Source organism: Capsicum annuum, chromosome 12 (genome assembly GCF_002878395.1).
Source record: "Capsicum annuum cultivar UCD-10X-F1 chromosome 12, UCD10Xv1.1, whole genome shotgun sequence".
Lineage (NCBI taxonomy): Eukaryota > Viridiplantae > Streptophyta > Magnoliopsida > Solanales > Solanaceae > Capsicum > Capsicum annuum.
Genome location: NC_061122.1, coordinates 87,742,704 through 87,886,882, shown reverse-complemented (window position 1 = coordinate 87,886,882; position 144,179 = coordinate 87,742,704). Strand labels below are relative to the sequence as shown.

The 144,179-nt window shown below is 35.4% G+C and overlaps 1 protein-coding gene across 1 annotated transcript; it reads left to right on the top strand.

Annotated features, from left to right (window-relative positions):
- The first annotated feature begins 118,785 nt into the window (after positions 1 to 118,785).
- On the top strand, positions 118,786 to 121,694 carry LOC107849652. The gene is made up of 6 exons (XM_016694204.2): positions 118,786 to 119,132; positions 119,751 to 119,865; positions 120,120 to 120,201; positions 120,314 to 120,359; positions 120,572 to 120,626; positions 121,360 to 121,694. Exons 1-6 carry the CDS (start codon positions 118,791 to 118,793, stop codon positions 121,539 to 121,541), a joined length of 822 nt encoding a protein of 273 aa, XP_016549690.2. The 5' UTR covers positions 118,786 to 118,790; the 3' UTR covers positions 121,542 to 121,694.
- Positions 121,695 to 144,179: the final 22,485 nt, after the last annotated feature.

Below are 144,179 nucleotides of genomic sequence, written 5' to 3'. Positions count from 1 at the left end.
AAGACAGTTGAAACTTGGAAATTCATCAAAGTTTTTGTCAAGCCCTCGGGATTCAGTCGAAATACCATCTATGTAAACAAACTATGCAATCGCACCAAATTCAACATTTTGGATTCTATGGCGCACTCGAGTTTTCCATCTGAGGTTGTTTTGACCAAATATGGGTCCCACACTCATATTTCATTTTCTTAACTTTTCAACCAACAGGTCAAAAATAGGCCGGGTGCCTCAAGAACCCTACCAAAGGTCTATCTGGCCTAAAATTTATGTTCCAGAGCTGCTGGCACAGTCAAAATTTGCATATGAGATCAGTTTACTGAAGTGTTTTTGCGGCAGCCATTTGGAATTAGCAAAGACTTTGAAATAGGAAATTGTCTCTAAACATTAAACGAATTGCTCGGTGACTGGACTGTTATTCCCAGCAAGTCATAAATGACTTAGGGCAGTTATAAAAAAGCTATAACGACGAAAATACGTAGAAATATGAAAAATAACCTGAGGGGTCATTACAATATCCACTACTAAAGGAATTTTCGTTCTCGAAAGTTAAGAATTAGGATATACCTGAAGTCTGGAACACGTGAGTATACTGGGTCCACATCTCGATCTCGATCTCGATATCCCAAGTGGCCTTCTCCACTGGACGGTGCCTCCACTAAACCTTAACTACAGGAATTTCATCAGTCTGTAGCCATCTAACATCACTAGCTAAAATGAGCACAGACTTCTCTACAAAGGTCAAATACTCATCCAACTGGATTGAGTTCCATCTAAGCACATGAAACGGATTGGGAATATATCGTCATAACATAAAAACATGGAAAGCTCGATGAACAATGGAAAAATCTAGAGAAAGTGTAACTCATAAGCCACCTCACCAACTATGAGAAAAAATATTAAAAGGTGAAATATATCTAGGATCGGTTTTTCCCTTCCTCTCGAACCTCATCACACTCTTCATGGGCGATACACGGAGGAATACATGATCACTAACTTCAAATCTCAAGGAACAAAGCCTACGGTCTGCATAGGCCTTCTGCCTACTCTGAGCCGCTTTCAACCTATCCTAAATTACCTTGACTCTATCCAACAACTCCTAAATTAAATCACTACCACGGGGCCTAACCTCAGAAGTCTCAAACTATTCAACTGGAGAACGATATCTCCTACCAGACAAAGCCTCAAAATACACCATCTCAATACTCGAATGATAGATGTTATTATATGCAAACTCTGCTAAGGATAAGTACTACTCCTATTGGCCTCTAAAATTCACAACACAGGCTCGAAGCATATCCTCAAGGACCTGAATAGTCCGCTTCAATTGACTATCTATCTACAGATAAAAGGTTGTACTAATATCCAGCTAAGTACCCAAATTCTCCTGAAAAGCTCTCCAAAACCTCAAAGTAAACATAGAACCATGGTCTAAAATAATAGCTATGGGCACACCATGCAAACAGACTATCTCCCAAATATAGATATGGGCCAATCTCTCAGCACGGAAGGACATCTGAATAGGAATAAAATATGTTGATTTGGTCAAATGATCCAGAATGACCCAAATATATCAGAACCATGAGAATTAAAAGGAAAACCACTAACAGAATCAATGGTAATCCACTCCCATTTCCACTCGAGAATGGGCAACCTCCGAGTCAGACCACCTATTCACTGATGCTTGGCTTTTACTTATTGAAAACATAGGAAACAATCTACAAAGTCTATTACATCTCTCTTCATACCACTCCACTAATAATATTGTCTCAAATCCCTATACATCTTGGTTGTGCTAGGATAAATGGAATATTTAGTACTGTGAGCCTCATGCAAAATAACTAAATCAGGTCATCAATCCTCAAAATGTAAATGCGACCACCAAATCTCACAATACTATCAGAAGATATGGTGTTCCTTTCGGACTCACCACTTAACACGTGGTCATAAAGGAAGAAAAGCTTACTATCCTCAAACTGATGATCTCTAATCTTCTTAAATAGTGAGGACCTCGCCTCCACACTTAAGGAGAACCAGCAAGTTGGCTAAGGACTAAATGTTCCATGCCAATGACCCTTGAGAAACTAAATATAAGCTAAGCTACCCGTACACACCGTTTTCTGACTCAAGGCATCTGCTACCACATTTGCCTTACTTTGATGATACAATATAGAAATATTATAATCCTTAAGTAACTCCATCCATCTATGTTTCCTAACATTAAGATCCCTTTAGATCATAAGATGCTGAAGACTACCGTGATCAGTGAAAATCTCACAATGCACGGCATAAAGATAATGCCTCCAAATTTTAAGCACTAAAACTATTGCCCCCAGCTCTGAGTCATGAGTAAGGTAGTTGTACTCATGCACCTTAAGCTATCTAGAAGCATAAGAAATAACATGACCCTACTTCATTAATACACAACCAAAACCGATACCAGAAGAATCACAAAATATGGTAAATCCCTCACCCTAAAAAAAGAGATAAAATAGGAGCTGAAGTGAGAAAATCTTTGAGCTTTCCAAAGTTTGACTCACACTCTTCAGACCATCAAAAAAGAACCTCTTTCCATGCCAATCTAGTCATAGGCACTGAAATAGTTGCAAAACCCTCGATGAATCATTTATAATAACCGACCAAACTAATAAAGCTATGAACCTCAGTCGGAGATGTAGGTCCAACCTAATCATGAATCGCCTCAATCTTGGTTGGGTCCACTATGATCCCATCCTTAAAAACTGCATGTTCAAGGAATGTCACTGACTCAAGATGAAACTCACAGTTAGAGAATTTGGCAAAAAACACATGATCTCTCAAAGTGTGGAGCAAAATCCTCAAATATTGTGCATGCTCCTCTCTACTCCTTGAATACACAAGGATGTCATTGCTGAATACAATCACAAAGGAATCCAAAAAAGGCCTTAATACTCTATTCATCAAATCCATAAATGCGGATAGGGCATTAGTCAACCCAAATGACATTACTAAGAACTCATAATGACCATAACGAGTCCTAAAAGCTATCTTTGGGATATCCTCATCCAGAATACTCAAATGATTGTAACTAGATCTCAAATCAATCTTAGAAAAACTGCTACATGCTAAAGCTAGTCAAATAAATCATCAATGTGAGGCATAGGATAACGTTTTTTCACTATTACCTTATTAAGTTGCCTATAATCAATACACATTGGCATGGAGCCATCTTTTTTCTTTAAAAATTATTCAGGAGATACCTAAGGGGACACATACGGTCAAATAAAACCCTCACCAAGAAGATCTTGAAGTTGAGAATTTAGCTTTTTAATCCCTTTACAAGCAATACTGTAAGGTTCCATAAAAATAGGTAGGGTGTGAGCCTCGAGATCAATAGTAAATTCAATATCACTGACAGGGGAACACCAGGAAGGTTGGTAGAAAACACATCACGAAACTTAAAACCTACAGAAATAGAGTCAAGCGACGGACTCTCTATACTAGTATCACAAATATAAGTGATATAAGACTCGCAACCCCTCAAAATAAATCTTGTAGAATACATATAAGAAATAATCCCCATTATCTCGCGGCTAACAGCTCCCTACCACATAATTTAGGGTATATCAGAGATGGCTATGATAACGGTCATGGCAAAATAATCCATGACCGCATTATTGTGGAATAACCATTCCATGCCCAAAATCACATCAAAATCCACTATATCCATCATCATCTCTAATAGTCAGATAACATTTTTTGAAAATCCGATCCACTATTAAAAACCACCCATAGGAGTTGATATGTGTAGTGGCATAAATAATAAGTCACAAGACAGCTCCAACTATGGTGCATAATAAGCAGAAATATAAGAATAAGTGGATCCCAAATCAAATAAAGAAAGGGAAAACTATCGGCATACTAAAATCATACCTGTCACTATAACATTCAAAGTCTCAGACTTGGGTCTAGCAGGTACTTCATACAGCTAACCACACCTGCCACCTAGCTAGGCACCTGACTAATCTCCTATCCTGCATGCCTGATAACCTCCTCGAGTACCCTAGAGACCACCCCCGCGACCATGAGAACTACCTTTAGTTAAAGGATGAATTACTCTAATTGGGGAAACACTTTAAGCTAAAGCAACAATTGCCTCACGACTAGGGAAATCACGTGAATAGTGACAAAGAGCTCCACACATAAAATAAGAAACATGAGCTGAACTAGTACCGACATATTTGACTGACTCGAAGCAACCAAAATAACTAAAATAGCTAGATTTTAAACCTCTCAAAGACTGGCCACTTCCCTTATTAGGGAGATCACTAGCACTAGACTAACCTCCGTTAGTAATCTGAAGCACTACTTGAACGGGTCGATTAGGCTAACTCTAAGACTGATAGGATGGATGGGATGAATACCTACTCTGAGAACTACTATCTCTATGTCAAGAACTATGATGGCTCCCACTGAATTTTCCTTAAAACTTAATCCTCTTATCACAGCTCTCATGACCCTTACAATGCATCTCCTCCATTACCCGAGCATTATCTGACACCTCAATAAAAACCTACCCACAATAACTAAACTCTGAGTAGATATGCAAATGGGAAGTCTCAACTCTCTAACAAAGTAGCGAACTCTCTTATACTCATTATCTAGAATAGAAGTCACATATATATCCAACTCATGAAAATAAGCCCCATACTTTGCAACTGTCATAGAGCCCTGATCTAATCTAGAAAATTGATCCCTAGTCAATCTCTAAGGCTATGAGGCATTTACTTCTCCAAGAACATCTCAAAGAACTGAGACTACGTCATGGGAGAAGATCCAGCTGGTCTAAAATCCATATAACCTCTCCACTAATGTCAAGCTACAAAATCTAACTGAAATATGGTGTATTCCATGGGATGAGTCTTAACAAGGCCTAAATTACAAAGCGTATCCTCAGAAGCAATTAGAAACTCATATGCATCCTCGCCCGGAGCACCAGGAAACCTAGGAGGATACAATCTCAAAAATCTACCCAATATCTTCTGCTCCTCAAAAGACATAACAGGCTGAGAAACCACTAGCTGAGTAACTGTCGATGTAGGAGGAACCTCAAGTCTGGGAGGCACAGCTACAGGCTGCACCCCTACCTTAGTACCACTTTGATCTATAGACTATGCATTATCATATGACATACCACTAAATATCCCCAATATTTAAACCAATATATCTTTAAGCACTCAAGAAAAAATAAACCATGATAGAGCCTGGGCTGGTCCCTGGCCCACCGCTAGCTGAGGCAGAAGAATCTCTAGCTTAGGAATAAGAATAAGACCTAGGTAGGGCGACATATCCTGGACCCTAGCTGGGGAAATATAATGCAGTTGTCCAAGACCTATAGGTCATCCATAAATAGGAGTAGAATCCGTAGGCTTGGTCTTAGGACTCTCATCTCGTATAGCTAGGATATGTCCTGACCATCTGCAAAAGAGTAAAGTCATGGGAGTAATTCTACAAACCAACTCAAACTCGTAGTATGATATGAGTGAATGAAGTGAAGAGCTCCTAAGAATGTCCTATAGCCTCCCAAAGATAGGAAACAAATGTCATTGTTCCAATCCTCAAGAATCTACTAGTACTAGACAAGTTCTTTTGTACCAATAATATCGGTGTAACCTACGCTATGATACCAATTTGTCATGACCAGATTTATGAATTATGATAAAACCTACTAAATCATGCTAGTAGGTAAGACAAACCAAAATCCGAAGCTAACACAATGGACTAATTTGGTAGGAAATGCCCAATATAGGAAAAAATGAACAACACACTTATAAATAAGCAAGAGTTTTAAATAGATAAAAGCAGTCAATGCAAGATACCATCCCACGACCTAGTAGAGCTAGTACAAGAGCATCTAATAGTATTATAACTTAAAAACTTAGAATAGTCAAAAACATCTATCTCGATAACAAAAGACTGAATATAAAGATTGAGGGAAATGGGTGACTCAAAATCCAAGAGCTCACTCTATCTTTGGAAATATCAACTTAGCATGATAAATGATCAATGGTGACAACTAGTACTCTGATCTGCACCAAAAAATCACAGAAGTGTTGTATAAGTACCAAAATAATAGGTATTCAGTAGGCATCATTGACCGAATGAGCTAGTCATGATATAATTACGATTAAGATAACATAACTAAGTTAAGGTACATAAGTATGGAGTCCAAATCTTATTCTCCTAAGGGGAAAACCTCACAATGGGAAGAGGTGTCATACTCTTGCCAAGGAGTATAACTTGAGCTAATTGATCATAAATTATATCTGTCCTCTACATAAATGGGAATAATCTGAATCTATACCTATGTTGTATCGTAGTTCCGGGGCATGCAAACTAGGACACATACCCAACTCGATGCTAAATACCACTCCCTTTAATTTGAATGCTCATTCTATAGGAAATCCACCTTAAAAATAAACATAAGAGATTATAATGAAAACTAGCTATGCATCTGTCTATTTTAAACTGTAATCAAAACTAATTTATTTTCTATATACTATAATAAAACTATAATCAAAAGATCAGATCTTTCTCCAAATCTGAATATATGCTAGTCATAGGGTGCTTAAAAATAAAATCTTCTTGAAATTTCAATACTCAAACTAGGAGCTTAAAACCCATGCTTTAAACTCATGTAAATTCATAGTAAAACATCATTCTCAATATGCTTCTAGAAATACGTCAGAATATCAATATAATGAGATCAACATTACAATATCATGCTTAAACTCAAATTGAAAATCTGTAACCAATGTCGCAAAGCATACTCATGGTATTTAAATCATAAAAAAGAGTTATTTAAATCAAGAAAAATATGGAATTTCATACTTCAATCACTTTATAAATCCATAACTCAAAACATGATATTTGGGTATGAACCCTAATTGTATTTCATGTAAATTAATTTTAATTCATCTTTAAAAACTAATTTTGGGCACAAGGATGAAATGAGTATCCTTTTTCATAACCCCACATACCTTATTTGATTAACTAAGTGTAGAATTTTGAACTTTGAATTCCTAACGATGTTCTTGAAGCTTCTTCTTAGAGTTCTTGAACCCGAAAGCTTGGATTATTGACTTTCTTGAAGATGGAGTAATGGAATTATTCTTGATTTATTAGGGCTAAGGTTTTTATTCTTTTGAGAGAAAAGATGAATAATAGTGTGTATAATGCTTTTGAGGGCTGAAATTATCTGTTATGGATGAGTTAGGGTGGACAAAAAGACTTATTTACCCTTAATAATACAGAAACAAAAATTGGAAAATAGGTGCGGGCGACGGAGCCCCAATCGTGGGCTAATCGCGCAAGAGCCCCAATCGTGGGCTAATCGCGCAATCTCATTGCCTCTTTTCACGAAAATGGCTATAACTTTTTGCTCGGGTAGCATATTAAGGTGAAATTGGTATTGTTGGAAAGCTAGCTCAATTATCTAAAATTTGTTGAGTCTCAAGTTGCAAAATTCTTCGTATATCAAGATCAAAGGGTCTTAGCTCCACTTGGTTTAAGTGATTTCTATGAACATCTTTCACCTCAAAACACTCCATAAACTAGGATATTGATTATGAAACTTATATTCACATGGGAATCATTTGGATTATAGCTTACACACATAGGAAGGACGGTTAGAATTTTAGCATGAAAATATGGGGTTTTACATTATCTCCCCCTTAGGAACATTCGTCCTCAAATGAAACTAATTAGACTGAGAGTACTGTATAAGGTAATTGAGATCGTATTCTAAAAATGCATGACTGGGAACATGATTGCATAACTGATTTTAAAACATGATTCATGAACTGAATAGCATAAACTAAATTGATTTCTTGAATACATGCAGAGATATGAGAATGATCATAAGGCTGAGATAGAAATGAGAGTGTCAACATATGAGTAACCATTAGTTTTGGCTGTATCTGGTTTCATAAAAAAAGGATGAGAGGTTTAGGACATGAAAACTCGGGGGTATCTCAACATCCCCCTTGGGAGTTCATCCCCCGAATGATACTAACTTGGCTAAAATAATGAGGAAAGACTGAGATGATGCACGGAGCATTTACGAGCTAAATCATGACTTAATATCTGTATATGAAACTGATGCATAATGAGTAAACTGAGCTGAATTCATAATTTTCATGAATACGAAAATTTCACCTCTTGGAATGGCCTTGCTCTTGAAACTTTGGGTAGTAATACTAGATGGAAAGTTGGAAATCTATAGGAGCTTATCTGTTTGATTGCTAAACTGGATCACAAGCTCTATAGACTGAGCCATACTGACTGCCCATACTTAAATGGAGTATTTCTCCAACACTCTACGAAGAAATTCTAATAATATTATAAAGCAAAGAATTTTTTAGTTCATGATCTAAACAAGACATCTGACTAAGGAATCACAACATTGATACAACTCTCTAGCATGGAACATAGAAATGTAAATCATAAGTTAGGATAGAATTACTAGGCCTTAGGCAGCGCAACTTCTTACTTTCAAGCTTAGCAACACTTCTCAAATACACCCTCAACTATACTATTCCCCTTAGATACCATACTCACGATTCAACTTACAATTCTCACATGGCGTTGATAACTCCATCTACTAAAGTCTAAACTAAACTAAATTATCTCACCATGACCAAGCCTAACTCAAAATCACAAGAGACAACATGCTACACCATTATACTAGTCCAAACCGCATGATTCAATCTTCTATATCTCTTTTAGAGTCACACCCTAAGCATAAAATTCCTTAACGCTTCAATGACTAACTCGGAACTCTTACAATAAGTCCACTAGCGCATATTGCATTCATCCACCTTTATCCTAATATGGAATTCAAACCTATTACTATGAGCACAAATGAACTTCAAGGAAAACACCCATAAAGGCATACTTCTTATATTCTCCAAACTTCTATCAATATCAACTTTCTTGCGCTATTCTCAAGAAGACACACTCAGAATTCTCAACTAACTATGATATATACCAGAGATTTACCTCTATATTCCTTCATCCTTTAGCCTTAGAAAAAACATAAATAATCATTCTTAATGAAGGTTATTAAATCCCTCTCATCTAAACCATTGCTTATCCGTTTACCACTATCTTAACATAAGAAGAGGTTACTGAAGGGCTAACACATAAGGACATACATAACTTTGACTCTTAACTGAGGCCTGAGGAATAGAATGTCAAACCCATGGATTTATTAAAGAGATAAAAACTAACGAAATACCTGATATAATGTGAATTTTACTAGTAGCATGAGTTTTGAGAACCGATTATACTCTAAAACATGAGTTCATACTTATCATAAGCTATTCAACATAAGATCGGAGTTCATAAATTTATGAGGGATGACTCAAATCATAGAGTGAAGCTGCTACTTACTGGAAGCTTAGAATGAACTTGAATATGTATGAAGTGTATTAGCATTAGACCTTAAATACGCTGGAACAGGAGATGGAAAAATAAAAGGGGGCACACCGCGGGCTATATTGTGGGCTCTCTTAGCAGTGGTATGGAGAGTGCGCTGCAGGCATATCGCGAGATGCAACTATTTTGGTGATCCAAAGATACCTCTATGCTCATTCAATAATTCTAAAACTTACCTGGGGTGTACTATCATCAACTCTGATAGTAGATCAACTTAAAATTAAATGTTCTGAGGCCGAGAAGGTTGAAAATAAAATCATCAAAGTCTAGAAGATTTAGAAATGGCTAAGTCTCAAAACTTAGTGGAATTTTATAAGCCTTGGACCCATTTTACTGCAATAGGGAACTAAAATTAGCTAGGGTCTTACAATATCTCCCCCTTATGTTAAAGCTATCCTTCTAAACTTGTGGATCTATTTCATATTCCTAGAACTAAGCCAAAATTTCTTAAATCTAATGGTCTTCACATAAATGCTAAACCCACACGAATAAACTATATTTTGAACTTACCGACTTCATTCTTGGACAACCCTTTCATATACCATCCTTAACTTTCTCTAGCTTCAATAATCATCATAAAAAACTTACACTATCCTTTGCAAACACACCTACCTTACTAAACACATAAACATAGCCTACCAAGATCACACTTCTATACTTATATTTTTCCCAAACCATAAGAATCAAAATCATACTTAAAAGACCTAACACCATATATAGATAACTCCTTAACTTATCTACTAAGAACACCATGTACTATAAAACTAGACTTCTTTCAGTTAGAAAATCAAAGGTATACTATTAACCACACACAACACATAATGACCTTAGAAAGATAATGCAACCCCATATCAGCTTGGGCATACCTCTAATTCATACCTATAGCATCTTTCTTAATCTCAAATCAATAAACTTAAATTCTTGCATTCACTATTTCAAGCCTATTGGTTCACCTCCATATAACTAGCATCACAAACCAAGAAATCATTACATCCACCTTGATGAGCATCCATTATTCAAACTTAGTGTGTAGTGCTAAGCATGATTAACAACACAACCTTATATACTATTCTCACTTGAAAGCTATAAAATAAAACATCAAGAAACACTAGTCCACTAAAGTCATAATAACAATAATTGAATATGATCGCATGGTCTAGCTTATTATAATACATTAGCACCTCCCCCTTCTACACATTGCAACTATTTACCCATCTATACACCTAAATTACTTTCATAGCTCTATAAATTTCAACTAAACTTCTTTTTGCAACCTTAAGGAAAGCCTAAATGAATAATACTCAACCACCCAATACTTTCATTAACAACCTATACTTTACTAACAAAATAAATATCATCAATAAATCCTTTCGCACTTCAAGAAAACCACAAACCACCTTAACTAATTAATCCTGCTCTACCTTGCAAAAAACTAACACACAAGGACATATCATCTTAACAGAAACTCGATAGAATTCATAAGTTCATCTATATACTTCTAGTTAATCACTATCTCCATCTTTCTTGTCACTATACTTCAATTGCTACACTTCCAACTATAATAAGGTTGTAATATTAATGAATCATAAGCCTCCTATTGTAATATCCATCGATGCAAATTTTATTTAACAATCTAGATTCATACTATCTCTTCTTATGAGCACGATCTGAATTGAAAGGTTAATGGGGAATCTGAATACATATCTTACACTGTCTTAACTGAACAAGTCATATAGATGAAGACATAAATTTTAATTTGAGGAACTTATAACACACTAGCGAGCTTCTCTCAAGCCCCTTATGTGACTTCTTGAATTACTGATAGTAAATCTGATAGCAATATTTTAGGAGGAATTTGGAACTTACTAATCATGTTATCTCTAGAGAAAGTCACAGATGGAGAATCTTGGAGTAAAACACGAATCGATAAAAGTTTTTGAAGGAACAAATTTGCAGCACGATCTAGAGTATGAAAGAAAGAAAATTTTCTTAAATACCCTATAGCCTCTTGAAGAAAAGTATAGACGTCACTATACCGTTCTATAAGACTTTGATAGACACGGCTTCACAAACACCCTAGGACACTTGAACTCTGTGCTCTAATACCAAGTTTGTAATATCCCTAGACTACCTCCTAGACTTCACACGGTGCTTAGGACCACATGTGATCCCAAGCTAATCCATGAACTGCCATACTGTTAACTAATTTGATTATGTATAAATGACTCATTTTGGCTTGAATGACTGAAAGCTAAAAATCATAAATCATGAATGATTAAGCATACTATATAAATCTTGTGAGTCATAACACTTAGTTCTGAAAGCTATACTTTTACTCTTTCTACTAGTGGAATAAGTAGAACTAAAGTTAAGTCTGTTTTCTAATCATGTAGTCTAAGTGTAAAAAGACTCACCTTAGTATCTATAAACTAAAAAATAAAATCTCATTGCTGATGACTTATGTAAAACAATATTTGAATAAAATCGTGAGCCTTTACACTTAGTTTCTAAAAGTTGTTCTGTTATTCTGTTTTAGGACTTACATTTTAGGGAGGTTTTTCTAACTGACATAAACCATATGAGCTATCATGGAGTCCAATATCTTGCTACCCTATGGGAAAAACCTCACATCGAGGAGATGTGTCATACTCTTGCCAAGGAGTATAACCTGAGCTAAGTGATCACAATCTATATCTATCATCCATATAAATGGAAATAATCTAAATTTATACCTACATTGGCTCATAGTTCTGGGGCATACGAACTAGCAAACATAACCAACTCGGTGCTAAATACTACTCCTTTTAATCTGTATGCTCATTCTGTAGTAAATCCACCTTAAAAACTTGCATAAGGGTTTATAATGAAAACTAGTTATGCATCTGTCTGTTTTAAACTATAATCAATACTAATCTATTTTTTGTAAACTGTAATAAAATGGTAATGTGGATTTTGTATCTAAGCTAAAGATCAAAAGATCAAATCTTTCTCAAAATCTGAATATATGCTAGTCATAGGGTGCTTAAAAACAAAATCTTCTTGAAATTTCAATACTCAAACTAGGGACTTAAAGCACATACTTTAAACTCATGTAAATTCATAGAAAAATGTCATTCTCAATATGCTTCTTGAAATACTCCACAATATCAATATAATGCGGTCAATATTACAATATCATGCTTAAACTCAAATTGGAAATCTATTACCAATGTCTTAAATCATACTTATGGCATTCAAATCATAAAAGAGAGTTCTTTAAATTAAGACAAATGTGGAATTTCATACTTCAATTACTGTATAAATTCATAGCTCAAAACAAGATACCTTAGGTATGAACCCTAATTGCAATTCATGTAAATTCATGTAAATTCATCTTTAAAAACTAGTTTTAGGCACAAAGATGAAAGGAGTATCCCTGTTCATAACCCCATATACCTTATTTGATTAATTAATTGTAGAAGATTGAACTTTGAATTCTTAACGATGTTCTTGAAGATTCTTCTTGAAGTCCTTGAACCCGGAAGCTTGGATTATTGACTTTCTTGAAGTTATAGTAATGGTATTGTTCATGATTTCTTAAGGCTAGAATTTTTTTTCTTTTGAGAGAAAAGATAAATAATAGTCTGTACAATGCTTTTGGGTGCTGAAATTATCTATTATAGATGAGTTAGGGTGGACAAAAAGACTTATTTGCCCTTAAAATGCAGAAAAAGAAACTGAAAAATAGGTACGGGTGACGGAACGCGCGTTGCGAGCTAATCACGTGACCTCACTTCCTCTCTTCTCAAAAATGGCTATAACTTTTTTCTTGGGTATCAGATTAAGGAAAATTTGTATTATTGGAAAGCTGGATCAATTATCTACAATTTGGTGGGTCTTGAGCTACAAAATTCTACGTATATCAAAAGTTGTATAAGTTCAAAGTAGACCCTTATAGAATCAAATACTAATCTTTGAAAGAATCAAAGGCTCTTAGATCCACTTTGTTCTAAGTGATTTCTATGAATATAATTCACCTCAAAAATACTTCATAAACTAGGATAATAATCATGAAACTTAGATTCACATGGGAATTATTTGGATTAGAGCTTACACACTGTAGTACCCCAAACATTTTTTAAGTCAAATCTAGTCTCCAGAAGAGTTAGTGATGACTTCCTAAATGATTAATGTTTGAATCAGTTAGAATTTCCACAATTTTGACTTTTTATTAAATGAAAAATTGAATTAGCTTTTCAACGATACCAATTTTATCCAAATTTTGTATCGAAGTAAAAAAAGTTATGGATATTTTATAGAGAACTATTGGAACTACACAGAGGCAACGGTTAGGACAGTCGATCGTCGAGCTAGTGATGGACCAGTATAAAAACTGTCACAGATGAGGCAGAAAGTTAAGGTTCTATTCAAGTACGACGGGATAGACCGATGGACCGCTGAGCCAGCGGTGGACCATTACCCAAATCATTACCACTTCCGATCAGCAATTTTAAGCCATTTTTAAAAGGGTATTTGGGTCTTTTTCCATCAGTTTTGACCACTAATTATACCAGATCAGAGCTCATAACTTCATTATTCATCTACAAAACAAAATTAGGATTTCTCTCAAAGATCAATCGCCAAAAATAAGATCCTAACCCTTCTTCAAGAAACTAAGAGATTCAAGTTCTTCAAGTCCAAGAACTTTAAGAAATTCACAATCAAGGTATGTCAAGTGTTGATCCATGGGTCCCTTTCACCCATGAAGCTCAAGAATCTCTTTTTAAATTCCAAAGATTGTGAATTTATGAATGTTCATGATTTAGTTGAATTAAAATTCAAGTTCATTTTTTTGGGGTTTTGATTCATGTTTTAAATTACATGCTCCAATGATTTATCCTAGTATGCGATGATTTGCATAATATTAATGATAAACCCTTCAAATTGTAAGTTTATTTATGCAACCATGATAATTAGATGCATTGATGATGTTATAACCAAAGTATGCTCCCCATATGTTTAATTAAATGCCTATGTGAAGGAAAAAGTGTCATTATAGTATGATAGTATAAAATCCCCATTCATTTAAAGGTTAATGCATATCGTGTTTGATGAAATGTCTTTATCAATGAATTATGGATAAATGTGTAGCCATTGCTGTGCTTTCAAACTTGTGCCATGAATTACTTTTATGCTATTGAGTCCAGGGGATATTTATACCCGATAATTTAGCTGTGTGCCTAGAGCCAGTGTCATATTTATGATAATCTCAATCACGCCATGATTAGTAGAATTCAGTCAGTTACATGACTCAGGAAAACTCAGTAATCTCATGAACTCAGTCAGTTAATAGAATTCAGTCATATTTCATCAGTCCACAAAACTCAGTCCAATTTATTTCAGTATAATTATTTTAGTGTCTATTCAGTTGGGAGTAGGATTTAGCACCGAGATAACCTAAGGATTAGGGTACACACTGACCATTGAGGGTTTGACCCTTAGAAGCAATCGTTGCATTCCAGAATAATGTAGCCAGCATAGGTTGAGATAATAAAACTGATAGTTGAGGGTTAATTAGGTGGATTAACACTTTTAGTTGAGGGTCCCACCGTTCTCCTTTGGGGACACTGCCAGATGAGGGTTACTCACAGCTTTTCCTTACCAGTGACGCGGTATTGACACCCTTCCAATTAGGGTTAGAAATTGAACCCTAACTCTATACAGAAAAGGGGCATGTTAGTTAGATGACTACTTCCTACAGTCTCAGTCTTAGTCTCAGTAAAAGAATTCAAATAGTTCTTCATATTCAAGACTGTTAGATACAATCATTCAGTTCAGGATGGAACTCAGCTAGTTCCATCAGAAGTAAGACTATTAGACACAGTCACTCAGTTAATAGTATATCAGTTATACAAAACTCATATTATTAGTATTCAAACCCTATAGTCAGTATTTTTATGATCTCATTTACAGTTATATATTCATGCATATATTCTCATATTTATATTATTTAGTCAGTTAGTATTGTTTATGCATATGAACCCTATGCATTTAGCCTATCTCACTTTGTATACCAGTATATTCAGACGTACTAACGCATATTTTTGTTGTGCACTATGGTGTTTTATACCATAGGTTTAGACGCTCAAGTTCCCAATCGCAGTTAGCTTCAGATTCAGCCAGTTTGCAGTGAGTTCTCATCATTTGATGATCGCATGATTATTTCATCACTTTATTATTTCAATTTTAGTAGACGGAGTTAGTTGGAGACATGTCCCATCAAATCCATAGTTTCTAGACAGTTTAGAGTCTTTCAGACTAGCATGTTCAGACAGTTTATTTCAATTTTGGTATTGTTATATCGTGTTTCCAGATGTTATGTTTTATCAGATATTTGAACCTTATGACCTTTTAGCCCTTTTATTCTCATTTATACAGAATATTATATTGTGCTCAGTTATAAATATCAGTCATGGGTTAGCTTGTGGTCCTTTGGAATTGCTAGCACCGTATAGCATTTTGGGAATCAGATTCGGAGTGTTATAAACTTTGTATCAAAGCCTAAGGTTCAATAGCATCCTAGGAAGTCTGAAATCCGCATCTATTAGAGTCTTGTACATGGGTGTATTGTGCGCCATATTTATGTACATGAGGCTATGACATGTTTTAGAAACAATTTCCCTTCTTTCTGTATTCATATTATGTGAGTTAGCATGAGCTCAAGTTAAACTATCAGTCTAATCCATTTCTTATTTTCATTTACAGAACATACCTCCCAAAAGAAGAAACAGAAATCAGTCAGCCCCTCAGCCCGTCCAAGCAGACCCCTTGGACGAACGTGTTTCTCATGTAGAGTTTAGAGCTGCATTCACTATTCTTGCTAACTTAGTTACTGCTTGGAATAAATTGCTAGCTGTTATTCCAGCTAAACAAGTGGCCAATACTATTGTAGCTAGGATTCGAGACTTTACCCAAATGAATACTTCATTCTTTTTTAGGTCTAAGTTAGATGAGGAACCTTAGGAATTCCTTAATCAGGTTTAGAATATTACGGATATCATAGGAGTTACTATTAGTGAGAGTTCTAAGCTAGCTACATATTAGTTGCAAGATGTGGCTCACTCTTAGTTTAAATAGTAGAAAGCAGAGCGGATTATAGATGCTGGTTCTATTGAGTGAGAAGAGTTTGCCACTGCCTTTCTTGATAGATTCTTTCCCCTAGAGTTAAGGAAGGCTAAGGTGTTAGAATTTATCAACCTCTATGACATTGAAAGGGTATTCTCTTAAGTTTACTCAACTAGCTAGATATGCTCTTCATGTAGTGGTAGATAGTAGGGCCAAGATGAGTAAGTTTATCTATGGGATAAATGATAGTATGGTAAATGAGTGCAAATTTGCAATGCCGATTAGTGAGATGGACATATCCAGGCTTATGATCCATGCTTAAAAGATAGAAGAGTAGAAGATTGAGATGAGAGAGAAGCAGAATAAGAGATCTAGAACTGGTGGCTTCAACTTTAATCAGCCTAAGTTAGAAGAGGGTAACCATTCTCAATTCTACCTAAAGTCATCTATTCCAGCTCCTTCCTCAACCATTGCTCCTACTCCTAAGTTTAGGGATGGTGACAGAGATAGGGAGCCAGGATCTAAGTCTCATGGCAGTATTAGCAGTGCCCGCACCCATCTTCTTTGTCAAAATTATGGTAAGAATCACAAGGGTATATGTAGAGCTGGTAATTATGTGTGTTTCAGATGTGGCAAGCTAGCCTACAAAGTTAGAGATTATCCCTATTTAGGATTTCACGTTCAGCAGAACCATTCCTCAATTTAGTTCGATCGCTCGAATAAGCAAGGTGCCACTTCCAGCACAACCAGTGGGCAATGTCCGAATAGACTTTATGCTCTCCAGTCCTGAGAAGATCAGGAAAATTCTCCTGATGTGGTCACTGGTACATTATAGATTTTTCACTTGTATGTTTATGCTTTGCTAGATCCAGGAGATTCTTTGTCTTTTGTTACTCCTTATATAGCAGTTGATTTTAGAGTTAGTCCCAAAATTCTAGCTGATCCTTTCTCAATCTTTACCCCAGTAGGTAAAACTATCATAGCCTGGTGGGTATATAGGAACTATCCAATTATGATATTTCAGAAAGTTACATCAGCAGACTTAGTTAAATTAGAGATTATTGATTTCAACGTCATTCTTGGAATGGATTGGCTTCATTTCTTCTATGCTATAGTCGATTGCAGAAATAGAGTGGTCTAGTTTTGGTTTTGAATAAACCTGTCCTAGAGTGGAGGGGTATTACTTCAGTGTTCGGAGGTCAGCTTGTTTCCTACCTTTGAGCATGGAAAATAACATCTAAGAGATGTGTCTATCATCTTGTTCGAGTTAAGGACACTAGTTCTGAAACTCCCAGTCTTGAATCAGTACCAGTAGTGAATGAATACTCAGATGTCATTCCCGAAGATCTTCCAGGAATTCCTCCAGAAAGGGAAACACACTTTGGCATTGATCTTCTTCCAGATACTCAGCCCATATCTATTTTTTCGTACGGAATGGCACCAGTAGAACTTTGAGAATTAAAGAAATAGTTGAAGGATTTCTTAGATAAGGAATTCATCAGACGCAGTGTGTCCCTATGGGGTGCACCAGTCTTATTCATGTGAAAGAAAGATGATTCTCTCAGAATGTGCATTGATTACTGCTAGCTCAATAAAGTCACGGTCAAGAACAAGTATCCACTTTCCAGAATTGATGATTTGTTTGACCAACTTCAGGGTGCCAACTATTTCTCTAAGATAGACCTCAGATTTGGCTATCATTAGCTCAAAGTCAGAGAATGTGACATTCCAAAAATAGCTTTCCAAACTCAGTATGGTCACATTGAATTCTTAGTCATGTCCTTTGGTCTTACCAATGTCCCAGCAGCTTTCATAGACTTGAGGAACCGCGTGTTCAAGTAGTACTTGGACATATTCGTCATAGTCTTTATAGATGATATTCTTGTCTATTCCTGCAGTGAGCATGATTATGCAGACCATCTCAGAATAGTATTGTAGAATCTCAGAAATCATTAGTTGTTCGCCAAATTTAGTAAGTGTAAATTTTGGCTAAGGTCAGTAGCATTCCTTGGTCATATCCTTTCCAGTGATGACATTAGAGCTGATCCTCAAAAGATTGAAGTAGTAAGAAATTGGATTTGACCTGTCTATCCCTTAGATATCAGGAGTTTCTTGGGGTTGGCTAGCTATTACAGATGGTTTGTTGAGGGATTTTCTTCTATTTTATCCCCTATGTCCAGATTGACTTAAAAGAAAGTTATGTATTAGTGGTCAGATCCTTCCAAGAAGAGTTTTCAGGAGTTGAAAACTCAACTCACCTCAGCCACAGTCTTAGCTCTTCCAGATGGTTTAGATGGGTTCGAGGTGTACTGTGATGCATCTAGATTGGGTTTGGGTTGTGTCTTCACGTAGCATGGTAAGGTCATAGCCTATGCCTCTAGACAACTTAATCCCCATGAGAAAAATTATCCTACTCATGACCTTGAGTGAGCAGCCATAGTATTTACCTTGAAGATTTAGAGGTATTACTTGTATAGTGTCCATGTAGATGTGTTCACAGATCATAAAAGCCTTCAGTATGTGTTCTCTCAGAAAAATCTTAATCTCTGTCAGAGAAGGTGGTTAAAGCTCCAGGAAACGCCAATGTAGTGGTCGATGCTCTCAATAGACTATCTATGGGTAGTGTTTCTCATGTTGAAGACAATAATAAGAAGCTATCTCAGGAAGTTCATCTTCTTGCCAGACTAGGTGTCCGCTTAGTCGATTTAGCCAAGGGTAATATATAGGTTTAGAGTAGTTTCAAATTATCTCTAGTTTCTGAAGTTAGGAAAAACAAGATAGAGATCCCAGTGTTGTTAAGTTAAAAGAGTTAGTCAGAGATCAGAAGGTAGAGGTTTTCTTCCAAGGGGGAGATGGTGTTCTCTGTTGTCAGGGTCATTTGTGGATGACTTGAGGAAACAAATTCTTGAAGAAGAGCATGGTGCGTGCTACTTTATTCATCTATGGGTCACTAAGATGTACCACGACTTGTGGGAGATCTATTAATGGAGTGGGATAAAGAAAGATATTGTAGAGTTTGTGGCTAAGTGATCTACATATCAGTGGATTAAGATAGAGCATCAAAAGCCTAGTAGGTCTATGCAGGAATTCAGTATTCCTACTTGGAAGTGGAAATAAGTGAACATGGAATTTGTGATGGGTTTTCCTCATACTCACCGTCAACATGATTCAATTTGGGTCATTGTAGATAGGATGGCCAAATCATCTCATTTTCTTCCAGTCCATACCTCTTAGTCAACCAAGGATTACGCTAGACTCTAAATCAGGGAGTTGGTCAGATTGCACGGTGTTTTGTTGTCTATTTTTTGGATAGAAGTACCCAGTTCACCTCTTACTTATGCAAAGCATTCCAAAAAGGTCTTGGTACCCAAGTTCACCTTAGTACAACCTTTCATCCTTAAAAAGATGGTCAAGGAGAAAGGATAATTCAGACCTTGAAAGATATGCTAAGGGCGTGTACAATTGATTTTAAGGGTAATTAGGATGACCATTTGTCTTTGATTGAATTTGCATACAACAACAACTATCATTCCAGTATTCAGATGGCTTCATTCAAAGCTCTCTATGGTAGGAGATGCAGATCTCTAATCGGTTGGTTCGAAGTCAGCGAGGCCGGAGTAGTTGGGCCTGACTTGGTCTTCGATACCTTAGAGAAAGTTCAGTTGATTAGAGAATGGCTCAAGATAGCTCAGAGCCGACAAAAATCATACGCAGATATGCGCAGAAAGGATATCGATTTTGAGATTGGTGATTATATGTACTTAAAAATCTATCCCATGAAGGGAGTGAAGTGCCTCGGCAAGAAGGGAAAGCTCAGTTCTCGATATGTTAGTCCCTTCAAAATTCTCATTCGTTTCGGCAAGGTAGCTTATGATCTCAAATTGCCTTCAGATCTAGCCTCAGTTCATCCAGTGTTCTATGTCTTCTTGCTAAAGAAATGCATAGGTGACCCAGCAGTTATAGTCCTGGTAGAGGGCTTAGACGTTCAAAACAACCTTTCTTTCGAAGAGATCCCAGCCAAAATTCTTGACTACCAGACTCGCAGACTGAGGAACAAAGAAGTCCCCCTAGTCAAAGTTCTTTGATGGAATCAGTCCATTGAGGGAGCTTCTTGGGAAGCAGAAGTAGACAGACGGACCAAGTATCCTCACCTCTTCTCCACAAACTCAGACTTAACCCAAGGTAATAGCTTTTCTCAAACTTATTCATTTTCATATTTAGATTTCAGTTATAAACTTGGTATCAAATACCCTTGCATATCCAGTCATATGTTTATGTATTATGTCATTCACTTATTCATGCATTAGATATGCATTCACATAATGAGAAACTCAGCTTCTCAGTAATTTTAGTCATGCATTCATGAAGACTATCCGTCATATATCCATGCATCAGACATGCATATTAAGTATGATATTTCAGTAAATCAGAAGTTCCAGTCATATAGATATGTTCAAATGTTCACATCCCTTAAGTAAGATCAGTCTATCAGCTTTCCCAGTCTAGTCAGTTCCATTCGAGGATGACTGTTCCTAAGGGGGAGATATTGTAATACCCCAAACTTTCTTTAAGTAAAATCTAGTTTGTAGAAGAGTTAGTGATGACTTTCTAAATGATTAATGTTTAAATCAGATAGAATTTCCCTAATTTCGACATTTTATCATGTGGAAAATTAAATTAGCTTTCCAAAGATACCAATTTTATCCAAATTCGATATTGGAGTAAAAAAAGTTATGGAAATTTTATAGAGAACTATCGAAACTACCCAGAAGCAAAGATCAAGCCGGCGGACCATTAAGATAGAGATAGACGATCGCGCAAGCCATCACGACTAAGGTAGTAAACCCGTCTTCTGGCCAAGTGCAACGGTCAGGACCGATGGACCGTCGAGCTAGCAATGGATCATTGCCCAAATTGTCATAGACGAGGTAGGAAGTTTAGGTTCTATCCAAGTACGATGGGATGGACTGAAGGACCGTCGAGCTAGCGACGGACCATCATCCAAACCATCGTCACTTTTGATCAGTGATTTAAAGATGTTTTTAAAAGGGTATTTGGGTATTTTTCCACCTATTTTGACCCCTAATTATACCAAACCAGAGGTCATAACATCATTATTCATTTACAACACCAAATTAGGGTTTATCTCAAAGATCAATCCCCAAGAACAAGATCCCAACCCTTCTTCTAGAAGCTAAGAGATTCAAGTTCTTCAAGTCCAAGAACTTCAAAAGACTCATAAACAAGGTATGTCAAGTGTTAATTCATAGGTCCCTTTCACCCATGAAGCTCAAGAATCTATTTTCAAATTCCAAAGATTGTGTATTTATGAATGTTCATAATTTAGTTGAATTGAAATTCATGTCCATGTTGTTGTTGGGTTTTGATTATGTTTTAAATTACATGCTCCAATGATTTATCCTAGTATGTGATGATTTGCATAATATTAATGATAAACCCTTCAAATTACAAATTTATTTATGAAACCATGATAATTAGATACATTGATGATAGTATAACCCAAGTATACTCCCCATATATTTGATTAAATGCCTATGTGAAGGAAAAAGTGTCATTATAGTATGATAGCATGAAATCCCCATTCATGTACAAGTTAATGCATGCCAAGTGTATGATGAAATGTCTTAGTCAATGGATTATAGATATATGTGTAGCCATTGTTGTGCTTTCGAACTTATGCCATGAATTACTTTTATGCTATCGAGTCTAGGAGGTATTTATACCTGACAATTTAGTTGTGTGCCTAGAGACAGAGCCAGTTTCTTGATAATCTCAATCATACCATGATCAGTAGAATTCAGTCACTTACATAACTCAGGAAAAACTCAGTAATCTCATGAACTCAGTCAGTTAACAAAATTCAGTAATATTCTGTCAGTCCACGAAACTCAGTGAACTCAATTCAGTTCATCTTAGTATAATTAGTTTAGTGGCTATTCAGTTGGGAATAAGATTTAGCACCAAGAAAACCTAAGGATGAGGGAACACATTCATTATTGAGGGTATGACCCTTACAAGCAATTCTTGCACTCTCGAACTATGTAGCAAGCATAAGTTGAGACATCAACACTGACAGTTGATGGTTGATGAGGTGGATTAACACTGCCAATTGAGGGTCCCACCATTCTTGTTTGGGGACACTACCAGATGAGGGTCACTCACAGTTTGTCCTTACTAGTAGTGTGGTATTGACACCTTTCTAATTAGGTTACAGATTGGACCCCAACTCTATATAGAAAAGGGGCATGTTGGTTAGATGACTACTTCTTATAGTCTCAGTAAAAGAACTCAGATAGTTCTTCAAATTCATTTATGTTAGATACAGTTATTCAGTTCAGGACAAAACTCAGCTAGTTCCATCAGAATCAATACTGTCAGACACAGAGACTCAGCTAACAGTATGTCAGTTATACAAAACTCATGTTATCAGTATTCCAACCCAGTAGTCAGTATTATCATGATCTCATTTATAGTTACGTATTCATGCATATATTCTCACGTTCATATTATTCAGTCAGTTAGTATAATTCATGCATATCAACCCCATGTATTCAACCTACCTCACTTTACATACTAGTACATTCAGATGTAATGACACATACTTTTCTTGTGCGCTATGGTGTTTTATACCATAGGTTCGGACGCTCAAGTTCTCGATCGTACTTAGTTGCAGATTCAGCCAGCAGCAGTAGATTTGCAGTGAATCCTCATTATTCAAGGATTGCATGATTATTTCACTACTTCATTATTTTAGTTTTAGTATACGGAGTTAGTTAGGGACATGTTCCATCAACTCCACAGTTTTTAGACAGTTTAGAGGCTTTCAGACTAGCATGTTCAGATAGTTTATTTCAGGTTTTGGTATTGTTATACCGTGTTTCTAGATGTTATGTTTTATCAGATATTTGAACCATATAGCCTTTCATCCCTTTTATTCCATATTTATACAAAATATTATGTAGTTCTCAGTTAAAGATATTAGTCATGGGTTTGCTTGTGATCCTTCGGGATTGCTAGCACTGTGTAGCATTCTAGGTATCAGATTTAGGGCGTTACACATATGTTGGAATGACAGTTAGAATTTTGGCATAAAAATGTGAGGTGTTATAGGGACTAAGGTATCAATAGTGGGGCAGGCTAAGAGACTAATTGAATGGAAGCTCTAGATATTGCATCTTTGTAAGTTCTATCCCAAGTCTAGAATGGGGTTAAGGTTACACTATTAATGGATTACATCTTTATAGATCCACTTCATGTAGGAGACTCATCTCTCAATCTAGACTGCACGCCCATTTTTGGTGTAGCTTTTAGTGCCATAATACCTGTAAGGAGAAATATTAGTACTTGAATCACAGTAATTTAAACAATGAAAGAAAAAAAAATTAAGTTTCCAAGTTAGGTTTAACCTACAACTGCAATTTTTTAGTCGTAGGTTATACCTATGGTTCGTAGGTTATACCTATGGTTCATAGGTTGGCCCTTAGAAATCAGACAAAGCCTTTGAAGTGAATCTGATGAGTCATAGGTTGTACCTACCATTTGTAGGTTCAACCTATAATTGCAACTTACAACTCGTGGGTTCAACCTATGGGTTGTAGGTTGGGGTATAAGTCCAAACCTAAAGTGACACAATTTTTTTTAGATTTTAATTCCAAATCAAAAAATCATTCCCTTTAATAGATCAATTTTGATCAAAATAGGGCAAGGCAACATTAATCAATTCAATTCCATCATTTTGGGTTCCAAGAAATGCAAGAATTATAATAATGAAGCAATTTCTTATCTACTCTATGTGTATTCATAGATCTCCTCAATCAAAATCTATTCATTAACCAAATTTGAACCATGAAAAACCTTACCTTATGACAAAAATTTGAGAAGAAGAAAGAACAATATATTTTTCTTAATTCAAAACTTGTTGTATACATAGTGGTGATATATGGAGAAGGGATATTTGAATGTTATATAGGAGAGAAAGAGTTTGAATTTGAGCAGAAGTTGTAACTTATGGGAAAATGTATTGGGTTTTAGGGTTTAAATTATGTGGGTTACCCTATCCAAGTCAAGTTATATGGGACCATATATAAAAAATTATAATTTGTCCTAGTCTCTAGCGATGACTCAACCTACGAGTCATAAGTTGTACCTATGATCCATATGCTGGAGTTGTGGGTATGACTTCTGCAACCCATATTTTTATTTTGATGACTATCACACAACCCATGGTTTATGGGTTTAACCTATGACTTGTGGGTTGGAATCGTATATTTATGTTCAAAGATTAGTTGGGGGTTTCTAATCGTCACAACTAAACACACGAGTCATAGGTTGGAATCACGACTCATGGGTAGGAGTCGTGTGTCTACTTACTTGGACTTTTCTAAACTTTTGCAATTTTGTCATAATCTATTGATTTCCCAATGCTTCCTATCTTGAAAGACAAAACAAAGTGAACACTAAAACCTTAGGTAGCCTTCTAAGAAGCTTTTGATTTAACATCGTGACACGACATGGATATGTTGGGTACTCAGACTTTAGCAGTAAGCCTGTGGGTTGCCTTTCATAAAGTGCTTGATTCAACATCGTGACATAATTCAACTTCCTTAACTACTCAGACTTCACTAAGGCTCAAGTTCTCACATATTTCAACCTCTTTTGTGCTTTCCATATAATATTTATCACGATGCTTGTATACGTTGGATGGATCATACCCATCTCATTGTAACTCAGTAGCACCATATGGAGATACTCTTACCACGATGAATGGTCCAGACTACCTAGACTTCAACTTGCCAAGAAACAAGCGAGAGTCTTGAAATATATAACAAGGCTACTTAACCGAAATAAAATACCTTCCTCTCAATTTTCTTGTCATGGTATAATTTTGTATTGGCCTAATTCTTGGTTATTTTTGTGAATTATATATTTCTAAGTGATTTGACCTTTTTAATCCTTCTCGATATTGAATAGGGGTATTTCTAGAGTGTGTGGATGATTGGCATAGTTCCTAATGAAATTTAGTGTGATTTGTGAAAATTTGTGGGTTTTGGTGGCATTAAAAGAGTTATAGTTGATTTTAGTCAACATTTATTGATCTGTGCATTGGATGGTATGAACTGCATCAACAGATTGAAACATCGATTTAGGTTGGTAACATGGTTAGTGTGGTTGTACAACTTTTATATCTTATTTTGACCCTCAATTTGGAGAGTTATGAAATTGGTTTCCGGGGCTAACTTTGTGAAAATGATGGTTTTTTTGAAAATTTGACATTGCTATTAAGTTTGAAGCATCAAATTTCGTCTAATAGCATAGCTTATTTATTTTCTTAAAATTTTGGATGTATCCCGAGGGGTCTGTGGAGACTTGGAATTCTCCAAGTCTCCAGCTGGTGCACTCGCTTAAGCAACTTGTTGGTTTCTTAAGTAGCCTATTTGTTTCTTAAGAAATCTAAGTGAAGACCCTATTACTTAGGCTACCAATCTCTTAAGCGATAGCCATGTCACTTACTCGACTAGGCAAGCATCGTATAAGTGACATTTTTTCGCTTATGTAATGGCTGCTTAAGCAACCCGATGGTTGCTTCGACGAAGTCTGGGTGGGTTTACTCCCTCATTTTTCATGATTTTCACCCTTTTTCAGTCTTGGTGCTTGGACTTTTAAGTTTTTGGACAATTTCTCCCATTTTAAAACTTGGGTAAGCTCCAAATCCTTATTTCAATTACTTTTATTCGATTCTTGTCATTTAAATTATTTTAAAGCTTGAATTCAAAGGTGGAACTTGGGATTTCATCCCAAAAGTTCTATAATTGGTAAATGCTTTATTTAAACCCCAATCCAACCCATTTTCACTTGTTCTTTCTTCAATAAGTTCCTTTAATCTTGGGAAATATATTTTTGGACTAAAATTTCACTTCTACCATTTTTTTTGATAAATCCATTTTGACCTCGACCTAGAAATGGGCAATATAGGCATCGTTGGCTTTCTTTTAACACATAGATTCTATATTTGTTGTTTTAGTTTATTTAAGGTCTGTGCATGAGGTGAAATATCAATGTTAAAGGGTTGTTCTTACCGATTTTGACATTTGAGGTAGGTTATGGATTAACTTTCTTTAGACTAGGTTGGATAATCAATATGGATATAAATCGTGTTGAGGGTGTGGGAACCAATCATGAAAATGGCTATATTATTACATCTTGCCTGTGTGGGGGCCTATTTAATTATAAATTGGTGGTTTTGAGACATTATTTGCTATGTGTAACAAGGTGTGATCTTATATGATGTTATTGGCCTTGAATATGTATATTTGATTATATATTTTCTGATGAAAAAGCATAAATAGGAGTTTATGTGATATCAATGGCATACTATTGTGTATTTCACTCTATTAGTATATAGACTACATTGGATTCATGGATGGTTGGATTATTGAGAGGATTTTGGCTCACATGATTGGTATATTGGTTAGATTTAGAAATTCTCATTTTGCTTGGTTGTTAGCATTATATCCTCATATCATATACATTTATGAAACATTGGTACCACTGTATAAACACTGATAATACTGACTTTTTCTGACAAAAAATATGATATCTTTAAAAACCCTCTACCGATGGATGAGCTGGAGAGGAGTTATGGATATTGGTATAGGAGACTGGATATTGGATTGTATATGAGTTGTGAACCCCCATGTGTCCTACCTGGAAGCACAACTGGAAGCACAACTTGGTAGGTATATACAGAGGTTGTGTGACAACCTTGAGCATCACATCATCATCATAATCTTCAATGTATTTCATTTATTGTATACATTCTCTACTATATTTTCATTTTTGATTTGATACCTACCTATTGGTGCTTCTTTTTGTAATTGTATTTGGTATATGTTTATGTTGTAGAATTGTTAGTAGAGGTGGTGTGGGCTACCGTTTGGGATATTTCCTGATTGTAAGTGACGTTCCCATGTGTGTATTTTAAATGCTTTATTTTCTATTTTGCTCAGCTGGCCTATGACACCTACTGAGTACAAGTGGACCGTACTCATACCCATTGCCCCCTTTTGGTGCAAATTTAGGTACGAGTGCACTACACTACAACTGATTTAAGTGGTACATAGTGTCACGACCTGATTTGCAAGTCATGATGGAATCTACTTAATCCTACCAGTAGGTAAGCCAAACCATAACCCGGAGCTAATGCAATGGGTTAATTCAGTAGGAAATGCCCAACATAGGCAAAAATGAACAACACACTTATAAATAAGAAAGAGTTCTAAATAGATTAAAGCAATCAATACAAGATACCATCCCATGATTTGGTAGAGCTAGCACAAGAGCATCTAATAGTATTACAACTTAAAGACTTAGAATAGTCAACGACATCTATCTTGATAACCAAAGAATGAATATAAAGATAGTGAAAAATGGGTGAGATCTCACCTTATCTCCAAAAATATCGACTCAGTAGGATCAATAATCAATGACGATATCTAGTACTCGAATCTGCACCAAAAAGGTATAAAAGTGTAGTATGAGTACCAAAACAATGGGTACTCAGTAGGTATCATTGGCCGACTGGGCAAAGTCATGATATAAGTATGATAAAATACAAGATACCATAACTAAGTCAAGGTACAAAAATGAACCTGAATCATCTCCAATATTATGGTACATAGTAAGTAATTACATCAAAATAATGGTATAACATAAAACATCAATATATGCCAATATAGCTATGCATAAAAAGTAACAATGCGGAATAATAACTTATCATAAAGCATCAACACAAGCAATCACAAATATAAAATTGTCTCCCATATGCCAATTGGCAACTCTTATTAACTAATTCATTTAATAACTCGCCATCATATAACATCCAGTCATCTTTTAACAATTATTCACCACATATACACTAATAACTTGTTACTAACTAGACAATATTTATTATCTAATCATACTTTACCAATTAATCCTCATTTATCAATTAGTCATAAATGGTCACTCAAACAATATCCACCACTAATCCTTATTCATCACTAAGCATCAACTATACTAATTTATAATCATTTATCATTAATTAATAATTATTATTAATCCTCACTAGTTCACTAGTTATCATAATTACCACATTTAGTCTATATGTGACATCCCTAATATCGACATCATACCCAACTTGCATATGTATATGGATATATAATATCCATACATAGGGCATAGATGTACTTAACCTGTAGATGTACATATATGCGCATCAATATGATCATTCTCCAGCCTTGCCAGGTATCAATGTATTATCATAATATCCTCCGACTTTGCCAGGTATCAACGTATCATAATAATATCCTCTGGCCTTATCAGGTATCAATGTCACATCATAATATCTTCAGCCTTTTTGGGTATCAATGTATTATTATAATATCCTCCGACCTTGTGGGGTATCAATGTATCAACATAATATTCTCTGGCCTTGTCGGGTATTAATGTATTATGATAATATTCTCTTTTCTTTTTGGATGTATCATCATAATTATCCTCCGGCCTTACCTGGTATCAATATCATCATAATTATCCCTCGGCCTTGCTGAGTATCAATGTATAATCAATGTCATAAGTGCCAATATAGTCAAGCATCAATATTTCTAGTATAATTAATAGCATAGTTTCTCATAATCAATAATCATGACTTCTAGCACAAATAATAACACAATTGCTTATGTCATTGTATTACCCCAAAGATTTCTAGCAAATTTCGTCCCAAGAATGCCTAGTATTAGCTTCTAAAGTGAAGGATAATTATTCCATGAGGAATTTTTAAGATTTTCACTTTCTATCATGTGGAAAATTCAATAAGCTTTCCATCAATATATGATTCGCTTAAATTCGATAATCGGGTAAGAAGTTATGACTATTTTAAGTTCCCATCATAAAACAATGCCATATTAGTCAGTGGCGCACCGTGCAACAAGAGAAAATGGCATTTGGCAATTTCCAGTAGGTGTCCGCGATTATGGCGCGTCATGCCAATACTTAAATTTAGAATTGTCCTTTTTCCAGTGTCTCAGTGCAATTTCCCCCGCTTCACGCCAAAGTTCTAGGTCACGAAGAAAGGGGCAACATGATGGCTCTGCATTGCGCCATCCGTCAGTTTTTCGATTGTCAAATTCTAGTGACATGATGCGATAATGCCGCAATGTGCTAGGGGCCCAGTTCGAGAAAATTCTACTGAAATTAAATAATGCATCCAGGGTTAAAAGGGTCAACTTCCCACCCATATTTAAGCCCTTTAACACATGATTCAGTGACTCTTCACCCAAAATACACTCTCTTCTCTCAAAAACCTCTCAAGAACAAGCTAGGGTTTTCATAGAATATCTAATTCCAAGAAATTTTCTCTGTCAATCTTCATGAAATCACAAACAAAGGTATGCATAGTTTTCATTCATGGACTCCTTTCATCCATAAAGCCTAAGAATCCCTTTTCTAAATTCAAGTTATGGATTTTCTTGTGAAGTTCATGATTGGGCTACTTTTTTTTATGCTGATAATGAGTAGTTGAATTTTATTCCATGAATGAGTGTTTAATTCCATATGGTTTGATATGTAACAGTATAGATTCATGAACCCTAGGACTAAACCCTTGAATGATTAAATTGGAATTGAATCACGATAGTTAATTGTTATATGATGTTGTTTACACATTCTATGCCTACTATGTGTTTGGTTGAATGCCTAGATGAAGGGAAAGTGTCTAATTATCATATTATCATGAAATCCCCATGTACGTACAAGCTTATGCCTATCATATGTTTGATGAAATGCTTTAGTAAACGTATTATGATAATTATTATGTATTTAACTAAGACATGCTTTGTCAGTTTCCTTCCATCGAGTCCTGGGGTACTTGTACCCGAAACATTAGTTGTGTACCTAGAGCCATGTCATGATTTCACGATACTCTCAATTAAGCTATGAATCCTTAGACTTCAGATAGTCTTATGACTCAGGAAAAATATCCATGATCTCATGACTCAGTCAGTTGTCAGATATTAGTAGTATTTCGTTAGTCAACGAAACATAGTAACACAACTCATGTTTAGTTCAGTAAATCGTGTTTAGTGTACATTCAGATGGGAGTAGGAATTATCACCGAGTGAACCCAAGGATGGGGACACATACTATCATATAAGGGTGTGATCCTTAGAAGTCATCCTTGCATTCCAGAACTATATAGCCAGCATAGGTTGAGACATCAACATTCTTTGATGAGGGTTGATAAGGTAGATAACCACTGTTAGATAAGGGCCCCACCATTCTCTTTTGGGGATGCTACAGACAAGGGTCGCCCATAGCTTGTCCTTACTAGTGGCACAGTATTGACACTCTTTCAATTGAGGTCACAGATTGGACCCCAAATCAGTAATAATAGTGTATCAAGGGCATGCCAATTAAATACAACCTCCCACAGTTTCAGTACCAGTCTCAGTACTATAACTCAGATAGTTCTTTAGATTCAAGACTATCAGATATAGTTGACTTAGATACAGTAAGGAACTCAGATAGTTCCATCATATTCAGGACTATCAGATATAGTCACCCATGTTATCAGTTACATTCAGATATAGTTATTTATGCTATTAGTTATATCATTTATTAGTATTTCATGTCATCAGTATTCAGATTCAGTAATCACAATATCACAGTGTCAGTTATAGTTACATATTTAAGTATGCATTCTCGCATTTATGTTAGACAGTCAACTAGCATTATTCATGCATGTTAACCTTTGCATTAGCCTACCTCACATTTATACTTAGTACATTCCATTGTACTAATGCATTTGCTCTATGGTGCTTTCTTTTTATGTTACACCATAGGTTCAGAGACACGAGTTCTAGATCAGCAGTAGATCTAGTCTCAGCAGTCAGAATAGATGTGAGTCCTCATCCTTTGAGGACATGATTATTTCTACACTATTTCAATGATTAGTTATTAGTTGGAGTTAGTTGGGGACATGTCCCATTAACTCCTTACTCAGATTATTTAGACAGTAGAGGCTTTCAGACTAGATGCAGACTATTATGTTTTAGACTTATGTGTTTACAATTTTGTTTTGGGTATTGTATTACCTCACAGATGTTATGTCCTTTCAATGTATGTTTCTGCATTATTTAGTATTTTATATAGTATACATATACAAATATCAGTCATGGTTTAACTTGTGGTACTTTGGGGTCATGAGCACCGTGTAGCATTTTGGTTCAGCAAATTGTGGTGTTTCAAACTTGGTATCAGATCCTAAGGTTTAATAGAGTCCTAAGAAGTCTGAAAGCCACATCTAGTATAGTCTTTTGCATGAGTGTGTTGCACGCCACATTTATGTGCAAATGGCTATGAGTTATTTAGGAACTGTTTCCCTTCTTTTAGTATTCATGTTGTGCCAGTGAGCATAATCATAAGTCAATCTCTCAGTCTAATCCTCTTCTTCTCTTTATTTCAGAATATGCCTCCTAAGAGAAGAAATCAGTCAGCCTTTCATCCCGAAGAACCTTTGGACGATCATGTTTCTCATGCGGAGTTCCATACCGCATTTACCACTATTGCTTAGTCAGTAGCTACCCATAATGAGCGACCAGCTATTGTTTCAGCCAACCCAGTGGCCAACTCAACTACAGCTAGGATTTGGGACTTTACCCGAATAAATCCTCCGTTCTTCCATGTGTATAAAGTAGATGAAGACCCTCAGGAATTTATTGATCAAGTTCAAAATGTGATAGGCATCATGGGGGTGACTACTGTTGAGCGTGCTAAGTTAGCCACATACCAGTTGCAGGATATAGCTCATACTTAGTTCAAATAGTGGAAGTTAGAAAAGTCAGATGATGTAGGTCCTACAGAGTGGGAGGAGTTTGTTACTGCATTCTTAGATAGATTATTTCCCCAAGATCTTAGAGAGGCTAAGGTGCTAGAATTCATCAACCTCAGGCAGAGAAATATGACAGTGAAAGAGTATTCTCTAACGTTTACTCAATTAGCCAGATATTCCCCTCATATGGTTGCAGACGACAAATCCAAGATAAGTAAGTTTGCTTCAGGGGTAAATGATAGCATGGTTAATAATTGTAGATCCGCCATGCTAAATAGTGACATAACTTTAGCCAGACTTATGACCCATGCTCAGCAGATAGAGGAGCAGAAGATTAAGCAGAGGGAAAAGCAGAATAAGAAAGCTAGGACAGGTAGCTTCAATTTTAGTAAGCCTAAATCAGAAGGAGGAACCCATTCTCATTTTCTTTCTAAGTCATTAGTTCCAACTCCTTCTTCAGCCAGTGGTCCAACTCCTAAGTTCAGAGATAGATTCCCAAGCTCTAAGTCTTAGGGCAGTTTTAGTAATGCCCAAACTAATCCCCTTTGTCAGACTTATGGTAAGAACCACAAGGGTGATTACAGTGATGTCTATTTCAATTGTGGCAAGCTAGGCCACAAATTCAGAGACTGCCCTCAGTCAGGTTATCAGAGTTATCTCCGCTCCTCAGCTCAGTTTGGTTGCCCGAATCAGCAGGGTGCCACCACTAGTGCTACTAGTAGGTAATGTCCAAATAGACTATATGTTTTTCAGACCTGACAAGATCAGGAAAATTCTCCTGATGTAGTTACTGGTATGTTATAGATCTTTCATGTGCATATTTATGCTTTGCTAGATCCAGGAGCTTCTTTGTCTTTTGTTACTCCCTATATAGCAGTTGATTTCAGAATCAGTCCCAAAATTCTAGCAGAGCCCTTCTCATTCTCTACCTCAGTAGGAAAAACCATCATAGCCTAGTGGGTATACAGGAACTGCTCGGTTATGATATTTCAGAAAGTTACTTCAGTAGACTTAGTCGAATTAGATATGACTGATTTTGATGTCATTCTTGAAATGGATTGGCTTCATTCCTGCTATGACACAGTCAACTGTAGAAACATAATAGTCCAGTTTTAGTTTCCAAATGAACCCATCCTTGAGTGGGATGGTAGTGTATCCGCTTTCAAGGGTCAGCTTATTTCATACCTTTGGGCAAGAAAAATGATATCTAAGGGATGTGTTTACCATCTTGTTCATGTTAGAGATTTTATTTCTAAGACTCCTAGTCTTAAATTAGTTCCATTTGTAAATGAATATTCAAATGCCTTTCCCGAAGATCTTCCAGGAATTCCTCCCAAAAGGGAAATATACTTTGGTATTTATCTCCTTCCAGACACTCAGCCTACATCTATTTCACCATACAGAATGGCACCAGTAGAAATTAGAGAATTGAAAGAATAGTTGAAGGATCTCTTAGATAAGGCATTCATTAGACTCAGTGTTTCCCCGTGGGGTGCACCAGTTTATTCGTGTGCAAGAAAGATGGTTCTCTCAGAATGTGAATTGTTTACCATCAACTCAATAAGGTCACGATCAAGAACAAGTATCCTCTTCCTAAAATCTACGACTTGTTTGACCAACTTCATGGTGCCAGCTATTTCTTTATGATAGACCTCAGATCCAGCTATCATTAGCTCAGAGTTAGAGAAAGTAAAATTCTGAAAACAGCTTTCCGTACTTGGTATTGTCACTTTGAATTCTTAGTCATGTCATTTGGTCTTACCAATTCCCCTGTAGCTTTCATGGACTTGATGAACCGCGTGTTCAAGCAGTACTTAGATATGCTCGTCATAGTCTTCATAGATGATATTTTGGTCTATTCCCGCAATGAGCGCAATCATGTAGACCATCTCAGGACAGTACTTTAGACTCTCAAAGATCATCAGCTATTCACCAAATTCAGTAAGTGTAAATTTTGGCTAAGGTTAGTAGCATTCTTTGGTCAGATCATTTCCGGTGATGGTATTAAAGTCGATCCTCAAAAGATCGAAGCAGTAAGAAACTGGCCTTGATCTATCTGTCCTTCAAATATCAGGAGTTTCTTAGGTTTGGCTGGCTATTACAGATGGTTTATTGAAGAATTTTCATCTATTGCATCCCCTATGTCTAGATTGACTTAGAAGAAAGTCAAGTTTCAGTGGTCAGATCCTTGCGAGAAGAGTTTTTAGGAGTTGAAGACTCGACTCACCTTAGCTCTAGTTTTATCTCTTCCAGATGGTCCAGATGGGTTTGTAGTGTATTGTGATGCATCTAGAATAGGTTTGGGTTGTGTCCTCATTCATCATAGTAAGGTTATAGCCTACGTCTCTAGACAGCTTAAACCCCATGAGAGGAATTATCCTACTCATGATCATGAGTTAGCAGCCATAGTATTTTCCTTAAATATTTGGAGTTATTATTTATACGGTGTTCATGTAGATGTGTTCACAGATCATAAGAGTCTTCAGTATGTCTTTTCTCAGAAAGATCTCAATATTTATCGAAGAAGGTGGTTAGAGCTCTTGAAAGAATACGACATGAGTGTCCTCTATCATCCAGGCAAGGTCAACATAGTGGACGATGCTCTCAGTAGACTATCCATGGATAGTGTTTCTCATGTTGAGGATAGTAAGAATAAGTTAGCTCAGGAAGTCCATCAGTTTACTAGACTAGGCATTCATTTAGTTGATACAGATGAGGGTGATATATGGATTCAGAGTAGTTTAGAATCATCTCTCATTTTTGAGGTGATAAAAGCAAGATAAAGATCCCAGCCTTGACAATTTAAAAGAGTCAATTTAGGAATAGAAAGTAGAGGTTTTCTCCCAATGGGGAGATAATATCCTTCGTTGTTAGGGTCATCTCTGTGTTCCAGGTGTAGATGACTTAAGGCAGCAAATTCTTGCAGAAGTGCATGGTGCATATTACTCTATGTATCCAGGGGCCATAAAGATGTATCGTGATTTGTGGGAGATCTATTGGTGGAGTAGGATGAAGAGAGATGTTGCAGAGTTTATGGCTAAGTGCTCTATATTTCAGCAAGTTGAGATAGAGCATCAGAAGCCTAGTGGGTCCATGCCGGAGTTTAGTATTCCTACTTGGAAGTGAGAACATGGAAACATAGACTTCGTGATGGGTTTTCCTTTAACTCATCATCAGTATGATTCAGTCTGAGTCATTGTAGAAAGAATAACCAAATCAACTCATTTCCTTCCAGTTCATAGCTCTTATTCAACTAAGGATTATGCCAAACTCTACATCAAGGAGTTGGTAAGATTGCACAGTATTCCATTGTCTATTATCTCAGACAAAGGTACCCAGTTTACCTCTTATTTTTGGAAAGTATTCCAAAAGGGCCTTAGTACCCAAGTTCATCTTAGTACAACCTTTCAACCCCAGACAGATGGTCGAGCATAAAGGACCATTAAAACTTTATAAGATATACTAAGGGCGTGTGAAATTGATTTCAAGAAAAGTTGGGATGACCACTTGCCTTTGATTGAGTTTATATACAACAACAGCTATCATTCCAGTATTTGGATGGCTCCATTTGAAGCTCTATATGGTAGGAGATATAGATCTCCAATTGGTTGGTTTGAATTTAGTGAGGCCTCAGTCATAGGTCCTGACGTAGTATTCGATGCCTTAGAAAAAATTCCAGTTGATCAAAGAAAGACTTCGGGCTGCTCAGAGCCACAGAAATCTTATGCAGATATTCGTAGAAAAGATCTTGAGTTTGAGATTGGTGACTATGTCTATCTAAAGATCTCTCCCATGAATGGATTGAAGCATTTCGGAAAGAAAGGAAAACTCAGTCCCCGATATGTCGGTCCCTTCAAGATTCTCAGTTGATTTGGCGAGGTAGATTACGAGCTCAAATTTCCTTCAGATCTAGCCTCAGTTCATCTAGTATTCCATGTCTATTTGATCAAGAAGTGCATAGGTGACCCATTAGTTGTAGTCCCTATTTAGGTCAATGATGTTTAGAACACTCTCTCTTATGAAGAGATTCCAGTCAAAATCTTAGACTATCAGACTTGTAGATTGAGAAACAAAGAATTCCCTCTAGTTAAAGTTCTTTGGCAAAATCAGTCCATCCAGGGAGATACTTGGGAAGCAGAAGAAGACATGCATACCAAGTATCCTCACCTCATCTCCACCAACTCAGATCAAGCTCAAGGTAACAGTTCTCCTTAAGCTTACTCAGTTTCATGATCAGTGTTCATCACGAACTTGGTATTCAATTTCAAGTTCATGTTCCCAGTATAAACTTGGTATCAAGTACCATTGCATATTCAATCATGAATTTATGTATCAGTTCAATTATATAATTATGCATCAGAAATACATTCTCATTGTGAGAAACTTAGTTCCTTGAAACATTCAGTCATGCATTTATGAATCAGTTACACATGCATCAGATATGCATGTTCAGTATGTTATGTTCAGCTTGTCAGTCATGAGATCATGTTCCAGTTATTCATGTTTAGTTCATGTTTAGCTTATTGTTTCCCTTCTCAGTCAGTCTCACTAGAGGATTAAGGTTCTCAATGGGGAGATATTGTAATACGCCGAAGATTTCTAGCAAATTTCATCCCAAGAATGCCTAGTATTAGCTTCTAAAGTGAAGGACAATTATTCCATGAGGAATATTAAAGATTTTCACATTCTGTCATATGGAAAATTCAATAAACTTTCCATCGATATATAATTTGCTTAAATTCGATAATCGGGTAAGAAGTTATTACTATTTCAAGTTTCCGTCGTAAAACAGCGCCATATTAGTCAGTGGCGCACCACCCCACAAGAGGAAATAGCATTTGAAAATTTCTAGTAGGTTTACAAAATTATAGGATGTTGTGCCAGCACTCAAATTCATAATTGTCCTTTTTCCAATGTCTCAGCGCAATTTCCCCCGCGTCGCACCAAAGTTCCAGGTCACGAAGGAATGGGAAACGCGATGGCTCTGCGTCTCTCCATCCCTCAATTTCTCAATTGTTAAATTCCATTTACACGGCACGATAATGCTGCATCACACTAGGGGCCTAGTTCAGAAAAAATTTACTGAAATTAAATGACGCATCCAGGGTTAAAAGGGTCAACTTCCCACCTTATTTAAGCCCTTTAACACGTGATTCAGCTACTCTTCACCCAAAATACAATCTCTCCTCTCAAAAACCTCTCAAAAACAATCTAGGGTTTTCATAGAAGATCTAATTCCAAGAAATTTTCTATGTCAATCTTTATGAAATAACGAACTAAGGTATGCATAGTGTTCATTCATGAACTCCTTTCATCCATAAAGCCTAAGAATCCCTTTTCTAAATTCAAGTTATGGATTTTCTTATGAAGTTCATGATTGGGTTGCTTTTGTTCTTGTTAATAAGGAGTAATTGAATTGTATTCCATGAAGGAGTGTTAAATTCCATATGGGTTGATTTGTAATGGTATAGATTCATGAAACACTAGGACTAAACCCTTGAATGATTAAATTGGAATTGAACTACGACAGTTAATTGTTGTATGATGTTGTTTACACATTCTATGCCTACTATGTGTTTGGTTGAATACTTAGATGAAGGGAAAGTGTATAATTAGCATGATATCATGAAATCCCCATGTACGTACAAGATTATGCCTATCACATGTTTGATGAAATGCTTCAACAAATGTATGATGATGATTATTATGTATTCAAGTAAGTTATGCTTTGTCAGTTTCCTTCCATCGAGTCCTGGGGGTACTTTTACCCGAAACATTAGCTGTGTACATAGAGCCATGGCATATTTTCACGATGCTCTCAGTCAAGCTATGAATCCTTAGACTTCAGATAGTCTTATGACTCTGGAAAAATCTCCATGAACTCGTGACTCAGTCAGTGGTCAGATATCAATAGTATTCCGTTAGTTAATGGAACTTAGTAACTTAGCTCATGTCCAGTTCACTAAATCATGTTCAGTTTCCATTTAGATGGGAGTAGGAATTAGCACCTAGTGAACCCAAGGATAGGGACACACTCTATCATATGAAGGTGTGATCCTTAGAAGTCATCCTTGCATTCCAGAACTATGTAGCCAGTATAGGTTGAGACATCAACACTGTCCGATGAGGTTTGATAAGGTGGATAAGCACTGTCAGATAAAGGCCCCACCGTTCTCTTTTGGGGTCACTATCAGATAAGGGTCGCTTATAGTTTGTCCTTACCAGTGGAGTGGCATTGTCACCCTTCCAATTGGGGTTACAGATTGAACCCCAACTCAAACATAATGGCGTATTAGGGGTATGTCGGTTAAATACTACCTCCCATAGTTTCAGTACCAATCTTAGTAAAAGAACTCAGATAGTTCTTCAGATTCAAGACTGTCAGATACAGTTGACTCAGATACAGTAAGGAACTCAGATAGTTCCATCAAATTCAGGACTGCCAGATACAATCACCCATGTTATCAGTTACATTTAGATATAGCTATTTATGCTATCATTTATATCAATTATTAGTATGTCATGTCATCAGTATTCAGATTCAGTAATTATGATATCACAGGGCCAGTTACAGTTACGTATTTATGTATGCATTCTCACATTCATGTTAGACAGTCAGCTAGCATTATTCATGTATGTTAACCCTTGTATTATCCTACCTCACATATATCCTCAGTACATTTCATTGTACTGATGTATTTGCACTATGGTGCTTTTTTCATGTTACACCATAGGTTCAGAGACACGAGTTCCAGATCAGCAGTAGATTCCAGTCTCAACAGTCAAAATAGAAGTGATTCCTCATCCTTCGAGGAAATAATTATTTCTTCACTATTTCATTGATTAGTTATTAGTTAGAGTTAGTTGGGGATATGTCCCATCAACTCCTTATTCAGATTATTCAGACAGTAGAGGCTTTCAAACTAGATACAGACTATTATATTTCAGACTTCAGTGTTTACAGTTTTGTTTTGGGTATTGTATTACCCCACAGATGTTATCTCATCCATATTATGTTCAGTATTGAACCTTATGGCCTTTTAATGCATGTTTTTGCATTATTCAGTATTTTATGTTGCATACAGGTATAGATATCAGTCGTGGGTTAGTTTGTGGTCCTTCGGGGTCTTGATCACTGTGTAGCATTCCAGTTCAGCAAATCAAGGTGTTACAGTCATCAAAAAGGATAGTTTTTAACATGATTACTAACAAAATTATTTAGCAATATCACAAGGGATGACCTATCAATAGTATATTCAATGGCTTATCATTAGCATAAAAGATGACTGAGCAATAACTAATCCATAGCATAGTCTATACCTTACTCTTAGCATAGTCAATAACATAATTCATTTTTCATATAATATCATAGATAAGGGCTTATTTAATTGTATATTTGGTAGTCAAATCAATAGCCAAAACAATTGCATGATCAATGGCTCGTCATAAACTTAACCAATAATTCATACCTATGGCATAATCGTTTAGGCATTACTTCCAACATCATTTGTCATAACCAACAAGTACCAAAGTTTCTCAATATTACCTCAAAAGGGCATTCTTTAGGCATCTAATAAGTGTATAAGGGTTTTAAGATAACTATTCATAAATCTTGACTTAAAGTGGGTCAAAGAACCCACTTCTAAATCCCTAAAATACATTCTAAGTCAAATTATACCTCAAAATATGCTAAGGTATCTAAATACTCTCTTAGATGTAAAGCAAGCCACAATTATCCCTAAGGTAGAGATTTCCTCTCAAGCACTATAACTAATTCAAATGGAAACTAAGGTAACGTTCATTAGTGTAAGGAACTAAGGCCAATTTACCCTAAGCATGAATAACTAGAGCATTTTACTTAAATTTGATCAATATAATGCATTCTCATTCTAAACATGAGTAATGAATACCAATCCACCTAAGGCATAAGAAAACAATTTTAAGTGTTCCAACTCTACGATTTCAAATTAGCCTAAACGGTCCAACTAACCCAAGTCTTTCATTTTATCAATCCGACACCTAATGCCCATCCCAAATCTAACACAAATATCATAAGAATACTATGAGATAGCTCAATCAAACAAGGGATAAACCTAGCCTACCTCAACGCCAAAAAAAGTTCAAAGTACTGCTAAACTACTACTTTTACCTTTTGATAAGCCTCCTTAAGATGCCAAGCTATCAAAATCACATTCTACTCATAAATACAATAATATCAATAACCATATTGCAGCATTGTGCTTTGGGTCCAAAAATCATACCAAAACGCTAGTGGATCCTACTTAAATAAATTGCATTTCCATTACCAACCGAGCATTCATACAAACTCAAGGAATCATTACCCTAAAAATGGGTGAAAACCAAACTAAACTGGTACTAAAATCAAGCCCTAATGGTTTTGGGGTTTTGAGTAAGAAATCAATGAAATCCACCAAGAAAAGGGTGAATTCTTACCTTAAATTGAAAGATAATTGCAAAAATTAATGTTACTCAAGTATTCAAGTCACCCACAAGTATCAATTTTGATACATCACATTATTTAGGGTTTTTGCTCTAAAGTAGTGGATGAAAAATGGCTGAACTCATGACTTTGGGTCCTATTTATACCCATACCATGTCCTCAGGTCCCACTATCATGTGCCCAGGACCTAAGATCAAACTATTTACTGGTTGCACAAGCTAGTTACGATTTCACCCATGATGTGCAATTACACCACCACGATCTCACCCTTTCCCTGCAATAGCAGCTGCACCAAAAGATAGCTGAAACTTAGAAATTCTTCTAGGTTTTCGTCAAACTCTCGGGATTCATTCGAAATCCCATGTATGCAAATAAACTATGCAACAAGAACAAATTTAATTTTTCATATGTTATGGTACACTCAAACTTTCAATCCAAGGTCATTTCAACCAAATATGGGTCCCGCACTCATATTTTATTTTCTTAACTTTTTAACCAATAGGTCGAATAGAGCCAGGGTGCCTCGGGACCCAAACCAAAGATCTACCTAGCTTAAAATTGATATTCTAGAGCTACTGGCATAGTCAAAATTTGCATTGGAGATTCTTTTACTAAAGTTTTTTACTATGTGGAATTTGGAATCAGTGAAGACTTCTAAACAAGAATTGGCTCTTGAAATCGAACGAACTATCCAGTGATTAGATTGTCAGTCCTAGCAAGTCATAAATGACTTGGGGTAGCTATAGAAAAGCTCCAATAGTGCAACTAAGTGGAAATATGAAAAATAATCTAAAAGGTCATTACACTTGGAGTCTATTTGAGGTAGTTGTTGTCCTATACATTCAGAGTTGACCTTCTATCTTTTCTCATCTAGACTATGTCTTACTTTGTATTCAAAGATAGAGTTTGTTTCTTTTTGTATTATCCATGTATCTTTTGACATTGATATGTATTGAGTAGCTCTTTCACTGTGATACCAGGTTTTGGGATTTTGTATGGTATATTGGGTTATGTTTATACCATTTTTACTATATTTGTGTCATTCGACTTTTCTCTAGAAGCCTCACCTTGAGTTTTGGTATTATCTTTAATTTTGTATCGATATAGGTGATAGGCTTACTTGTCAAGACTTTCTATGACAAGTTCCATCATGAACCTTTGTTTTTGGGTCGTGACAAATTGGTATCAGAGTAACCAGGTCTTATTGATCTAATTAGTGTAAGAATAAGGTGTCTAGTTGAGTCTTGCAGATTGATACGCATACATGCGTATCTATTTTCAAGAGGCTATAAGATATCTTTATGAAACTTTTATTATGTTCTTTATCATGTAGATTCTTTCATACATTATGTTCTACGTCATATTTTACTTTTTTCTATGCAAATGGTGAGGATTACTCTTTTATAGAGGGCTCATTCTAGAGGATAAGTTGTAGTCATGGACAGGTTTGAGGTAGTGCACGGGCACGAGGATCTAACCTGTCCATAGATAGTATAGGGGGCTCTCTCCTTACCCTCAGGTTGACCATGCTTGATATATAAGGTCTAGTATGGTCCCACAAAGTTATTCTACCACACTATTAAAGAGGTTGTTGATTCACTTATTGACCCGTTGGGAGGGTGCTCCTTTGAGTGCGTTGAGTTTTCCTCCAGCTCTAAGTATTGTACCCCATCTATGCAAGAGTATGCATATGGTGTTTCCTTGGTTCCAATTATGGATCCTTTAGTGATACTAATTTTTGTTTATGGTACTTCATAGAGTTTGTAGCAATATCAAGGAGGGTACTGGGGTCATGGCATCTAAAGCAATCATGCAAAGCTACACAATCACATTGGTTAAGTTAACTATTTTGGTTGATGATTCACGGGTTAATATCATGATTATGGTATTCTGATCCTCTAATAACCTATCTAAATTATCCTAACAACTAAATCATTTAGAGGGGATATGGAAACTAATTCAAATTCATTTATATTTATCCTGAATTTGAGCCTAACGGAAAAAAAATTAGGTATATTCCTATTCTAACTGTGAATCTAGTCTTTAACTCATTTAAAAGAAAAAATTCCATTCCTTATGCTCTATGTTCCAATCTAATTTTACTTCTTCCAGTCTCATAAAACAAATATAGATGTATTCTAAAGGTCGTGAATCAATAGAATGGTATACAAGAACATATGAACAACCAAATATGATAATCAACTTTAAACAACTTGAATGTTAAGCTAACAATCATGCTCGAAACCTCAACCCTATAAAGAGGGTATTTAACCACTCATAGTCATAAAAGAATCACCATTAATGAATTCATTAGTAAAACTATAAGAAAGCTAAAAGTTAAAGGAAGAAAAATCTTAACGTAGAGCCCTTGTTTCATTCTTCTCGCTCCAAACATGTATTGTTCCCAAGATGTCTCATAGATGTACCTAATTACTCCTTATGTCATACATAGGCTTCCATAAGTAAATTATATTCATTGACCACTTTTCCTTCAACTTAAACTAAGTTAAAACCCATTTTTGGATGGTTTTGGGGGTTGCGTCGCACGGTGCATCACATGGCCAAGGGTGTGTGTTGAAGGGAAATAGAATGTACCAAAAACTATCTAATATCCATATGGGATGTTCGGAAATTTCCCCTCCCATTCCATGGTGGTGCAGCTCAAGGGTGCCCCTAAAAAGTGTGATTTCGGTCAATCTTTGTTCTCTTCCTCTCGTCTACTTGTTACTTGTTTTTCAACTCCTTGTGTCCTATTAGTAGAGTTAATTTAGATTCATTGTATTCTAAATTTGTATAATACAATAAATCATAAAAAACATTAGTCCATACAACACATAGATCTCATCAAAATACACTAAAACAATCATAGCTCATGCTAGCATCACTAGTTTTCTCGTCTAAACTCTATTTGATTCTTCTAACTCTTGACTTGTTTCAAATACATCATAAACACTCTAAACATGCAAATTATCACATAAATACACACTTTATACTTTATCAAGCCCATCAATTTATCCTCAAAACTAAGATAAACTCTCATAGATAATGACACTTAGGTGCAAAAATATGCTTAAGATCACCACCCATACGTAAAGCCTTGTTCGTCCTTGAACAACTCCTTAAACTAAGAACAACCAAGGAAAACTCTATATCACTACTTGAACTATTACACTCAATCTAGAACTAAAATGACTATATGAATAGCAAGTCCTATATTAAGCATTTCATATTACAATTGAAACCACATGAATACTACTTTAAGACTTTCTACCCACAAGAATTGACTCTACTAAGTTGGAAAACTCATGCATATTATTAAACCAAGAGATCATATAAGTCCCCATTCCATCATTAAACATGCGCCCTCACCATAAGAGAGTCACACATATTCACTCATAAATATACAATTTATAATAAGAATGAGTGTAAGAATCATATTCCTCTCACTCTCACAAAGAATTCATATGTCACATAAGATGAACCATAAGCTTTTTGTTAGTGTAGTAATTCATTAATATCAAAATATCAAAGCTCAAGATCAAGTAGGACTGTACAATTTATAATGTAGGCTAAGGGATGCTTCGAAGCTATTCTATCCATTAATAGTGACTATCTTCTCTAAGTACTTTAATGCATCACCCTTTGCATTAAACTCATCTCTAATCAACCTATTCTTTACCACTTTTATCTTCATACCTCTATTTTGTTTTTCTCTATCTCTTTAAGCTAGATTACACATCTTTAGTAGGGAGTATTTTCTATCAACACATGATTCACTTCTTTAGATTAATTTGTCTTTCATTTTAATACTCCCAACCAAAAACACATGAACTTTTCTAACACACCAATATATATTATTTTGGGGCTTCACTATAAATTTTTCCTCCTTTAGTTACACACTCCTTGACATCTAAAATTTTCAATTCAAGATCTTAAAACTTTTGGGTCAAGTCCGGTCAATTTATAGGAAAGGAATAAGCTACAAATGAGGCTAACAAATAATAGGCTAAAGGATAAATGGGGATAAATATGATAATGCAAAAAGGTTAGATAAAGAGGATATAAAAAAGCGCTATCAAAGAAGTGCCTATATCATCTCCTAAAGCCAACATTATTTATTTTGCTTTGCAAACACACCGAGCAAGTTCTAGACATCAATATACGAATATGGAATATAACAAAAACCTCAACACATACGACACATGTTTAACTCTAGAAGGATATCTATATACTCTCAACCAAAGTATCAGAAGAATTTAATTTTTAGCCAAAATCAAACAAGTGTCCGATTAAAGAACCTAGATATCACATAGAAGTCATTCAATTTTCACATCATGCCATAGAATTCAACACCACTTCAACAAGTAATCATTTATTTCACCTATCTAGAGTATCTTTATTTATTCCTAATGTCAAAACTTTTAAAATTACTTCTAAAAATCAAAAGGGATATTGGGTTCAAAGGTCTCCCCTTAGAAAAGAATCGCAAAGAAAAAATGAGGGATGGGTGAAGTATACCTCTACTAAGCAGACACTAATATAAACTAAAAATAAACAAATATAAAATTATTTTATAATATTTGAATTTAGTCAAATATTAGAAAATAAATTAAAATGAAAATCCTAAAGCGCACTTCACCCTAAACAAATCAGAAGATTCCCTACCTCACACTTAAAATAATACTTTGTCCTTAAAGTAGAAATCAAAGAATAAATATTATGGATACTCCCTAAGGCCTCTAGGCCTAGCTAGTAGCATATCCATCAAGGAGGTTTGGAGAACCCCATACTTATGTTTTGACACACTTTTTAGCTTAGATTTATGGTACATCAAACTTACTATCAATCTGTAAATACCAAATAAAATAAAGATAATGGTGATACCAATAAAACATATAAAAATTAAAAATAAACTACTTACTAAATGTTGGGTTGCCTCCCAGAAGAGACTGATTCAACATCGCGACACCACCCATCAACTTTTTCCTCCACCCTGAGGGTTTGAATTTCACCCCTAACTTTGCATCCATATTATTTATTTGCTAATAAGATAATGGTACAAAGATGAAAGAACCATATAATGGTTGGTGTATGATAAATCGATTGGCCTTGAGGTGAGTCATGTTTTCTGTTGCTTGTCTTGTGCAAATTTAAGAATGTGGGATTCTTATTGGTCATTTACACACTCCTCTACAAGTTCAAATGGCTCAAAAGACATGTTGTTGTCTAGGCATAATGTAGAAAATATCTTTGAATGATACACAACACATCCCACATTTAAACATACACCATCCATAAAGTGCTCACTCTTATTCACCTATTCAACTTCACCCTCAATCAAATAATGGTATATGAATGGTTGAAATTCTTCTTCCCTCTAAATAAAGTGGCTAATCTCTGTAGTTATTAGTGAATGGACACTATACATCTCAATCTTTTTCATCAATTGAATATTCAAGTCATGGATATCTACGTCAAATTAGGTTAGCTCTAAAATAAGTTTTTCTCTCCCTTCTTTTAATTTGGTTTCCATGGCTATGAGACCATCGCATAGACACTCATGAAATTAATTTGCTTCTCTATTTCCATTATCCAATCTTGGCCTACTATGTTTGCTACATTGCAACTTTCTCCTACTAGTGCCTCCTTTTCTTCATCTATCAGGGGTTCCTCTTGAGTGTTGGCTAAGACTAAAACTTGTTGATCAACACAAGTTATATTTCTAGCATATAGCCCTATGACATAGGAACCCATCTACTTTGTGGTATCCCGCTATTATTTCAGTTATTATTCTTGCAACTTTAGTATCTCTTAAACATATCTATGAGGTGATCCTCTTGTTCAGTCTCACTAGCTCTATTAGCACTGTCAACATCACAAATAATAGACCGATCATAATAAGAGTTCAAGAAGGAGAATAATAGTTTGTACAATCACTCCAATGACGATCCTAACCACCATATAGTTGACATATATTCAATTCAAAATATTAGGAAGGTGCCCACAACCCTCTCACTTGAACATTATAAAAATTACCATCCAAGTGTGATCCTCTATAAAATGAATAAGAACTGTCATCATTCAACTACCAATTATATCAGACTGACATATGAATAGAAGTGATAGAAAAGAAAAAAAAACTTTATACAAATCTAAACTATATACAAGTCAAATAAATAAAAAGAAAAAGTCTAATATAGATAAACAACTAACGACGAAGTCCTCGGCAATGGCACCAAAAACTTATACGATATCTAATCGCCCAAGAAAGTATATGTGGTTGTGCAAGTAATAAATTAGATATTTGAGATACAAATGTCAAGCCCACGTGAACTTGTCGATTAATTATTCACTAGACTAAACGAGTTCTTATATTAATTCTTCAAGCGACAGAACCAATGATGCATTAAATTTATAAGGTAAAATATGGAACTAAACTATACTAATAGTGATAAACTTAGGCTTGAAAGAAAATCAATGAGGGTATTAGGGTCGCGACATCTTGAACAATCATGCAAAGCCACACAATTGTGCTGGTTAAGTTACTATCTTAGTTGTTGATTCACGGGGTTAACATCCTGATTATGGTCTTCTGAGCCTCTAATGATCGATTTAAATTAGCCTCACAACTATATCGTTGAGAGGATATATGGGAACTAAATCATATGCATTCATATTTCATCCTATATTTGAGCCAAATGGACCAAATTAGATATATTTCTATCCCAATCTTGAATCTGTCCTTTAACTCATCTAAAAGACAAGAACCAATTCCTTATGTTCCATATTTTAATCTAATTTTACTCAAGATCACAAAATAAATAAAAAATATATACTAATGATCGCGAATCAATAGAATAGTAAGTATAAGAACATAAGAAAAAACAAATATAATAATCAACTTTAAACAACTTGAATGTTAAGCAATGAAGCCATGTTCATAGACTCAACCATAGAAAGAGGGTATTTAGACACACATAGTCATACAAAGTATCTCCATTAAAGAATTCATAAGTAAATCTACAAGAAAATTAAAGGTTAAAGGAAGAAAAATCCTAATGTAGAGCCCTTGTTGACTTCTCCTCGCCCTAAACATGTATTATTTCTAAGATGTACCATAAATTTATAATTACTCCTTATATAGTCCCTGGTCAATCCGTAGGCTTCCCCAAATGAATTATAAGCATTGACCACTTTGCCCTTAACTTAAACCAAGTTAAAGCCACTTTTGAATAATTTTGGAGAGATTGTGTTGCACGGCCCATCACATGGACAAGGGTGTTTGATAAAAGGATATAGTATGGCCCAAATAGTATCTACTCTCCCTATATAGGTTAATCTATGGCAATGTTTTTTGCCAACCATTACCATATACTTATCACAATGCTCGCATATAGGATATGTGCCTAACTATTGTGATAGATTTATGGAGATGGGTCCACTGTATATTGCAATGCTTTTAGAACAATCAACATAGGGGTAATTTCCAGTATTATATGGGTTACTCCACAAGTCCCCCTTCCATGTCATGAGGGGTGTAGTGCAAGGATGGCTCCTCAAGGTGTCACTTTAATCAATTTTTGTTTTCTTCTTTTTGTCTACTTTTTACTTATTTTCCCACCTCTTGTGGCTTGTTTATAGGCTTAATTTATCTATAGGAGTATATGTAGATTACCTATTGGTTGGTTTAAAGTAGGTGAGGCTGCTTTGATAGGACCATATATAGTGGTTGAGGCTATGGAGAAAGTTTAGTTAATTTAAGAGAGGCTGAAGATAGCCCAAAGCCGTTAGAAATCTTATACAGATGTATGGAGAAAAGATCTTGATTTTGAGATTAGTGACTTGGTTTATTTGAAAATTTAGCCTATGAAAAGAGTGAAGAGATTTTTCATGAAGGGGAAACTTAGTCCCCGCTATATTCGCCCCTACCAAATTTTGAGCTATTTCAAGAAGGTAGCTTATGTGTTAGAGTTTCCTATAGATTTGGCATCAGTACACTCGGTGTTCTACGTTTCTTTGTTAAAGAAATGCATTGGTGATTCAATTTTTTTTGTTCTTTTAGAGAATGTGGATATTAAGGATAACCTTCCCTACGAAGAAATCCTAGTTAAGATCCTTGACCACAGATTCACATACTAAGGAATAAAGAAGTTTCTTTGGTTAAGGTTATTTGGAGAAATCAGTCTGTTGAGGGAGCTAGTTGGTAAGCAGAAGCAGACATATGACCCCCGTATCCTCATCTTTTCTCCACAAATTCAGATCATCTTCAGGTAATGATTTTTTTAGGTTAAATCTTTTGATTCTCTATTTTAGCTATACCACTATTCTCATGTCACAGTATTCATTCTTGAAATCAGTTCAACCCATATAACATGTATTATGTTTAAGACACAATTAATTGATTATGTTATAGTTTATCAATATTCAGTATAGAATATAAGTATCCATAGTATCTTAGCTTTATCAGTCTCATTTAATGACGAATAGTCCCAAAGAGGGGATATTGTAATACCCCATAAGATTTTAAGCTCGATTCATCTCTTAGTTGCATGCTTTAAGGGGTTTTAAGGCTTAAAATTTTCACTAATTAATGAGGACTTAGTCATTTCAAGACCCTAAGACTTTATGGAATATTATTTTAGCCTTTCCAACCCCGACACACTGGTTTTTGAGCTGATTTATATTCAAGGATGTTAAAGGTATGTCTTGAGAGAGTTTTAGAGTATTCGAATAGGATTCCGAACAGGTTTGGATAGCCCGGGAATAGAGAGCCATTATGATAAGAATGTAGTGCGAGGGTGGAACCACTAGAGATAGGGCGCGGTATGAGGGTGGCTCCATCGGAGTAAAAGTTGTATCACGAGGGCCACTTCCTCGAAATAAGGGTCACGGTGCGTTGATATTGTACATCCAGCTTCTTGATTAAAGAGATCAAGGGAAAATTGAGTCTTTTTCCCTCAACCCAAGTCATCCATGACATGATTGGGGACATCCATAGGGGAATTATTTTCCCCATTCTCTTAAAATTACTCACTAGAAACCCTTTCCCTTCTCAAGAACAAAGTTCAAGCTCCTTTCCCAAAGAATCCATGAGTTCAAGCTTCCAAGTCCAGGAAATCTTTAAAAATCTAGATATTGAGGTATGTGGAGTTATAAACAAGTACATTCTTCCATCCTTGTTCCCAAAACTTGTTTAAAAGTCTAAGTTCTATGATTTGAAATCAGGGTTCATACCCAAGTTACCTTGTTTTGAGTTTATGAAATTATTATGTGATTGAAGTATTAAAGTTTATACTTTATCTCATCTATTTACGTCATGATAGGAAGAATTCTCTATTATGACTTGAATACCATGAGTTTGATTTGAAACATTGATTAAGGATTTCCAATTGAGTTTAAGCATGACATTATATTACAGTCTATATGAAAAAGGGCTTGAGATTTAAAGCTTATGTTTAAGCACTAAGTTTACAAAAAAGTTTGATCTTTTAATTCAATGGTAAGCCTTGAAATCCACAATCATTTACCATCCTTATGATATAAAGTAAAGAAAAGCATAATTTTTTACTAATATACCAACCCTTATGCTATTTTAAGGTGGATTTCCTAAAGTATGAGCATATAAGTAATAAGGGAGTAGTATTTAACACCAAGAATGGAATGCGGATGAGTGTACTCTTAATTCCTAGAAACTACGAGCCATGTAGGTTTAAGCCCTAATATGGGATAAGTTCTATGATCACTAAGATAAAGGTTCTATTATGATGGCAAGGGTAGAACAGTTCTACCCGATGTGGGAAAGACCTTAGACTCCATGGTAGCTCACATGGTTTATGTCGGTTAGAAGAACTTCCCAAAGAAAGCATAGTAAATAGTTCCTTTAGAATCTAAGTGTCATAGCCCATAATGTTTACTTTATGCTTCTTCATCTTTGATTTTGAACTTGCAGTCATTTATTTTATTCATATCCAAGGTGAGTCATTTACACTTAGCATGCATCATTGAAATTTTATTTGAATATTCAGTTATCATTTTTACTTGTGCATTCAGCTCAACATACTCAGTACATTCCAGATGTACTGATACACATATATGTCTATGTTCTACATTGTCTTGTGGTGTAGGTTCTGGTACTCAGTTCCAGCAGTACGATTGATTACGGGCATCACACTTTACATCTTGACTTTTGGGTATGTTCTCATAGTTCGACAACCCAGTTTATCAGACTATGATATTAATGAAGCATGTTCAGTTATTTGATTTCTATTTATGTTTGAGTCAGTCGGGGGTCTGTCCCAATGTCTCTCTAGTAAGAAGTAGAGGCTTTTTCGACTATTTCTGTTTTAAGTACAAGAGTATCTTTTTAAGGATTTCAAAGTTAAAGGTTTTTAGTTAAGATATTAATTTAGTTATTTTAAGATTTTATAAATGTCAATATACTTTTCTTATGAGTTCCAAGTTAAGTAGGCTTAAATGGTTAGCTTGGGACTATTCATAGTCTTGAGCAACATGTGATGTCCGGGAGATACTTTTGGGGAATTACAAATATGGTATTAGATCTTAAGATTTTAATAAGTCCTAAGGAGTCAGACAAGTCACGTTACGTAGAGGCTTGATCATGGATGTGTAGCGCGCCACATTTATGAGCAAGAGGCTATAGGACAAGTTAGGAAACATCATTTCTTTCATGATCTATTGTAATTACCATTGTCTTTACCGACTTAACTCATGTTTTTTTGTGATAAAATATGCCTCATCGCTGAGCCAATGCACATAAAAATGGTGACCAACCACCCTTGCACACCGACTCTCTGAATGAGAATGTATCTCATACTAAATTTTAGGTTGTCTTTAAGGCGTTGGCCTAAGTTTTGAAAGTTAAAGTCCAGGGAAACTAATAGGCGGCAGTCCCACTTTAGCAAAATGGTAATCTAGCTTCATCCAAAATTCATGATTTAATGATGATGAATCCACCTGAGTACCATGGGTCAAAGATGGATGAGGATCCTTAACTTTTTATTGATGAGGTGAAAAACATTACTTATATTATTCATGTTACTGAGGAGGAGAGAGTAGATTTGGCATCCTATAAGCTGAAAGATATTGCTTAGGATTGGGTTGTTATGTGGAAGGAAGGTAGAGGTATGGATGCAGCTCCTGTGAGTTGGAAGGTATTCCATAATGCATTTTTGGATAGGTTCTTTACTCGTGAGATGAGGGAAGCTAGGGTTGAGGAGTTCATGAAGCTGAAGCAGGGCTATATGACTGTGAAAGAGTACTACCTTAATTTCACTCTGTTATCTATGTATGCTCTCGAGTTGATAGCTAACCCTAGAGCTCATTGAGTAAGTTTATTACTAGGGTCATTTAGTAGTCAAGGAGTGTAGGACAGCTATGCATATTTGGGATATGGATATTTCTAGATTAATGACGTATGCTCAATAGATTGAGGCAAAAAAGTTAAAGAAAAGAGAGAAGAGAAACAAGAAGGCTAGAACTAGACAGTTTAAGTATGGTCAACCATGGTCTGGAGAAGGGAACCATTCTCACTTTCAGGGTCATTTATCCATGCCAGCACCATCTTCAGCTAGTGCCCCTGCACCCAGGACCAAGCAGGAGAAGTGGAGAAGGACTTTTAATTCCAGTTCTCATAATAATATGAGTGGAAGGCTCAGCTATCCATCTTGTACAAAGTGTGACTGGACTTATCCTGGTGAGTGTTTGATAGGGAAAAAGGGTTGTTATGGGTGTGTCAAGTTAGGACACAGAATTAAGGAGTATCTGTATGCTAAGCACGGATGTAGATATGTTCGTCCTCAGACTCAGGTTACTAACATACTAGCTCCATTAGATCACCCAGTTCCCCCTTAGGGCACATCATCTAGTATTGATGGCACTCAGTTCTAGAGTCGGTTTTATGCTTTACTATCCCAACAGGAGTAGGATATTTCACCAGATATTGTCACGGGTATGCTTCGTGTATTTTATTTTAATGTACATGTGTTGTTAGACCTTGGATAAAATCTCTCCTATGTGACTCCATTGGTTTCTATAAATTTTAGGGTAGGTCCTAAAAATCTCTATAAGCCGTTCTCAGTTTCCACCCCAGTGGGTGAGTCAGTTATTGCTAGATGAGTCTATATGAAGTGTCGAATTGTTATCCTCCTTAAGATTGTTCTAGCAGACCTAATAGAGTTAGAAATGGTAGATTTGATATTAATTTAGGCATGGATTGGCTACATTCATGTTATGTATCAATATATTATTGCACCCATGTGGTGAAGTTTCAATTTCCCGATGAGGCAATTTTTGAATAAAAAGGTAGTTCTGTGTCTCCCAAAGATCATTTCATATCTTATCTTAAGTCCAAAAAGTTGATGTCACAAGGGTGAATCTATCATTTAGTTTGATTCAAAGATACTACTTCTGAAATTCCAATAGTTTAATTAGTCAATTAGTCAATGAATTTCTTGAGGTTTTCCCAGAAGATTTGCTAGGGATACCTCCAGATAGAGAAATATAATTCGGTATTAATCTCCTTCTTGATACTTAGCCCATCTCTATCCCTCCTTATCGTATGGCTCCAAAAAAGCATAAATAGCTAAAGGAGCAGCTTAAAGACCTCTTAGAAAAAGGTTTCATAAGGCCCAGTGTCACTTCGTGGAGCACTCCTATCCTTTTCATGAACAAGAAAGATGGTTCTCTTCGGATGTGCATTGACTACCGTCAATTCTCTCCTTCTGTGGATTGATGAATTATTCGACCAGCTTAAGGGTGTAATTTATTTCTCTAAGATAGACCTCAGGTCCAATTATCATTAACTTAAAGTCAGAGAATGTGACATTTCGAAGACAGCCTTCAGAACTTAGTTGGTCACTTTAAATTTATTGTTATGTCTTTTAGATTAACAAATTTCTCTACAGCTTTCATGTATTTGATGAACAGGATGTTCAAATCATACTTGGATATGTTTGTCATAATCTTCATTAATAACATCCTTATTTATTCCTGTAGTGAGAATGATCATGGAAACCATATGAGGGTTATGTTGAAGACCCTTAGAGATCATCAGTTATTCACTAAGTTCAGTAAGCGAAAATTTTGGTTAAAATCAGTATCTTTTCTCGGACATATCATTTTTGGTGATTGCATTCAAGTTGACCCTCAAAAGACCAAACTAGTGAGAAATTATCTTAGACCAATCTCTCCATCTGATATCAGGAGTTTATTGGGTTTGGCTGGCTATTACTGATGGTTTGTTGATGGTTTTTCTTCTATTGCTTCCCCCATGTCTAGGATAACCCAGAAGAAGGTTAAATTTTAGTGGTCAAATTCCAACGAGAAAAGTTTTCAGGAGTTGAAGACTCGACTCACTTTTTCTCCCAACTTGACTTTGCTAGATGGCCGAGATAAGTTTGTAGTATATTATGATGTTTCTAAAGTTGGTCTAGGGTTTTTTTAATACAGAGATGCAAGGTCATAGCCTATGCCTCTAGATAGCTTAAACCCTATGAACGAAATTATCCAATCCATGATCTTGAGTTGGTAGTTGTTGTCTTTGCCTTAAAAATTTAGAGGCATTACCCTTATAGAGTTCATGTTGTTGTGTTCAAGGATCACAATAGTTTACAATATGTATTCATGTGGAAAGACCTAAATCTTTGTCAGAGAAAATGGCTTGAGTTGTTGAAAGACTATGATATGAGTGTGTTGTATCATCCGAGAAAGGCCAATGTAGTGGCAGATGCCCTTAGCAAATTATCTATGGGTAGTGTTGAGAATGATAAGAAGGAGTTAGTTTTTTAGGTTAATCAGCTTGCTAGGTTAGGAGTTCGATTAGTTGATTTACCCTAAGGTAGTACGTGGGATCAAGATGGTGCGGAACTTCATTAATTACCAAAGTGAAAGGAAAGCAGAACAGGGATCCTAGTTTGGTTCAATTAAAGAAGGTAGTTAGAGATCAGAAGGTGGAAGTTTTCTCCTTAGGGGATGATGGTGTGCTTCGATGTCAAGAAAGGCTATGTGTTTCATGCATTGATGGTTTGAGACAATGAATATTAGTAGAGGCGCATAGGGCGCGGTACTCTATCCACCCAGGAACTACTAAAATATATTGTGATTTGTAGGAATTCTATTGGTGGAGTGGTATGAAGAAGGATATTGCAGGGTATGTGGCTAAGTGTTCAAATTGTCTGTAGGTTAAGGTTGAGAACCAAAGGTTTGGTGGTATGCTTCAGGAGTTTAGCATCCCCACATAGAAGTGGGAGGTGGTGAAGATGGATTTTATGGTAGGGTCGCCTACTACCAGTCATCAACATGACTCGATTTAGGTCATTGTCGATAGAATGACCAAGTCAGCTCATTTCTTGCCAGTTCATACTTTGTACTTAGCTGAAGATTATGCCAGACTTTATCTTAGGGAGTTAGTGAAATTGCATGGGGTCTCACTGTTCATCATTTTAGATAGAGGTACTCAGTTTACCTCTCACTTTTGAAAGGCTTTTCATAAGGGTCTTGGTAACCAATTTCATCTTAGCATAGCTTTTCATCCTCAAATAAATGGTTAGGCATACCCGTATCGGCAGTTAGACTAGCACTCTCTCCCTAATCAATCACAGTAACTGGAGAGATCTTAATTGTCAAGAAAAGTTATCTCAACTCTAATAAATACTTCTTTTTTCAAATTCAAAATATTCATAATTTTGGTTACACAAAATCAAAGCCAAAAAAGGAAAAAGTGAAATCTGGAAAAGTATTCTCTAAGGGCTGAGACATCTAAATGGGGTGGCCGTCACCTTCTCATCGACGATCACCGTCGCCAAGAATGGCATAGTCGAGAGGACCATTCATAAGTTAGATGATATATTGAGGGCAAGTATCATTTATTTTCAAGGTATTTGGTATGACCACTTACCATTAATTGAGTTCTCTTATAATAATAGTTACCACTCCAGTGTTCAGATAGTTCCTTTTGATGATCTGTATGAGAGGAGATGTAGATCACATATTGGTTGGTTTAAAGTAGGTGAGGCTTCTTTGATAGGACCATATGTGGTTTTTGAGGGTATGGATAAAGTTCGATTAATTTGAGAGAGGCTGAAGACATCCCAAAGTCATCAAAAATCTTATATAGATATAAAGAGAAGAGATCTTGAGTTTGAGGTTGGTGACTTAGTTTATTTGAAAATTTTACATATGAAACGAGTGAAGAGATTAGGAAAAAAGGGGAAACTTATTACCCTCTATGTTGGCCCCGACTGAATTTTAAGTCATTTCGAGAAGGTAGCTTATGAGTTACAATTGCCTGTAAATTTGGCATCAGCACACCCGGTGTTCCATATTTCTTTGTTAAAGAATACATTGGTGATTCAGTTTTTGTTGTTCCTTAAAGAGTGTGGATGTTAAGGATAGTCTTCCCTATGAATAAGTCCCAGTTGAGAAAGTTGAGATCCTTGATCATCAAATTCACAGGCTAAGGAATAAATAAGTTCTTTGGTTAAGTCTCTTTGGAGAAATCTGTCGGTTAAGGGAGATTCTTGGGAAGCAGAAGCAGACATACGATCCCGATATCCTAATCTTTTCTCCACAAATTCAAACTCATCTTGAGGTAATGATTCTCTTTAGGTTAACTCTTTTCATTCTCTATTTCATCTATACAACTATTCTCATATCACAACATGCATTCAGTTCAACCCATGTAGCATGTATCATGTTTGAGACCCAGTTAATTGATTATGTTTCAGCTTATCAATATTTAGTATAGACTCTCAGTCTTCGTAGTATCTCATCTTTACCAGTCATTCGAGGATGAATGGTCCCAAGGAGGGGATATTATAATACCCCATAAGATTCTAATCTCAATTTATATCTTAGTGGAATACTTTAAGGGGGGTTCAAGTCTTGAAATTTTCACTAAGTGTTGAGGACTTAATCATTTCAATAACCCAAGACTTTACAAATTATTATTTTGGCCTTACCAACCCCGAGACATTGGTTTTTGAGTTTATTCACGTTTAGGGAGGTTAAAGGTATGTCCCAGGAGAGTTATAGGGTTTTTGGATGGGATTCGGGGCGTGTTTTGATAGCAAAAATAGAGAACCCCATGATAGACCCACAACGCGAGGGTGGCTCCACCGAATAAGGGTTGCAGCGTGAGGGTGGCTCCACCGGAGTAAGGGTCACGGTGAGTTGGTTTAGTATATCCAGCTTCTTGCTTAAGGAAATCTATGGGAAATTAAGCCTTTTTCCCTCAGCCCAATTCATCTATAACACGGTTGGGGACATCTATAGGGGAATAATTTGCCCCTTTCTTTCAAAATTAGCCACTAGAAATCCTTCCCCTTCACAAGAACATAGTCCAAGCTTCTTTCCCCAAGAATCCAAGAGTTCAACTTTCCAAGTTCAGGCGATCTTCAAAAATCTAGGTATTGAGGTATGTGGGGTTATGAAAAAGGACATTCTTCCATCCTTGTGCCTAAAACTTGATTAAAAGTTTATGTCATATGATTTGAAATTAGGGTTCATACCCAAGTTACCTTGTTTTGAGTTTATGAAATTATTATGTGATTGAAGTATTAAAGTGTTAATTGCTCTCGTCTATTTACGTATTGACTTAAAGAATTCTCTATTATGACTTGAATACCATGAGTTTTATTTGAAACATTGATTAAGGATTTCCAATTGAGTTTTAAGCATGATATTGTATTACAATCTATATGAAAGAAAGTCTGAGATTTAAAGCTTAAGTTTAAGCACTAAGTTTACAACAAAAGTTTGATATTTTGATTCAATGATAAGGCTTGAAATAAACAATCATTTACTATCCTTATGATTTAAAGTAAAGAAAAACATAATTTATTTCTAGTATACCAACCCTTATGCTATTTAAAGGTAGATTTCCTACAGTATGGGCATATAAGTAATATAGGAGTAGTATTTAGCACCGAGAAGGGAATGCAGATGAGCTTATCCTTAATTCCTAGAAACTACGTGCCACTGTAGATTTAAGCCCTAATATGGGTTAAGTTTAGTGATTACTAAGATAAAGGTTCTATTCTGATGGCAAAGGTAGAACAGCTCTCCCCAACGTAGGTAACACCTTGGACTCCATTGTAGCTCACATGGTTTATCTTGGTTAGAAGAACTTCCTTAAGAAAGCATAGTAAATAAAGCTTTTAGAATCTAAGTGTCATGGCTCACAACATTTACTCTTATGCTTCTTCATCTTTGTTTTTTTGTCTTGCAGTCTTTTATTGTATTCATATCCTATGTGAGTCATTTACACTTGTATGCATCATTGAATGTGTATTTGAATATTTAGTTATTGTTTTTATTTATGCATTGACCCCTATATACTTAGTACATTCCGGAGGTACTGACCCATATATATGTCCATGTGCTACATTGTCTTATGATATAGGTTCTGATGCTCATTTCTAGCAGCACGATTAATTACGGGCATCACACCTGCATCTCAACTTTTGGGTGAGTCCTCATAGTTTGAGGACCTAGTTTATCAAACTTTGATATTGATGAAGTATTTTAAGTTATTTTATTTCTATTTATGTTTGATTCAGTTGGGGGTCTATCCCAGTGTCTCTCTAGTTAGAAGTAGAGGCTTGTTCGACTATTTTTGTTTTAAGTATAAGAGTGTCTATTTTAAAGACATTCAAGCAAAAGACTTTCAATTAAGATATTAATTCAATTATCTTTTGATTTTATATATGTCAGTTTAATTTTATCATGAGTTCCAAGTTAAGTAGGCTTAAAGCGTTAGCTTAGGACTATTCGTAGTCTTAATCACCGTATGATGTCAAGGGGTACTTTCGAGGCATTACAAACTTGGTATCAGAGACTAAGGTTTTAATGAGTCCTGGGGAGTCAGACAAGCTACGTTACGTAGAGTATTGATCATAGATATGAAGCATGTCATATTTATGAGCAAGAGGTTACGGGAAAAGTTAGGAAACGTTATTTCTTTCATGATTAATCATGTTCTATTTTCTCTATCTTCTTAACTCGTGCTTTTACATGAAAGAATATGCCTCCTCGCCAAGCCAATATATGCAGAAATATTGACCAACCACCCTTGCACGTCAACCCTATGAATGAGAATATGTCTCATGTTGAATTTCGAGTTGCCTTTCAAGCATTTTCCCAAGCGGTGAATGCCAATGTCCAAGGAAACCAACAGGTGACAATCCCACGTAAGCAAAATGGTAATATAGATACAGCTAAAATTCTTGACTTCATGAGGATGAATCCACATGAGTTATATGGGTCAAAGATGGATGAGGATCCTTAATTCTTCATTGATGAGGTGAGAAATATTACTCAGATTATGTATGTTATGAGGAGGAGAGTGTAGAATTGGCATCCTATAGGATGAAGGATGTTGCTTATGATTGTGTTGTTACGTGTAAGGAAGGTAGAGGTGTGGATACAGCTCCTGTGAGTTGGCAGGTATTCTAGAATGCATTTCTGGGTAGGTTCTTTTCACATAAGATGAGGGAATTTAAGGAGGAGGAATTAATGAACCTGAGGCAGTTCTCTATAACCGTGAAAGAGTACTACCTTAAGTTCACTCAGTTATCTAAGTATGATCCTGAATTGATAGTTAACCCTAGAGCTCGTATGAGGAGTTTGTTACTGGGGTGTCTTATTTGGTAGTCAAGGAGTGTAGGACTTCCATGCTTATTAGGGATACGGATATTTCTAGATTGATGATGCATGCTCAGAAGATTGAGGTAAAAAAGTTGAAGGAAAGAGAGAAGAGAAACAAGAAGGCTAGAACTGGACAATTGAGTCTGGACCCGTAAGAATTTACAGAATTAAATTTGGGTACCTAAAATTTATCTTAGCGTAAAGGATATTGTTTGAAATATCCCTAGTTTAAGTTGTGTTGAAAAAATTGAGATTTTTAGGTGAAACAGGATATTTTGTCTTGTCGACATTGTTATGGCAGCATGAATGCCATTATAGCGAAGAAATTTTCACTATAGCAATGGTCAAACCTGCTCAATGCCTACTGTAGCGGCGTATGTAGCTATAGCAGCAAAATTTGAGTTATAATACATTATATTTTAAAATTATTTTATTTTTTAAAAACTAATTTTGGGGCAAAAGAGGAGCAATTTGAGGCGATTTCTACCAATTTTTCATCATATGGCATCGTTAATTTAAGAATTTCTTCCCCATTAACGAGTAATTGATGAATTAGGCCTTATATTTCTAATTTACGGAGTTCGAAGAGGGTTTTAGGGATGATTTTTGTTATTTTATGGTGCAATAGAGAAAATTAGGTAATGCATTAATGGGTTTTAATTATTAACGATTAATTTACCCCTTCACTTTGTTAATTCAATAATTAATTCATGAAATTAGTAGTTTTAGGTGAATTTCGATAGAACAACCCTAGAACGAAAAAGAAATGATCATGAATTTGATATTAGGGCTTGGGTGTGTGTTATAATTCCCAACATGGAAGGTCATTTCATTAATTGCATGGAAGGGAAAAGTTTTGACTTAGAGGAGTTATGTAAGTTAGGTTCAAAATAGGTAATGGTATTGTAGTTTAATCCAATTTATACCATATGTGAATGATAACTACTTTTAGTGTGGCTTGCTAGTGTATGTTTTTGGTATGGCCACTGCAAATGATTTTACATTGTTGTATGATTTTTTTACCTACCTTCATTATTAATTGTAGGATACTTTAGTATTTGGAAAATTTCCACGGGTTATTAGTGAAACAAGGTTGGCATACACTTGTATATTGAATTTTGTATGTAGATGGACATTGTCCCCTGTGGTTCATGAGTAGAGAGTGGATCTATTACCCATAGCATGTATGTACAAGGATCAGGTAAGTTCGATGGTTCTATGAGTGAATTGAGAAATATATTTATACAATTGATAATGGTTTAAATTCTTAACCTTTTATGACTTGGCTTGACTAAACTTAACTTGGTGATGATATGTTGAATTATTGTATGAAATGCTAAACTTCTTATTTAGTAAGTAATGTGCTAAGTGTATGAAGATTTTGAGCATGGATTAACTTGTTGTGCTATCATTTGGCTATGTGTTAACATTCTAATCTTGAGTTTATCAAATGACCCTATTAGTACACTATTGTTTTCTTGTGTGCTGATCTATATCTACTATTACTATTATTAGTGCAGAGTGTATATTCCAGCGGCTCCTACAAGACTGCACTTATGATTTCAGCACTTAACTTCAGATTCAATGGTGAGCAGTATGTTTCTCGCTACCAAAAATCCTTCTTGGGTGACAGAGTCTTTATTTATGGACTATGTTTTTCATTTAGTTTTGGGGTTGCATCCCCTTCTGGACAATCTTTAGTGGTTTTGGTGCAGACAACTTTTGGATCCTAGGGATGGTTTGGTTAAGTACAATATTGTACATTATAGTTGTACTTATGTTTGATTTAGAATTGGATATCTTTATTAATGGATTAGTTTTATATTTTTAAGTACTTATTTTGAGATAGTATTTGGGATACATGGTACTCCCACCGAGGTGAGTAGTATGGGTGCCACTAATGATGAGTTTGGGCTATGACAAAGTTAGTATCGGATCCTAGGTTTGTTGATCTCTTCGCACCAAAATAATTCTAGTAGAATGTCATAAAATGGTACAAAGACGTATGTACTTTTCTTTGGGAGGCTTATGGTTTTAGGAAATCTATTTTTCTTATTTCTTTTATGTTATAACTTGAGTTCAATTGGTATCTGGTAATCCAAATTATTACCTAATATTTTTCATTCTTTTTTTCATAGATAGTGAATACTAGGTCCAATAGAACCTGACCAATAGTCCCTACACCAGCCGATCCAGCTGCAGAGCCAACCATAAGGGGAAGAAAATGAGTGGGAGGGAGAGGTAGGGGGAGGAGGGGATGATCCATGCTTGTAAGTGGTGGAGTTCAAGCATTAACTAACCTAAACCTTAAAAGGTTTGTATTACCTCCCCACCTTAGGATCAAATTAAGGAAAGAAAGCAGTAGAGGAGTGGGGAGTGGAGCTGAGTTGGCGGCACTGACTGAGGTTGCAGTACTACCCCCTATGTCTACTGAGGTTTCTCAGTAAGTGTTAACTTTTCTAAATGGGTTGGCGGGGGCTAGATCCACCCCATGGTACCAGTTTTTTAGTCTCTAATTATTCATCCTACTGTTGTCATGGCACCTAGAATAGATGAAGCTTCAGGGGGTCGATGCTTTTACTATTTTGCTTTTATGTTCAGTGATGAGTACTAAGGATTCATATGAGTTCTTCATTGATTACTATGTTATTTTAGATAAAATGGGTGTTGTAAAGTAACATGGAGTTGAGTTTGTAACTTTTCCATTGGAAAAAGATGCTACGAAACAAAGGAGGGCATTCATAGAATGTCGATCACCGATTTTGCCTCCATTAACTTGGAAATAGTTTTATTCCTTATTCTTATAAAAGTATGTGCCTCATGCTCTCCAAGATTGCAAGAAGGATGCATTTTTGGTATTGGAGCAGGGTAATATATCTGTTTCAGCCTATCAGGCTAAGTTCCACGCCTTGTCTCGCAATACCTCTTAATTGTTAACAATAAAGGAGGAGAGGGTTCACCTCTTTGTAAAGGGTTTGAATTATGATATTTAGGTTTTATTTATGCATATGACTTTTATAGAAAAGGGGTGCAATAAAGTTTCTAATAATATAAAGAATTTGGAGGGGGTAACACAAGATGGTTGATAATGTCCAAGCTGCACCTCTTCTAAGAAGATGATACGGTCGGTGTCAAATATAGTAACCCAATAAAGGTTTGGGTTTAATCCCAAGGGAATATATGGTCTCTTGGATTTTAGATATTGTAATCAATGAGCAAAAACTGGAAAAGTAAATGGGGCAATTTGAATGGCAGTATCTAACAAAGAGAAAATATCAACTTAGGTTATGATCAGTATTGATGAACACTAGGATTGTGTTACTCCAAGCTTCTTAAATCTATAGGATTATCGTGCTTTGTTGAACCAACTTGATACCTTGCATGTAGGATAGATAAGTTATGCACTTTATACAGTCTTTTGGACGAGCAGAAGGATTTTACCCTTTACCTTTTGAGTCTCATTATATCATTTTACTAACCCTTATATTGATCCAAGTTAACTATTACCTTTTAAGTCTCTAGTAATTAGATGAAATCTAACCATCTTACTAAGATAAATCCTAGGAGCGTGGATTGATAGTTAAACTCTAAATTACTGTTGTCTTTATCCTTTCCTTGTCACTACTTCTCTTTTATAGTAAGTAGCAATAATCTAGGTGAGTTGCTAACATTGGCCACCTATTAAAAAAACTATTATATTGAAGATAAAGGAATGCATGCATGGGTATTGATTCAGGACAACAATAGCACTTTCCCTACGTCATCAATCTATAAGGGTTTCCATAATCCTAGCGATGGGTTTCTAGCCACTCATGCTTGCAAAGAAATCAACAACATTCATAATAAAAAAACACAGGTGAAATCACAATAATAAGAAGAAAACCCATAATCGCAATTGAAGTAATCAACCAAAGTTAATACAAGAGAATCCTAAGATCAAAATTGAATCTTGGAATAAAAATATATTTGTTAATATCAAAAATGTGTTATTCCTACTAAAAAGCACATAAAGGGTATTTACAGCATATGACAAAACCCTAAAATCAAAGCCCAAACAAAATAGGAGAAAGTAGGGTCGATGGACACATGTGGTCTGTACTTGTGCTCTGTCCCTGGGCACAGGTAGTACCTATGGTCTTGACACTGGATGCAGGTAGAGGGCACAGGTTATGGATGAAAAATACCTACAGGCTTAGCTCTCAGGATTTTGGACTTTTAGTACTTGCTATGCCTACTTGTGGTCCGTAGGTCCTACTTGCAGTTCACATATTGACTTAGTAAGTGTCGGGAGTTATCTTTTCAGCTCTTCTTCGATTATGGAACTTGCTCTAGTAACAAATAAGCCAGAAAGTGTCCGAAACATCCATAATTGCTCCAAAAAGTATCTCAAAAACACCTTTTTCATTGTTTTCATGAACTTATCATCCAAAACATGATTTCCTACAACACATACCCAAAATGCATCATATCTAAAAAAATAACCTTAAAAACTTGCATAATTCCCTTATTTTAAGCACTGAAGTGTTATATTTCTATATCACATCATTGGTCAGGCTAATATGTTAGCCAAGAAGTCTTGCAATGTTGGAAATTTAAGTGGGTCCTACTCTAAGGGCCATGGTTAGTAGGCCCATTCGGCTTATTCTATTCAGTCAGCCTTGCTAGTTTCTACTGTGGTTCCAACTAAGGTTTCTTCTCAACAACAGACTATTAAAGGCCAAAAGGCTTCTTACTCTTTTGCCAACTACCCTTCTCTTGATCGAGGATGTTACCATTATGATGATGTTGGTCATTTTACGAGGGAGTATCCTATTAAACAAGAATGCTCAGGCGCAGCAAAAGACTTGGGCTATAGTTCCAGTGGATAAAAGAGAAGGAGGCAATGGTAAGGGTCATCCACTGTATGGACGGATAAATTACATAGGTGTTTTGGTGGTCAATAAAATGGTGGTCCAGAGGGAGCAGCGCAGTCACGAAAGGAGTTAGCTCAGATTAATGGTCAGGCTCACTGTTATGCATTTTAAGGAAAAACTGATATCGAGGCTTCTGATGCGGTGATCACATATATACTATTTCTGTTTGTGATTGGATGGCTTCTATTTTATTTAATCTGGGGTTTATTTATTCTTATGTATTTGTCCAGTTTGTGGTAGGTCTGAATCTGGTTTATGATGTACTTAATTATCCTATTTAGGTGTGCTCTGATTAGTAAATCTGTGGTAGTAACCTATGTTTACCATTCTTTCCCTATGTTACTTGTGCCATTTTATACTTTGATAGACTCGATTATTCTAGATATGTTGGACTCTGATGTAAGTCTAAGTATGACCTGGTTACCTCCATATCACACTCTTCTAAATTGTAATGCTAAGATAGTGCCTCAAGCTATGTTGGGATTAGATAAACTAAAGTGGGAGGGACTGAATAAGGCCAAGCTGGTAAGAATTATATCATTTGTCTAGTTTAGAAGGTTAGTAGGAATGGTGTCTAGCATATTTAGCCCATATCAGGGATGTGAGTGTGGGGTCCTCTTCTATAGAGTTAGTTTTGATAGTTTTTAAATTTTAGGATGTGTTTTCTTCAAACCTATCGGGGATTCCTTCGGATAGAGATATAGATTTTTGTGTTGACTTAGAGTCGAGCACTCACCCTATATCAATTCCTCTTTATTGAATAGCTCTAGTAGAGTTTTTGGAGCTCAAAACTTAATTACAGGAACTACTTGACAAGGGTTATATTTGTCCTTCTCCTTTGGTACGTTGACCCTTTTTGTTAAGAAGAATAATGGTAGTTTGAGGACGTGCATTGATTATAGACAGTTGAATAAGGTTACTATCAGAAATAAATATCCCTTGCCTCACATAGATGATTTATTTGACCAATTATAAAGTGTATTAGTGTTTTCAAAGATTGATTTATCGTTGGATTATCATCAATTGAAAATAAGACCAAAGGACATACAAAAGACAGCTTTTAGAACTCCATATGACCATTATGAGTTTCTGTGTGATGTCATTTAGGCCATGTAATGCACTTGAAGCCATATGAGCCTGATTGATAATATCTTTAAATCATTCTTGGATTTTTTTGTTATCGTGTTTATTAATAATAGTCTAGTGTTTTCCAAGTGTAAAGATGAGCATCCAGGTCAGCTTCGTATGGTTTTGGATATTCTAAGAGAGAATTAACTATTTACTAAGTTTATAAAGTGTGAGTTTTGATTATCTTCAATGGCCTTCTTGGGTCATGTGGTTAAAAAAGTAGTTAGGGTGGATCCCAGGAGATAGAGGTAGTTAAAAATTAGACTCGGCCTAGTTTAGTGATTGAGGTAAGGAGCTTTATGGGTCTTACTAGTTATTACTGCAGGTTTGTCAAGAACTTTGCATATATTGCAAAGAACTTGAAAAGGTTGACTAAGAAGGAAGTACCATTTGTTTGGTCGAATCAATGTTAGAAGATCTTTCAAAAATTCAAGACACTCTTGACTACAACACCCATTCTTTCGTAGCGGTTAAAGGTAAGGACTTCATAATATTTTTTGATGATTCACTTTTTGGATTAGGTACTTTGTTGATGCATGATAGGAATGTCATTGCTATGCTTCGAGGAAATTGAAGCCTAATGAAAAGAACTATGCAAATATTAATTTGAGTTGGCGGTGGTGGTGTTCGCATTAAAGATTTGGAGACACTATATTTATGGTGTCAGATGTCGATTCTTCATAGAATATCATAGCCTGCAACATCTGTTTACTCAAAGGGATTTGAATCTAAGGTAACGATGATGGATCGAGCTATTGAAGGATTATGATATGTTATTCAATACAATCTGAATAAGGCCAATATGGTGGCAGACGCATTAATCCAAAAATATGCTAGAGAGTTCTGAGCTCTAGCATCTCAAGGCATCCAGTTGGAGTCTAAGACAGGGGTGGAGTATTGTCTAGTATTGATGTAAAGTTAACATTTGTCGAGTAGATTCAGGCCAAGTAATATAAGGATAAAAGATAGAATGTACTATGGAATAAAGTGGTATATGGGGAGGTGGTGGACACCACTCTTGATGCAAGTGGGATGTTGTGGTATAAGGAAAGACTATGTGTTCCTCTGGTTGGTGATTTGATTTATGATATTCTTTCAGAGGCCTATGATTTGTGTTATTTTATTCATCCAGTATGGCTAAGATGTACCGTGATTTTAGGCTAATTTATTGGTGGCTCAAGATGAAGAAGGACATAGTGGATTACATGTCCAAGTTTCAATTTATCAGCAGGTAAAGTATGTACATCTATGGGGTTGCTTTAGATAATTCCTATACCTATATGGAAATGGGAGCATATTACTAAGGATTTAATTATGGGTCTTCTTAAGACTTTAGTTAAGTACGACTCCATTTTGATAAGAATGGATAGGCTGATGAAATCAGCTCATTTCATGATAGTTCAGGTTGACTATAACTCTCAATCGTTAGCTAAAATCTACGTCAAGGAGATTTTAAGACTTCATGGTGTTCCACTAACCATCATTTCTGATACAGACGCAAAGTACATATCTAAATTTTGGAATATGTTGCATAAAAAGTTAGGCACCAAGCTTACATTTGGCTTAGATTTTGATGCTCAAATTGATGGGTAGTCAGAGAGGATGATTTAGGTTCTAGAGGACATATTGATGGCCTATGTGATTGATTTTAGTGGTCATTAGGACCAGTTCTTCCGTTGGGTGAGCATTCATACAACAACAGCTATCACTCAATCATTGATATGACCCTATTCGAGGCACTCTATGAAAGAAAGTGTAGGTCACCCTATTTTGTGGTTTGAGGATGGAGATGCTAAATATTTGAGCACAGACTTGGTAAAAAGGGCTTAAGAAAAGGTAAGGTTATTCAAACCAAGTTGTTAACGGCTCAAAGTAGGCATAAAGAGTATGTGAACCGTAAAGTAAGAGTCATGAGCTTTAAAGTTGGGGAGCAATTTTTGCTTAAGATGTCTCTCATGAAGGGATTCATGAGGCTCGACAAGAGGAACAAGCTCAAACCTTGGTATATTGGTCCCTTCAAGGTTCTCAAAAATGTGGGAATTGTGTACTGGTTAGCTATATCACCGGGGTTGTTGGGAGTCTATCCAGTATTCAAAATTTCTATGCTCAAGAGGTACCATAGGTATGGGTACTCATCATTAAGTGGGACTTAGTTTTTCTAGAAAAATACTTGTCTTACGAGGAAGAACCAGTGACGACTCTAGATCGAGATGTTCAAAAATTAAGGACGAAGTAAATTCATTCAATTATGATTTAGTGGGAGCATTGTACGATTGAGGAAGCCACTTAAGAAACCTAAAAGGAAATGTTGGATTAGTATCCTCAATTATTTGAGGATACAGGGACTCTCTTTTCTCCTCTTTTTAATCTAACTTTTGTGTTTGATTGTTCAGAGATGAACGATGGGTAAATTGGTAAATCTTATAGAGATCATTTTGATCATTATGTATAAACCTCCCATTGAAAATTTTATGTTAAAATTCTTCTCTATTTTAAAGTTATAAATTCCATACTAGGCTAGTTTCAAGCAAAATTGGAGCGAAGTATGATCTAGGAAAATTTGAGAATGATTTGGGCAAGTTGGGTGATGTTTTATTTGATTTCTAGTCGGCTAAAACTATAAGGAATATATAGGAAATTTAAAAAATTGAATTTGAGTGAGTAGAACTCCCATAATTGATCTCAGAGTAAAGGACATTATGTAAAATGTCTCTAGTTTAATGTGTGTTGCAAAAATAGGGATTTTTAGAAAAAGCTAGACATTCTGTACTACGACGTTGCTATATTAGGGTGTCTCTATAGTAGAGAAATTTCCTCCCTAGAGACAGTCAAACCTGGTCAACAGAGGTGAAATTTGGATGATTACTATTGGTTTTTCATCATTTAGCATCGTTAAGGTAAGGATTTATTTACCACTAACTGGTAATTAATGAATTAGGCCTTTAGAATTTCTAATTTAAAGAGTTCAAGAAGGGTTTTAGGGCTGATTTTGGCTATTTTATGGTGCAAGGGATGAAATTAGGTAATGAGTTAATGGATTTTGAATAGATAGTTTATAGTATTATCTTGTGATTTTGTTTTTTCTTGTATTATCTAGCAATGTTAGTTTATCTTACATACTGTATCAGTTTATGCTTATATGTTTTGTATTTGATATACTGTTATCTATCCTAAGTCAGGGGTCTATTGAAAATAGCCTCTCTACTTCACTGAGGTAGCGGTATGGTCTGCATACACTTTACCCTCCCCAGATTCCACCATGTGGGAATACACTGGGTATGTTTTGTTGTTGTTGTAATAGTTAATTTACCCATGCACTTTGTAATTTATTAATTAATTCATGAAATTGGTAGTTTTAGGTGAATTACAATAGAAAAGTCCTACATAAAAAAAGAATGATCATGAACTTGACCTTAGGGATTGGGTGTGCGTTATAATTTCCAATATGGTAGGTCATTTCATGAATAAGCTTATATGCACGTTCTAAATCAAGAGCAAGAAAAATAACACGAAAGGGAAAAGCTCAGACTTAGAGAAGTTGTGCAAGTCTGATTCGAGATTGGTGATGGTATTGTAGTTTAATTCAATTTGTATCATATGTGCATATTAACTACTTTGTGGTGTGTCTTTTTAATGCATGTTGTTTGGTGTGGTCACTACAAATGATTTTACATTGTTGTATGACTTTTGACCTACCACATTGTTAATTGTGGAATGTTTTGGAAATTGAAATGTTTTCACGGGTTAGTGGTGAAACAAGGTTGGCAGATACTCATGTTTGAGATTTAGTACATAGATATAAATTGTCCCATCCAAGTCATAGCTAGAGGGTGGATGTATTACCCATGCGTTCAAGTATGAGGATCAGGTGAGATTGATGGTTTCATGAGTAAATTGGAGAATATATATTTTTTTGAGAAACGGACCTTACTCGGGGTTCTCACCTCTCGTGGCAGTCAGGGGTTGATCCCTACACCCCCAAGTTTTATCATAAATAAAAGTAAAATAAATACAATGAGGGGGACAAAGACCATACCTCCGATCCTATGGTGGTTCAAAGTCAACTAGCCTACTAAGATTGGTCGACTCATCCCTAATACTAGAAATGAAATCTAGATCTAAGCACCTAGAAGAGAGGACTTCTCTCAGTACAATATAATCTAGGAAATCATAAATAAGGGAGATTCTCTCCTTACAAAGTAAGAAGAAAAAGAAAAAAAACTAAACCACTTCATAAATTCTATAAACTAGTGAGAATAATGTAGATGAAGATAATGAGATGAGATAAACAAAATGAGTGATAATAAATGTAAGAATCTCTAACTCCATCTAGGGTGGTTTCTTGATACGTTTCAACTTCCACTTCATAAATGCTATAAACTAGTGAGAATAATGTAGATGAAGATGATGAGATGAGATAAACAAAATGAGTGATAATAAATGTAAGAATCTCTAACTCTATCTAGGGTGGTTTCTTGATACGTTTCAACTTCCTCCATCTAAAAGTAGACATACCTATTTTGTCAAGTGTGAAATATCCTCTAGTCTCCTGATAAAGGTAAAGAAAGATATAATAATACTGAATAGAATCAACATCATGACTATGCTTAGATAGAATGTCTGCTGCAAAGTTTGCCTCCCTGTGTATGTGAAAACATCTGAAGCAATCAAGTAAACCAATGAGATCTTGTAGCTCCTCAATGTACATGCAAATACTCCAAGGTGGTATAATATCACATTTGAGCCACTTGACTAGAAGTTTGAAATCAACTTCTAGTATCACTCTACTATAACCATGATGTATACACCAAGTAATGCCTATAAGAGCCGCCTAAATCTCTGTTTGGTTGTTGGAACCAACTCCAAGAGGTGCCGCAAAAGCAAAAATCAGCTTGCCTTCACTATCTCTAAGAATGTCACCTACTCCAATTTTCCCTGCATTTTTCAAGGCACTACCATCTATTTTCATCTTTACAATGGAACGATGTGGTTTGATTAAACAAACTTGAGTAACTTTCATCTCATGCTAGCAATTTTTGATAAGAATAACAAGGTCCCTCCAACCATTCGGCCAAGAAATATATGGATAAATAGTAGTAAACAATATATGAAGTTGCTTAATAAATGGAGAAAATAACCCTTGTTGCACTTGATTTCTTTCCCCCATATTTGCGAGAAAACTTATTTTTCCAAATATTCCAACAAACAAAAATAGAAGTTTCTTGAAGAATGAGTTTGTGAATCCCACTATTATATTTAGTAATCCACCACCTTATCAACAAATTTCTCAAAGGAGTATTATGATGTTGAATGCCCTAAAAATTTGAAAAATACCTCCAAATATGTGTAGCAAAATTATAGATGGTAAAAATATGCTTCACCGTATCAAGACCCGGCCTATAGCAACAAGAACAAGCTATCGGTTTATGTTGAAAAGTAATAATTTGTCATTACTTGGTAGCTTACACCTTAGACCTTATCACAAAAGAAAAAATGTCTTGAAAGGAATATTTTTATGCTAAATGAAAGAATCCAATTAGCTGGTGCTTTTTTCCTACTTACCAAATTCTACGACGAAGAACAAGAGAAAATATCACTAGAATTCAACTTTCAAATGGTTCGATCAGCTGCACCTTCTTGATATGTGAACTTCGTATTGAGAATTTTATGAACAAGAGAATGAGGTGCATGTTGTCTAACCTTTTCTTCATTCTATATACCATCAACAAGAAAGTCCGAAATCATAAAATTATTAAGCCTTGGTATGTAGTCATTGTGCAAAGCAATAGGTCCTACTCCAAGCCAATCATCCCACCAAAAACTACATTTTCCCGCCTTCAATTGCCATTGAATGTAATTTTCAGCTTTGGCTTTATTGATCGCCATGTGATTCCAAGTAAGAGATTGATCGGTATCTCATTTTTTGCTAGTAGGATTAGATCTTTGACAATACTTAGCTATTATAAAATCACCCCACAAAGATTTCTTGAACGCAAAAGTCCGCCATTGCTTATACTGCAAAGCTAAGAAAATGTCATTAAGGTTTTTAACACCAATACCACCTTCTTCATAAGAAAAACTAAGAGTTTCCCAAGATGTCCAATGGTACTTCTTCTTTTCCTTCTTCCATCCCCAAAAAAAATCCGCAATCAATCTTTTAATTTACTTAAGAGTAGTAGAAGTATCGGAGAATATATTTTTATGGTTGATAATGGTTTAACTTCTTGACTTGTTTTGACTGAACTTAACTTGGTAATAATAAGTTGAATTGTTATTTTAAATCGTAAACTGCTTATTTGGTAAATAATGTGCCAAGTGTATGATGGTTTTGATCATGAATTAACTTGTTATACTATAATTTTGTTATGTGTTCATATTCTCATCTTGGGTGGGCCAAATAAGTCTATCAGTACACTATTATTTTCTTGTGTGTTGATATTACACCTGCTCTTACTATTATGAGCGAAACGCATATTTCAGCGACTTCTATGAGGCCCCACTTTTGATTTCAATGTTGACTTTGAATTCAAGGGTGAGCAGCATGTTTTGGGCTACAATGAATCCTTCTAGGTGACGATCTCTTTATTTTTGGCCTATATTTTTCATTTAGTTTTGGGGCTGCATCCCTTTCTTGAGAATCTTTTATAGTTTTGGTACGGACTGCTTTTGGGTCCTAGAGACAGTTTGATTAAGTACAATATTCCACATTTTAGTTGTACTTATGTTTAATTTAGCATTGAATATCTTTATTGATGGATTGGTTTTATTATCTCTTTAAGTGTTGATTTTGAGATGGTGTTCGAGATAGATGGTTCTTCCACCGAGTGACTAGTGTGGGTTCCACACATGACATGAATGGATCATGACATTAGCTGATTAAAATAATTTAGATTTAGATTTAGATTTAATTGGGTAAAAATGAAAGCCACGCAAGCGCTATGTAAGTAATTTATGGGAAATTAGGACTTAATGGATTGGAAGGTGAATATGGTCTACCTAAAGACTTTGAATGAAATTCAATTTATTAAACATTTTTCTTTCAAACTTGAACAATTATAATTTACTAATTTTATTTTCTTATTTTGAATCAAATCCTTCTTGTGTATATAAGTTTTTCTTTCTGATTTGTATGTTTCTAAAATTTATTGGTACTTAGCCATAAAAAATAAATATTGCGAAGTGTTCGCATCAAATGAGAGAGAAAAGAGATGCGTACATTATTATCTGTATCATGAATTAAATGTTTCAATGAAAGAATATAGTTGGGTCTCACTAACAAATTGGAGTAACTAGACTTGAAGAATCAACACCCAATTAATATATTTGCAGTATTCATTTGATCACATATTGTGATTTAACTCAAATTTTGTATGGACGTAATTTGATATAATTTATGACTGTATCCACAAATACAAAATTCAGTAATGTAATCAAATCATAAAAATTGCATAGTGTACATGTAAATTAAACGTAATTTGCACCTAAAGTTTGCACTGTATACAAGAATACTAGAAATTAAAAGACATCATGTTCATCAATTTAACAGAAATGATATAATATTGTTCAAAGTATAAGGGAAAAAATTAACAAAATTAAAGATTTGGCAGCTAAGTCATGGGATAATTCATCGTGTGAAGTTTCACTATTTTCTTAAAAGTTTGGTAAGCCAAATCTTTTTTTAAAGTATATATATCTATAAAGAGGAGAGGAATGCAGTTCTTTTGTTATCATCCACAAATTAAATATCAACAAACGTTAATAAGATAATCAAATCATCCAAAATGGCATTCAAGGCAAATGTTTTGCTAATTTTTTTTTATGTAGGTCTTCTGATTATATCATCCGAGGTTACTGAAAGAGAGATAGTTGAGCCATCACTTCCAGTACTTGAGGCTTGCGGCTGATTATTTTTTTTTATTGTTGTTTTATGAACTAATTACAATTTCTTATGACGAAATTATTTAAGTGCATATGGGAAGATGATTTTTTTTTTTAAAAAAAAAAAAACTTTACTATACAAAATATCTTATTTTTACTCGTCATTTTATATAGTCATTTAAACTAGATTATTATATATAAAATAGAAAAAATAACATAAATATACACCTTGATTTATCATATTTACACTAATCTCCACCCTTACAAAGTAATTACAAAAATCTCAACTAATTATGTATATTCGCTGGATATATCGGAAGCTACTTATGTATTTCGACAGATTCAAAATCGACCAAAATATATTGAAAGCTAATTATGTATTTTTACAATGAAATAGGGCCTAAAATGCCCTTCAACTATGTAAAATAGTGCAAAATGCCCTTTGTCTACCTATTGGACCTAAAATGTCTTTTCCGTCTATCTATTGGGCCTAAAATATCCTTTCTCACCTATCTATTGGATTTAAAATGCCCTTTTCGTCTACCTATTGGGTCTATTTTGCCCTTTTATTTAGACAAATTATATGAAAAGGTCATCCTTAAAACTTAATTACATAAATAATACTAATTTTGCAATAATGCAAAAAAAAAGTTTTTTTTTTTTTTTTTACATATATAGCCATTTTAAAAAATCAGAAAAGAAAATTATAATTCTTAATTTAATGCTATAACTAATAATCAGTTCACCTTAATTTACGAGATATAATTTCAGTCTTCAAATTAAAAGTGGAAAAGATAATCCCTGCTTTCAAATTTTTCCCTCTTCTATTCAAAATTCATATATTTGTAAATAAACTAAGTATTTCATTATTTGCTCGTGTATGTCTCATTTTCTTTCCATGTATGTTAATCATCTAGTATTATTTCATTACCATGTATTTTTAATTCTAATATAATGGGTTAACTATAATTTTTTATGGATAAATATTTATGAAATAATAATCATTATGTTGGAAGTACAAATATACCACGTATTTTATTGTATAAATATAATTTATGTCAAAGTCAAATTGTTATTATTATATTTTTTATATAATTTATGGGATAAATATTCATGGTGTATCTCATTATGTCAGAAGTACTTTCCTTATTAAAAAAATATTTATTAAATATAAATATACATTTTCAGTATTACTTGGTATAAACTTTTTATATCTAAAATATACCATGTATGTTTATGGTATAAATATAATTTTTTTGGTAACATAATTTGTATGATATAAATATATCATGTATTTTTATGATATAAATATAATTTGTATAATATATAAATATACCATGAATTTTTATGATATAAATATACCATATATATTTATCGAAGCATTGTGAAAGCAGGCAATAAAAATGAAAAACACAAAATTTGATATAGTACATAAAAAATGAATGAACAAAGGCTTCCATAAAAATAGGCAATAAATAAGAAATATGAAAATTTAATATATAATTATTTTTCTATGTATTGGAATCTATTATAAAAGTAAATATTTTATATGTTATATCTGACAATCAACTAATACGGCTATGTATATGTAATAATTTTTTTAAAATGACTATTTATGTTGTTTTCTTTTATTTATCAGATCAATTTAGTATGACGAAAAATTGATATTGTGCACTATTTATTTGGTTAATATTAATAAAAATGATAAAAATTTTATGTAGTTTAATAAAGATAAGTTATGGTATGATATAATTTTTTTCTTAAATAAAAGGACAAAATATAGATAGACAGAAAGAACATTTTAGGCCCAAGAGATAGACAGGAAGGGTATTTTAGACCCAATAGGTAGATGGGGGATATTTTTACCTCATTTCATATAGTTGAAGGGCATTTTAGGCCCTTTTCTATTTTTACAAGGAAAAATTTATCTATGTTAGATGTATTATGTATCTCACCAGACCCAAAATTAAAAAAATATATCGGAAACTAAAGATCTATCTTTACAAAAGAAAAAATATATCTTCGTTGAATGTATCTAAAGCGAAATATGTATCTTGACAAATTCAAATTGGGAGTTTTAGTAATTATGCAAAATATCGAGATTTTTGCAATTAAACTCCAAACTATTGGGATTTTATGTTGTTTGCCCTATAAAATATGGTAATCTTTTGTCATAATTAAAAGCAAATGAGTAAACTTGGACTTTTTTTCAAAGTATCTAAACCACGTGAAACTCATGGCATAGTCTTGATGTTAGGCCAAAATTATATATTTTTAGTCATTACTTATTTCATATTTAGTATTTTTTATTTATCCTTTTTGTGCACTAATTTTATGGATTATGCCTAGTATTATATTTTAATATGTAGGATTAAATGACATGAAGATAAAAAGACTTGAAACTAAATCGAATTAAAGACGGAAGATTATAGAAGAAAATCAAGCAAACATCTTAATGGAATAAACTTAATATTTTAATGAAATATGACCCTTCAATTAGAATGGAAAAAGCAACAATTCTAGTAGCCTTCCGTATTAGTGCCGTGACACGTAGCTAGCTACAACCGTCTGTTTTTATTTTTTATATTTCATTTTAGACTCATTTATTTTACTTGGAAATATTTCTACACCTATAAATATTTCATAAAATCAATTTTTACATAACTTTTGACCTAAAAAGAACTAGAAGCCATCTTAGAAGCTGGAGAAAATTGATTTCATCTTTACTTTTTCTTTATTAATTATTTTTACTTTTTTTGGATGATTTGTTGTAATTCCTCCATGTTCGTGAAACTTTTCGTTCTAGAATTATGGGAGCTAATTACATGATTGTTTAGAAATTTATTGATTTGATTAACATTATAGTTGTTCTTATATTCTTGTGCTTACTATTTTAATGCTTAGCTACCATTAAATAAATTTATATTCTTATTGTGAACCCAAAAGGAGAATCAATGAGATAAAACGAAGAATATAAGGAGTAAGCACTTTACTTTATTAAAATAAAGAATTGATTTATTGCTAGGATAGGAATATACCTAGATCCCCTTACTTGATTACAAAACGGAAAGATATATAAATACATTCGAATTGGATTATCACATCCCCACTCAACAATATAGTTGTGAGGTCAATTCAAATAGATGATTAGAGGCTCAGAAGGTCATGATCATATAATCAATCCCATAAATCAACATCTAGATAATTAAAAGAGTTGATGAAAATTGATACTAATCATGATTATTGGCAAAATTATAATCCTAGATCGATTCATCCATTGATTATGTAAGAATCTTCTCTTCTCTTGTGAGGTTTATTTATTGATATTTATTTAGGGGGAAGTATGTATAGAATTTTCTTTTATTATTATTTTATTTAATTTCTTTTTGACTTAAGAAAATCAAAGACGGAAGACTATAGAAGAAAATCAAGCAGACATAATAATGAAATAAACTTAATATTTTAATGAAATATGACCCTTGAATTAGAAAGAAAAAAGCGACAATTCCAGTAGCCTTCCGCGTTAGTGGCGCAACATACAACTAGCTACAACAATTCACTTTTATTTTTTCTAGTCCATTTTGGACTTTTTTTTATTTAAATTTATGGTCCTTTGGCTGGTCCGTTTTATTCATATTTTAACAAAATAAAAGGCTCAATTTTTATAAAAATGACCCAATGTCCATGAATTGACCCGTTCCAACAAAAGGAAGGTGAAAAGTCTCCTATACTAAATAACTAACCTTCATTTGGACAAGAGTACTCAACACGCTTCTTTATTAAGCTCCGCAACATCTAACCGGTGTTTCCTCCTTGCTGGAGCCGCCTCTTCATCTTCTTCCTCCTGTGGGTTTCTCGCAAACTCCATGCTTGTCTAGCTATGGAAAAAACTCTATCTATCATCTTTTTCTCTGGTAAGATATTATCATCTCCAATCTTCATCTTGTTCTTCCTTTTATCTAATCTTCTCTATATTTTAGGTGGTCGGAGATTTTAGCCCCACAGAACCAGTGACTGAAGGTGCTGCATCTCTGATTTGTTCCCATATGTAAGTTATCTCCACTTACCCTCCTTCGATAATCACTAACAGTAGCTCCATACATAAACATGATCTCTCTTTATTGTAGATTCCATCTCTGACTATTTTGTAGTGGAAAACTCCCTCTACCCCTATTTTGGTGAAGTATTTTTTGTAGCTAGAGTTACTATCTCAATGTAGCACAAATTTCTTATCCTCTTCTTGACAAAAAACTGTATATTTATTTTTGTTATCCTTTAGCACCCCCTTGGGATTGTAACTATTGGGACCTTTTGTGCTAATCTTTAATTATTATAACATTGTTCTTCATGTTTATATGCTGCTTGACTTGTTATTGTATGACTATTTTCCTTGTCCTAATCCTTAGACTAGGAATTTGTCATTTATCCATATCGATAAGTCTTCTTATGTGAGCTAGAAACTCATTGAATTGAAGAAATACCTTAGTCTGTTGTACCTCAAGTATCTCATTAGCTTGGGCATCCGCAACTTGACTTCTTTCCCTAGAAATATGTTTAATACTCCCCTGCATAGCACTCATTTTGACTCTTATCTCTTCAATTACATCTATGAGATTCCATGGTACTCTCCACTGTCTATTAATCATTTTATTAAAGAAAGAGATTCAGTCTCAATCTAGACCCTAAATTATTAAGCTCCTGACACACTGACACCATTTGCTGAATAGTCATTGTCTCTGCTTCAACATTAGTAGTTTTCCCCAATGTTTCAGATTTTGCATAAATCAAATCTCCTCTATCATTTCTAATGCAAAAAGCTACAAAACCCAACCCTGGGTTTCCTCTTCAAGATCCATCTGTATTACACTTGAATATGTTTCTTTCTGGTAAATTCCAAGTGACACTATGATAGTGTAGCCTTGATTTATACCTTGTCAACATAGTAACTAAATCTGGCCATACCTCCTTTTCAATTCTCATTCATGGGTACATACACTTAATCAATTTCCTTATCAAATCCTGCACTTACCACATCAGCTCTTTAAATTCTATTGTTCCTCTATGTTTGATTCCATTTCTTCTTTTAGAGTCTACATAATAATTGTCGGCATAGCTCTACAAGTTGCATTAAATTTTGTTGAAACCTTCATTGTCCACCGTGTATAAATAATTTGATGCAGATCCATGTTTGTTATATCTATACCTGCAAAAACAGCAAAATGCCTCCATAGCTTTTCAGACTCGGTTATTTTCTTTGAGATTTTTTTCTACGCCTATAAATATTTCATAAAATTAGTTTTTACATAATTTTTTACCTAGAAAGAGCTAGAAGCCACCGTGGAGGTCAGAGAAAATTGGTTTCATCTTTTCTTCTCCTTTATTAATTATTTTTATCTTTTTATTTGGATGATTTGTTGTAGTTCATCTATGTCTATGTGGAGTTAAACTTGTCGTTCTAGGATTATGGGAGATTATATGATTTTTTTAAAAATTTAATGATTTGATTTATTTGTTTATCATCATAGTTGTTCTTATATTCTTGTGCCTACTAGTTTAATGTTTAGCTACCATTAAAATAAATTTATATTCTTAAAGTGAATCTGAAAGGAGAATCAATGAGATAGAACAAAGAATATAGGAAGTAACTAGTAGCCTGAGTTTGGGGACAAAAATATATTCCTCCTTGCTTGGCATACAGAGACTCTTTGACTCTGTGACCTAACTTTCTACATCCATAACAACCTCATTTTCCCATCAAACACTCACCAGGATAGTTTCTACCATACTTTGTACATGTCTGATAACTGGGCTTTCCACCCACACTACTCTAAGACCTAGAGACTGAAGTCCTGCCCCACTGCTTCTACTTGGTTCTGGGTACAGGGGCACTGGCTGAAGATGGCACTGGCACAGATGAGTGACCCTAAAATTGCAAATGATTTTCCCCTCCCGACCTTGGTTGACCAAACTCAAACTGCCTAGTTCCGGCCTTCTTATTTCTCTTTTCTCTTTCCTTTATTTTTCCTGCCTTAATCTTTTGAGCATGAGTCATCAACCTAGCAATATCCATGTGCCTAATAAGCATGAAAGTCCTACACTCCTTGACTACCGAATCAGACACTCCCATAACAAACTTACTCATAGTAGATCTAGGGTCGCTACCAATTTAGAAGCATATTTAGACAACTAGGTGAATTTAAGACAGTGCTCTTTCACTATCATCAAGCCCTGTCTCAGGTTCATGAACTTCTCAACCCTAATTTCTCTCATCTCACGCAAAAAGAACCTGTCCTGAAATGTATCCTGAAATACCTGCCAACTCATAAAGCTGCATCCTCACCTCTACCCCCAATCCGCATAACAACCCAATCATAAGCAATATCTTTCATCCTATAGAATGTCAATTCTACACTCTCCTCCTCTGTAACATTCATAATTTGAGTGATCTTTCTCACCTCATCAATAAAGAGTTATGGATCCTCGTCAATCTTTAACCCAAAGAACTCAGGCAGATTCATTCTCATGAAGTCACAAATTCTGGCTACAGCTAAATCACCATTCTGCTAAAGTGGGACTGCATCCTAATTTTTCCCCGAAACATTGGCAGTCACAGCTTGGGCCAATGCCTAAAAAGCAGCCCAAAATTCAATATGGGACATAGTTTTATTTAAAGGATTAGCTTGTACAGGTGGTTGGTCACTATTTCTGCTTGTATTGTCTCGATAAGTAAACATATTATGTCATGTAAAATCATGAGTTAAAGCAAATAAAGACAACTGTAAGCAAGATAGATCATGAAAGAAAAGGATGATTCCTATCTCGTTCCGTAGCCTCTTTCTCATAAATGTGGCATGCTTCACACCCATGATCAAGACTCTACGAAATGTGGTTGTCTAACTCCCTAGGACTCTTTAAACCTTAGGTTCGATACCAAGTTTGTAATGCCTCAAGAATATACCCTAGACATCACACAATTCTCAACACTACAAGTAGTCCCAAGCTAACCCCTTTAAGTCTTCTAACGACTTTAGAACTTATAATAAATATAAACTTGGCATATGAAATCTCGAAATAACTGAACTAATGACTTAACAGAAACTAAATTAATATCTTACTGAAAGTCTTAACTTTAAAATATTAAAACCAATACTTTAAATCTAAAATAGAAAATAGTCGGACAAGCCTCTACTTCTAACTAGAGATCCATTGGGACAAGCCCCAGCTGACCCATCTCAAACTGAAATCAAATAACTAGAGTACTTCAACAATAACAAATTTGATAGAATGGGTCCCCAAACTATGAGAACTCACCAAGAGTTAGGATATAGGTGGAGATGCTTAAAATTAATCACGCTTCTAGAACTGAGCACCAGAACCTACATTATAAGACAATGTAGCACATAGACGTATATGTGGATCAGTACTTCTAGAATGTACTGAGGATGTGTGGGTGAATTCATAAGTAAAACTACAACTCAATGTTCATATAAACTTGTAAAGAATGCATGCTAAGTGTAAATGACTCACCTTGAGCTTGAATAAACAAAAGTTGTAAAATTATAAACATGAGTAACGAAGCATAAGGATAAACTATATGATCCATAACACTTAGTTTCTAAAAGCTTTACTTTTATCTTATTCTTATGGAGTTTCTTCTAACCGACATACATCATGTGAGCTATCATGGATTCCAGCTTCTTACCCATGGAGGGGAGAGCTCACGCTGGGGAAAGTTTCCTACCCTTGCTATTAGAATAGGACCTTAACCCATATTGGGACTTGAACCTACAGTGGTACATAGTTCTGGGGCATGTGAACTTGGCCTCATACCCAACTCGATGCTAAATACTATTCCCATATTACTTATATTCTCTCTCTTTAGGAAATCCACCTTAAAATAGCATAAGGGTTTATAATGAAACTTATGCTTCTCTTTGCTTTAAACAATAATCAAAGTGAATAAATGTGGATTCCATGTCTTAAATGAGGATCAAAAGATCAATTATTGCTTTAAATCATGAAATAAACTTATCAAAGAATACTTAAAAAAATAATCTTCTTGAAGTCTTAATACGCAAACTTAGGGCTTAAAACCCATGTACTTAAAATTTTAGAATTTCTTAACAAAACTTCATTCTCAACAATCATCTTAAAATCTTTCAACAATATCAAGTCAAGATAATGAAACTCCATTCATAATATAAATATTCAAGTCAAAGCATAAATAGATGAGAATGAATATACACTTCAAAACTTAAATCACTTTATAAATCCATAAACTCAAAAAAGATAAATTGAGTATAAACCCTAATTGCAAATCATGTAAATCTTAACTTTAAAACAAGTTTTAGGCACAAGGATGAAAGAGTATCCTTTTTCATAACCCCACATACCTTAATAGGATTGATTTGATGGAATAAAGCTAGAATTGTAAGCCTTGGGGATGATCTTGAAGCTTTCTTGAATTTTTTACATTAGGGAACTTTGATCCTTGCTTATTTTGAAGAGAATGGAATGGAGTTTTGGTGTTCTTGAGAGGAGGTTAGGGTTTGTTCTTAAGAGAGGATGATTTCTTTTGACAGAGTTTGTGAATTAAATGGACAATTGTATCTTTTTGGGCCCTTAATCTTGTGTTATGAGTCAATTAGGTAAAGGAAAAAGACTCAAATACCCTCATGGACCCAAAATTCATTAAACTAAATTGAACTACCGATGAGATAAGTAACGTATCGCATTACTCTACCGACATGATATGTGACGCGGCGCATTACTCCCAACTAATACGATATGCAACGTGCCGCAGCTATATCGCGTTGCATCGCTATTTTGAACATCTAAATAGGCCTCAAAACTCATCCAAAAAACACAAAACTTACTCGAGATATGCTATAGACCACCCCAATCATCAATCAACTTAAAAATCAATATTCTAAGGTCGAAAAGGTCAGACTTAAAATTATCAAAGTTTAAGTGGCTTTAAAATGACTAAGTCTTCACACATAGTGAAATTTTTTCTAAGTCTTAGACCCCTGTAATAAGCAATAGTGAGCTGAATTGAGTTAGTATCTTACGAGGTCTTACAGTTTCCATCCCTAAGACTATAGGTGAAACACTTTCTCATTCAGGATGGAAGTAGGCAATGATAGAAGAGATGTATGCTTTGCATTCGAGTGGTACTTGAGAGCTTGTTTCCTTTCCTGCAGGTAAATCTACTATTGGTTGTCATTGGTTTTATGCAGTCAAAGTTGGTCCAGATGGTCAGGTTGATCGGCTTAAGGCTCGCCTTATGGCCAAAAGATGCACACAAATATTTGGGCTTGATTACAGTGACAGTTTCTCTCTAGTGTCTAAAATAGCATCTGACCGTCTTTTCCTATCCATTGTTGTCATTCATCATTTGCTTCTTTATTAGTTGGATATTAAGAATACTTTTCTGCATGGTGATCTTAATGAAAAAGTCAATATAAAGCAACCACCTGGTTTTTTTGCTCAGGGGGAGTCTAGTATCCTTGTATGTCGATTGCACAAGTCACTTTCTAGTTTGAAACAGTCCTCTCAAGCTTAATTTGGAAAGTCTATCACAATAATTTAGCAATTTGGTATGATCCATAGTGGAGCTGATCACTCAGTGTTTTATCAACATTCTTAACCAAATCTGTGCATTTCTTTGGTGGTTTATGTTGATGATATCATTATCACCAGCAATGATGAAAATGTTATCACTAAATTGATGCAATATCTCTTTCAGTATTTCCAGACTAAAAATCTTGGCAGACTAAAATATTTTATAGGTACTGAGGTTGCTCAGACTAGTTCATGTATTGTTATTTCTCGATGAAAGTATGCCTTAGACATTCTTGAGGAGACATAAATGATGGGATGTAGACCTTTTAAATCTTCTATGGATCCAAATGCTAAACTTCTGTCAGGACAGGGGGAGCCACTCAGTGATCCTGAAAGGTATAGGCAGTTAGTTGGAAAGTTGAATTATCTCACTGTGACTAGACCTACCATATCCTTTGTATTCTGTGATATATAAAGTTAGCTCCAGGTAAAGGACTACTCTTTGAATATCGAGATCATAAGCATATCACTGTATACATAGATGATGATTGGGCAGGATCACCCTCTGATAGACATTCTACCTCCGGATATTGTATTCTAGTAGGAGGTAATTTGGTGTCTTAGAAGAGTAACAAACAGAGTATGGTTGCTCGATCTAGTACAGAAGCAGAATATCGAGTAATGGTTGTCGCAACTTGTGAGCTAGTTTGTATTAAACACTTGCTGAGAGACCTAAAATTTAGAGAAATCGGTACGATGGAACTTGTGTGTGATAATCAAGCAACCCTTCATATCGCATCAAATCCTGTGTTTCATGAGAGGACTAAACACAGAGAGATTAATTGTCACTTTGTGAGACAAAAGACAACTTTCAGATATCTTCACCAAGTCCCTCACCAGTCCCCGTATTAATTACATTTGTAACAAGCTAGGTACATATGATTTATATGCACCAGCTTAAGGGTGAGTGTTAGAATATAAGTAGAAATAGGAATAGTGTATAAAAATCCTCCTTGGAAAAGGATTGTACTATAGTGTCTATAAATAAGGTCTCGATTTAATTATGCAAACACACAATTTAATAATATTTTTTTCTCCTTTGTTTCTCACAATAATAATAGTAATTTGCACATTGTGGTTTTCGTTGGTTTCTACAACTCAACGTTCAAGTTACTGCTTGTTCCTAAACTTGAAGCATTCAAAATGGTTCTGATTAAAATATTTTAGTACTGTTGATTTCTAGTACTTATGATCTACTACTCAAATTTGAATTTAAATCATAGGTTCTGTAGATTCATCTTAAACCTATTATTTATGGCTTGAACTATTTAGACACATTCTTTGAATGCTCTAAGGAAGTGAAAAATAAAAATAAAGAAAAACCTTTGTTGTATCATACATTTCCATAGACCTACCCTTGAACGGGGTTGGCCATTTCTTTTTGCTATATTGGTGATCGAACTCACGATCTTCAGATCAAAAGTGAGGGACGTTTACTATCTGAGCAACTCTATTTTGTCGGAATAGGGCCAGATCAAGAGTATTATTGTTGGGGGTTTTTATACTTTTCCTTTCCATATGGATTAAAAGGTATCTTTTACACCTAGCACGACTTTTCCTATAGCCCACTAATTTCAACACATATAAATATGATCTATTGTTGGTCTGAAAGAAGACAAGAGAAAAAAATTAAGAGTGCAACTATTTTTGAAGATTTGAGAGAGAGAGAAAATTATATTTTTTTACTCGAGAAAATATTTGTTTGGGAAGTCAGCTTCAAACTGCATTTCCTACCTTATTTATTGTTGGGTTGTGCTCAAATTTGAACTAGTTCTTGTATTTCAAAGATGGAGATCAGATTTGGTAGTATATAGCTTCGATTTTTGGGGGCGTGAAAACACAAATAATTTTGAATGTTTTTCATAATCAATATATTTCCTTATAAGTAACTATAACACCCCAAAATCTGAGTCTTGAATTTATAAGATTCCACAAATAGAACCACAATCTATGTTTTAAGTCACAGTTCGTGAGTCTAATCGTGAAAGCTGGTCCTAAAAATCGTAAGTTCCTAAGTTATCACAACTAAACCACGATCCACAATTCAATCCATGATTCGTGGCTTCTATCATGGGAGAAGAACTGAGAATTGACAAATTCTTCTAAAAAGGACCGCTAACAGACGGTCTATGAAACTGGATCATAAACTATGAATCAAACTATGGATCCTTCTTGAAAGTTTACAATTTTATTTAAAATAATTATTTTATAGGACAGACCGTGAACCTTATCAAGAACTTTCAAACTCATTAGTGAATTGGATTTAGAAATCTAGTAAAATTCCCCAGAGATATATTTACCATCGCATAGACCATGGACCCAATCCACAGCCTATGTAACTATTCGTGAAATAAAATTCCTACACTTTTAACAGATACAACTTAAGGGTGTTTAAGTAATTCCATATTTATTAAGAAACCCTTTTGGATAAATCCTAAGTCCCCTAACCATTCATTAGTCAGTTATCATCACTTTTCTCCCATACTTCTCTCAAACTCGTTTTTCCAAGTACGAAGAAAAAGCTAAAGCTGGGGTTGTCAATTCCATGATTTTTCCCTAACTTCTTCTTTAAGGTATATAGAACTATCCTAAGTCAATTAGTTTTATAATCATGGTTTGTTATACCTGTATGTTCTAAATAATTATTTAAGGATTGAAAGTCGTGTTCTTTGAAAATACTGAAAAGTTTAGATTTATGCATGTTCCTCCTAAAAAAAACTCATTAATTGTTTAATTGGCTTGTGTTTTGGGTTGATTCATTAGTCCCTTAAATTTTTTTGGGGGGAGTTGAGAATAATGATGGTTATTTTAAGTTATACTTCATATAGATTCCCTTTTTGTGTTGCATAATTAACAATACCTTTAAGGTGAACATGACTTTGAAAATAACTTTCTTTGATGATTTGGTCATGTTACCTTTACATAACTATTAAGAATTCACCAAGTGTTCTAAATGAACTTCAATAACCTTTATGAAGTAGATAATTTCTAATAATGATGTAAGAACTATCAAAAACCTCCATGATAATGTTTAAAGGATGAACAATTAGACATGCAAGTCTTGGTACGAAGATATCAATAGTTTATGAACTCTTTTATGTTTAAATGGATGGTTAATAAGATAAAGATAAACCTTTGTTTGGAGGATAGTCGATGAGATTAACATGGATAAACTCCGGACTTAAGGAGAATTAGGTGGTTAATTGAGAGGGAGTAGACTTGAATTGGCTCACTACCTAAAATCATGTTTTGCCGACATTTGGATGAATAACCTTAGATAAGATAAGAATTTATGCATGCTTAGATGATGTTACACAACTAGATCCTGATCCATGCATTAAACCTAAATTGGGGCTCAGCCATTTTGATATTGATTGAACCCACATAGCTCGTGGTATATTATGTCTACGATGTTGGATAAAATATCTAGTTCAAAAGTAAAGTAAATAATTTTAATTAGTTCTCCCTTTTCAGTTAATGTTTTATATCCTCAATGTTAGGTAAAAAATCATGTGATTTCATGATCATTTGATTCTTATTTTTAATATCACCTTGAGCTAAAATAATGTGATTTATGCTTTTAGTTCATGTCTTGTATATATAGCAAAATCTTGAGGTACTTTGATCTCAAGAAAGAAGAAAAAATCACCAAGGAACTAAAAAGGATCAAGGGAGGATCAATATAGCATTGTAAGACAAGAAAAAAGGACCGAGCAATGGAAACCTTGTGCCACTGTTGCAAAGAAAGCAGTGGCATGGATTTGGAGTACTGACATAATGACTTGAGCCACTATCCAATGAAGGAATGGTGCCAGGAACACAAGCATGCTGAAATTCTTTTTGTTCTTCACATCACTGCTCTGCTTTTGTGCAATAGCACGAGCTAGGACTTTTACTAACCCAATTTTGATTGGATTTTGAAGTTTTAAGGGTTTATAAATTCTATAAATACCCTTCTTATATTTTAAATGTGATACAACAGATTTGAGAAAGCCAACGGTTAGTGAAAAGCTTAAGAACAAGGTCTAATTTTATTTTCTTTATTTATTTTTTATTTCTACTTTGTAAATTCATGAAATTTCTTCTTTCAAAAAGAGATTCATGAGTAGCCAAACATCTTAATTTCTAGGATTGTGGTTGACCATGAAAGTTGAGGCTTGAGTATCATATTATTTATTTTGATTTTCTTATATTTAGTTATTTATTTCTTCTTGATTTCAATTATTCATTTGCTTGATCACCTTACAAATACTATTGTAACACCTTAGAATACCCAAGCTAAGATTAGAACCATCCTTCAAGTACATGTAAAACCTAACTTCATGTTGTTGGTAGTATGAAAAGTAATTTAGACATGTATTAAAACTGGAAGTAACTCTTAGCTTATAGAAAATTTGAAACCTTCCTTAACGATTATTTTATTATGAAGATTTTTTCTATAGTTAACTAAAAATGAGCATAACTCCTAGATTCTTAAGTGTTTTAGAGATCAAGACCTACCAAATGAAAGGTCTTTGAGTTTTCTTCTCAACATATTTAATAATTTGTTAATTCAATTTTGTAGCTAAAAATTATAGCTATTTTAGTAAAGCACTGTCCAGTAGTGACATCCCACGAACCATGGTAATATCATGGGTACATTGTACGATTGTACCATTCTTTCATTATAATAAACAACCCAAAATACCTGCAACTGAAAATTATACCTCCCAAGCACAAGAGGATCTCATGATTTTTGTTAGAAACTACGATATTGGGTTCGGTCTTGGTTTTTAAACTTGATTCAGCTTGGATTTCCAACTACGGACCAAGATACTATTGTAGAAGGGCCCCACAAGTCTTACGATTGCTCCTTTTATGAAATATAATACCATCACCAACCCACAAGCATAATCTTGATTTTAGGTGGGTCCAGGATTGTGGGATGGTTCGTAAGTCATATTTTGAAATTTTTTAGTAACATTTTATAAAGGACATGCCTATCTTTTTCCACTAATTAAACCCATAAACTATGTTGTTTAAGCAATTCCAAGGAAGGTTATTAAGTCTAATATTATCCTTAGTCCTTCATTTCCGAAAATTCAGCCAACATCTAGCATCGAATTGAGAAAAAGAGTTGATTCTTCTTCCTTCAAGACAAATTAGGGTTCTTCAAGTTTAAGCTCCAAGTTCAAAGAATTCACCAAGGTTTACATTCCTAGATATGTGGGATTTTATCACTGGGTTTCCTTTCACCCATTGAGTCCATAAATTATTTCAAAATATCAAATTAATTTACCCTTCAAGATTAGAATTTTGTGAAAAGTGTGAATTTTTTATCTTTTAGTTTCTTTTTTGACTAAACCATGAATATATGTTTTCCCATAAAATTCAACCCTTTTACATATTCATGACCATGAACTCTCATCATATTGATAAATTACTGGTTTTGGACTTGGGTTATGAAATTTTTATTACACTCAAATTATTGAATTACCATTTGTAGTTGTATTATACATAGATAGTGAAATACGAACACTAGATGACCTAGGATTTAATGCATATGTTAATGAATACTCAGTCCTACATGTTTACATGATGTATAATGCTTTTTAGAGAAAGTGTCTACTTCCTCGGCCACAAATAATAGCATTATGAGCTTGTTAATTAATTGTTCTAAATGAACTATACAGTTATAAGTTGGTATTCATTTGAGAGTAGTACTTAAAATTGAGCAGACGTGGGGATGAAGGCTCACCCATAAATTAGCTAATACCTTTAGTAGAAATTCCTAAGTTCCAGAACTACGACGCAGTTGTAGGTTCTAAAGGATCACCTATCAGATCAGTCTTGACACATTAGTCCTTTTGAACATCAATTTAATGGATCCACATTATTCATACAATTGGAAAGGTACTGATCACCCTTCTAGCTGGGGTTACAGGTTGAACCCCCAGTTAGCTCAGATTAGGCTACGTTGGTTAAAGGCATCTCCCATAATCCACAGTTTAGACCTAGACATTACATGACCTTGTGATCAATTTACTCACTAAATTATACAGTTATATGTTTGTTACTTGATCATTGCATCAATTTACATTCTTTAGTTTAATTTCCAATTTACCATGTTACATTCAGTATATTCAGATTATCTTAGATAATTTATATCTCATATGCTTAGTACATTGAATGTACTGATTGTATACTTTTTTTGTGCTATATTGACTTATAATATAGGTTTAAATGTTCAGTATTTCGCTCGAGAATAGTATGATTCAGTATCATTTCAGCAGTAGTGTTTTGGTGAGTTCTCATTATTCGAGGACCAATTATTAGTATTTTTTTCAGTATTATTTTAGCTTCAAATAGTTAGAATTAGTTGGGGGCTTTTTCCAATAACTCATCTTATTTAGAGGCATTCAGACAATCAAAGAGATTAGGTTTTCAGCTTTATGGATTTTATTTAGATATTGTCATTTGGTGCCATACTTATGATTAAGATTGTTAGTTTTTGCATCAGTGTTTTTTAGTTATTTCAGTATTCTTAATGCTAAGACAGTCCATCGGTTAGCTTGGGGTCTCTTGTGATTTCGAGCATTATGTTACGACTATGGGTTTCTTGGGTCGTGACAACTATCTAGGGCTTATTTGTTAGATTTGAAAAAGGAAACGACAAGTATAAAAAGAGGACACAGAGATAGTTCATGAACCTTATAGGGAAAGAAAATTAATTTGTCACTGAAAATAGAAATATACAATGTGAACTACCTTCGTTGATACATACGATATCTTCATCCACTTCACTATTGACTAACGATCATAAAAATATAGGCATTAGGATTAGTTGAGTAGGCTTAAAGTTGTTGGAAAAATTCTCAATATAGCTAAAATTAACCTACAAGTAATAACTTCAGAAATCAAATTAGGCGTATGATTTGTTAGCTCAACATAATTATTAAAATACCGCAATCCTGGATCTTTTTATTCAATTGAATCACAACATACAAATTTTCCGTCTTATTTAAAATTTGTTAGTTGTATATATTAGAACTCAAACACTCTTAATTACTTATCCTTTACTGAATATTTTAAATAATAATTCAAATTTGAACTTCAATTCATCAAATCCCTATGGGTATGATATCTGACGTTACGTCCTTTATTACTTGTATGACCATGTGGTCATACACTTTCATGTACGAAAGAGTACATCACTTCTCATATTTAGTATTTTTTGAGTTTCATGTATATATTTTATGATATGTTTCTCCTCCCCTATTTTACATACCAATACATTCATGTATTGACAGTCTTGGGCGATATATCATTTTATGATATAGGTTTCTAGGCATATGTTCGTGATTCTATTCAGTAGTAGGACTTGATGTATCAATTTTATAGTATAGTTGGGGCCTTGTCCCAGTACAATTATTGGATCATGATAGAGGTTTCATAGATAGATGTTAACGTCATTTCAGATGTTTTTAGTTTAACTTCTGATATCTTTAAATTTCATATTGACGTTTTAAAAACATTACTTTTATGAGATGAACTTCTCTTGTTATATATAGATAACTGTTCTAAATGTTTTCTTGGAACTTTTAGTGGGATGTTCATGATGTAAGCCAAGCGATTTTCTCATATTAGTAATAATTTTGAGTGCCTGTTAAGTCTAGGGCCTCGACTAAGGTTGTGACAGTAATTTCAACTTAAAAATTTACACATGGACCTAAATTTTTTGTGTAATTTAAAGGATTTTGTTATCACAATGGTGTGTGTTGGACGGCAAATTCAATAAATAGGGTTTATAAGTATTTTTAAGATTAAAATGGTGAAAATTGCATGAACCGTGGAGAATCTATATTTAATGTGTAAATTTGATGTTCAAATATAGATGGTCAATAAAGGCCATTTACACAAAAAATAACCTAAAAATGATAATTTTTCAATTTAAATGTCAAAATATGTGAAAGATTTATTCATTGTAAAACACAGTTAAAAAATATTTTAAATTTCTAAAAAGTTAAAAAAAATATTTTTTACTAAATTTGACCTGATATGTCAACTTTTGTCTATAGAATTGAAAGTTCATCTACATCAACACCATTAGAAATTGTCAAGACATTCTATGTTTATAAATGACTGTAACTACTCGTGACACATCAGTATGTTACATGTGAGTCCCGACCTAAAAATGCAGGTCATAATGGCACTTATCACGACAAAGCCTTGACAAGTAAGCCAATCACCCAAACTAATATGTAAATAAAAACCACAACATAAATCCCAAGCCTAGACTTCTAGAATAAATTCAAATCATACAGTCATAAAGATAGTGGAAGTCTAAATCACAATAATACCATAAACCATCCAAAAATTTGGTGTCATAATACAAGAAAAATTTACATACAACTCAAAGTTTGAAAATACAATTGCTAATCCAAAAAGAAACTGTAAGACCTCGCAAAATTCTAAGCTTAACTCAGCCCTTGGAGCTTGATAAGGGGTCCGATACTTAGAAATTTCAACTAAGTATTTACACTCAGAATTAATTTTTTTTAGCCTTATAAGTCGGTGGTCATATTTTCCAACCCTAAATACCTTAAAATATAGCTTTTTTGGTTGATTCATGATTAGGTATGTCAGTAGGTGTTCTCGAACAAGTTTTAAATTTTTTGAACATCGTTTCAATCACGATTGGAAGTCCAAACCAGTGGATCAATGCAATCTCGACACGCCATGTTGCCTATAACATTGATAAATATTTTTCCCATCTCCCAGTGTCAATTTCCAATGAGCCGATGTAGACTCGACGTGGTTCTTCGGCCATCGCGTCAACCCCATTAATGCGGCGCATCAGGCTATGCGTCACTGGATCCATTTTCAGTCATTAAAAATCCATTTCCATGAGGGTATTTGGGCCATTTTTCACCCCTATTTAACCCCAAAAACATGAAATTAATCACTCTTAGGGAAAAAATATTCATTATTTCTCTCAAATTACACAAGAAAAAAACCCTAGGAGATCAAATTTCAATTCAAGCTTTAAGAAATTCACCATCAACCTTCATGAATCAAATTACCAAGAAATATGAAGTGTTCATCCAAGGGTTTCCTTCCACCCTTGGAGTTCAAGAAGCTCTTTTAAACTACAAGTTAATTGATTTCATGAATTTCATGTGGGATTTGAGTGTGTTCATGATTATGATGTTAATTGTGTTCTAATCCATGGTTTATTCCAAGTTTCATGTGAAATTATTTATCATGTGTGTAGTTTCATGTGAATTCATGTTAAAAGCCCTTGATTTTTGAATTGTGGATTGAAATTATGATGCCTATATGTTGTTTAGTATCATGTGCATAGATTATGTTCCCCAAGTGCTTGATAAATTTCTCATGTGAATTAAATGTGAAAATCATAGCATACTAGCATATGTGCAAGCTTATATCTTACAAGTGTTTGATAGAATGACTCTATGAACGATTTGTGAGAAAGTGAACATTATGATGTTTTTCAAGTTTATGCTATGCATTAATTTTCATGCAATCGAGACCTGGGGTTATTCAATACCCAAATATTTAGATGCTTACTAGAGTTACAGTAGTTACAAAACAGTCTTCGTAACATCACGAATAGTAGTACTCAATAATCAGTCCAGTTTTAATTCAGTATATAGTTCAGAACTCAGTAGCATTTTGTCTGTCAGTGGGACTCAGTAAACTCAATTCATTCCAGTTAGCCAACACGATCAGTATTAGTTTAGTCTAACCTAGTACAGTTTAGAAATCAAATCAGTGTCTATTCAGTTGGGAGTAGGATTTAGCACTTAATTAGTAGCAGTCCCTATACTCCAGAAGTGCGCAGCCAGCACAAGATGAGGAGTCACCCATCAGACTAGGCTTGACTACTTCCCAAGGGTCACCGTTAGATTAGGCTTGACTCACCCATGTGTCACCTGTCAGTTAGGCTTGGCATCCTACTTTTCCAGTGTTAGTACTCGTGGCACGGTATTAGCACCCTTCCAATTAGAGTCAAAGGTTGGACCCCTATCAGCTCAGATTTAGGATATGTCGGTTAGATGATTACCTCCCACAGTTTTAGTTTTAGTCTCAACATAGAACTTAGTTCAGTTCTACAGATTCAGGACTGTCAGACATAGTCACCCAGCTCAATATAGAACTCTATTCTATTCTACACAATTAGTACTGTCAGAAAAAGTCACTTAATTATTAGTACAACAGTATCAGTAAACTCAGATATCAGTTAATCAGAATTTATAACTCAGTATCCAGTGTTAACATGATCTCAGTTATAGTTTATGTATTTATGCATGTACTCTTATTCAGTTACATCCATGCTACTTAGCTAGTTATTGTCTATGCATATGAACCCATGCATATTAGCTACCTCACTTAGCAAACCAATATATTCAAAGTACTGACGCATACTTTTATTTTGTGCTATGATGTTTTATATCATAGGTTTAAACGCACAGGCTCCTGGCCGCACTTAGCAGTCCAGATTATCAGCAGCAGATATAGTAGTGAGTCCTCATAGTTTGAGGATGATGTTATATTTCAGTAGTTCAGCATTCAGTAAATGGAGTTAGTTAGGGACTTGTCCCATCAACTCCATATTCAGACAATTAGAGGCTTTCAGACTAGAGTATTTCAGACAGATATTCAGTTTTCAATATTGATTTATCAGTATTCAGTATTTTTTCTATTGTGAACCCTATGGAAACTTTAGCCTAATTTTTGCATTTATTTTAGTATAATTATTATTACCATGTGATTATTCAATGCTCACAGTAGATATCAGTCATAGCTTAGCTTGTGGTCCTTCGGGGTCGTAAGCATCGTGTAGCGTGTGCGGTATAGACTCGAGGCATTAAAAACTTAATATCAGATCCTAAGATTCAATAGAGTCCTCGGAAGTCTAAAAGCTACATCTAGTAGAGTTTTGTACATGGGTGTGTAGTGAGCCACACTTATGTACAAGGGTCTATGAGACGTTTTTAGGAAAAGTTTCCCTTCTTTCAATATTCATGTCGTGGGAGTGAGCATGAGCTCAAGTCACACTCTTAGTCTAATCCTTTTATTCCTTCCAATTACAGAACATTCCTCCCAAGAAGAATGGAAGAAGAACAAGAAATTATCCAGCCTCTTCAGCCCGTTCAGACAGATCCTTTAGATGAGCATGTCTCCCATGCGGAATTCAGGGTTTCATTTACTATATCTAATTCAGTAGTAGCCCAGAATGAATGTCCAGCTGTCGTTCTAGCCAACCCAGTAGCCAATACTGCTACAGCCAGGATTTGGGACTTTACCCAAATAACCCTGTTCTATTCTTAGGATCTAAGTCAGAAAAGGATCCACAGGAGTTTCTCGATCAGGTTTTGAAAGTCACAGATATCATGGGAGTAACTTCCAGTGAGAATGCTGAGTTAGCTGCCTATCAACTATAAGATGTATCTCATACGTGGTTTAACCAGTAGAAGGTAGACAGGGGCACAGATGTAGAGCCCATAGAATGGGAAGAGTTTTCTACTGCTTTTCTAGATAGATTTTTTCCCCTAGAGTTGAGAGACACTAAGGTATTAGAGTTCATCAATCTCAGGCAAGGCAGTATGAGTGTGAAAGAGTATTCTCTTAAGTTTACTCAGTTAGACAGGTATGTTCCCCATGTAGTAGCAGACAATAGGTCCATAATGAGCAAGTTTGTGTTTAGGGTATCTGATAGTATGGTCAAGGAGTGTAGGACTGTAATGTTAATTAAGGAGATGGACATATCTAGGATTAGGGTCCATGCTCAACAGATTAAGGAGCAGAAACTTAAGAAGAAGGAGAAAAAGAATAACAGAGTCAGAACGGGTAGCATTAGTTTTGCTCAGCCAGGTTCAGAGGATGGTAACTGTCCTTAGTTCAGTTAGAAGTTTTTAGTTCTAGCTCCATCCTCAGCTAGCGCGACAGTACCAAAGTTCAGGAATAACAGTCGAGATGGGGCACCAGGCTTAAAAACTAATAGTCGAGATGGGACACCAGGCTCAAAAACCTAGGGTAGTATGAGCAGTGGTCATACCCATCCACTTTCAATATGGTAGAAATCACCTAGGTGCGTGTAAAGTTGGCAATGATATATGTTTTGGGTATGGTAAGCCAGGCCATAGAATACGGAAGTGTAGAGTAATGACTCAAAGGGGAAGGGATTTGCGCCTACAGGGTCAGTCCAACCATCCTTCAGCTTGATCCAATCGCCCGAATCAGTAGGGTGCCACTTCCAGTGCCACCAGTAGGCAATGCCCAAACAGGCTTTGTGCACTTTCATCCCGACAAGATCAGAAAAATTCTCCTGATGTAGTTACTGGTACATTACAGATCTTCTATTTACATGTTTTGTCTTAATAGATCTAGAAGCTTCTCTATCTTTCATAACTCCTTACATAGCAGTCGATTTCAAAGTTAGACCAGAATCCTTAACTAAACCTTTCTCATTCTCCACCTCAGTGGGTTTGTTTATCATAGCCCGGTGGGTATATAAGAACTGTCTGGTTATGATATTTTATAAAGTCAGGCCTTTGGATTTTAGTAGCAAGTTCAGTAGGTGTAGAAAAATTATGGGAGAGGTTGACGCCCAACCCATCCTTACCTCAGTGCCAAGTTTTGTACTTCAGCTATCACAGTAACTACCCATGCCTTACATGTCAACTTTATGATCATAGCTCATATTCTTGCACATTAACAAAAATCATGTACGCTTACAGTTCCTAGTATGAACAGTTCTAGTTCACTCAGTGTTACGAATCATGTTCCCCGAACACAGAAACTCCAAACTCAGGTCATGTAGCTCATGACTTATGTACTCATGCTTTACAGTATGCTCAGCTCCTATGACTCATGCTACACTTCTAATGATCAGCTAAATTTAGGTTTCATTATGTATATCCTTAGTTTAGATCTCTTGATAAAATCTAGGATATTGATGTTCTATTCCTCAGGCCTCAGTTAAGTGTCAAGTTCGATATAGTGCTATTTATGATTCAGGTCCTCATGTTTTAACCTTCAATGAACTCTCCTTATGAAATGATGTAGTGGTGAGTAGTTGCTTACGAGTGAGAGAGTAAATATTTTATGTTAAGAAGAGATTGATGCATGCTAGTTTTACACGAGGCTGTAGTTATAAAGATAGGCTTGAATGTCATGTTGATGTGTAAGTGGCTAAATATATTTCGGAGATTTGAGTCAGCTTGAACATAGTGGGAGAATTCATTCCTGCTCAGACATCAATAGGTAGAGTTATCAGTGCCTATGTAAATATTTCTAGAAGCCCCCAAGTGAAATGCAGTGTTGAAGTAGAAATTACAGCTGAGGGAATAGTTAAGAAATATGGTTAGGATGGCGAGTTAATAGTTTCAGTGCATGAGTCTTAGTAACTCTGTCTTAGATAACATCTCGTAAGCCTTGCTCCAGATTACAGAATTAGAGCCATGTTGTGATTTCTTATTCAGATGTCTTATTCAAACCATGCCAAGATTTCCTTGCTCCCTAAAGTCAGTAGAACTTTGTAGAAAGAGAGTCAAGAAATGCTCTAGTTGAGTATAATTTTTTAGTATGAGTTAGTCCATAAAGCCAGGAATTTAGTTAGCAGTCAGGCGGACAGGTTCGTATGGTTTGCCCTTTATTCCACCCAGTTGTACTATCCGAAGTTTTGTGAATATTATTGTTTCAAGATAGAGAATCCTAGTAGTTACTATTTCATCCCAGTTCATGCATCATGCCTCAGATTCAAATCTCAGATATTTAGTCACGATTTAGTTCGTAGGTGCCCCGTGTATTATCTCAGCTTTTCCTCAGTATCCCAGCCAAGTCCGTATTTTTTTAGGGACATAATGTCCCAAAGGGGAGATACGTTATAACCCCCGAGCTTTCATATCCTAAACCACCCATTTTCTCTTCACGCAACAAGACCCAATTTGGAGTAGTGAGCACTCATAAGTTGACTCTCTCATTCCAAATCTCAGCCGTATGAACATCCCCATGGCATGGCATGTATTCAAGAAATCAGTTCAGTTCATGGTATTCAGTTCACGTATTATGTTTTAGACTCAGTCATGTTCTCATATTCCCATTTATACATGTTCAGTAAATGATTTCAGGTTCATTAGTATTCTCAGATTGAGGTAACAGTCTTCCTTAGATTTACTCCATTTCGTGATTCAGTTACAGTTGTAAACTTGGTATTCTTTACCGTTGCATATTCAAACATGCATTTAAGAATTAGTTTATCCATGTACTCATGCATCAGATATATATGTTCAGTATGAAAACTCAGCTTATTAGTAGTTTCAGTCATGTATTCCATGCATCAGATATGCATGTTCAGTGTATAAACTCAGTCTATCAGTATTTCTCAGCTTAATCAGTCATATTCGAGGATGAATGTTCCCAAAGGGGAGATATTGTAAGACCCTGCAAAATTCTAAGCTTAATTCAGCCCTTGGAGCTTGATAAAAGGTCCCATACTTAGAAAATTCATCGAAGTGTTTACACTTAGAATTTATTTTTTTTAACCTCATAAGTTGATCGTCCTATTTCCCGACCCTGAAGACCTTAAAGTGTCTCTTTTTAGGTTGATTCATGATCGGGTATGTTAGTAGGTGTTCTCAGACAAGTTTCAAATTTTTCAAACATCGTTTGAATCATGTTTGGAAGTCCAAACCAGTGGATCAATGCAATTTCGGTGTGCCATGTTGCCTATCACGTTGATAAATGTTTTTCCCAGCTCTCAGTGTTAATTTCCAGTGAGCCGATGTGGACTCAATGCGGCGCTTCAGCCATCACGTCGACCCCATCAATGCAGTACGTCGGGCTGTACATCACTGGACTCATTTTTATCCATTAAAACTCCATGTCCAAAAGGGTATTTGGGTCATTTTCCCACCCCTATCCACCCCAAAAATACAAAATTAATCACTCCTAGGAAAAACGCATTCATTATTTCTCTCAAATTACTCAAGAATAAAACCCTAGGAGATCTAATTTCAGTTCAAGCTTTAAGAAATTCACCATCAAACTTCATTAATTCAAGTACCACGGTAGGTGAAGTGTTTATCCAAGGGTTTCCTTCTACCCTTAAAGTTCAAGAAACTTTTTTAAACTACAAGTTAATTGATTTCATGAATTCATTGTGGGATTTGAGTGTATTCATGATTATGATGTTAATTGTGTTCTAATCCATGGTTTATTTCAAGTTTCATGTGAAATTATTTATCATGTACGTAGTATCATGTGAATTCATGTTAAAAGCCCTTGATTTTTGGAGTGGGGTTTGAAATTATGATGCCTACATGTTGTTTAGTATCATGTTCATAGATTATGTTACCCAAGTGCTTGATAAATTTCTCATGTGAATTAAATGTGAAAATCATGACATACTAGCATATGTGCAAGCTTATATCTTACAAGTGTTTGATAGAATGCCTCTATGAACGAGTTGTGAGAAAGAGAACATTGTGATGCTTTTTAAGTTTATGCTATGTGTTACTTTTCATGGTATCGAGTCCTGGGGGTATTCAATACCCAAAAATTTAGCTACTTACCTAGAGTTACAGTAGTTATAGAACAGTCTCTGTAATGTCACAAATAGTAGTACTCAATAATCAAACACAATTTTAGTTCAATATACAGTTTAGAACTCAATAGTATTCCATCACTCAGCGGGACTCAGTAAACTCAGTTCAGTCCAGTTAGATAACATGATCAGTAACAGTTCAGTCTAGCCTAGTATAGTTTAGAAATCAGTTCAGTGTCTATTCAGTTGGGAGCAGGATTTAGCACCGAGCGAGTGCAGGGATGACAACTTCCCCGTCAGAGAGGCAGAGTTATTAGTAGCAGTCCCTGTACTCCAGAACTGTGTAGCCAGCGCAAGATGAGGAGTCACCCGTCAGACTAGGCTTGACTACCTCCCAGGGATAACCCACTAGATTAGTCTTAACTCCGCACAGGTGTCACCCCTCAATTAGGCTTAGTATCCTGGTTTTATAGTGTTAGTATGTGTGGCATGGTATTAGCACCCTTCCAACTGAGGTCATAGGTTGGCCCCCTATCAGCTCAGATTTGGGGTATATCGGTTAGATGATTACCTTCTATAATTTTAGTTTTAGTCTCAGAATAGAACTCAGTTCAGCTCTACAGATTCAGGACTGTCAGACATAATTACCCAGCTCAGTAAAGAACTCAGTTCCATTCTACAGAATCAGGACTGTTAGAAATAGTCACTCAGTTATCAGTACTATAATATCACTAAACTCAGATATCAGTTAATCAATATTCAGAACTCAGTATCCAGTGTTAACATGATCTCAGTTATAGTTTATTTATTCATGTATGTACTCTCATTCAGTTACGTCCATGTTACTCAGCTTGTTGTTGTCCATGCATATGAACCCATGCATATCATCCTACCTCATTTAGCATACCAGTACATTCAAAGTACTAAAGCATAATTTTTTTTTGCTCTATGATATCTTATATCATAGGTTCAGATGCGCGGGCTCCTGACCACACTTAGCAGCCTAGATTATCAACAGAAGATATAGTGGTGAGTCCTCATAGTTCGAGGTTGATGTTATCTTTTAGTATTTCAATAGACAGAGTTAGTTGGGGACTTGTCCCATCAACTCCATATTCAGACATTTAGAGGCTTTCAAACTAGTGTATTTCAGACAGATATTTAGTATTCAGTATTCATTTATCAGTATTCAGTATTTATTTTTAGTTGTTAACCATATGGCGACTTCAGCCTAGTTTCTACATTTATTTTAGTATTATTATTATTACCGTGTGATTATTCAGTGCTCACAGTAGATATCAATCATGGGTTAGTTTGTGGTCCTTCAGGATTGTAAACACCGTGTTGCTCCCGGGTATAGATTTGGGGCGTTACAGAAACACAGATCTATCTTTGAATAAAAAACAAGACATAAACTAGATAGGATGGGGTATGATGTCGACTCTAAAAGCATAGAGTGGCCACTACCTTGAATGTATCAAGTTATCGCCCGAACTCAGTTGCCATACGGCACACTTGTATCTGGATCTATACTAAAAGGACACAGTAGGGATAAGTATGGTCCACTTGTACTCAGTAGGTATCATAGTCTGCCTGAGAAAAGTAGAAAAATAAAGTATATAAATACACACCATTAGCACATCACCTGCAAGTAGAAAATGTCCGAAGAGGTAGCTTACATAGTCCCCACTAATGGTTCTATATATAGCACATAAATTGGAGAATAGATATGTAAGATAAATAAAAAATGCATGCATCAGACACAAATAATGAAGCCCAACACTGAAGATGCATAAATGAATAAAATGCAATAAGAGTGATAATGATGTTGATGTGATATGATTGAGCTTATCACATAATCTTTGTATATACCTACCGAGTATCTGTGCTTTCAGGTAGGACCCATGGGAGGTTCGTAACCCATATATAATATCAATACTTAATCCTAGTCTTAATATCCATATCTCCTCTTTGACTCGTGAGCTACGACAAAGGATTTTGTAAAAGAGTCTCATTTCTGTCAAAAATTAGCATCTCTACAATAATACCAATATCTCATAAATGTATGTATTATATGAGAATGTGGTGCTCACAACCAAGCCAGTATGAAGATCTTAAAACCAGCAAATACACTCTCACGTGAGCTAAAAATCCACTCAATATGTTAATCATCCATGATTAAATATAAGTCATGTACCATTAAAGAGAAATATGCAAATAGGACATCATAAATATTACATTAATCCTAACTTAGGTTTTCTCTATCATGAGGAAAATAATGAATGGTTTACACAAGGCCAACAATATCAGATAAGGCCTCCACAGGAGTAACACATAGTAAATATCATCTCATATCACCAAAAATAACAATGTAGGCCCCCACAAGGGCACACAATGGTAATAACATTACTTTCGTGATTATTTCACATACTTTTAATAGGATTTTATACAAATATTATGTAATACCCCGCAAAGTTATCTCCTAGTCTGAGCTTTAGAGTGTTTTCGAAAAAAAATGAAAATCTGAGTCTAAAAGTTTCAGAAATATCTTCCCAGGTATGAAACACTTTGAATCGTGTTGTATTTCTATAATTTCAAATTTTTTTCATGTAGAGAATTTAATAAGATTTCCATCGATACCAATTTCATCAAAATCTGACATTGGACGAGGGAGTTATGGTCGTTTTACTAAATGGTATCGGAATCGCCCAGGTTTGATGGTCGACCTGGTGGACCGCCAAGTCCTTGGTGGACCATCAAGTGTCCCGTCAGGCCAAGACAGAACATCCCATTTCTGTCCCCCGAGTGACGACCAAAGTGGTGGACCATCAAAAAGTTGACGGACCGTCAAGGGGTCTGTCAGGTCAAAACAGAATGGATTATTCTTGACCCTTGGGTGACGGATGATCTGGTGGACCGTCAGATTCCTGATGGAACATCACTTCAACCATCACGTCGAGGAAGAATGTCCCAATTTTGGCACTTGAGTGATGAACGACTTGGTGGACCATCAGTCCCTCTGACAGATCGTCAAATCGACCATCACATACCCCGATCAGCAGTTTCAACTCTTTTCTTTAAAGGGCATTTTGGTTTTTTGCACTCTTTCCCCAACCTCTTTAAATATCCACTTAAGGGTTGAAGGCCTCATTTCTTTTCTCTTCTTTCACCCAAAAACTAGGGTTTCAAAAATCAAAAATTCTCAATTCTCTTTTCTTCCACCAAAAATTTAGAGAGAATCAAAAGGAAAAATCAAGAATTCTTCCGAAGGCTTTCAAGAAAGAGTTTCCCCAAGGTATGTAGATGTTGATTATTGGGTCCCTTTTATCCAATAAGCTCAAGTACCTTTTTCTAAATCTCCAAGATTTATGTTTATGAAATTTTAATAATTCTTGTGAGTTGAAATTGATGTTTGCTATAATTGAGTTGTGGTTCATGTTTGTCTACAAGATTATCAAGCCTTGTCCTTAGTATGTGGTACTTGTGTGGTAAATGGATTATGTACTTGTTGTTGATGTTGAATGACCTCCAATATGGGATACTTATGTGGTTTGCATGAATCTATGATAATATATGAGTGGAAACATGTAAATTTGGTTGTTCATGATGAGTAGTTGGGTTATTATACTTATGCCTAAATTGTGCATATGAGGTGTTCGATAAAATGTCTAAGAGACTAGAAATTAAGCATTATAGTTAAATCATGATCTAATGACTTTTAAGATACGATTATGTGTTACGATTGTTGATATGTTCATGACTTTTGGGTGTAGAATTGGTTGATTTAGCAGAGTATGTCTCCCATAGATTGATAAAAGCTTAGAAGAAGAATATGGGCCATTATAGCATGTTGAATAGGAAGCCTCAAATTGTGATCTAGTCTATACATGCCTAGTGTCTGATAAAATGACCAAGTGAATGACTTATTCCATGCTAGTAGGAAATCCCCAAATAAGTGTGAACCTATGCATGTCTAGTGTTTGTTAAAGGACCTTAGTGATCGAGTGGAGATGTGATGGTTGTAAATTCCCCATTATGTGCCCCTTGATATATGTTAAGTTTTTAATATATACCAAGTGATTAGCAAGTAAGCTATGACATGATAGTATGAAGTTTCCCAAGCGGTGTGAAATCCAAATGCATGTTAAGGCCTATATAGGTATGAAATAGTTGAGGTAAAACCTTGCTGAATGGAGTACGATCTAATAGCATGTTTCCTCTATGTTGTTATGTGATTAATATCCCGAGATGCTTAAAGTGGCCCTTTGGTAATTATGATGATGCATTAATGATGGTGACGATTAAGGTATGATTGCGATAATACATGAATGATTATGATAATGAATGAATGCTTGTGTTGATGCATGAATGATTGTGATGGTGAATGGACGATCGTGATGATGTGAGAATGATTATGTCTTACTTTTATGTTATCAAGTCCTGGGGGTATTTATACCTGACAATAGAGCTGTTGTCTAGAGCCCGTGTCAGTTTCGCGATAATTCCAGTCGAGCCACGATTCTTAGAACTCAGTGAACTATAGAACTATGTATCTTCAGACAAGTGTGGAGCTTAATCAGGCTCTGTAATCTCAGTTATCTTTGTAATCTCTGTATCGCTAGTAATCTATCCTCCGTCTTGTAATCAGATCAGATCTAATAGTATTCAAGTGATTCAATTCTAATCTCAGAAGCGATTTGAATAATCTATTCAAGCTCTGCATCGTCAATCAGATGCTATGATTCGATACCTTTCCGTCAGATACGGAACTAATTAATCTCAGTGTAACTCAGTCATATCTCTTGACAAATATAATCAGTATCAGATTTAGCTTAGTCTAAGTTCAGTAAAGAATCAAATAAGTGTCTTTCAGTTAGGAGTAGAAACTAGCACCAAGAGAGCTCAAGAATGGGGACTCACCTACTAGTAGAGGGTGTAATCCTTAGATGCGATCCTTGTGCTCCAGAACTATGTAGCCAGCGTAGGTTGAGACATCACACCTGCTAGATGAGGGTGGATGAGAGACATCATTCCTGCTAGATGAGGGTAGATGAGGTGTCTTGACCTGTTAGATGAGGGGTCCACCATTCTCGTATGAGGACCTGATAGATGAGGGTCATATAAAGATAAGGTCTTTACCTGTGGCACGGTATTGACACCCTCCCTACCGGGGGTAGAGGTTGGACCCCTAAGAGATAGTAGGGGCATGTCGGTTAAGTAACTACTTCCCACACTCTCAGTTTCAGAATCAGTCTCAGACTTCAAGAAAGAGCTCAGTTCAATGTACAGAATTTAAGGTTGTTAGATACAGGCCATCAAGTATGATTACTTGCTAATTCGAAGATCCGTTGCTAGATAGGCCGGTCTCAAAATCATTTATAAAGAAGTATTGTTATCCACAGACTCAAAGACAACCTGTTAGATAGGGTTGCTATCCATTTCAGAAGCTTCAGATACTCGTAATCTCAGTATGTTCAGAGATTTCAGAACTCACTCCTTGAAGAAATTACATCCATATTTCCTAATTATCAATATCAGATGAGTCAGTGATTCAGTATCTCAGTGTCAATAGTGAGTTCAATTTGTAGGAAAGTGGTACCTGAGTTCCAGTCTCTAGAGTTATGATGATTGTAATTATGATCTGTGCATTCATGTATGTGTTCTCGTGTGACGTTTTCATGACTATTCAGTTTACGTATTGTGCATATATGAGCCCTTGCATTTAGCCTTACCTCGTCTACATACTCGGTACATTTTTGTACTGACGAATTTGCGCTATGGTGTTTTATTTGACACCATAGTTTTAGAAGCACAGGATTCAGAGTTTCCTCAGTAGTTCAGTCCCAGTTAGCAGCAGTAGTAGTGAGTCCTATTCCTTCGAGGACGAATCTCAGATTACTATTATTGCATCAGATTTTGTTTATATTCTCAGTTGACGGAGTTAGTTGGGGACATGTCCCATCAACTTCATAGTTCAGACAGTTTAGAGGCTTTTCAGACTAAAGTTGATGTATTAGTATTCGGTCGTCATTTTTAGTATGTATAGATGTGTTGAACCTTGTGACCAATTTCCACATTTATTTCAGATCTTATGCAGTGTACAGGTACAGATATCAGTAAAGGGTTAGCTTGTGGTCCTTCGGGTCAATAAGCACCGTGTGACATCACAAGATGGGATCTCGGGGCGTTACATATTAACTATCCAACTCAATCTGAAGAAAGTTAAGCCATAACCTATCTCATGATGCTAAAATTCAAGTCAAAAGCCCTTTACGTGGAGATTTTCCCTTCTTAAACGGCCCCGAGATCAACTAAAACATACAAATATAGATTCTACATATAAAAAGTAATCCAGGATACCCATATTGCCTATTTTTTAATCGGAGTCAAAATAGACCCTCGAAATGGGTTTTCAAAAAAGGGTAAAATTGATATTTTTGTTCATAAACACATTACCCATGATTAAAGAAAACCATAAAAGAAAATTCAAGTGAAAATGGGATAAAGATAGAGTTTAAATTGAAGAAAACCCACTTTAGGCCTTCCAAGAAGAAATTCACAAATTTTACATTTTGAAATCACAAATTAACAGTTTTAGATGGAGAGAATCAAAGAAAAATAATTGAAATAGTGATTAAGGAGCTTACCCAAGCTTGAAAATGGAAGAAATCGCCTAAAATTTCTAAAGCCTAAAGCTTAAAGTCCCAAAAAGAATAGAAGAAAATCAAGAAATTTGAACTTTATATGGTGACCCAGCTATCGTTTAAGCGACATACACTTAAGTGATAGGTGGTCTCTTAAGCGGTTGGGGGCACTATCAATTGGTGTAGCACCAGCAATCTTGGAGTTTTTTTTTCAAGTTTGCAATGGGACCCTCGAAATTTGTTATAATCCCAAGAATGCAAACGAGATATGCTACTAGACTAAATTCGACGTATCAAATTCAATGACAATATCAGATTTTTTTAAAAGAGGTTGTTTTCACAAAATTGAACCCCTAGAACTATTTTCACAATCTTTAAAACCGGGATCGAAATAGGATATAAAAGCCACGAAACTGAACCAACTGCTCGACTAACCTAAAATCAACATTTCAAATCTACTGGTCCAGTTTGTTTTACCATTTGACACACAGAACAACAAATATTGACCAAAGTCAACTATAAGACTTGTTTAACCTCTGACCACAAACTCGCACAAATCACACCATAATGCATAGGGAACCATGCCAACCATCCCCATACCCCAGAAACATCACATAGCAACCATAAGGAGGGTAAATGGTCAAAACATAAAAAAAGGAGAAATTCATAGAATCAAGCCCTTATAATATCCATCACTAAGAATTTAGTTAATCCCCGAACTAAAAACGAGGGAAATATCTGAACAAATGAAAAGCTAGGGATAACTACTACGCATATAAAACTCGACCTCCCAAGTAGCCTCATCAAAAGAACATTGTCTCTACTGGACTTTAACCACTGAAATATCCCTAGAATGCAGCCACCTAACACCCTAGGTTAAGATGAAGATTGGCTCCTCAACAAAAGACAACCCCTCATCTAACTGTACCGAGTCCCAACTAATGACATGAGACTCATTAAAAATGTAATGCCATAGCATGAAAACATGAAAAACTAGATAAACAACTGATAAATCTGGAGGCAATGCTAATCATAAGCTACATCCCTAATAGTTCAAAATATTTTAAATAGCCTAATATTTCTGAGGCTAAGCTTGTCCCTCTTCCCAAATCTCATCACACTTTTCATGGGTGAAACACAAAGAAAGAATTGATCACCTACACTAAATGTAAAGTCACGAAGTCTATGATCTGTATAAGACCTTTCTTACTTTGAGCTACTCGAAGCCTATCCTGAATGATCTGAACCCTATTTAAAGAGTCCCAAAGCAAGTTCATACGCCAGGGTTTAAATTCAGAAACCTCAAACCAACCAACTAGAGAGTGACAAACCCTACTATATAAGATCTCAAAGGGCTCTATCCAATACTGAAATGGTAGATATTACTATACGCAAACTTCATCAAGGCTAAATACTATCCCATAGACCTCTGAAATCTATAACACACGCACAGAGAATGTCCTCCAAAACCTGAATATTTTGCTCCGACTAACCATCGATCTTGGGGTGAAAAGTTATGCTAAGATCAACTCAGGTATCTAAATCCTCCTGAAATGCCTTTTAGAAGTGAGAAGTGAAGACTAAACCTCTATCTGAGATAATAAACACTAGTATCCAATGGAGATAAACTATCCCTTGAACATAGTTACAGGCCAACATCTCAGCACAGAAGGAAACCTGAATAGAGATAAAATGGGCGGATTTCGTCAATCAATCTACGATGAACCGAACACTTTTAGAAGCATGAGAAGTATAAGGTAAACCAGTCATAAAGCCTATAGTGATCCATTCCCATTTCCACTCAGGAATGGGCAACCTCTTAAGCAAATAACCAAACCTCAAATGCTCGGCCTTCACCTGCTGACAACATAGGCAACAAATTACAAAGTTTGCCACATCCTTCCTTATACCACCCCACCAGTGGTTCTATTTAAAATCATGATACATCTTAGTCACTCGCAGATGAATGGAGATACTTAAAATAATGAACCTTCTCCAAAATCATTCTCACCCAATCACCTACTCTTGATACACAAACTTGGCCTCCAATCCTCAAAATACCATCAGAGTCAAGTAAGGATTCCTTAGACTCACCATTAAATACCTTATCCCAAATCACTCTCAAACCAATATTATCAAACTGATGAGCCCAAATCAGGTCCATCAAAAAAGATATAGTTTCCATAAATGCCAAAATACACCCATCATAAATCAAGCCTAACAATCCAGTTATCCAAAGATTGAACTTCTAAGGTCAAAGGCATTTCTCGGGTTAAAAGATGTGCCAATCTACCCATACTATTTAACTTCTAGATCAAGGCATTTGCAACCACATTTACTTTGTCCGGATGATCGAGAATAGTAAGGTCATAATCCTTAATCAACTCAAGCCAATGACACTATCTCATATTAATATCACATTGGGTGAATAAATATTGAAGGCTTCAATAATATGAAAAGATCTCACAACAGGCTCTATACAAATAGTGTCTCCACAACTTCAAAACAAATATAATTGCGAATAACTCCAAATCTTGGGTAGGGTAATCTTCTCATAAGGATTAACTGGCATGAAGCATACGCAATCACCTTACCCTTCTACATTAACATAGCACCTAACCCAACCCTAAAAGCATCACAGAAGACGATAAAACCTATGCCCTCCTTCAGCAAAGTCAAGATAGGAGCTAATGTTAATAAATCCTTGAGCTTTTGAAAGCTTGTCTCATAAGAATTAAACCACTAAAAGGAAATCTTCTTTTGAGTTAACTTGTTCAACTGAACCGCAATAGATGAAAAACCCACATCAAAGTATAAAAAAATCTAAATCTTGGTAGGAGAACTAGGCCTAGACTAATCACGAACACCTTCAATCTTGGCTGGATCGACCATGATACCATCCTTGGTCACAACATGACCCAAGAAATAGACAAACTTCAACTAAAACTCACACTTGGAGAACTTAGCATACAACTTCTCATCTCTCAACCTCTAAAGTACAATCTACAGATTCTCCTCATGGTCGAACTCACACTTGGAATAAACTAAGATATCATCTATAAATACAATGAAAAAAGAGTCGAGATACGATTGGAACACCTAATTCATCAAATCCATGAATTCATCTAAGGCATTAGTCAACCCAAAGTACATGACTAAAAACTAATAATGATCGTACCGAGTTTGAAAAGTTGTCTTTGAAATATCCAAAGCTCTAATCCTCAATTGGTGATACCCAAACCTTAAATTAATCTTCCAAAACACTGAAGCAACCTGAAGCTGATAAATAAATCATTAATACAAGAAAGAGGATACATATTCTTAATCTTCACCTTGTTCAAATACTGATAATCAATACACATATGCATAGACCTATCTTTTTTCTTTATAAATAGAAAGGTACACCCGAAGAACCGAATAAATCTCTTATCTAACAACTCCTGCAACTGATTATTCAACTCCACTGGCCATCATATAAAGAAGAATAGAAATAGATTTGGTGTCTGGCTCAACATCAATAGCAAAGTCAATATCATGATCCAGAGAAATAATCGACAAATCTGTAGGAAAGACATCCATAAACTCACAAACAATATAATTGAAACCCAATAAAGGTGGTGAATCAACATCAGTACCACGAATATAGGACAACTAAGACAAATACCCTCTCTATACCAAGCAACAAGTCTGAAGAAAGGATATAACTCTCTTAGGAACAGAATGAAGTATACCCTTTCAAGTTATCCTTGGCACACCCGGTGAAGATAAAGTCATAGTCTTAGCATAACAATCTAGAACAACATGATAGACAGTTAACCAATCCATACCCAAGATGATATCAAAATCTAACATATCTAGGATAATCAAATCTACTCAAGTCTCATTGCTTGTGAAAGTTACAACACAGGATTGGTGCACTCGATCCACTACTAAAAAGTTTCCTACTTAAACGGATACACAAATAGGCATAGAAAGAGGTTCACTAGAAGAATCAAAATCTAAAGAAAAATATGAATGCACATAGAAGAAAGTCAACCCCAAATCAAATAACACAAATACAGATCTTAAATAAACAAAGATGATACCTACGATAAAAGCGTTGAAAGCCTCTGACTCAGGTCTGGTGGTTATAGCATAGCACTATTCACGTCTGCTATTAGACTAAGTAGTCTCACGACCACCACCATGAAAACTACTACCTTTGCCTCGCACACCTTAGTAGCAGCTCCACCACCCTAGGGATAACATCTTACCATCGAGATAGGAGTGGGCCTAAAGACACAGTGGGGCTAATCCTTGGCCACATGGCCAAACTCATTACACACATAGCAACCTCTGCGGCCTGACTTAATCTGAGGAGGAATATTTGAGCTAGAACGACCACCTTAGGACGACTATCAAATACTTGAAGATGCTGAACCAAAAGACCTACTATCTAAACCCTGCAAAGTTTTCTGCACTGGTCTACCATGGTACCCAAGGGAACCTTTAAAATCTCTACCTCAAAGAGTGTGACCATTGAACTCCCCCTGATGGTGTACCCTCTTGGCACTTTCTTGAGATCCTCAAAGGATAGACTTAGTCATCTTAGCATAATCCACTATACTCTGAAATGACTCCCCTGATACTACTATCTAGGCAATAGTCAAATAAAGTGAAATATTCAATCCATTCATGAACTTCTGAATTATTTAGTCTCGAGGGAAATGCTGAAAATAAAATATGTGGACAAGGCATTGAAGCATGCCTCATACTAGAAAATAGTCATTGATCCTTGCTCTAGGTGACTGAACTCGTCTCTCATTCGATCCCTCAAACTGAATAGCACTAATCTTTCCAAAAAGTCCTCAGTAAACTGATCCCAAGTCATCTCTAGCGAACCAAGACGTCTGCAAGTAATAAGTGACCTCCACCAATCTCTAGCTACATCCCTTAGTTAGTAGGTAGTTTAAGAAACTCTATGCAACTCAAGTGATCCAAGGTTATACAACTTCGCCTGGTAATCAATCCAGAACTCATAGGCATCCTCGACCACCACACCACTAAACGTGGGTTGACCCAAGTAAGTAAATTTCTCAAATCTCTTCTAATCTTCAAAAGACATAATAGGACTCGAAAAAATAAGAGGCATAGTAAATCTGACAGAATATTATCCTACCTAAAGAGGTAACATAGATTATGGTTGAACCCCTGAATACCATGCTCGGATACTATCATAGAAGAAGGAAAGGTACTCAGATCCTGTAAAATACCATAAGTAGATGTTGATACCGATGAAGTAATCACATTCAAAATCGGAGGAAAATTATTAGTAGACTTTGGCATATATAAAGGTATAATACTCGGAGCTAGAGGAATATCGGGTGCACTCAAATGAACACCCACCAAATAAGTCAGCAAATGAATCAATAAATCCTCTAAGATTGGGGTGGAAGAACTCTGTGAAACCTGCATAGGACCTATATCTCTAGTGTGCTCAACCTCGGGCTCAAGGGTGATCCCTCTAGTACTACCTTTGGAAGGGGCAGACCCCGTTCCCTCCCTCTACCTTGAGCCCATTCGTGATCCTACGTCATACCCTAAGTTGGGCTCTCTCCTCAGGTATTAGCTCTATATCCCTAGTCTCACTGGATTTAGTCCGCACCATTTACACAGAAAAGAGTGGCTCAGTTTAGAAAACAGGGTATGGAAAAACTCGCATGATAAGGAACAAAATATGGAAGTTTTCTAAATAAATCTTGTAGCCTTTCGTAGATAGATACAAGCATCTACGTACCAATCTGCAAAACTCTACAAGATATCCTATTTCTACATCCCAATATTACCTTAAACCATCCCAAAACTTGGTGTCACAGTGAAAGAACAATCTATATACAACTCAAAAGTCTAAAAATATAATTGATAATCCAAAAAGAAATACAAGTCTGTCTCTGAATATAAAATAAGCCATAAACTAGATATGATAGTGTAGTAGGCCGAATCTGAAAGCATAGAGCAACCACTACCTCAAAAGTATCAAATCACCGCACGAACTCAACTGTCGCACAGTGTACTCGTACCTATATCTACACTGAAATGGAATAGTAGGGATGAGCACAATTTACTTATACTCAATTAATATCATAGGCTGAATGAAAAAGGTAGAAAATGAAGTACATAAATACACATTATGAGCACATCACCTGCAAGAAGAATATATCCCAAATGGTATCTCACATTATCTCCACTAACAGTTATAAATATAGCATATAAATATGAGTATAGGTACACAAAATAAATAAGAAAGGCATGCATCAGATAAAAATACTGAAGCCCAACACTGAAGATGCATAAATGAATTAAATGCAATGGGAGTGAAAATAATGATGAAGTGATATGATAGAGGTTATCGCATAACCTTCATATACACCTATCAAGAATCAATGCATCCAAATAGGACCCATGGGGGTTTTGTAACCCATATACAATCTTTATGCTCAATCTCAATCTCAATATCCATATCTCTTCTCTGATTCATGGGCTATGATAGAGGATTTTGTAAAAGTATTTCATTTTTGTCAAAAATTAGTATCTCTACAGTAGTATCAATATCTTATGAATGTATGTATTATATGAGAATGTAATACTCATAACCAAGCCAGTATGAAGATCTCAAACCCAGCCAATACACACTTGCGTGAGTTAAAAATCCACTCAATATGTCAATCATCTATGATTAAATATAAGCCATATACCATTTAAGAGAAATATGCAAATAGGATATCATAAATATCACATAAACCCCAACTTAGGAATTTTCTATCATGAGGAAAGCAACCAAAGGTATACTCAAGGCCAATAACATCAGATAAGGCTCCCACACGGGCCATACATAGCAAATATCATCTCAGATCAGCAAAATAACAATGTAAACCCCCACACAAACACATAAAATTAATAACATTATTTCCAAGATTATTTCTAATACGTATAACATGCTTTTTTACAAATATTAACTATCCAGCCCAGTCTAAAGAAAGTTAAGTCATATCCTACCTCGTGATGCTGAAATCCAAGTCAAAAGCCCTTTACGTGGTTTTCCCCCCCTCTTGAACAGCCTCAAGATCAGCTAAAACATATGGATATCGATTCTACGCATCAAAGGAAAGTCAATGATACCTATATTGTCTATTTTTTAATCGGGATCAAAAAAGACCTCTAAAATAGATTTTTAAAAAGAAAGGGTAAAACCAATTTCTTAAAAGCACATTACCCATGATTAAAGGAAGCCATTTAAGAAAACCTAAGTGAAAACAGGCTAAAAACGGGGTTTAAATTAAATAAAAACATTTTAGGCCTTTCGGGCAAAACTTTTCAAATTTTACTTCTTGACATCACAAATTAACGGGCTTTAGATGGAGAGAATTGAAGTAAAATAATTGAAATAGTGATTTGGAGCTTACCCAAGCTTGAAAATAAAAGAAATCGCCCAAAAACTCTAAACCCCGAAGTTGAAAATCCCAAAAATAAAAGAAAAATTGGGAAAATTGACTTTTATATGGTGATCTAGCTTTGATTGTTTAAGTGACCAGGTAGTCACTTAAGCGATTGGGCCACCTCTGCTGACCATCGCTTAAGCGATATTCCTGCCGCTTAAGCAACATCCACTTAAGCGATGGGTGGTTGCTTAAGCGACTTGGGGCACATCAGTTGGCCGCTTATGCGACTGTATCAGTTGGTGCTACACTAGCAAACTCAGAGTTTTTTCCAAGTTTGCAATGGGAACCTCTAGATTCATTTGAATTCCCAAGAATACAAATGAGATATGCTACTAGACTAAATTAGATGCTTCAGACTCAATGACGATATCAGATTTTTGAAAAGAGGTTGCTTTCACAAAATGGAACCAACCATCCTACTAATTCAAAATCGACGTTCTGAATCTTTTGGTGCATTTTATTTTGTCATTCGACACGTAAAATGACAAATGTTGACTGAAGTCAGCTATAAGGCCTTTTTAACCTCTAAAAATCACAAAGTCACACTAATCGCACTGTAATATAGTGAGAATCGTGACAACTATCCACACACCCTAAAAACATCATGTAGAAACCACAAAAAGAGGTAAAATGATCAATAAATACTTAAAAAAGAAAAAATCAACAAAATCAGGCCCTTATAATGTATCATTATCTAGATGTGCTCATTTCATGCAAAGGCCAATTTTCCCTAGAATAACACCCAAATCAAAAATAAATCCAAATGCACGCAATTGGCGTCATGAAATATATTGTTACAAAAATTTCTTTTTTTTTTAGAAAAAAATGATGAAAGCAAATTTTTTAATTATTCTTGATATTAGAAAAGAAAAGATAGATACATATTCATGATTTAAAAATGGTTGACATTATGAATCTATTTTGACTGATTATCTATAACACCCCGGAGATACCCCTGGACGTCACACTATGCTTAGGATACGAGTAGCCTCAAGCTAACTCATGATATCAGTTCATAACTGAACCCTAGTAAATATAAACTTGAAACATAATCAAAAACTAAAAACTTATAAACTGGGTTCAAGTAAATGAACAAACTTAACAAAATACTGCAACTCTTTAAGATTCAAATCTATAAGAAATCGAAATAACATAGAGTCTGACTAGTCTTGACAAACCTCTAACTAAAATTGAAGAGCCGTTGGGATAGACCTCAGCTGACCCGAACTGAAAACTGAATAACTAAAATAACAACAATGAACATCTGTAACCAACCAAAACTTGACCCTCGAACTATGAGGACTCATCAACTGTCTAAATGTAGGAATTGATGCCCGCGGTTAATCGTGCTACTGGGGACGAACACTAGAACCTACATTATGAAAAAATATAGCCACATGAACATATATATGGTTAGCACTTCTGAAATGTACTAAGTATGTGAGGGTGAATGCAATAAGTAAAACTGAAGCTAAATATACTTTCAAATCATGCATGTTAAGTGTAAAAGGACTCACCTTGATCATAAATAAGACTAGAAGCTGAAATCTCATAAAACATAATTCATCAGACAATATTTGAACAACACTTATGAGTCACTACACTTAGTTTCTGAAATACTCTTTTTATGTGGGAGATTCTCATAACCGACATAAAATATGCGAGCAACATAGAGTTTGATGTCTAAAAAATCTCATCGAAAGGGACCAATACACTTTGCCAGAGTATAAAGGCTAACGGTGGTGATCACTTAAACATGTTCGATTGGACAAGCAAAATAATATTATGACATGTTTGTTTGGACAAGCTACATGCCCATTTGGACAAGCTAAATATAACCTATGGTGACGTATAGTTTTTGAAAAATTGGATGCGCTAAACCCACATTCACCTCTCGGTTCTAGATACTACTCCCAAAGCTCATACTACTGCTCGTACTATATCTATGAAGTTCACCTTAAAATAGACATATAAGCTGATAAGTCTGAAAATATAATATGCCACTGTTTCTATCTCAAATTCTTTGTTTCTTATATGAACTTCATAACTTGTATGAAATCTTATATAAAACATGAAACTGTAATTATACAACAATGCTTTTGAGTCTCAAATTAGTAAACTGAAACTTCTTGTAAACTGAGTATCAAAATGTTCATATTGTAATCTTTTATCAACTCATGCAAACTTCATATTAAAATGTCATAACTCAATGCTTGAGATTACTTTAGTAGATAAAACTTAAACAAGCATGAAAACATATACAAAACAATATGCAACTCATGATAAAACATCATAAACTCAAGCATAAGCAAAATGGGTATGAACCTTAGTTGTAAAATTCTTAAATTCAAGATAAAAGCTCAACTTTTGGATACAAAGATGAAAGGTTATCCTTGTTCAAACTTGACATACCTGAACTTAATGAATTTCGTGAGGGAAACTCAAATTTAAACCTTGAAAGCTTGAATTTTGAAGAAGAAACTCCTCTTTTGTGCTTTTGAGGGTTTGGAAGAATAGAAGTGATTTTAATCCGAGTTATAAGTATGGGAATTTCGTTTAACATGATTGGAAAGTCGTTTAATAGGTAAAATACCAAAAAGCCCTTGATCCAAACTAAAAAAAAAATAAAATTGACATTTTTGTGCCCTTGGGTGTGGCACACCCTTATCGCGCCACTCCAAGGGTGTGGCACGCCCTTATCGTGGCACGCCCAGGGCGTGGCACGCTCTTATCGCAGATCCTCACTGGTTTGGTGTCCCTAAATGACCCCAAACGCATTCCAAAAATTTTGAAACACTTTTCAATGGTCCTGTTATCATTCCTTATCATAATTCAACCCAGAAATCACCGTTAAACACGAGGGATGTACCAAAATAAAATTATAGAAATTATTATGGTCGGTCTAACATTATCTAAATAAAAATGAAGGATCCCACCAAAAAAATTAAAAAATAAAAATGAAAGAAAAAATATTTTCATTTTATAACAAAAACACACTTAACTATGATCAGTACTAAATTGATGGAATAACTCTTTCAATATTTTTTGCTAAAATTTAGGATACTCCTACAAATTCTCGAATAAGAAATTATCTTTCTTGAATATAGGGATTTAGGTTAGATTGACAAAAACATGAATTAAATTCTCGAATAAGAAATTATCTTTCTTGAATATAGGGACTTAGGTTAGATTGACAAAAACATGAATTAAATTATTTTATGAGTGACCTAAAAAGTGTAAAATTATGGTAAGACATGAATATGGGATCATATTTATATTTTCATATATGTGCTTCTTTACAAAAATTGTTGTAGGATACCATTTATATATAAAATATTCTGATATTATAAGGTAATATCAATAATAACAACAACAAACCCAGTGTATTCCCACAATGTGAGGTCTGGGGAGGGTAAGATGTACGCAGTCCATACCGCTACCTCCGAAGAAGTAGAGAGGCTGTTTCAGATAGACCCCAGCTCAAGATACAACATAATAAACAAGGGGATGGATGACATAACCGAAATAAAGAATAGGAAATAATAGAATAAAATCACAGAAATATGAAATACGGGAAATAAGAGCAACACGGAATAAGAAAATAGGAATTAAGCAATAGAAAATAGGACACCCACCTAGTAGTGACATACGCTCACATACCAAAGACACCTATGTACACTATCCTATGATTACTAAATCCAGCTACACAAGAACTCTCCTGACTGCTAGCTACAACTCACACACTAACACTAGCCTTCTACCCTAATCTTCAACCTCAACGCCTTCCTATCTAGGGTCATGTCCTCAGTAAGCTGAAGCTGCTCCATGTCATGTCTAATCACCTCCCTCCAATATTTCTTCGGTCTACCTCTTCTCCTCCTGAAGCCATCCAACGCTAGCCTCTCGCAACTCCGAACCGGGGCATCCGCGCCCCTCATCATCACATGCCCAAACCATCTCAGTCTTCCTTCCCGCATCTTGTCCTCCACCGAAGCCACTCCCACCTTATCTCGGATAATCTCATTCCTAACACGGATAAGGTAATATCGATAATATTAATACAAATAAACATAATAACCAATAAACTAGAAAAATACTCAGAAAGTTTTCGAAGATACGTTTTTAAATTTTAATAGTTAGCTAACTCACAATTTTTTCGAACAAGTTGTCCTCGCTCGTCAAATAATGTTGTGAATTTTCTTTGTAGTATATTGAGTGTATTTTTAGTGAGATTTTGAGAGAAATGGTTTATAATAATGGTGCAACGAGAGGGAACTGCAAATATACTGAAAATGAAGAAGAATTGAAGTATTTGGTATTTATAGAAAGACTCTATAATCAGTAGGTGTTTTGGTAATTTACTGAAGATGTGTTGTTGCTAAGAGTTTTTAGGTCAGGATAAGTTGACCTATATCAGGTCGAGTTAGTGAAGGTGTTTTTTCTGTAAACATCCCAAAGTAATTATTATAATTAGTTATTTTATACATATGTTTTGGATGATAGTTGTGCATCCAAAGAGTCAAAATTTTAATACTTGACTGGAAAAATGTTCTTTTAAGTTAATCAAATGTTATCCATTTGATGTAATACATTACTTTGATTCTTATTCTCAAATTTTTTATTGATATATAATAAGTTTTAAAAAATTTAATCTAAAGTTTTAAAATATCAAACAAAGTTCTGCTGATTTAACTAAAAAATTATAAATTTTATAAATTTGAAACAACAATTAATATATTCCTAATGTCTTGACTATATAAGAATATAATAGTAATGCTGTTGCACGTCGTAGTTGTCGTTGGCTGCTCAACTTGACATTCAAGTTAATGTGTTGCAGATCCTAAAGTTGGTGCATTCAAGACGAATTTAATTAAAAGTATCCTTAATGTTGATTACTTGTACTGATTATGATCTGTTAATCATATACGGTTTAGAACCTATTGCTTCCAACTTTGAACTATTTAGACATATTCTTTGAATGCTATGAAGAAGTGAAAAAAGAGAGAAGAAAAACCTCTCTTGTATTGTACATTGTCATAGACCTACCTACCTCTAATAGAGGCAGAACAAGAATATTATTTCTCTTATTTTAATTTGTTTGTTCAATTTTGAATTCATACAAAATTTAAGAGAGTAAAGAAGATTATTATCAAGAATATTATTCTTAAAATTTTAATTTATTTGTCTGATTTTGAATTCATACAAAATTTAAGAAAGTAAAGAAGACTATTAAATCTGATAGTCTTAAATTTAAAATATGTATCATGCACCAAAATGTTTTTTAATTTTGTGGTCTTAAACATGTCATGTGAAAAGTTAGAATTAAAGAGTTGAAAAAAAACGATATTCTTTTTTGAAATAGATTAAAAAGAAAATAAACTAAACAAATTAAAATGGGGGAATAAAACTTGATATGTTCCACCTTTAAATCTTACAATTGAATCTACTGCATTTTTTAGGATTACTAGTTGGAAATTTACTCCCTGCTTTTCATTTTACTTCGCTGCTGTATTAAAAATAAACGTTTTACTTTATTTGTCTATTTAGCAAATTAAGAGATACTCCGTATTTATTACTTTTTTCATTGTATTAATTAATAACTACATAAAATAGTAATATTCGAATTTATTAAAGTTTCATAACATCATTAATAAAGTTAATTTCATAAAATACATCTCTAAATAAATATTTCTTAAAATATGTGTTAAGTCAACATCGGTCAAGTAATATGAAACGAAGGAAATATATTCGTTGAAATATTAATAATTGTTACCTAAACATGCTACATAGGCTCTTCCGTGAAGATTGTAACAAATTTAACTCAAAACAATCATATTCTGAGTTATACCCTAATTTTAAAGCAAGGCACAGAACATGTGTTTACAACAATATTAAGAAAGGCACCTTAGTGATACCTTTTCTCCCTGCCAAGGCATTTTTCATCTATAAATTATTTGATCTTTTCTGCAACCTTGTTATCTATTAACATGGCATTTTCAAGCCAAGTTGTCGGGCAATGTTTTTCGTCCAAGCCAGATTTTAGGAGTAGCCAAAGCATCCCTCTATTGAAAGCTCCGAAAGCAAAAATCACCAAACTACATGAGCAAAAATTAAAGATAGGAAGTATCACGAGCAGGCAGAGGTCCTTGATCGCGCATTGCTCAATGATCAACCCTGATATTGCGACAGGTTCATTTTCGCCATCCAACACAATTAAAAAATTCTACTCGAGCATAAACAATAAGGACCTGAACCAACTGGCCTTGCTTATATCTGAAGATTGTTTCATTGATGATTTCTCATTCCCTCAATCATTTCAAGGGAGAAAGGTTTGCCCTTTTTCTCTCATCAATAACATGGATTAATTACACTCTTAATCCAAGTGACGAAATCATGAATTCGGTCAAGGGTGTGCAAAATTTAATATATGTACATAAGTGATTTTTTGACCAGCCCTTATATACACTATAATTTTCTAGCGGATGGTGTTCAATAAAGATGAATTTTGAATTTTGAATTTATGGATTTTGGATTTCATAAAAGGTGGCTTATTGGATTCTAAATAAATTATATATAGAGATAATTACAGTTCAATGACTTCAGGTAATCTAATTTACAAAATAGCCAGCAAATGTATATTTTGTGTATTATGTATAAATATACATATAGTATACATAATCAATGTCTATGTTTTGGTATATTTGGCTAGCACCGGTAATTAATTTTGGCCGATGGGCCAGAAATGAAAGAAGTCTTATTATCGATGCAGATTAAATGGATTTCTTAACACAGCTATGGAGTTCTGGCGAAAGTTATTGAACTCTGTTGGAATAGTCACTAAAACTATAGCTCCAACACCCATGGTGTTCAATTGACCACCTTTCAGTCTATGTGACTCCGCCAGTCATTAATCCGTCTGTTGATCTTCCTTTTGCAAATGTATGCAGGAAGCTTTGAAATTTCTGGAGCAACTAACCACAAGCATGGGCCAAAACACAGAGTTAAGCATAGACAACATTTATGAAGGTGTTGATCTTACAGCAACAGTAAACTGGCATTTAGGTATATAATCACTAATTTTTAACTTAATGAATCATTATCATATCGGAAAAGACTCTTTACCTTCACAAATCACATGGTCGGGGTAAGGCTAGGTACACACCACCCTCCCAAAACTCCACTTATGGGATTATACTGGATATGTTGTTGTTGAGTCATTATCATATCGAGGTACTAAAATTAATTATAAGCGACTCATTTCTAAATATTTATATTGTAAATGCCCAACTAAAAGAGTATAGTACTTGTTATTGCAGAGTGGAAGAAGAAAGAAGTTCCCTTTAGTAGAGGTTGCAGCTACTATGAATTATCAAGAGATAGAGAACAACTACTCATTAAGTAAAATATTAATCCCCACCTATCAAAAAGTCAATTTCAATTTTAACTAAGCCTCTTATACTTTATCAAAACAAGCACAAATTAAATACTGAGCAACATATATTGTATGCAGGAATGCTCAAGTTATTACAGAATCATCTATGAAACCGAAAGTTTTGGTACGTCTATCACTAGTTCTGCCTACATGTATAAATTCATGAGAGGCAAAGTTAGAATGTTTCGTTTTTGGGTTCTGCACCATAATTCATTTTGTGTATTGAGTTCTGAATAAATTATTTGTACAAATGTAATGTTGGCAAATGAAATTCTCAATTCTTGATCAACTTAAAGTTTCATTAACACATACCTTTTCTTGTCTTGTCAAAAACAGGCATTGTTCAATATGTTTACTTCACTATTCGATGACTTCCCTGAGATCGTGACGAGTATGTCAATTTCCAAACCTTTTTTTTTTATATATTACATAAACATACCCTTAAACTTGATCTCAACTGGCAACTAAATACTTTAACTTTGAATATATATACACATCTAGACATTTCAACTCATCTCCATTATGTCAGTTGAACACTGCTAACTTGCTAAATGATCATTTGGACAATTCCAAAGTTTATGTTCCAAGTCAGCATCGGGCTTCCACGAGATACAGGGAGGATGAGTTTTTGTGTTTAGTTGTCAGATAAAACCAAATTAAGGTGTCTAGATGTGCACTCTCAAAACTGGAGTGCTTACTTGCCAGCAAGCCATTCTGAGTGTCTATTCATTTATTATGCTTTTTTCCCCACATTTTAAAATTGAATAAATTAAGTAGGCGCTTGGCCATAAATATTCTTGACAATATTTCGGAATACGTTTTCACTTTATTTCAAAATATTTGTTTGTCCGTGAAAATCAAAAACATATTCCAAAATACGTTCACATTTTTTTGATTTTTTGAAAAACACCTCTTGAGATGTCTTCACTTCTTTTGGACTAATTTTTTCCTTTCACTTTATAAAAAACTACATCCAATGTCTAAAACATTTTTGAAAATACTATGACTAAACACAACTCCAACTCTATTTTCAACTTTAAAAATACTAAATAAAGTGAATAATTTTTTTATTTTCATGGCTAAACGGGTCCTAAGATTGATTTTTTTTTGTTGTTGCCTTGTAGGGTTTGCAAAGAATCACCAAGTTGCATATCAAGTGTTACTAAATACTTACAAGAATGTTCTGCAACCATTGATCATAAGTCCAATTCTTGCATGGTACAAAAAGTTGTGGACATTTGCATTCACCTTTTTTGGACTCACCACCAAGTTTGTGCAGTTCATTATAAAGAACTTCAGACAGTAATTAATTACAGAGTTCTAGGAATCGAATTCTCACTAAAGTAAAAGATCAAACTAGCCAATCAATTGAGCCATTATCTGAAATTATTATTGTATCAACATGTACAATTATATATTATTTTTGTCATTAAAATAAAGCATATCAACTTTTTTTCTCCTAAATTAAAGGATGTGTAAAATTAACCAATCTTATTTAAAATGAATTTCACGTTTTTGAATTTGCGCATTGAAGGACATAAAATCTTTGTTGCTTAAACTCTTCATTCAAGATGTTACCACATTCGTGGTGAATCTTTTTTAAAAAAAAAAAATAAAAAATACACTATTTTTGAAAGTTCAAATAAACCTGTCAAATTTTTAAAAATTCGAGCAATATAAAATAAAATTATTGTTTGTCCATAATTAAAATTCTAATTTTCCTTTAAAAAAATGTCCTGCAAAGGGATGAGAATGAGAAAAAGCACGTGAAAAATTATAAATTTATTTAGATGGTGTAAAATTATTTACATTGACAACATGCATTACTTAAAACTATTTATCTATCACTGTAACAAAAGCAACTTTTAGGAGTGATAAGGTGTAATAAATATCCACTTTAACAAATAGTGTTGGAATTTTTATTGACATTAGCTAATTGTCATTTGATTCAATATTGCTATAGCTTTTAGGGACATTTACAAAAAGAGCTAAAATATAATTGTCACTAATAAATGCCTCTAAAAACTATATTTAACAACAATTAAGTTATTGCCGTTAATTAATTGTCGCGAAAGATATTTTTGGTTTAGTGTATTCCTTGGTTGGATAAATCAGGTGATGTTTCACCTTTTACACGTGGTTTAAATTATGTGTTAATATTATATTATATTATAATGTATTGTTAATTAAGAAAATAAATTGAATCCCCTCGGTGGTAAACCTTGAAATTAATAAATAAATAAATAAATAAAGTAAAAAGGCAATGGCAATCTTTATAGGCATGACAATCACATCTGGAAACTGATACATTACGGCGCATGTACATTCATTAGATATATACCCCGATACACTGAAAGATCAATCGAAGACATTTCTAGAACTGATTTATATTGATGGTGTATAAAATTTAATTTCTTGAATTTTGAGCATATGTCAAAACACTTGTGAGTAATTAACAAATTTTGGCAGGTTGTAACACCTCTCACTTGCCATCTGATCACAATTAAATTACAAAGTTTCTGAATAATTTTAGAACAAGAAAGAAGAATTTACAAGAATGAATAGAAAATCAAAGTCACACAAAATTAGGATTCTAGGTAGGTCGCAGTGAAAAACTTTATTATGTGCCTCATACATGACACAACTGTGACTAGTCGTATAAGATAATTTTTTTGTTTCACAAAAAAATGATCACATGAGTCTTACACTTTTGGGTCCACATTTTAATGTAATCTTGTCAAACGGGCCGGATTGACCCCGAACAGTCCCGTTTAATAAGACCGGCCAAATTTGATCCGGTCCGGTCAACCCATGGGTTGTAGGGTATCGGGTCCTGGGCCAGTTTAATTTTTTGGTTGGGCCTGGTTAATACGGCCCAAACCAAGTTCAGTCCAGGCCCGCCGGATAACCGGTTCGATTCAGGTCCGCCAATTAATCAACCCAGCCCGATTAGCTTTTTTTTTTTGGAGATTTGGGCCAAACTAACTGTTGGCCCAACGGCTATATAGACGTTTTTGGGTCCAAACGTCTAGTTTGGGCCCTTTTAGTAAAACAAAAAAATCATTTAAAATATTTTTTAATTCCAAAAAAATTTCTATAAATACCCTACATCTTCAAATCATTTTTCACACAATTTTTCATTCTCTCAAATCTCATTCTCTCTCAAATCTCAATTCTCAAATATTTTATATATTTAATTTCCTAAAGCGCTCAATGTAGACACGTAATTTTGTCCCTACCAAAAATCCAATTCATCCATTTTTATCTCGCGTTGTCATACACCTTCACCCACGTGATTATGCCTCCATAAAATGACAAAAAATAACAACCCTTAGCAAATTTCAGCTTGTTTTAATCTTATCCTAACTAACTTACCCTACCCCACCTACCCTATACCCTCACCCATACCCCACTCCCTCTCTACGTAATTCTTCTCCACGTAATTCCTCCCCCACATTTCTATTCCATAAAGTAAAAGGCATATACACACAAAGATTCTATCCAATTGGGGAGGGGGGACCACTAACCACTCATATAATATATGCAATATACACACTGCCATTAGAGGAGGGAGGAAAAAAAATAGTGAAAGAAAAAGGAGGAGCACACACGGATTTCATTTTTATCTTGGGATCAGAGGCGATATACATAGAGAGAGAAAGAAGGGACCGATTTTGTCATCATCTTCATGAGGTAAAAAAAAAAATAGATATAGGTAGAAGATAGAAAAACGCCATTAGGGATCGATTGTTCTTCTCCTTTCTTCTCCATCGGCACACACCCCTAAGACGCCATTATTTTTCGCTCTTCTTTTCTTCTTTTTGCAATACGCGACACACATAGTAACAAAAAGGGTACGAACACACACACAGTGAGAGTAAATCGAAAGAAAGAAGAAAGTTTGAGTGAGATCCGTTTGTTTTCTCGAGATATTCCGGTGAACCTTCGTTAGAATCGGGTTAAGTTCATTATTTGCTTGGTCCGAACCCAAAACCCCAATCTTCTTATCGTTTCCGTTGGTTTCTAGCTGAATTTGGCCGAAAACAGTGAGGTTCGTCGGGATTTATTTTGGGACTATTTTTTTTGCTGCCCCGTTTGAGTTCACCGAAACTCATATTACACCAGATTCGGTCTTCCGTCAGGTCGATTGAGGCTTTAGTTTTGAGTTGCTGTTTTTCTATCCGAGTTGGATTCGTTGCTGTTGAGGTTCTATTCGAAATTCCAAGTCTGGGTTTTCTTATTATCAACAGAAATCAATTATCCAAAGGTCCTTTTTCTTTAACTCGTTCTTTTTTCTTTATCTCAATTTGTTGAATTGGTTGCGAATATGTGTGGTATGATCATGATTGTTGGATTTTGTTGATATCATAATGTTATGGTTATGTGTTTGACGACATGATTTCGGAGATATGTGAAACGAATTAGGATAATTTTTTATGGTATGATTGATAAAAAAATGAAGTTTGGGGGCGGGAATAGAGAATTGATAAAAGTTTGAATGTAGATTAAATTTGGTTTGTGGTCTTTTTTTATGTTTAATTCATAATAAGCGTGAATGTGATTGATTTATGATATGTTGAAATGGATAGACAATATAGGTTCGGGTAGGCAAAATTTAGGAGTGATGTGTTGATGGAGCGCTTTGAATGTTTAAATGTGTGTTTTGAACATTTTTTCTAGTTAGCTTATTTAATTCAGATGTATTAGTTTGGCTGGAGAATACCCCGAGGTATTTGTGTTCATTTGCCGGGGAATGCCCCGAGGTATCTGTATTCGGAGGACGTTCGCGATGAAGCCCCGAGACATCGGGTAAAGCACGGGAGCATAGTTAGGATTAGTGTAGGTTAAAGTAGGATTTATTTTTCGCATTGTTTATTTTGGACTGTATTATTGGACTGAACACTATATTTTGGATTTGTTTTGTTGTGTGCGTTTGGTTATTTTATGTGTTTCGTGTGATTTATACATTTGTAATGTCAAATTAGCCGATACGCCTCACCAAGCGACCGTGGTCGAACCACGGGATCGAGGGGTGCCAAACACCTTCCTTTCGGTCAACAGAATTTCTTAGTCGGAATCTCTGTTCGCAAACTAGTTTTAAAGAGTCAAATCATTTTGAAAAGGATTTTCAAAAGGTGACTTGGCACATCAGATTATGCCAAGTGGCGACTCTGAGTTTAAATGTAAGAAGTCCTTTTTCGGAACAAATTTTTATCTTTTGTCACTTTGATAATAAAAACCCTTTCAAACCTTAAAATCAACGAATTCTTTTTTTGAGTTAGAAAAGGGGTGTGACAGCTATGGCAACTCTGCTGGGGACTTTTCAGAATACGAGCTTATTTTAGAGTTGTATCGGCTTAGTTTGGCACTATAGGCGTATAGACATTTTGTTTGTGTTGTTTTGTGTTATTGTTTATCATTGTTGAGTGTCTACGTGCTCTTTGTTTACAGTTTTTACTTTATGTGTTACGGCTTTATATCTGGTATCATGTGCATAACCCGAGTCATTCTTTCTGCAACAAGTCCGTAGTACACATGTGTACGATCTTTAGTTGAGTCACCCTTATTTTAGGAAGGGGAGACGTTAGGTTGTATGGAGTAGGTGGACAGCTAAAGTAATCCACTATCGATCATATGCTCCCTCGAACAGCCTTGTTAGTGAACCCCAACGTAGGTTAGCCTTTAGGTCATGCTTATGTGCATCATATCGAGACTTAGCGGGGCCCACTTGGTCCTTTGTAGGAGACTCACCTCTAAGGCATCCCTACGTGCTAAATATTACATCTTTGAGGGTAATAAGGTCATTTGACAGACTGATTTGGGCAAAAGCATGTGTTAGAAGTAAAGTATGTAGGCAAGAATTTGTTGGAAAAAAAAAGAGGAAAAAGGAGTGAAAAAAAAAGAGTTTCATAATTTTTTTAGAGTTACTTTATGGATTTTATTTTTTTCAGAATTCAAAAATTTAAAAAGATTTTCTTACCTTTTTCACGCATTTATTCAAAAAAAAAAAATCCTCAAAAAAATTTTCCCTTTATCTCCTTTAGCATGCATTCATAATTCAAAAATTTTTAAAAATATTTTCAGGAGCTTTTTATAAAAGGAAAATTCAAAAAAGATGGTAGAAGTTTTGTACATTTCATATAACAAAAATACAAAAAAAGATTCTCTTTCATAGTTGTTGGTGTCAGTTTTATGTGAAGTGTCAAACTAAAAACTCAAAAGATTTTATTATTTTTCATCTTTTGTTTGTGGTTGCGTCTCTCAAGTCAGGGTTCAGGCGGTTATTTAATCCTTAATTGTCCTATCTGGACGAACTACGCACCCCTGATTCTCCTATCTCGAGAGTGAGATACGTAGGCAGCCTATTGTTGGTTCGGGGATCTTATTTGAAAAATCCAAAAAGATTTTCTTCAATCTTTATTTAGAGTAAATGTTTCATATACATCTTTAAAAGAAAACTGCAAAAAAAAATTCTCTTTAATAGGTTCAACTTTCATTTTCTTATGAAATTCAAAATTGAAAACCCAAAAAGATTTTTCTTTGGTAATCATAGGTTTCATTTTGTATAAGTAATTTAAACTTGAAAAATTCAAAACAAAAAAATTGGTCAATTCTTTTGACAATTTGTTATTTTCTGTTCTTTTTAAAGTTTCAAGAAAAAAAAAAGAAAGGAAAAAGAATTAATTGGCCATTTTGGCAAGACTTCACGAACTATGCACACCTGATTCTCCTCTCTTTGGAGTGAGATAGGTAGGCGCCCCTCTTGGGTTCAGTGACTTTTTTAAAAATAAAAAAAAAAGGTTTTGAAAAAAAAAATGTTGAATTCTAACACATTTTCTATCTCTTGTTTAGTTAGTTTAAGGTGATTGGTTTGTGGTATTTGGTTGGTCCTCCATATTGCACCAAGTCACAGATAAAGTTATGGTCAACAAGGATATCGATCAATGAGAATTTAGGAGCTAATGAAGAGATTCAAAAATTAAGGCAACAAATGATAGAAATGCATCGAGCTTGGGCTAATGGGTTGCCACCTTCTCCATTTCCCGCTGATAATTTGGAATATCTTTCTAGCTTGCCTCCAGTGTCACATACACAGTTTCCTATTTTTTTTGACACACCACAACATGCATCAGGACCTGCTCTGGGGCAACACTATCCAAACACTTCCAATATTCATTTACTCACTCCTCAACACAAAGCTACCACATGCTCGACTTCACCTACTGTTCATGTTTTTGCAGCACCACTCCCACCTGAAGCTCCTACTTTTGAGGTTTATCCACAAGTTGTGCCTCTCCATGCTGCGAGAGAGCCTATATTGAATATTTTTGCTGATCAACATCATGCTATTGAGCCCATATTTAAGTCGACTAATCCTTATGGCTATACTCACCCGCCTGAATTTTCTCTTAACACTGAGAAGTCTGTTATAACAGAAGAACAAGAAAAAATGACCTAAAAATTGAGAAGTTTGTAACTGTCTAAGAAAGACCTTCAGGTACGTCGGGGGTACAAAAGTGTCTCATATAAATATCTATGCATGTTTGCAGGGGTTCATCTTTCTTTTGGTTTTAAAATGCCGAAGTTTGAGAAGTATGATGGACATGGCGATCCTATAGCATATTTGAGATGTTATTGCAACCAACTAAGGGGTGCTTGGGGGAAGGAAGAATTAGTCATGGCATATTTCGGTGAGAGTCTTTCAAGCCTAGCTTCGAAATAGTTTATTGACCAAGACATCGATAAGTGGATTAGTTGGGATGACCTAGCTAACGAATTGGTGCAACAATTCCAATACAATGTGGAGTTGATTCTTGATGAGAAATCCCTAACTAACATGAAGAAAAAGAGTACTGAGACTTTCAGAGAGTATGCGATTAGATGGCGTGAACAAGCTGCCATGGTAAAATTGTCAATGAAAGAAAGTAAGATAGTGGAGGTATTTATTCAAGCGTAAGATGAAACATGCTATCAACACTTGTTACCTGCATTAGGCAAGCCATTTATTGAGGTCCTCAAAATAAGGGAGATGATAGAGGATGGAATTAAGACCGGCCACATTGTGAGTTTTGCAACATTGAAAGCGACTACTCAAGTAATTCAAAAAGGTTCGGGAAGTGTCGAAGGGAATAAGTATGAGGAAGATGCATCTGCCATTGTAGTTGGACAATAGGCACGGGCAAGAGGACCACAACATCATTTCCCATAGGCTCAAACCCAAGTTTATGCCCAAGCTCCACAAAATCTTTCCCAAAATCCATTATACTGTATTCCCCCACCTACATATCCAATATACAATGCACAACCTTATAGTCAATTTCCTCCTTACCCACAATAGCGTGCACCAACTCTTCAGAGTCATCCTCAAACTCCACAAACATACCAAAGCTCTTATAGGTCCGATTTTTGATCCAAGCTAAACAATGAAATAAGGCAGAAGTTAAGAGATAGTTTCACACCAATTGGAGAGTCATACACCAGTTTATTCCAGAGATTGTTACAACAGGGCATAATCACTCCTCTCCTTGGGTATACTCCTGACCCGCATTTAAGAAGTTTTGATGCTAATGTATGATGTGCATATCATTCTGATGTTTAGGGTCACAGTATTGAAGATTGTCGTTCTTTGAAAAGAGAAATAGAAAAGATGATTCAAGATAAATCAATTATGGTGCAGACCATTAATAGTGAGGAAAGCTCTAGTCATGCTGATATACAAACCAGTGGCTAAGATGTCAGGCTGAGTAATTGAGAAGTCACCCCTCTCCCTACTAGGAAGAGGTCTGGTAGTGTGTTTTGTTTTATTTTCTATTGTCCGAATTATTTCAGGGTTGTAGTTTGGGATCTATCTTGTTTTGTCCTTTTGTCATTTATGTTCAAACCCTTCTATCCTTTGTTTCAACTAAATGAAGTGTCCCATTTTTCTTTGCGTTTTAAATATGTGTTGTTGTTTGTTTTATTTACATAGTACATTTTGTGTTGACTCTAGCGATATAACATGCTAGTGAAATTTTCAGCCATTTCTTAAAATCTAGTTTAAGCATGAACATTGAATTTGAGGGCTAAAGTTAGGAAAAATATCTGAGAAAATAGGTGGAGTGCTGAGACATTTGGTGACAAGTTGAATCCTTCTTCGAAAATTAAGGCAATTATTTTGAGAATCTCAAGAATAACTTGGTCATCAATTGAAAACCTATCTCAATTAGGTCAAATAACGGATGTGTGCTCCCAAGGAACAGAACAAAAACAAACTCCACAAAATTATGAGTTATTCAATGTGAGGGATGTACAACAAAGGTGGAGTTGCATGTTCAACAAGTGTAGAAGAAAAGGTGGCACATATGCTCGAGGCAAGTTAGTGTTGTAAAATATGTCACAAGGTAAGTTGATCATGCACTTTCATATTGCATGCTATGTACTAGTATTTTCAATGATTGATATGACGAAGGCATTATTCTGTTACCTAAATATTGTGTCATTCTTTGTTTACCCCGTTTGAGCCTTAGTGTTATTTTCTTTCATACCCCTCTTTTGGAATCAAGATAGAGTCAGCTAAGCTCAAAAGAAAAGTGTCGAGAAAAAAATAATGTAAATGTGTCCAAAAAAGAAAGAAAAGAGAAGAATGTCAAGAAAAATAGAGTCGAAAAAAAAAGAAAAAGAGTTAATAAAAGAAAGAAATAAAAATCAGAATCAATTAAAAGAACAAACTGCCAGAACTATGCATGACCTGATTCTCCTCTTTCGAAGGTGAGATACGTAGGCTGCCCTACTTAAGGCTCGGTCCAACCAAATAAACAAGTTAAAGTCGCGCAGTCAAAAGAAACTGGGGCATGAGTTAATCCTCATTATTTGAGTCGATTCCAAAAGTTGTAAGTCCTACCCCATTTTAAGTGTCGTTTGAGCCTCATGTCATCCTTTCTTTCTAAATCTATCCAAAAGCCAAGTTACAACCAAAGAAAGACCTTCAGATCAATCTTTGAGAATGTTAAGACTAAGCATGTAATGGATATGATGACACATTTTACGAACTGCTTGTCTTCCTCAGCATAAGAAATCAAGAAAGAAATAAAAATGAGAGAGTCCTATTGGTAAAAACTCTCACGGGCATTATAAGGTGATGGTAAGTTGAGAGAAATGAAAATGAGAGAGTTTTATTGGTGAAAAAAGGCGATAGTAAGTTGAGAGAAAAATGAAAGAGGCTTGTTGGCAAAAACCCTTTAAGGTGTCACTAGCCGAATGAGATCTTAAATGCAATTGACCTAAGAAAACAAATCAGTTTTAAGGCCATTAACGTAACAACAATTGGTAGACAGTTTGGATGGAAAGATCAGGCAGCCTGATCCAAAATGCATGGCATAATTATTAGAGTGGACTGTCATTTTTAGATAAATTTTTGTTTCTTTTTTTTTTTAAATGGGGACATTCATTGTCTATTTTTTCTTCTCTTTATTTTTGGTTTTATCTTTCTTGAGTTAGTTATTCAAATAAAAATCATTGTCATTTTTCTCTTATTGTTGAGTCAAATCTATGTCGAAACAAGTGAGAAAAGATTTCAAAACTGGCTACCAGCTTCTTCAATTTCACAAAGCAAGACAAAAGGCCAGCACATGAAAGAGACATGATTGTGAGCCGAACTAAGGCATGCAAAAGTTTTGTCAACAGACAAGTCTGGGAACTTATGGAAATATCAAGGTTCAAAGGGTTTATCTGAGAAGCATGGCAAGGCAGAAATACTGTGTTTGTTTCAGAGTCACTCTTAATAATCTGAGTTTGGATCAATTGATGCAGTAAGTCAATGACATATGATAATGGTTGAAAACAAGATTAATGTGACAGGGGCAAGAGAGATTTCCACAAAACCCAAAGACACAAACCAGCCACCATGTTTTTAAACTAATAAGTTTTCTTTATATGAAACAGGAACACATGTTACCTTCGAATCAAGGATTTCAAAGCCTAAACATCAAAGGCCGTAATATTCTCACTTCTACAAATGCAAGAGGCAATGTTGATGCACATATTTGGTATTCAAAATCATGGTAAAACTCATAATCCAATATCTCTAGGAGACATACTTCCTTATTTGGGTAATTCACTCAACATTTGTAAGGAGATGCACTTCCTTGTTTGGGTAATTCAAGCAACATTTTGTAAGGGAACACACTTCCTTGTTTGGACAATTCAAGCAACATTTGTAAGGAGACACACTTCCTTATTTTGGTCATTCAAGCGACATTTGTAAGAAGATGCACTTCCTTATTTAGGTAATTCAAGTGGCATTTGTAAAGAGACACACTTTCCTATTTGGACAATTCAAGTAGCATTTGTGAGGAGACTCACTTCCTTATTTGGGAAATTCAAGTGACATTGGTAGGAGACACACTTCCTTGTTTGGGTAATTCAAGCGACATTGGTGAGGAGACGTACTTTCTTATTTATTTAACTTAAGAAACATTAGTAAGGAGACACATTTTCTTGTTTAGATAATTCAAAAAACAATTGTTAGGAGACATACTTCCTTTTTTGGTAATTCAAGCAGCATTGGTAAGGAGATGCACTTTCTTGTTTGGTAATTCAAGTGGTATCATAAGGAGACATACTTCTTTGTTTTGGTAATTCAAGCGGCATTGGTAAGGAGATGCACTTCCTTATTTTGGTAATTCAAGCGGCATATGTGAGGAGACATACTTCCTTGTTTGGTAATTCAAGCAATATTTGTAAGGAGATGCACTTCCTTATCTTGGTAATTAAAGCAACATTGGTAAGGAGATCCACTTCCTTATTTGATAATTCAAGTGGTATCTGTAGGGAGATGCACTTTCTTGTTTAGGTAATTCAAGAATTTGTAAGGAGACACATTTCCTTAGGTAATTCAAGTGGCATTTGTTGGGAGACACACTTCCTTGTCAGTTTTTATTTGTCAGGAGCCCGCCTGAAGAACACGGCGAATGCATGAAATTCAAGCAACAAGGTGAAAAAGTGAAAGTCAACAGATTGATGAAATTTGTAGACACCTAATTTCGTCCCTACCCGATGTCGTTTTTACCCAATTTTATTTTTATCCTACCGTGTACCCTCACCCATGTTATTATACCCTCACAAAATACAAAAAAAAAATAACCAAATCCCTAATAAAACCTATCCTAACTAATTCTATCTTATCCTAACAACCTACCCAATCAAAATAAACCACTTCACACCCTACCCCTACCCCTACCCCCCACTGCATCACCCCACCTACCCTACCACCCTACCCCACCCTCACCTCATATATACTCACACAACTTTATCCTCACCGGGGAAGGAATATAGAAGGCACTCCAATTTCCATTTTCTCTAAACAAAATAACACACACACGAAAACCTCACACACTCACTCTCCATCACCATATTCACAGTCCTAACCATATACTCCATTTTCCACCTTCCACTCACAATACATATGCACACACAGTAACACATACACCTCACAAATACTCACTGGAACTCACAATTCGACCAAAAAAAAACACTACAATAATCACTCCACTCAACAACACACATCACATACACACACCATCGAATACACACAACAACACACACAAAAATGGTGTAGATCGAGAGAGAGATCAGAGACAGGGAGAGTGGACAAAAATAATAAAGAAAATAAAAGGAATTAGTAAGAGAGGAGATGCAAGAGAGAGAGAGAAAATGATGAAAGGAGTGACAGATCGAGAGAGAGAGAAAAAAAATTGGAGTTGTCGCACTTGAGCTCCAATTCTGGCGAGGCTCAGCTTTTTCCAGCGAGTTCTCAGCCGAAAACGGAGAGCCAGATTGAGAGAGATTAGCTGGAGAAAACACGAACCGAGAGAGATAGAGTTGTGAAGAGAGAGAGTAGCAGAGAAAGAAGATCGAGATGCAATAGAGATCGGGGGGAGAATTCGGTCATTGTCTAAGAAATTCCGGCGAAATTTTTGCCGAAATCGGTGACCAGTTATCTTTTTTTTGTGTACTCAGTTTCACAGTCCTCAAACTCGCTGGAAACGCATCAAAATCATCGCAAACCTAGCTGAATCATCGGAATACATCACATCAGGTACTTCTTTATAGTATTCGGTCATTGTTGAAGTCGATCGGCATCACGAAGACATAAAAATAGTCCGCTGAACTAGGATTTGTCCTCAATCCCATCTGTACCCATTAGAATCCGGTTCGAATTGCTCTTATTCTCACGATCTCTAGCTCGAAGTTGGGTGGGTTCTTCGTAATCGGGTTGGGTTTTCCTATTTTTGCGGTACTCAGTCCCGAGTTTGGACAGATTCATTGGAGCTTAAGTCGAGTTTGTCGGAGGCGGGTTTTCTTTATCTCGTCGAAATAATATTGGTCAAAGAGCGGTTTAAGGTCCATCCCTCAACTCTATATTCTTTTTATTATCTAAAATATGTTTAATTGTTGTGATTGTGTATGATGTGATCGTAGTTGTTGAGTTTTGTCGACGTTATGATGTCATGATTTTTGTGCTCACGGTGTTTTTTTTTTGATGATGTATGAAATGAATTGGAGTAATTTTGGTGTAATTGGTAAAAATGAAGCTAGCGGGGGTTTGGAATCGAGAAATTGATAAAAATCGAACGTAGATTAATAGTGGTTTGTTGTCTTTTTGCTCCATTCGGTACAAGTGAAATGTGATAGATTTATGCCATGTTGAAATGGATAAGCAAACGTAGGTCGAGTAGGCAAATTTTAGAATTAAGTGCTTTGTTGGATGTGAACGTGGAGTAAGTGTTGAATGTTTTCTACTTTATCGCATTCGATTCAAAGTGTATTTATTTAACCGGAGAATGCCCCGAGGTAATTTGTATTTACTCACCAGGGAATGCCCCGAAGAATTTTGTACGCAAAGGATGCTCGTGATCAAGGCCCGAGGCATCGGGTAAAGCATAGTTTAGGACTAGTGTAGGTTATTTCAGTATTTTTATATCGGGTTGTAATAATTGGACTGGACTTTACATTTTGTTTTATTTTGTTTATTGTTTGATTATTTTGCGTGATTTTTGTGGTTTCTACATTTCGTAATGCCAAAATAGTTGATACACTCTACCAAGCGACCGTGGTTGAACCACGTAATCGAGGGGTGCCTAACACCTTCCCCTTGGTCAACAGAATTCCTTAGCCGGAATCTCTGTTTGCAAACCAGTTTAAGAGTCAAATGTTTCGAAAAGGATTTTCCAAAGGTGACTTGGCACACCGAATTATGCCAAGTGGCGAATCTGAGTAAAAAATGTAAATAATCCTTTCTCCGAAACAAATTTTCATCTTTTTGTCACTTTAATAATTAAAACCCTTTCGACCCTTAAAACATTAAATTTTTTGGAGTACGTAAAAAGGGGGTGTGATAGCTTCTGGCAACTCTACTGGGGAAAATGACAAGTTTTCAGAATTCGAGCTATTTTTGGAGTCGTATCTGCTTTGTTTGGCATTATGAGTGTATAAGCTTGTTTGTGATTTTGTTTGGGTTATTGTTTGCACTTTTGTGTGATTTTCATGTTCTTTGTTTATACTATCTATCTTATGTGTTACCGCTTTATATCTGTCATCATGAGTCCATCCCTCGGCCTTCTTTCTGCAACAAGTCCGTAATACACGTGTTGTACACAACCTCTAGTTGAGTCACCCTTATTTTAGGGGGGAGCCGTCGGTGTTATGGAGTAGATGGAAAGCAAAGCAACCACTATCGACCATACGCTCCCCCGAACAGCCTTGTTAGTAAACCACAACGTAGGTTAGCCTTTAGGTCATGCTTATATGCATCATACGGAAGCCTAGCGAGACCCACATGGCCCTTTGTAGGAGACTCACCTCTAAAGCATCCCTACGTGCTAACTGCTGCATTTTTAAGGGTAACGTGGTCATTTGAGGGACTGATTTTTGAAAAAAAAATTGTTAGGAGTAAGGTGCGTAGGCAAAAACGAAAAAGAAAGAAAAATAGAAAAAGTGAGTCGAAAAGAATAAAAAAAAAAGAGAGGAATGTCGTAGTTTATTTTAGAATTCTTTATGGCTTTTGTTCTTCACGATCCAAAAACTTGAAAAGATTTTTTTACGTTTTACATTTGTCTTCTCAAAGTACCGTAAATTCAAAAAAAAAAAGTTTTGTTTGCCTTTTCTACTTATTTGTCAAAAAACAAAAAATACCAAATGGATTTTTTTCCTTCATAATTGGTGGTGTCAGTCTTAGTTAAAGTGTCTACCTGAAAATCCAAAAGTTTTTTTTTTCCGTTCATTTTTGGTAGTTTCTCCTAAGTTAGGGTCAATGTATTAGTTAATAGTTAATTATCCAATCTGGACGAACTACGCACCCCTGATTCTTCTCTTTTGGGATGTGAGAAACGTAGGCAGCCTATTATTGGTTCGGGGATCTTATTTAAAAAATTTTAAAAAAAAATGATTTTCTTCACTCTTTATTTAGAGTAGGTGTTTCATACATATCTTGAAAAGAAAAAAAAATAACAAAAAAAAAAGAGATTTTCCTGAATAGGTGTAGGTTTCATTTTTGGTTGATCTTATTTCAAAAATCCAAAAAGATTTTCTTCACTCTTCATTTAGAGTAGGTGTTTCATGTACATCTTTAAAAGAAAACAACAAAAAAAATATTTCCCTTTAATAGGTTCAGGTTTTATTTTTCGCATGAAATTCAAAATAAAAAATCCAAAAATATTTTTTCGGTAATCATAGATTTCATTTTGTACAGAAATCTGAAAATTCAAAAAGATTTTCTTCACTCATCACTTAGGGCAGGTGTTCATATACATCTCTAAAAGAAAACTACAAAAATATTTTTCTTTAATAGTTTCAAGTTTCATTTTCCTATGAAATCCAAAATCAAAAACCCCAAAAGATTTTTCTTTGTTAATCATAGTTTTCATTTTGTATAAGGATGTTAAGCCTAAAAATGCAAAAAAAAAAAAAGATTTTCGTCAGTTCTTTTGACAATTTGTTATTTTCTTTTCTTCTTAAAGTTTCAAAAAGAAAAAAAAAAGAAAAGAGTTCAATTGGCCATTTGGCACGACTACCCGAACTACGTAAGATCTGATTCATGTACAACATGATACGTAGGCAACCTACTTTTGGGTTTGATCTAATCATTTTGTTTCGTTGTTTTTCATTATTTTTCCTCTTCTAAAGAAAAATAAAAGCCATAAAGAATGATAAAATAAAGGTAGATAACGATAGAAAAGAAGAGAACAGAGATGGATACGAAAAAATAATAATAATAAGTATAGAAAAAAAAAGTGTAGACAAAAATCAGGATGATATTAAAATGACCTCGCTACCCTCAAAAGCTGGTAGAAATGAACATGAATTTAGGACAATTTTACCAATGTGATTCCCATGCTTGTTGTGTGCCCTAATCCTAACGGATGTCTTCTTTGATGAGTATGTTCTTTCAGATAACAATGGTAGGTTTGCAGCACTCTGTCTAGTCACCCATACTTCACTAGATCCAAAGAAAAGCTCGCCATGGCTAGCAGGGAGATTGAAAATTCGCTCATTGACCCGGATCAGGATCACAGGGAAGAAAGTTCTAAACATAATGATGAGGTAGTAAGGCTCAGGCAACAATTGATAGATTTACACCGGGCATGGGCCAGTGAAATACCTCCCCCTCCGCTCCCTGAAGGTCTTGGGAATATCTCTAACTGCCCACCGCTCTCTCAGGCACAATTCTCTGCTCCTACTGAGTCACCTAAGCACGCACCAGGATTCACTCCGCGACATTATTATCTTGGCAATTCTGGAGTGCCCTTGGCAGCTCCCCAATCAAGACCAGCTGCTTAGCCAGCGCTACCAATCAAACCGGGATTCGTGGCTCCGCCACCACATAAAACTCTCATATATACTGTGCATCCCACAATGAGGCTTCCTAGGTCTGCCAGTGAGCCAGTACAAAAGGTTTCAGATAGCCAATATTATGCCCCTGAGCCTACTTTGCAAATGAATGAACCGTATGGGTACACTCAGCCGCCTGCATTTCCATTTGATATGGAGAAACCTGTCGCAATAGAGGAACAGGATATCATAGCCCGGAAACTGAAGAGTTTAGAGCAGGCTATGAGGAATTTTCAAGGGATCGGAGATTATAGGAGTGTTTCCTATAAAGATCTTTGCATGTTCCCAGACATCAACTTTCCCTCCGGTTTTAAGATGCCTAAGTTCGAGAAGTATGCAGGAAACGGTGATCTCGTTGCATATTTGAGACGTTATTGTAACCAATTGAGGGCTACAGGAGGAAAGAAAGAACTGCTCATGGCCTTCTTTGGCGAGAGTCTTTCTGATCTGGCCTCAGAATGGTTTATTGATCGAGATATCGATAAATAGAACAGCTGGGATGACTTGGCTTCTGAATTTGTTTAATATTTTCAGTACAACATCGACCTAATTTCGGACGAAAAATGCTTGGTCAACATGAAGAAAAAGAGCACTGAAGGTTTTAGGGAATACGCGATAAGGAGGGGTGAACAGGCCGCCAGGGTAAAGCCTCCAATGAAAGAAAGTAAGTTGGTAGAAGTTTTCATTCAGGCGCAGGATGAGACCTATTTTCAACATTTACTTCCGGCAATGGGAAAGTCTTTTACGAAAGTCCTCAAAGTGAGGGAAATGATAGAGGATGGAATTAAGACTGGCCGAATAGTGAGTTTTGCCTCATTAAAAGCCACCACACAAGTGATTCAAGGTGGATTTAGCGCATTTGGAGGTAAAAAGAAGAAAGAGGACGAGGCGACTGTCGTAGCTGGAACCTATTCCTATCCCAAAAGACCATCTCGTCCCTATCCCCAATCCCAAGCCCAAGTTTACGCCCAAGCTCTATATATTCCTCCCCACCATTACTACCCCCATAAAACCCTTTATATTCCATTCCACCACCCCCGTACCTATTATATAGCGCACAGCCATATGCCCAAACCCCTTCTTACCCGCAATGGCGCGCGCAAGCTCCATAAAATTGCCTATTTGCTCCACCAAATTACCAAAACCCCTCCAGACCCAGTTTTCAACCTAGGATCGAGTATAAGAAGGAGAAGGTGGTCAAAAATCATTTCACACCTCTTGGGGAGTCATGTGCTAGCTTGTTTGATAGGTTGAGAAAATTGAAGGTTTTAAACCCAATTCAAGGAAGGCTCTTAAATCCACCAGCGAGGAATCTCGATTATTCTTTAAGGTGTGCGTACTGTTCTAACATGCCAGGCCATGATATCAAGAAATGCTGGTATTTAAAGAGCGTTGTCCAAGATTTAATTGACATAAATCAGATATTGGTCCAGGCCCTGGAGGGTCCAAACATTAACCAAAATCCGCTGCCAACCCATGCTGAAGCCAATATACTAAAATTGATATATGACGGGAAAGAGTCTTCAAGGGGTTATAACCCTATTGTCAAGATACAGACCATTGAGGAGAAATCGGTGAATGTAGCAGAGTCTTTGAAAGAAATGTCATTAAGTCGGGAACGAATGAAAGAAGATAAAGCCCTAGAAAGCACAAAGAAGCCCCTGATCACAGTACAAGGCGCCAGAAGGTATGTTGATTTAAGCCAGGATAAACCTAAGTTGACAGTGGTGGGAGCTCTGAGTCAGCCCATCTTGACGGTGAAAGGAGAACTGGCAGCGCCTATTATCCTCAAACCGGTGACCCAACCTCCGATAGTTGATATAAAAAGGGTTCCCTGGAATTATGGGCGGACTGTGATGACCTATCATGGGAAAGAAGTTGTGGAAGATGTAGATGAGGTAGGAGGTTTGACTAGGTCAAGAAGATGCTTCGTGCCTGAAAGGTTAAGAAAGTCCAAGCCAACGGTGAGTGGACCGTCATCTATCAAAAAGCCTATCATTGAAGAAGAAGCTGAAGAATTTTTGAAAAAGATGAAATTGCCAGAGTATTCAATATTAGACCAGTTGAAGAAAACCCCTGCTCAAATTTCCCTTTTATCTTTGCTGTTGCACTTCAAGGAGCATCGTGATGTTTTACTGAAGGTATTAAATAAAGCATATGTTCCAAGGGAGATGAGAATCAACCAACTTGAGAAAATGGTTGAAAAAATCTTTGAGGTCAATTGGATCAACTTTTTTGATGATGAATTGCCTGTTGAAGGTATAGGGCATAACCAGGGCCTTTACATTACAGTGAAGTGTAATGATTTCTACGTCACTCATGTTATGATTGATGGAGGTTCAGGTGCAAATATTTGCCCTATTTCTACTTTGCAAAAGTTGAATATTGGTGCTGACAGGATCAGGCCCAACAATGTATGTGTTAGGGCTTTCAATGGTGCAAAATCAAATTCCATTGACGAAATAGAACTAATGTTGACCATGGGGCCTGTTGAGTTCGCCATAGAGTTTCAAGTATTGAATGTAGACTCCTCTTACAATCTGTTATTGGGAAGGCCGTGGATCTACAAGGCCAAGGCGGTTGCATCTACACTGCACCAAATGATTAAGTTTGAGCATGACAGGCAAGAAGTAGTTATTCATGGTGAAGAAGATTTGTCAGCCTACGAAGATTCTCCCTTGTCTCTTATTGAAGCAAATAACGTAGAGGAGACATTCGTCTATCAAATTTTTGATACAGTGCCAGTGAATCATATCCTTGAATGGCAGGCTATACCGAGATCGCAATTGTCTTCTGCTTCTATCATGATGGTGAGTGAACTTTGGAAATACAGATTTAAGCCAGGAAAGAGTTTGGGAGCGTCTTTGCACAGTATAGTTCATCCCATATGTCCGAGTGAGAATGTGGGCACGTTTGGTCTGGGATTTGAGCCTACAGCTGAAGATCTGAAGAAAGCCAAGGGAAGGAAAAAGGAAACATGGTCACTCCCTCGCCCAATGCCACTACTCAGTGAATCATTTGTTAAGAGCGGTGTCACGAAGCATGTAGAATTTGAAGTTGAATTGGTTGATGTCTTCCAGAACCTTTTTATTGAAGTTGATATAGTCGAAGCAGGAGAAGGTACCAGTATGGCCAACGTGTAATTCATAGGTCCAGCTGTACGGTTCAATAATTGGGAAGTCACTCCTCTCCCCGTCAGGAGGGAGTTTTGGTAGTTTATTTTATTTTTTCTTTCTGTTTAGCCGAGTTATTTTAGGGTTGTAATTCAGATTTTAGTTTGTTTATGTTATGTTGCCATCTATCTTTAAACCCTTTTATCTTTTTTATTTAATGAAATTCAATGTCCCTTTTGTTTCGTGTCTAATATATTTTGTTTTTCTTTTCTTACACAGTTCTCTTTATGCTGATTCTATTGACATGACATGCATGCGAAATTTTCAGCCTGATCTTAAAATCCAAATTAATCAAGATGTAATGAAGTAGGATGGGGAATATGATGAAGAAAAAGCACTAGAAGAAATAAGCAAAGAGTTGGAACAGTTTGAAGACAAACCGAATCCTAATTTGAATGAGACTGAGCCAATGAATCTAGGGGATCTAGAAGATGTTAGGGAAACTAAAATCAGTGTACATGTTTTGCCACAGCTAAAAGAAGAAATGATTTAAGCATTAATGGATTATAAGGGTGTTTTTGCATGGTCTTATGATGATATGCCTGGTTTAAGCGCTGAATTAGTGGCTCACAAATTGCCAACAGGTCCCGCGTTCCCTCCTGTTAAACAGAAGTTGAGGAAGTTTAAAATGGATGTAAGTATTAAAATTAAAGAGGAAATCATGAAACAACTTGAAGCCAAAGTAATTCGAGTAGCTCGCTATCCCATGTGGTTATCCAATGTTGTTCCCATACCAAAGAAAGATGGCAAAATTTGAATGTGTGTTGATTACCGTGATTTGAATAGAGCAAGCCTGAAAGATGATTTTCCACTGTCCAACATTCACATTTTGTTAGACAACTGTGCTAAACACGAGGTTGCCTCTTTTGTGGATTGCTATGCCGGATATCACCAGATCATTATTGATGATGACGACGCAGAAAAGACATCTTTTATCACATCATGGGGGACTTATTGTTATCGAGTAATGTCGTTCAGTTTGAAAAATGCTGGAGCAACATACATAAGAGCCATGACCACTACGTTTCATGATATGATGCATAAGGAGATTGAGGTCTACATGGATGATGTGATTATTAATAGAAAAGTCAGGCCGACCATGTTAAAGATTTAAGAAAGTTCTTTGAAAGGCTTCGCAGGTATAATCTTAAGCTCAACTCGGCAAAATGTGTATTTGGAGTTCCATCTGGAAAGCTGTTGGGGTTTGTAGCCAGCCATCGGGGAATTGAATTGGATCCCTCAAAAATCAAAGCCATTCAGGATTTGCCCCCGCCCAAGAATAGAACGAAGGTGATAAGTTTGCTTGGTAGACTGAACTACATTAGCAGGTTTATTGCTCAACTCATAACCACTTGTGAGTCCATATTCAAGTTGCTGAAAAAGAGTGTTATAGTAAAATAGACTGAAGAATGTTAGGAAGCATTCGATCGAATCAAAAGATATTTGTCAAATCCGCCAGTGCTGGTACCCCCGAATCCTGGTAGGCCCTTGATCTTATATTTATCAGTCATGGATAATTCTTTCGGTTGTGTCTTGGGTCAACATGATGTCACAGGCAAAAAGAAGCAGCCTATTTATCATCTTAGCAAGAAGTTCACCGCATATGAGGCCAGGTGTACTTTTCTTGAAAGGATGTGTTGTGCCCTAACTTGGGTAGCACAGAAGTTGAAGCATTATCTCTCATCCTATACTACTTATCTTAAAGCATTATCTCTCATCCTATACTACTTATCTCATCTCCCACATGGATCCTTTGAGGTATATCTTTCAGAAGCCTATGCCGATAGGTCGATTGGCAAAGTGGCAAATATTGCTTACCGAGTTCGATATTGTATATGTGACTCGGACCGCCATGAAAGCCCAAGCCTTGGCAGATCATCTTGCTGAGAATCCCATCGATGAAGAATACGAGCCATTAAAGACATATTTTCCTGATGAAGAAGTGTCGTGTGTCGATGAAGTCGTTATAGATGCTGATCCAGGTTGGAGGTTATTCTTCATGGAGCTGTCAATATGAAAGGAGTCAGAATAGGTGCGGTTCTTATCTCTGAATCAAGACAACATTTCTCGGTAACAGTACAACTTCGATTCTACTGTACTAACAATATGGCAGAGTATGAAGCCTGCATTCTTGGTTTGAGGTTAGCTGTTGATATGGGAGTCCAGGAGTTATTGGTGTTGGGAGATTCGGATTTTCTCATCCATCAAATTCAAGGTGATTGGGAGACGCGAGATTTAAAGCTCATCCCGTATCGGCAATGCTTGTAGGAGCTATGTCAACGGTTTGTGTTAGTAAAATTTAGGCATATTCCAAGGATTCATAATGAAATTGCTGATGCTTTAGCCACTCTGTCTTCAATGCTCCAACATCCTGATAAAGCCTATATCGATCCAGTGCATATACAGAGTCGTGGTCAATATGGTTACTGTAATGCGGTTGAAGAAGAGCTCGATGGAGAACCCTGGTTCTTGGATATCAAGCGGTATATTTAATCAGGAGAATACCCAGCATATGCCACCAACGATCAAAAGAGGACTATTAGGCGTTTGGCTTGTGGATTTTTCTTAAGTGGGGGAATCTTGTATAAGAGAACCCCAGATCTGGGACTTTTGAGGTGTGTAGATGCAAAAGAAGCCTCGGCAATCATGGTTGAAATACACTCTGGAATATGCGGGTCGCATATGAACGGTCATGTCTTGTCAAGGAAGATTCTTCGAGCAGGTTATTACTGGCTTACTATGGAATGAGATTTTATTCAATTTGTTCGAAAGTGTCATCAATGTCAGGTACACGGTGATCTGATACGTTCTTCTCCTGTTGAGTTGCATGCAATGGCCGCTCCATGGCCTTTTGTGGCTTGGGGAATGGATGTGATTGGACCGATTGAGCCGAAGGCATCAAATGGGCATAGATTCATTTTAGTAGCCATTGACTACTTCACAAAGTGGGTAGAAGCAGTAACTTTCAAGTCAGTGACAAAGAAGGCTGTGGTAGATTTTGTTCATGCCAATTTCATTTGTAGATTTGGAATTCCTAAGATGATCATTACAGACAATGCCGTCAATCACAATAGTCATTTGATGCAAGAAGTATGTCAACAGTTTAAGATCGCACATTGAAATTCTACTTTATATCTCCCAAAGGCCAATGGTGTTGTAGAAGCTGCCAATAAGAATATAAAAAAGATACTGCGAAAGATGGTACAAGGATCTAGACAGTGGCATGAAAAGTTACCGTTTGCATTGCTAGGTTATCACACCACTGTTCGCACTTCAACAGGGGCAACTCCATATTTATTAGTGTATGGGACAGAGGCAATCATCCCTGCAGAAGTTGAAATTCCCTCTCTTCGAGTCATTGTAGAAGCAGAGATTGATGATGACGAATGGGTAAAAACCCGACTGGAACATTTGAGTTTGATTAAGGAAAAAAGACTAACATCTGTGTGTCATGGCCAGTTGTATTAGAGAAGGATGGCTCGAGCGTATAACAAAAAAGTCAGTCCCAGGAATTTTGAAGTTGGTCAGTTGGTATTGAAACGTATCCTTCCTCACCAGGTTGAGGCGAAAGGCAAGTTCTCCCCTAACTACAAGGTCCCTTTGTTTTGAAGAAAGTGTTACCCAATGGAGCCTTCTATTTGACAGATATTAAAGGCAAAATGACATAAATGGCTATCAATGCTGATGCGGTCAAAAGATATTATGTATGATATTTGATCCTTTGTTGATTTTATTGCATGTTTAGTACTTGCATTTTTGAAGATTGACATGATGAAGGCATTTTGTTCTTCTATCCAAACATTGTGTCATCCTTTGTTTACCTGTTTGAGCTTCATTTTATTTTTCTTTCATATCCCTCTTTTAGAATCAAAATAGAGTCAAAGATAAATGTCAAGAAAATAAGA

Bases quoted from the DNA above. Each gene is read 5' to 3' on its own strand.
- LOC107849652 (XM_016694204.2), top strand. From the start codon at position 118,791: ATGGCATTTTCAAGCCAAGTTGTCGGGCAATGTTTTTCGTCCAAGCCA. The intron at 120,202-120,313 runs GTAAAATATTAA...TATTGTATGCAG, and splicing joins AGAGAACAACTACTCATTAA to GAATGCTCAAGTTATTACAG. The intron at 120,360-120,571 runs GTACGTCTATCA...TGTCAAAAACAG, and splicing joins CTATGAAACCGAAAGTTTTG to GCATTGTTCAATATGTTTAC.